We start from the raw sequence: 144,179 nt of genomic DNA on the forward strand, positions 1-144,179 counted from the left end.
TCACATGACACAAACCCCAATCTACTACTCGCCCGCCATCTGTCGATGTAGAAAAGAAATATCAGTGGCAAGCGACTACGCTCGCCGTAAACGTCAAAAATTTGATTCAGTTATTTTGAAATATAGAAATAGAGGAAGTTCTGTTGTGGTCTGTGTTCACAACGTGTGTTGCAAAAACGTTCAGACCAACCACAGGAAACAGAAAGCAGTCAAAATGGTGTAGACAGTGGCTGCTAAAGCGAAAGCAGTTTTCTCACGTAAATTTACTGCGAGATTTGCAGGGCGAAACTTTTCGGTAAACAGTTCGCAACGAATTTTTTTTTTTATTAGTGTTTCACTGTTTGCCGAGGCGTCAACTGCCCGCAATTTTTCAATTAGAGCATTGTATAGTGCTGTCTTTTTGTCTCGGTCACTATAGTCTTTACTTTTAATCTTCCACATACATGGGTGGTTTCTATATATTTCGATGAATTCACTAACAAACTCTCGAGAACACTGACGAGTATCAGCGATTTTAATGCTCTGTGCGCACAAATACAAACACAGACTGAGCAAACATCTGTTTCGCGCCAGATTTGCGGCGATCTTCTGTCCACACGCTCCAACTTGTCTGCGCAGATGTGGTTTGAACCCACAGATTCGAGAGGTTTCGCTCAAACCTCCAACTCCAACTTCCAGGTTTGCACACACCTCAGGTTGGTGCAAATCTTCTGTCCACACGCAACGATCTGTCTGCGCAGATGTGATGTGCGCAGACAGATCGTTGCGTGTGGACGGGCCTTAATTTCGTCAACAGCTTTCAGAACATCACTACATAAAACTTCACTGCTTTTATTATTTGTTCGATTCAGTCAATATCAGGTTCATTTACTTTTCTATATTTCTCAATTTTTTCCGTTTTTTCTTCAATCTTTGAAAACTTATTTTAACTTTCTAACAATTTTCTATTTTATATAACAGTTTAACAACTTCTGGATCATATTTTACTCTTTTAATTAAAATAAAACATCAGCAGTTATTATACTTCATGTTTGATATTCATGTTTATGTTTATGTTGTTTATATTTATGTTACAGCTATATGTAATGTTTATCATTATTTTATTTAATATTTATATTTGTGTTTAAAATTTAAGTTCATGTCTAGATTTTGTTTAAGAATTGAATAATTTATAACAATGTGTTCAATAATAATCATTTATCTTACATGTTTTCAGCATATGGTCTTAAGACATCAAAATTAAATTACATTCATAGATATATAAAAAATTAATAAGCTGTTGTATTTTACGTTTACGTTTCTCAGAACATTGACAGACACATGTATGCTTTGACCACAGACAAATTCTCTAATGTTGATTAATTTTTTAATATTTTATTTGTCCTAAATAATCAACTCCTTCTGTAAATTCTTTTTTTGTAAAAGTTAAATGCGATCGGCATGGTTAATTAATAGGTTTTTGATAACTTTTTGAAATCAAGGTTTATTAATGACCATTTAATTAAGGTAAAAATAATTGGTTGTTCATATTGTTAGAAAACTTTTAATCTTATATCAATATTTTCTGTCACTCGCTTATCTAGTTGTGTCTCTAGTAAAAAGAATCCTAAATGACTCTATCCAGCATTTATTATACTTTTCTTTAAAATCAGTAATGTTTCAATGTCTGCAAAAAACTTATGCTAAATATGATTTAAATTTATGCCATCTTGTAAAAAGATATTTAAAAATGGTTTATCTCGCACTAATTTTTAGCTTTTTTGGATATGTTTGTGTTAAATAAAATCAATCTATTCCTTCATGTCTGCATCCAGCAAAATTTTCTCTAACTACATCCTGATTTTCAAGTATGAAATCATACAAATAAAACAGCTAAATTGTCTTCATAATCATTCAATGGTATAATTTTATCATTATTTTGGATAAAAGTAGCAACCTTCTCATTAACATTTTTACATATTTTCATCAAGTCTCGATATTTTGGTTGATCTAACTCATAGAATAAATATATAAGTGATTGATTTTATGCCAGCTTAACCAACCTGGAGCTAAAATAAAATTATCAGTCATTAACGTCATTCTTCCACATCCACTTGATCATATTATTGGGTATCAAATTGAATTAGGAGATAGTTTTTGATGCTTTCTTTGAGTTCATTTCTGCAAATCTTATTTTTTGGATTCCAGTCTCTTTCCATTTAATTGGTTGTTCATACATGTAACAAATTAAAAGATTATTTCAATTAAGTGGTAATTTATCAGTTCTCAAGAAAATATTAACTGTACCTGTGAGAGATAGCTATTAACATGTAGCAGTAGTTGGTTTTTATACAATATTTTTAATTTAGAATATCAAATCAAAAAGTAATAAACTTTATTGTGCGGGAGAAACAATAGAGATTCCTGTTGGTCAATACAGTTTAACAAATTCAGAACAATTTATTTATACAAAAAACTTAACCATTAAAGAAGATAAAATATTAAGTACAGTTTGTAATTGGTAATTGACAATGATGCTAAACTGCGTATGGACATAAATGATAGTATAAAAAATGCATTAGGAATTAATAATTAAATTATTCTGCCAAATGAAAAACTTATACTGAAATTGTACCATTTGAATTAATTAAAGTCGATTTTAATTAACTGATGAGATGTTTATAAAAATGATGATTATTTGATTGAGAAACCAATACTGCTGTTTCATTTAAGCCTAATTTCGAATTTGGTAGACATACAATTTATGAACCATATTGTACTTCACTAATCCTGATTAATAATATAATTCAGGATATAGAAATTAATATTGTTGATGAAAGTAATCCTCTGATTTACTTCAATGGTGCTACTATAACAATTTTTTTGAGTGAGAAAAGTAAAACTATTCTAAATATGCCTAAAAAAATGTGTAGAAATTAACATTCATAATGGTGATGACTGATTAAAACCAAGTGATGCTCAATTGTATATGAGTTTCAAAATAGTTAGAGGTGATGAAATAGATTATCTGAAATATGATGGAAAATTAAATAAAAAATAAATTGATAATTATGTAGCAAAGCAATTCGATTTCATAATAATGAAGAAAGGAAATAAGATTTTATCTATAATCGAACAACAATTTTTTTCTTCTTCAGTTTTATTATATTGAAATTCGTCTCTTCCTGATAAAATATGTGTAGAGGGACATACACATGATAATTGTAAAATAAGGAGAAAAAAATGAAGTGCTATATCCACTAGAAATTTTGGGGAGGAGATCTCACTGTAATATTTACTTAGAGTTTGAGTGCTAATGGTACTATATTTGGATGGTCTGATTATAATGATTGTGGAGTCGAAATAAAAGATACTTTGCCAAGAGTAGATAAAATTGTAGTTGAAAATATGGAAATTCAGTGCCAATTATTACATATGAACCTCATTATGAGCTTGAACAACGAAAAATTATACCGAAAAATCCTGTGATATAGATTTTTTTGTGACTTACAGAGTACTGAAGTAGCAGCAATAAGTGGTAAGAAAAATTTTGAGATACATATCGCAATTTATTATAACTCAGTGTGAGATGACTTATTTTATATTTGCTGTGTTTCAAACTAATCGTAAAATAAAAAAATAATAAATTGAAAAATTTTATCATTATGCATTTTTTAATTTTTGTATATTTCAGATTTTTTGGTTATTGTATGAGCAACTGTTAAAAATAACATTTAAATGGAAAAGAATTTTTTAATATTCTTGGTAAATTATTTATCGGTCAATTATAATGACAATCCAATATTTTTAGTCTTAAAAACGAAAATATGACCGCTATTTTCACAAATTTCTATTAAAGTTTCATTGTAACTGTAAATTCAAATTACAATGAAATCCAGACCTTTAGCTGCTGACAGGTGTTGATAAATACCAACGGGGAGAGTTGAAAATGTGTGCCCCGACCAGGACTCAAACCATGGATCACCTTCTTACATGGCAGATGTTCTATCCATCTGAGCCACCAAGGACACATAGGATAGTGCGACTGCAGGGACTTATCTCTGGCACGCTCGCCTTGAGACCCAAATTCCCAACTTAACTGTCCACACACTACATTTGTAGTACCCCTGCCCCACGTAATGGTGGAAAATTTAGCGAACTGGCATTTGTAGCTGACTACACAACGACCATGTCAATATGGGACTAAACAATTAGCACACTGCAGCAAAAACGTACTAAGTCCTATCTCACCATTTTTAGTGTGTGAAGTCAAGAGGTGTCTCAGACTACATTATTACAGTATACTCGTATGTATTTTATGCAAGCTTATCATGAGTACCACAACACAGTGTTCAGAAATGTTCAAATGTGTGTGAAATCTTATGGGACTTAACTGCTAAGGTCATCAGTCCCTAAGCTTACACACTACTTAAACTAAATTATCCTAAGGACAAACACACAAACACATGCCCCGAGGGAGGACTCGAACCTCCACCGGGACCAGCCACACAGTCCATGACTGCAGCGCCTTAGACCGATTGGCTAACCCTGCGCGGATCAGCATAGTGTGATTACAATAAATACTGGTAGGTATTTGTGTCAGGCAGACAGTTTGTGACAATGGGAAACTGTCTTGATACATAACCATGTTTGACTTCCCATTCCTCACGTTTTCCCTCTGTTACAATAAAATCATCACGTTTAAAGTGCTGGACTTCAAGATTTACATCGAATCCTCCTTCTGTGTTTATCACTTGTTGTTTTTGTATCGTTAGAGCATTAAGAGCTCTGACAATATCCTGTCTATGACACTGTCGTCTATTTCATACATTGCATTATCATCTTAAGACGTGCAGAATAACAAAACTGCTGTAACACACTCCTTGTTTACTGATGACTGATTTTATCAAAGGATTTATTTAAATAAGTTTTCAGCAAACTTAATGGTTATGGCTGAGATTGCCAGAAGGAGAAGTCTGCAGATGGGATATCACCTAAGTATTTCTTTGTTTAAAACTATTTTTGTTCTCTTGTAATGTGGAAAATGCTTCACTTATCATTTAGTAGGTGTCCATAATCCTTACATATGATGATGTACTCTAATAGTTGCCACTCTGCTGGGTGATATTTAATGAACATATGATTGAGGTAAGTATCGTGATAATTGTATACCACATCTATTAATTCTAACTGCTAAGAATCTCAGACTAATGAGAAATTGCCATAACATGATATATTCTTACCTAACACACCGCAAAAATTTTGCTTGAAGTTCTGAATCATTTCCTAAAACGTGTTAAGGAAGAGATAAATAATTATTATTTAGATCGATCATGAGGGGTAATCATAGGTATTATTACGTCAGCATATTGACGTTAGTGAAAATGGTTGAACTGTAACACCTATCCACATATGCTGCTATCTACTGTGACTTCAGAGCAGTAATCTAGCAGCAACTAGCACAGGCACACACATCAAAACCATCACAATCCAATCAAACATGTAATGCGATTTTTTTCACCAGTAGTGTCAATATGTATTCTCATTTTAGGAGTCATAACCTGAAGCAAAGTCATGATCATGTGACCAGCTTATTATTATAAAATATACACTGTTGTTTCAGGGTGTACTTAAACTTATCCTTCTTGAACTTTGTCCTCACTATGGATACGATGAGAATCTCAAAATCCTTCACATCCCTTCTTGAGAATATATACACGTTTGTTTAGCAAGTGGTTATTTCAAAATTTCATGTCATTACTATCACCATTACTTCATCTGAGGAGAAAGAGAAATTTTTTTTTGTTTTGTTAACAAACTTAGTACACATCCATTCGTGCATTCAAATATATAAACTGCTAAATATTTTCATTTCTCTGTATTACCATTGTTACAGCATTTTCGCAATTCTTGTTTTATTTAGCAAAAGCAATGCAACATAGGCCTAGCATTACTGAAGAAACTGCTCTCACAAAACATTATTGGACAGAACATACTAACTTTTTTCCTTCTCTCTATGATGATAGTGATAGTTTCTAATTTTCCCATGGCGACAGTAACTTTGTAACAAACAAAAAATTATTCCACCCTCTCCATTTACAGGTTGGTTGTGTTTTCAGCAGACAGCCCAATAGTGTTAGAGCAACTTTCTCCTACTGGGAGGAAGTATTAAAACAAAAAATTCATTAATGCTACAAAGATATAAAATTTTGTCATGTAGCATCATTTTCATTATTTTTAATGTTAGGGGCCCATTTTCTAAGAAAAACTTCTAGAGCCCTAGAGTGTTTCTTCAAAATACTTTCGCGTCAATCTGTACTAGTGTAAGTAGGCTGTTTAGGTTTTTATGTTGGTAACGTCACGTAGCGCTCTGTATGAAAATCACTGACTGTGTTGTGTGCAGTCTGTGGCTGGTTGGCATTGTTGTAATATTCGCTATTGTAGTGTTGGGCAGTTGGATGTGAACAGCACATGGCATTGCGCAGTTGGAGGTGACCCACCTGCAGTCGTGGATGTGGAGAGAGAGACGGCAGAATTTTGAGAGCGGACGATCTGGACGTGTGTCCATCAGAAAGAGTAAATTTGTAATATTGGATATCATGAACTGATATATATATGATGACTTTTGAGCATTATTAAGGTTAATACAGTGTTTAATCTCTATCAAAATTTGTCATTTGCTAACTGTGTCTATCAGCAGTTTGTGCCTTCAGTAGTTAGAATCTTTTATTTAGCTAGCACTAGTGGCGCTCGCTGTATTGCAGTAGTTCGAGTAATGAAGATTTTTGTGGGGTAAGTGATTCATGAAAGGTATAGGTAATTGTTAGTCAAGGATTGTAAGGATTGTTGAAAGTCAGATTGCGTTGCACTAAAAATATTGTGTGTCAGTTTAGTGTTGATCAGAATAAGTAAAGAGATACATGTCTGAGTACGTTCAGTTCTGCTCAGCTGTTTGAAAATCAAATAACATAAGAGGTTTATCAGCAAAGTAATTCATTAATTTTTCTAAGCGGATGTTTCACTAGTTATGATACATTTCCCGTTGGAAAATGAAGCCAAAGTTGGTGAAATATTAGTTTAATATACAGTGCATAGAATAATATGCATTTCAAGTCATATATTTACAAGATTTCAACGTTTCTGGGAATAATCTTGAATACTTAATTTTTGCATCTGCTTTTTTGTCGAACAAGTGGAGTAGGTCTCCAATAATTAAGTAATTTTTCCTTCTTGAGGCATGCCTGGTATTCACATACAGCGATATCAAGATAATTTTTGCGTTACACTAATAGTTGTGGCCAAGATAGATACGAAGTTCACGCCTACCACAGTAGTACAAGTTTATATGCTGAGTAGTTCCACAGATGACAGATTAATGAAATGTATGATGAGATAAAAGAAATTATTCAGATAGTGAAGGGAAACGAATTCAATAGTAGGAAAAGGAAGAGAAGGAAACGTAGTAGTTGAATATGGAATGGGGGCAAAGAATGAAAGAGAAAGCTGCCTGGTCCAATTTTGCACAGAGCATAATTTAATCATAGCTAACAACTGGTTCAAGAAACATGAAAGAAGGTTGTATACATGGAAGAAGCCTGGAGATACTGGAAGGTATATAATGGTAAGACAGAGATTTAGGAACCAGGTTTTATATTGTTAGACATTTCCAGGGGCAGATGTGGACTCTGGCCACAAGCTATTGGTTATGAGCTGTAGATTAAAACTGAAGAAACTGCAAAAAGGTGTGAATTTAAAGAGATGGGACCTGGATAAACTGTCTAAACCTGAGGTTGTAGAGAGTCTGAGGGAGAGCATTATGGAACGATTGACAAGAATGGGGGAAAGAAATACAGTAGAAGAAGAATGGGTAGCTTTGAAAGATGAAATAGTGAAGGCAGCAGAGGATCAAGTAAGTAAAAAGACAAGGGCTAGTAAAAATCCTTGGGTAACAGAAGAGATATTGAATTTCATTGATGAAAGGAGAAAATACAAAAATACAGTAAATGAAGCAGGCAAATAGGAATACAAACGTCTCAAAAATGAGATTGAGTGGAAATGCAAAATTGCTAAGCAGGGATGGCTAGAGGACAAATGTAAGGATGTAGAGGCACATATGACTTGGGGTAAGATAAATACTGCCTACAGGAAAATTAAAGAGACCTTTGGAGAAAAGAGAACCACTTGCATGAATATCAAGAGCTCAGATGGAAACCCAGTTCTAAGCAAAGAAGGGAAAGCATAAAGGTGGAAGGAGTATATAGACATTCTATACAAGGGCGATGTTCTTGAGGACAATATTATGGAAATGGAAGAGGGTGTAGATGAAGATGAAATGGGAAATATGATACTGTGTGAAGAGTTTGACAGAGCACTGAAAGACCGAAGTCAAAACAAGGCTCCGGGAGTAGACAACATTCCATTAGTACTACTGACAGCCTTGGGAGAGGCAGGCTTGACAAAACTCTATCATCTGACGAGCAGGATGTATGATACAGGCGAAATACCCACAGACTTCAAGAAGAATGTAATAATTCCAATCCCAAAGAAAGCAGGTGTTAACAAATATGAAAATTACCGAACTATCAGTTTAATAAGCCACGGCTGCAAAATATTAACACGAATTCTTTACAGGTGAATGGAAAAACTGGTAGAAGCCAACCTCGAGGAAGATCAGTTTGGATTCTGTAGAAATTTTGGGACACGTGAGGCAATACTGACCCTACGACTTATCTTAGAAAATGGATTAAGGAAAGGCAAACCTACATATCCAGCATGTATAGACTCAGAGAAAGCTTTTGACAATGTTGACTGGAAAACACTTTTTCGAATTCTGAAGGTGGCAGGGGTAAAATACAGGGGGCGAAATGCTATTCACAATTTGTCCAGAAACCAGATGGCAGTTATAAGAGTCAAGGGGGTGAAATGGAAGCAGTGGTTGGGAAGGGAGTGAGACAAGGTTGTAGCCTATCCCTGATGTTATTCAATATGTATATTGAGCAAGCAGTAAAGGAAACAACAGAAAAATTGGGAGTAGGAATTAAAATCCATGGAGAAGAAATAAAAACTTTGAGGTTCGCCGATAACATTGTAATACTGTCAGAGACTGCAAAGGACCAGCCAGCCGAGGTGGCCGAGCGGTTCTAGGCGCTACAGTCTGGAACCGCGTGACTACTACGATCGCAGTTTCGACTCCTGCCTCGGGCATGGATGTGTGTGACGTCCTTAGGTTACGTAATGAATAGTTTCCTGAAAGGAGGATATAAGATGAACATCAACAAAAGCAAAATGAGGATAATGGATGTAGTCGAATTAAATCGGGTGATGCTGCGGGAATTAGATTAGGAAATGAGATGCTTAAAGTAGTAAATGAGTTTTTTTTATTTAGGGAGCAAAATAATTCACGATGGTCGAAGTAGAGAGAATATAAAATGTAGACTGGCAATAGCAAGGAGAGCGTTCCTGAAGAAGAGAAATTTGTTAACGTCGAGTATAGATTTAAATTTCAGGAAGTCGTTTCTGAAAGTATTTGTATAGAGTGCAGCCATGTATGGAAGTGAAATGTGGACGATAAATATTTTAGACAGGAAGAGAATAGAAGTTTTCGAAATGTGGTGCTGTAGAAGAATGCTGAAGATTAGATGGGTAGATCACATAACTAATGAGGAGGTATTGAATAGGATTGGGGAGAAGAGGAGTTTGTGGCACAGGTTGACTAGAATAAGGGATCGGTTGGTAGGACATATTCTGAGGCATCAAGGGGTTACCAATTGAGTATTAGAGGGCAGCGTGGAGGGTACAAATCGTAGAGGGAGACCACGAGATGAATACACTACACAGATTCAGAAGGATGTAGGTTGCAGTAGGTAGTGGGAGATGCAGAAGCTTGCACAGGATAGAGTAGAATGGAGAGCGGCACCAAACCAGTTTCTGGACTGAAGACCACAACAACAACAACAACTAATAATTAAATAATGTAGCCCACACATTGGAATTTAACTTCAATCTGTTTATTTCTACAAGAGAAACACAAATTTCTCACCACAAAATCTCATCCATAGCTGACCCAAGACTGAGCAAAGTTCGACATAGTCTAATTCGAGATTAAAAGGCATCATGGTTACAGTCACTGCTGTTTATATAACAACACCACAATTACAAGAGCTTTCCATGTATTGCTTAAGTTGAACATAATAAAACTAACATTTGAAATCTATACGCTTTCATGAAACTGATTACAGAATTTGGTTTGGTAAATAGTAGCAACAAGGTTGATATGATTAGTGTGATGAAATAAATCAGTTTTTACATCAAAGTTTCATAAAATACTCGCTCTTGACAATAGAATGACTGCATCCATTAATTACTTTGTAATTACACAATGACTTTTGATACAAACATGATTTCAAAGTCTTTACAGTGAGTTCTACCATTATTAGTTCTGCTGTTTTTACAAATAATATTCACAGTGTCTGTTTCCATTTGATGTAACATCTTCTGAGTTTGCAGTACAATTCTTTCATAACTCAATTGGATTTATGTATTATGCATGTAATTTTGTGATAAGTTGATTAGATTTCATAGAAATAGTAAGAGTAAGACAATACAGCTGAAAGTTATGCATGCATGTGACATTGTGTAAAGATCATATAATATTATTATAATGCCCAAAGTAAATATTATGGTTCTATTTGTTTTACACTATTCCATTCTAATACATTACATACTTCATTCATACTGTGATGCTGCTCAATTAATTTCACGCACTTTAGTTCTGAACGACATTGTCATATAAACAGTAAAACATATACATGACAAAATATGTTTACAACTTGTTCTCTTATGCTCATCACACGAGATACAAATTGTAACTGTTACGAACTATTTGAAAATCTACTGTACTGTCTTAGAGCTTATAATATATATGTACAGTACCAATATGTTTACAGTATTCACATTTCAAACATTTTTCAGAGGCTGTTAAATACATGACCTCCTACAGCATATTGCATTAAAATATTTGGAAGTAGCTGTTATGAATCTTGCCCGCTGCCTATGTGGCAACAACTCACATTTGTGGAAATGACGGTACAAATACATGTATAGCCATGGAGATGTAGGTCTTCTGTGATTTCCCTAAATTTCTCTAGACAAATCAAGAATCTTCATTCACCATAAATCATTTCACAATGATATGGGTTTCATCAATTTGATACAAGATAAAGTATATACAATGCACAGTAGCACAATGTGTAACATTAAATATTAGTTCTACGAAGTGTATGTGGTACATAATAATACAATTAAAAGTAACAGTTTTAAAAAGTTAATATAATCATCTGGTAAATCAAAGTATTCTTTAATATTATAAAAAGGATGATCTGTTAACCAGTTGTACCACTTATGTTTAAAACGAATTATATCCACGGCCCGGGCAAAGACTGGTAACTCATTGACAACAAGTTCTGTCATATATACATATATATATATATATATATATATATATATATATATATATATATATATATATATATATATAATTCGTTTTAAACATAAGTGGTACAACTGATTAACAGATCACCCTTTTTATAATATTAAAGAATACTTTGATTTACCAGATGATTATATTAACTTTTTAAAACTGTTACTTTTAATATACACTCCTGGAAATGGAAAAAAGAACACATTGACACCGGTGTGTCAGACCCACCATACTTGCTCCGGACACTGCAAGAGGGCTGTACAAGCAATGATCACACGCACGGCACAGCGGACACACCAGGAACCGCGGTGTTGGCCGTCGAATGGCGCTAGCTGCGCAGCATTTGTGCACCGCCGCCGTCAGTGTCAGCCAGTTTGCCGTGGCATACGGAGCTCCATCGCAGTCTTTAACACTGGTAGCATGCCGCGACAGCGTGGACGTGAACCGTATGTGCAGTTGACGGACTTTGAGCGAGGGCGTATAGTGGGCATGCGGGAGGCCGGGTGGACGTACCGCCGAATTGCTCAACACGTGGGGCGTGAGGTCTCCACAGTACATCGATGTTGTCGCCAGTGGTCGGCGGAAGGTGCACGTGCCCGTCGACCTGGGACCGGACCGCAGCGACGCACGGATGCACGCCAAGACCGTAGGATCCTACGCAGTGCCGTAGGGGACCGCACCGCCACTTCCCAGCAAATTAGGGACACTGTTGCTCCTGGGGTATCGGCGAGGACCATTCGCAACCGTCTCCATGAAGCTGGGCTACAGTCCCGCACACAGTTAGGCCGTCTTCCGCTCACCCCCCAACATCATGCAGCCCGCCTCCAGTGGTGTCGCGACAGGCGTGAATGGAGGGACGAATGGAGACGTGTCGTCTTCAGCGATGAGAGTCGCTTCTGCCTTGGTGCCAATGATGGTCATATGCGTGTTTGGCGCCGTGCAGGTGAGCGCCACAATCAGGACTGCATACGACCGAGGCACACAGGGCCAACACCCGGCATCATGGTGTGGGGAGCGATCTCCTACACTGGCCGTACACCACTGGTGATCGTCGAGGGGACACTGAATAGTGCACAGTACATCCAAACCGTCATCGAACCCATCGTTCTACCATTCCTAGACCGGCAAGGGAACTTGCTGTTCCAACAGGACAATGCACGTCCGCATGTATCCCGTGCCACCCAACGTGCTCTAGAAGGTGTAAGTCAACTACCCTGGCCAGAAAGATCACCGGATCTGTCCCCCATTGAGTATGTTTGGGACTGGATGAAGCGTCGTCTCACGCGGTCTGCACGTCCAGCACGAACGCTGGTCCAACTGAGGCGCCAGGTGGAAATGGCATGGCAAGCCGTTCCACAGGACTACATCCAGCATCTCTACGATCGTCTCCATGGGAGAATAGCAGCCTGCATTGCTGCGAAAGGTGGATATACACTGTACTAGTGCCGAAATTGTGCATGCTCTGTTGCCTGTGTCTATGTGCCTGTGGTTCTGTCAGTGTGATCATGTGATGTATCTGACCCGAGGAATGTGTCAATAAAGTTTCCCCTTCCTGGAACAATGAGTTCACGGTGTTCTTATTTCAATTTCCAGGAGTATATATATATATATATATATATATATATATATATATATATATATATATATATATATATTGTTTGTGTCTATCGACGTGCCAGCGCTTTCGTTTGGTAAGTCACATCATCATATATATATATATATATATATATATATATATATATATATATATATATATATATATATACTCCTGGAAATGGAAAAAAGAACACATTGACACCGGTGTGTCAGACCCACCATACTTGCTCCGGACACTGCGAGAGAGCTGCACAAGCAATGATCACACGCACGGCACAGCGGACACACCAGGACCCGCGGTGTTGGCCGTCGAATGGCGCTAGCTGCGCAACATTTGTGGACCGCCGCCGTCAGTGTCAGCCAGTTTGCCGTGGCATACGGAGCTCCATCGCAGTCTTTAACACTGGTAGCATGCCGCGACAGCGTGGACGTGAACCGTATGTGCAGTTGACGGACTTTGAGCGAGGGCGTTTAGTGGGCATGCGGGAGGCCGGGTGGACGTACCGCCGAATTGCTCAACACGTGGGGCGTGAGGTCTCCACAGTACATCGATGTTGTCGCCAGTGGTCGGCGGAAGGTGCACGTGCCCGTCGACCTGGGACCGGACCGCAGCGACGCACGGATGCACGCCAAGACCGTAGGATCCTACGCAGTGCCGTAGGGGACCGCACCGCCACTTCCCAGCAAATTAGGGACACTGTTGCTCCTGGGGTATCGGCGAGGACCATTCGCAACCGTCTCCATGAAGCTGGGCTACGGTCCCGCACACCGTTAGGCCGTCTTCCGCTCACGCCCCAACATCGTGCAGCCCGCCTCCAGTGGTGTCGCGACAGGCGTGAATGGAGGGACGAATGGAGACGTGTCGTCTTCAGCGATGAGAGTCGCATCTGCCTTGGTGCCAGTGATGGTCGTATGCGTGTTTGGCGCCGTGCAGGTGAGCGCCACAATCAGGACTGCATACGACCGAGGCACACAGGGCCAACACCCGGCATCATGGTGTGGGGAGCGATTTCCTACACTGGCCGTACACCACTGGTGATCGTCGAGGGGACACTGAATAGTGCACGGTACATCCAAACCGTCATCGAACCCATCGTTCTACCATTCCTAGACCGGCAAGGGAACTTGCTGTTCCAACAGGACAATGCACGTCCGCATGTATCCCGTGCCACCCAACGTGCTCTAGAAGGTGTAAGTCAACTACCCTGGCCAGCAAGATCTCCGGATCTGTCCCCCATTGAGCATGTTTGGGACTGGATGAAGCGTCGTCTCACGCAGTCTGCACGTCCAGCACGAACGCTGGTCCAACTGAGGCGCCAGGTGGAAATGGCATGGCAAGCCGTTCCACAGGACTACATCCAGCATCTCTACGATCGTCTCCATGGGAGAATAGCAGCCTGCATTGCTGCGAAAGGTGGATATACACTGTACTAGTGCCGACATTGTGCATGCTCTGTTGCCTGTGTCTATGTGCCTGTGGTTCTGTCAGTGTGATCATGTGATGTATCTGACCCCAGGAATGTGTCAATAAAGTTTCCCCTTCCTGGGACAATGAATTCACGGTGTTCTTATTTCAATTTCCAGGAGTGTATATATATATATAAACAAAGATGATGTGACTTACCAAACGAAAGCGCTGGCAGGTCGATAGACACACAAACATACACACAAAATTCAAGCTTTCGCAACAAACTGTTGCCTCATCAGGAAAGAGGAAAGGAGAGGGAAAGACGAAAGGATGTGGGTTTTAAGGGGGAGGGTAAGGAGTCATTCCAATCCCGGGAGCGGAAAGACTTACCTTATGGGGAAAAAAGGACGGGTATACACTCGCACACACACACATATCCATCCACACATATACAGACAGAAGCAGACATATTTAAAGACAAAGAGATGAGTTTTGTCTTATACCAACAGAAATGGTGGAACTATGCTCAGTAGTACAACATAATGGGCATGGAAGTGCTAAATTAAGCCAAGAGATAAATATCTGAAGCAAGCACTTCAAACCCCATCCAAAAGCTTCTACACATGATGGCACAATTCAAAGTTATGCATATAACAGCTATTGTTCCTCCTGTATCGAAGTGAGAAAAAAGAAAAAGGGAAATTAATATGCATAGTTGTTTATTGAAAATACTGGCAACTTTCATTTTTTTCTACATACGCTTCAATATAAGTATTAATAACCAGCACATGATAAAAATTCAATCTGTATATGTGCCAGAATAGCAACAGTTGTAGAAGAATTGAAGTACAAATAAAGGTCAAGAATTTACAGATTTTGTCTCTTAGGTTACCTGTTGCTATCTGCATAATTAATAATTCAATGATGCAAATACAACAAGCTAGCTGGTGAGTAATACCTCAGAATTGTGAACGAAAATGTTTTGATCCATGATCTTGATGTTTTCAGGGAAAGCAGCACACTCTGAAAATACAACATAATGTAAAATAACTTTTTCGCAAACAAATAACCATCTCAAAATCACTGCTGCAGTATATAGAACGATAATAATCGTCACAGCCATAGCATCATATGTCACACAGGTTTTTATATGGCATATCAGTTTACTTTGAAATGCATCATAACTTTATTATTTCACACACTGTAATCTACACTACACAAGATTTATGTTCTATGTGTGTAATACCACCACTGTGCATCTTCTGTTGCCTTTGCTAGCCACAACTGAACCCTGATCTACAGGCAAACGTGTTGGAATTGAAAATCTGGTATTCTTTTTCCTTCTTTTATTCTGAACTTTTGAAACTCATCTCTCTTATTGGCCTAACAGCATATATCTGATTCTTTAGTTAGATGTGTTACATTATTTATTTCTGTTAATGAACACAGCACTTTAAACCTTGGTAAAATGTTTCTTGTTAATATTTCCGTTAGATGTAACAATATTAGCTCATTTTCCACAAAGTTCTTCCAGCCCGTAATAATGTCCACTACTATCAGTGCCCTCAACAGCATAATTCCGGCATTTCAAATTCTTCTCACTCGAGTTAACAATTGACATTTTCACAGACAACCAAGAAATCAGCTGGATATCCTAATTTTCGCTCATAAACATTCTCCGCAAGTTAAATTTGCATTGCCAATGTATCTGAGTGGGAACGCTTTTGCAGAAATAACTAATATGGGACTAGAATGTCGTCATAGAAGAGCACATGTATAATTCGTCATCCCCATCGCCCACCGCACCGAGTGTCAACTTTGTTTGCGCATATTATGTTATACCATTGTGAGCCTATTCCTCGAATAGCTTTCCCTGGCTTTATACCATGAGAGTACAACTGGTCCTTAAGACTACCTGTGATTTTTAAAGTTTTTTAATGTATAAGATATTTCTAATGCTCTGCTGTTACTCATGAAGTTGTGTCCCAACTGTGCTATTTTTTTTAAAGTTAAATGATAGTTCGTTTACTGTAGTTTTGATTCTAGGCATTCGATCTTAGTATCCACCTCATCAATTACTGCAGAGTTTCTGTGACTTCCTAGTGACTCAAATACAGGCTGACAATTGTTGAACTAGATGAAAAAAAAAAACTAAATTAGTTGCAAACTACAGTGTGCAACACTTTATTCAACATGTAAACATCACTACAGATTTAAGTTGTGACATGTTCGATATGCCTGCCATAATTGGCATTGATGTAGCGCAGATGAATAGCAAAATTTTGCATGACCTGCTGAAGTACCGGAATATCGATGACCTCCTGAACAGCTGTTCTTAGCTTGGCAATGGTTTTGGGATTAATGTTGTACATCTTGTCTTTAATATAGCTCCACAAAAACAAGTTGCATGTGTTCAGATCCGGAGAATATGGCGGCCAATTGAGGCCCATTCCAGTGGCCTCTGGGTACCCCAGATCCAGAATGCAGTCCCTAAAGTGCTCCTCCAGGACATCAAACACACTCCTGCTTCGATGGGGTCGAGCTCCGTATTGCATGAACCACATCTCATCGAAATCAGGGTCACTTTGGTTTAATGGGGATGAAATCACCTTCCAAAAATTTCAGATACTGCTCAGTAGCCACTGTGCTATCAAGGAATATTGCACTGATTATTCTGTGACTGGACATTGCACACCACACAGTTACCCGTTGAGAGTGAAGACACTACTCGATCACGAAATGTGGACTCTCTCAGGCTCCCAAATGCACCAATTTTGCTTATTGATGAACCCATCCAAATAAAAGTGGGCTTTGTCGCTAGACCAAACCATATTACGCATACTAATTCCCATTACGCCCCACGGCTAAACGTGAAGTTTGAACGTCCTAACGCAAACTGTTCAGAAGTTATGACTATTTTATTTTATCAATAATTGTCACCCTGTCAGTCACTGACCGTGTGTGCTGTCATTTGTTTATAGTCTAGATAAAAATAAAATACAACACCTCTGGTAAGTTAACTTGATATGGATCCCATACGCAAACTGCAGTTCCCCAACATACCACCAGTGTATCAAATCTCCTACTTGGTTCATGTGCTATGGACTCTATGTAATCATTCCAATTCATACCTTAACACATTGTTAATACAAGATATTTGTATGGAATGACTGATTATACTTGTGAGTCATTAATATTGAAAGAATGGTGTATTACATTTCAATATTTTGGATTTACAGATAGTTCTTGATTTATTGTCTTGTCTATATCCACCTAAATACTGCTATAATTTTTTGTCAGATAACACTTCCTGCTAAATAACTGTATCATCTCTGGAATGTTTCAGATTGTGACTAATACACTATCAGAAAAAAAATTAGTACAGCTGGAAAGATGACATCGATTTTGATGCTATGATAGAATATGCCACCTGGGGGAATGTAGATGTACTGATAATGGTTTCAACGTCGTCTGCCAATAGACAATATAGTAGAATAGCTACCAGAGCACTGTCTATTCTATAATTTAACAGGGAATGCTCACAGCCAGAAGGCTAAGCGTGGTGCAAACGTGTGAAGCAAGCAGGCAACAATGGCACAGAGGCACTTTTGCTACCTACAGCCAACTGAGCTAGTTTGAAAGGGGTCAAACTCTAGCCTCCCAAGAGGTGGGATTCTCTCTTCAGGGAACGTTGGACGTGCTGCGTCAGTTGTGAAATAATGCTGGTATCAGTGGTCACATGAACTTTCTAACACTCACAGACAAGGTTCTAGATGTCCGCGCAGTACAGACGCCCGCCAGGGTCGTTGTATTGTAAGGGCAGCAGTGACAGATCGTACAGCTACCACAGCACAGATAAGAGGTTATGTAAGTTGTACAAGAAGGGGGGGGAGAAAGAAAAGGAAAGTAAAGTGATTATTGATATCAGTTGCAACAGGATGTTGTGCAGCATCGGCAGTGATGAGTGAAAATGTGAGCAGTACCAGGATTGGAACCCGGGACCTCCTGCTTACTAGGCAGTTGCAGTAACCATTCCGCCACCTGGACACAGTTTTTATCATAACTGTGCGGACTATTTTGGCACGTCCAAAAGAACAGACGCCATGCATTCATATAGTTGCCTCTCTTCGAAGGACTATGCATCCACCATGTTCAGTACAGATGCACAATTATGTCTGACCTCTTGCAGGAGTTTCTAAGTGGTATGCATGGACAGGTGGATAGGTGGTGCTATGTGGGAATGTGGGTTGGCCAAGAAGTGTGCCAAGATAGTCTGCGCAGTTGCAATAAACAATGGTGTGGGTGGTGCAGTGGTTATTGCATACTGCAAATGCCCAGCAAGCAGGAGGTCTCAGGTACAAATCCCTGTCTGGCATACATTTTCAGTCATCGTCACTGATGCCGCACGAAGCTCTAATGCAGCTGATATCAATAATTCCCTCCCTTTCTTTTCCTTTCTCCCCCCACCTCCCTCTATTCACATAATATGTTTCACAGCAGCAGATTCCAAGTGATGTCTGTTCTTTCAGACATGTCCAAAATAACAGATACCATGTATGCATATAACAGATAAGAGGGCTTGCAACCCCAGACACAGCATGAACTGTTGCAAAAACGGTTATTTGCAGTGGGACTATGGGCATGCACATCTCTAGCCCATCTCCCACTCACAACACAGCATCAACATGCATGGCTCAACTGATGCTATCAGAGGATCACTTGGAAGATGGAATGGTGCACCAAGTCTTCAGAAATGAAAGCAAATTCTGCCTGCATGAATGTGATAGTCGTTTTGCACATACAGCATAGACCAGGTGAGTGCTGTCTCATAGAGTGCATTCATCCAAGACATAGTGGCCCAACCACAGGCCTTATGGTCTGGGGTGTGATAAGCTACAACTCTTGTTCACCTTTGGTCTTTCTGGAGGGGACACTAACAAGTGCTCTGTACATGCAGAATTTTATGAGACCCATTCTTTTACCACTTTTGCAACAGGAAGATGATGTGTTGTTCCAACAGGATAATGCTTGCCCATACACTGCCTGAGAAACTCAATGTGATGTGCAAAACATGGAGAAACTTCCCTAGCCAACACAATCTTTGGACTTGTCTCCAAGTGATCAGTGTGGAATACAATGACACAAAAGGTGGCTCATCAACTACTTACAGGACTACATGAACTGGTCGAGCAAGCATGGCATAATGTATCCAAGGACAGTATTCACCATCTGCACGATCGACTGGATGCCTGAGTCAGTGGCTGCATTGCCGTCCGTGGAGGCTACACCCTGTACTAACATTGGTGTTTCAGCATGGATCAATACCTGGTACCTCAGAACCACTTGTTCTACCTGATCTGTAAATGCAGTGGTTCAAATGGCTCTGAGCACTAGGCGACTTAACTTCTGAGGTCATCAGTCACCTAGAACTTAGAACTAATTAAACCTAACTAACCTAAGGACATCACACACATCCATGCCCGAGGCAGGATTCGAACCTGCGACCGTAGCAGTCATGCGGTTCCAGACTGAAGTCCCTAGAACCACAGGGCCACATCAGCCAGCTGTAAATGCAATCATTTCCTATACTCATATGCACTGATGCAACTCTAAAAGAGTGTACTAATTTCTTTCCAGTAGTGTAGTGTCGTGTTAATTACGAATTCATAACATGCACTCTGGATGCCTGTATTAGGCAGCTATGAGTGAATAATAGTCACCCGTCACATTAATGTGTGGCAGCTGTGAAGTTACTTCAGTAGCTATTAATTGCTCTCTTTTGCAGTCATGTGCTTGTCCTACTCGCCAAGAAGTTCAAAAGTGGTTCAAATGGCTCTGAGCACTATGCGACTTAACTTCTAAGGTCATCAGTCCCCTAGAACTTAGAACTACTTAAACCTAACTAACCTAAGGACATCACATACATCCATGCCCGAGGCAGGATTCGAACCTGCGACCGTAGCGGTCGGGCGGTTCCAGACTAGCGCCTAGAACCGCTCGGCCACCAAGGCCGGCTTGCCAAGAAGTCCTCAATTCAGTTGCAAATAGACCTACAGCCTAATGAATATGAGAATGACCTGTTAAATATACTACACTCCTGGAAATTGAAATAAGAACACCGGGAATTCATTGTACCAGGAAGGGGAAACTTTATTGACACATTCCTGGGGTCAGATACATCACATGATCACACTGACAGAACCACAGGCACATAGACACAGGCAACAGAGCATGCACAATGTCGGCACTAGTACAGTGTATATCCACCTTTCGCAGCAATGCAGGCTGCTATTCTCCCATGAAGACGATCGTAGAGATGCTGGATGTAGTCCTGTGGAACGGCTTGCCATGCCATTTCCACCTGGCGCCTCAGTTGGACCAGCGTTCGTGCTGGACGTGCAGACCGCGTGAGACGACGCTTCATCCAGTCCCAAACATGCTCAATGGGGGACAGATCCGGAGATCTTGCTGGCCAGGGTAGTTGACTTACACGTTCTAGAGCACGTTGGGTGGCACGGGATACATGCGGACGTGCATTGTCCTGTTGGAACAGCAAGTTCCCTTGCCGGTCTAGGAATGGTAGAACGATGGGTTCGATGACGGTTTGGATGTACCGTGCACTATTCAGTGACCCCTCGACGATCACCAGTGGTGTACGGCCAGTGTAGGAGCTCGCTCCCCACACCATGATGCCAGGTGTTGGCCCTGTGTGCCTCGGTCGTATGCAGTCCTGATTGTGGCGCTCACCTGCAGGGCGCCAAACACACATGCTACCATCATTGGCACCAAGGCAGAAGCGACTCTCATCGCTGAAGACGACACGTCTCCATTCGTCCCTCCATTCACGCCTGTCGCGACACCACTGGAGGCGGGCTGCACGATGTTGGGGCGTGAGCGGAAGACGGCCTAACGGTGTGCGGGACCGTAGCCCAGCTTCATGGAGACGGTTGCGAATGGTCCTCGCCGATACCCCAGGAGCAACAGTGTCCCTAATTTGCTGGGAAGTGGCGGTGCGGTCCCCTACGACACTGCGTAGGATCCTACGGTCTTGGCGTGCATCCGTGCGTCGCTGCGGTCCGGTCCCAGGTCGACGGGCACGTGCACCTTCCGCCGACCACTGGCGACAACATCGATGTACTGTGGAGACCTCACGCCCCACGTGTTGAGCAATTCGGCGGAACGTCCACCCGGCCTCCCGCAGGCCCACTATACGCCCTCGCTCAAAGTCCGTCAACTGCACATACGGTTCACGTCCACGCTGTCGCGGCATGCTACCAGTGTTAAAGACTGCGATGGAGCTCCGTATGCCACGGCAAACTGGCTGACACTGACGGCGGCGGTGCACAAATGCTGCGCAGCTAGCGCCATTCGACGGCCAACACCGCGGTTCCTGGTGTGTCCGCTGTGCCGTGCGTGTGATCATTGCTTGTACAGCCCTCTCGCAGTGTCCGGAGCAAGTATGGTGGGTCTGACACACCGGTGTCAATGTGTTCTTTTTTCCATTTCCAGGAGTGTAATACAAAGCATTAGTCTGAAGGTTCTGCCATTTCATCAATATGAGTGATAGTGAATGTATATTTTCAAGTGATATGCACTGACGAGTCAAAACATTATGATCAGCTGCTTAAAAGCATGTTGGTCCAGCCCTTTTGAGGCAATGCAGCAGTGATTCCTCATAGCATGAATTCAACAAGTTCTTGGTAGGTTTCTAGAGGTACATAGTACCAAATGTCTATGCACAGGTCGCTTAATTTCTGTAAATTAAGAGTTGGTGTTTTGTGGGTGCGGAGCTTCTGCCTGATAGCATCCCACTGAAATGTCCCTATAGAATTGTTTCATGATATATTTGACCAATGTTATTGTAGTAGCCACCAGAAAGATCGCGGGAGGCGCACATTGGCACGGCGCGTCACGGGCGGTAGTTGCCGCAAGTAGAGTCCCGTCCACCAGAGGGCACGCGAGAATTCAGACGCGACCTCTGCCGGCGTAACAACAAGATCAACAACAACAACTCCAGCAGCACGGGCCGTGCCCGCTCAGTTAACATCGGGCATGCCCAGGACACAGTCCCGGTCTACGCTAAGTGAAGTGCGACGTAAACGTGAACAGTATTACTACACAATTGGCGACGAGTAGGGTCGTTCTTTCGCGTGTTGCGTCGTTGTTCCGGTTTCGCAGTTTCTCCACGGCATGGAGGATTTGGTGCGAGTTTTGGTTGCGCAGCAGACGGAACTCATGGCCACCATGAAACAAGTGCTTCCGGCGTTGCTCTCCACGCCGTCTGCTCCGGCGCAGTTCCCTCCTCCCTTTCCCCCGTATGACGGGACGGCGGAGGATTGGGACGCATATGAACATCGCCTTCGGCAGCATTTCCAGGCGTTTCATGTCGCCGATGCGGAGGTATGTCGTGCTCTCTTCTTGTCTTGGATATCTCCCTCGCTGTATCAAGTTTTGCGGCAGCTAGCGCCGTTGCAGGAACCCTCGTCCTTGACTTTTGACGCATTGTGTTCGTTGCTGTCTTCATATTATCGCCGCCGCACGCATGTTGTGGCGGCTAGGGTCGAGTTCTATCAATGCAAGAAACAGCCCCATCAGTCTTACCGGGCGTGGGCCGCAACCCTGCACGGTCTTAGTCGCAAGTGTCATTTTGTCACGGAGCAGTCGCGAGAGTCGTATGCCCACGTTATGGTACGCGACGCCATTGTTCGTTCGGCCCCTGATAGGGAGGTCCGGCAACGGGCCCTGCAGTTAGAAGACCCTTCCCTCGAGGAAGTACTGTCCATCGCTCAATCGTACGAAGTCTCGCACGCGGCAGGTCAACAGCTGGAAGCGTGGTGCGACGTCGCGGAGGTTCAGGGTGGCGCGGCCGCGTCCACTGTGTCCAGGGTGGACGACGTGCGAGCGGTACAATCCGGCCGTTACGGCCGCTCCCGCACGGCGCGTAAACAGAATTCCGGCCGCCGGCCCCTGTTGCCGTCCTGTGCGTCGTGCTATATACATCACGATCGGTCAGAGTGCCCCCAGCGTTGGGCCGTTTGTCGCAAATGTACTAAAAAAGGTCACATTGCTAAAGTTTGCCGCTCAGCCTCCAAAGCATCGAAGGCAGCAAGTACAGCGGACATGGACGTTGACATTCAGGAAGTTTCATCGGGCCAGGCTCCCGACGCATCGGCCCACAAACTCTTTATCGAGGTGTCGGTTCGGTCGCGCCGGTTACAACTGCAAGTAGATACGGGCGCGGCAGTTTCGTTGTTGAATGCCCAAACGTATTCGGACCTTGGATCGCCACAGTTGGCGCCAGTTTACCGGCGTCTACGCGGTTATGGTAAACAGTTCATTCCCCTACTGGGTCAATTCACTACCGACGTGACTTACAAGTCGGTCACTCGGCCTATTACTTTTATTGTTGTCAGTGATGCGAGCTCCGCTAACCTTTTTGGCCTGGATGCATTTCAGGCTTTCGGTTTTTCTATTGCTGACTCCATACAGTTGGTCTCCGCAGATGTTCCCTATCACTCATTGGAATCTTTGATCTCAGACTTTCCAGATATTTTTGAGGAGGGCCTGGGGCGTGTTTCCGATTTTGAAGCTCACTTAACATTGAAGGCGTCGGCTCGCCCGCGTTTTCTACGCGCGAGACAGATCCCCTTGGCTCTCCGCCCTCAGGTGAAGGAAGAGCTAGACCGGCTGACAGCCCTAGGGGTCGTTCTTCCCGTTTCTTCCAGTGAGTGGGCTTCGCCCCTCGTTATTGTCAAGAAGCCCTCGGGAAACTTACGTCTTTGTGGCGATTTCAAGGCCACCCTTAATTCCCAATTGGTGGTGGACACCTATCCTTTGCCTCGTGCTGATGAATTGTTCTCCGCCGTGGCGGGAGGCCAATATTTTTCGAAAATCGATCTGTCGGAGGCTTATCATCAGATACCACTTGATGAGGACTCCAAACGGCTGGCGGTCGTCAACACCCCGTTTGGCCTTTACCAATACCAGCGGTTGGCTTTTGGAATATCCAGTGCCCCGGCGATATTCCAGCGTTATCTTGAGCATGTCACGTCGACAATCCCTCATTGTATTAATTACCTGGATGACATAATTGTCACAGGCCGCAGCACGAAGGAACACTTGCACAACCTTCGCACCCTCTTTCTCAAATTCAGGTCTGTGGGCTTGCGTTGCAACCTGCATAAATCAACCTTCTTCCAACCGTCCATTGAGTATGTGGGCTACACCATATCTCGGCATGGCATCCAGCCACTAGGAAGTTTGGTCCAAGGTATCGTCAACCTTCCTCGGCCCACTTCGCTGAAAGAGTTACAAGCTTTTTTAGGCAAGATAGCCTATTACCACCGGTTAATTCCCAGGGCTTCCACTATAGCCCACCCCCTGTACTGCCTTCTGCACAAGGGTGTTCCTTTTGATTGGTCGCCTGCATGCGAGCGAGCATTCACCGCGTTGAAGGGCCTCCTCACTTCAGCCCCTTGTTTGGCTACTTTTGATCCCCGTAAGCAGTTGGTCCTGGCTACAGATGCTTCGCAGTATGGGGTGGGGGCGGTCCTGGCCCATCGCAACGCAGACGGTTCCGAGCAACCACTGGCGTTTGCGTCTAAAACGCTTAGTCCCGCGCAGGCCCATTACTCCCAGGTGGAAAAAGAGGCTTTGGCCATTGTCTACGCTGTTACCAAATTTCACCCTTTCTTGTACGGCACGAAGTTTCAGTTAATCACTGACCATAAGCCGTTAATATCGTTATTTGGCCCCGCCTCTCAGATTCCGGATAGGGCGGCCCACAGACTACAGCGCTGGGCCTTGTTCCTCTCTAAGTACCATTATGACATTCATTTTCACCCTACAGGACAGCATGCCAACGCCGACGCTCTTTCCCGTCTTCCGGTGGGCCCGGATCCTACGTTCGATCGAGAAGAGATTATGTGTTTTCATTTGGATGTGGCATCCCGCCAAGCAGTTGATGGCTTTCCGATCACTAGTTCTAGAGTCGCCAGAGAAACGGCGGCTGACCCAGTTCTCCGGCAAGTCGTTCGCCTCATTCAGCAGGGGTGGTCCTCCCGCCCTCCGGGCCGGGCCTCGGACCCTCTTCGTAATTATTTTCTTCTCGGTCTTGGAAGGAGTTCTCCTTCTGGCTACCGATGATACAGCTCCTCGAGTGGTTGTTCCTGCAGGTTTACGAAGGGAGGTCCTCACGTTATTACATGCGGGACACTGGGGTGTTTCTCGTACTAAAACCTTGGCTCGCAGACATGTGTACTGGCCCGGTATTGACAGAGAAATTGAGCACTTGGTGGCCGCCTGTTCCCAGTGTGCGAGCCAACAAGCATCTCCCAGGGCAGCGTTCTCTTCATGGCCGCTGGCAACCCAAGCATGGGAACGTGTTCACATCGATTTTGCGGGCCCGTTTCTCAATGGCTTTTGGCTCATTGTCATTGATGCTTATTCCCGATTCCCATATGTGGTTCGCTGCTCCTCAACCACTTCAGAAGTTGCAATCCAGGCACTAGCAAAACTCTTTTCTGTAGAAGGTCTGCCAATCACCCTGGTCTCAGACAATGGACAGCAGTTTATTTCGCAGACCTTCCAGGATTTTTGTAGGCGCTTCGGTATTCGGCACGTTTGCTCTCCCCTCTTCCATCCACAATCGAATGGGGAAGCCGAGCGCATGGTGCGCACATTTAAGACGCAGATAAAAAAGTATGTGCACGAATTTCCTGCAGAGGAAGCCTTGACGTTTTTCTTGACGGCATACCGGACCACACCAATGGGCGACCGCAGCCCCGCAGAGCTCCTCCATGGGCGTCAACCTCGGACTCTGCTGCACCTCCTCCGGCCTAGGCCTCGCCAGTCTTCACGACACAGAGTACCTGGCTTTCCACTGGGTATGTCCGTCTGGGCCCGTGGGTTTGGTCGCAATCCACGTTGGATACCGGCGGTGGTCCTGCGCCGAAATGGCCGCCGGCTCTATACCTTGCAGGCGGGGGATCGGGTGGTACGTCGTCACCAAAATCAGCTACGTCCACGTTCGGGCGCCCACCCTCCCACCTCTCGGACACCGGGTTCCCCATTGCCGGCACCTGTATTGGTTTCGCAGGGGACGTTACCTCCTCTCCCCGCTGTGACTCTGCCGCACTGCGATGGTTCTCAGCTTTGGCAGCCTCCAGTAGCTCCAGCACCGGCATCGCCATCATTAGAGATGCCCCAGCGAGAGCCGGCCCCCCTAGCAGGCTTGGTTTCTCAGGGGGCTAGTTCACCTGTGGTCGTCCCTTCCCCTTCGTCCCCGCCACTGGGTCTTGCCCCTCCTGAGGTGGAACAGGATCCGGAGTTCAACAGCTTGTCACCCGTTCAGTCCCGAGCTCCGGTTGTGGGACGACGGGGGCCTCTTCGTGTGGGTCACTTCCAGCCGTATTCGAAGGTTCCAGCTCGAGGGTTGGCAGATCCCCTCGACTCCGGCCATCCAATGGATGTGGAAGTCATCGCTCCTGCCCGACGCTCCACCTTCCGACGCAGTGGATCACAGCGGCTTCACCCCCCGAAGGAGGAGGAGTGTAGTAGCCACCAGAAAGATCGCGGGAGGCGCACATTGGCACGGCGCGTCACGGGCGGTAGTTGCCGCAAGTAGAGTCCCGTCCACCAGAGGGCACGCGAGAATTCAGACGCGACCTCTGCCGGCGTAACAACAAGATCAACAACAACAACTCCAGCAGCACGGGCCGTGCCCGCTCAGTTAACATCGGGCATGCCCAGGACACAGTCCCGGTCTACGCTAAGTGAAGTGCGACGTAAACGTGAACAGTGTTACTACACAATTGGCGACGAGTAGGGTCGTTCTTTCGCGTGTTGCGTCGTTGTTCCGGTTTCGCAGTTTCTCCACGGCATGGAGGATTTGGTGCGAGTTTTGGTTGCGCAGCAGACGGAACTCATGGCCACCATGAAACAAGTGCTTCCGGCGTTGCTCTCCACGCCGTCTGCTCCGGCGCAGTTCCCTCCTCCCTTTCCCCCGTATGACGGGACGGCGGAGGATTGGGACGCATATGAACATCGCCTTCGGCAGCATTTCCAGGCGTTTCATGTCGCCGATGCGGAGGTATGTCGTGCTCTCTTCTTGTCTTGGATATCTCCCTCGCTGTATCAAGTTTTGCGGCAGCTAGCGCCGTTGCAGGAACCCTCGTCCTTGACTTTTGACGCATTGTGTTCGTTGCTGTCTTCATATTATCGCCGCCGCACGCATGTTGTGGCGGCTAGGGTCGAGTTCTATCAATGCAAGAAACAGCCCCATCAGTCTTACCGGGCGTGGGCCGCAACCCTGCACGGTCTTAGTCGCAAGTGTCATTTTGTCACGGAGCAGTCGCGAGAGTCGTATGCCCACGTTATGGTACGCGACGCCATTGTTCGTTCGGCCCCTGATAGGGAGGTCCGGCAACGGGCCCTGCAGTTAGAAGACCCTTCCCTCGAGGAAGTACTGTCCATCGCTCAATCGTACTAGGTCTCGCACGCGGCAGGTCAACAGCTGGAAGCGTGGTGCGACGTCGCGGAGGTTCAGGGTGGCGCGGCCGCGTCCACTGTGTCCGGGGTGGACGACGTGCGAGCGGTACAATCCGGCCGTTACGGCCGCTCCCGCACGGCGCGTAAACAGAATTCCGGCCGCCGGCCCCTGTTGCCGTCCTGTGCGTCGTGCTATATACATCACGATCGGTCAGAGTGCCCCCAGCGTTGGGCCGTTTGTCGCAAATGCACTAAAAAAGGTCACATTGCTAAAGTTTGCCGCTCAGCCTCCAAAGCATCGAAGGCAGCAAGTACAGCGGACATGGACGTTGACATTCAGGAAGTTTCATCGGGCCAGGCTCCCGACGCATCGGCCCACAAACTCTTTATCGAGGTGTCGGTTCGGTCGCGCCGGTTACAACTGCAAGTAGATACGGGCGCGGCAGTTTCGTTGTTGAATGCCCAAACGTATTCGGACCTTGGATCGCCACAGTTGGCGCCAGTTTACCGGCGTCTACGCGGTTATGGTAAACAGTTCATTCCCCTACTGGGTCAATTCACTACCGACGTGACTTACAAGTCGGTCACTCGGCCTATTACTTTTATTGTTGTCAGTGATGCGAGCTCCGCTAACCTTTTTGGCCTGGATGCATTTCAGGCTTTCGGTTTTTCTATTGCTGACTCCATACAGTTGGTCTCCGCAGATGTTCCCTATCACTCATTGGAATCTTTGATCTCAGACTTTCCAGATATTTTTGAGGAGGGCCTGGGGCGTGTTTCCGATTTTGAAGCTCACTTAACATTGAAGGCGTCGGCTCGCCCGCGTTTTCTACGCGCGAGACAGATCCCCTTGGCTCTCCGCCCTCAGGTGAAGGAAGAGCTAGACCGGCTGACAGCCCTAGGGGTCGTTCTTCCCGTTTCTTCCAGTGAGTGGGCTTCGCCCCTCGTTATTGTCAAGAAGCCCTCGGGAAACTTACGTCTTTGTGGCGATTTCAAGGCCACCCTTAATTCCCAATTGGTGGTGGACACCTATCCTTTGCCTCGTGCTGATGAATTGTTCTCCGCCGTGGCGGGAGGCCAATATTTTTCGAAAATCGATCTGTCGGAGGCTTATCATCAGATACCACTTGATGAGGACTCCAAACGGCTGGCGGTCGTCAACACCCCGTTTGGCCTTTACCAATACCAGCGGTTGGCTTTTGGAATATCCAGTGCCCCGGCGATATTCCAGCGTTATCTTGAGCATGTCACGTCGACAATCCCTCATTGTATTAATTACCTGGATGACATAATTGTCACAGGCCGCAGCACGAAGGAACACTTGCACAACCTTCGCACCCTCTTTCTCAAATTCAGGTCTGTGGGCTTGCGTTGCAACCTGCATAAATCAACCTTCTTCCAACCGTCCATTGAGTATGTGGGCTACACCATATCTCGGCATGGCATCCAGCCACTAGGAAGTTTGGTCCAAGGTATCGTCAACCTTCCTCGGCCCACTTCGCTGAAAGAGTTACAAGCTTTTTTAGGCAAGATAGCCTATTACCACCGGTTAATTCCCAGGGCTTCCACTATAGCCCACCCCCTGTACTGCCTTCTGCACAAGGGTGTTCCTTTTGATTGGTCGCCTGCATGCGAGCGAGCATTCACCGCGTTGAAGGGCCTCCTCACTTCAGCCCCTTGTTTGGCTACTTTTGATCCCCGTAAGCAGTTGGTCCTGGCTACAGATGCTTCGCAGTATGGGGTGGGGGCGGTCCTGGCCCATCGCAACGCAGACGGTTCCGAGCAACCACTGGCGTTTGCGTCTAAAACGCTTAGTCCCGCGCAGGCCCATTACTCCCAGGTGGAAAAAGAGGCTTTGGCCATTGTCTACGCTGTTACCAAATTTCACCCTTTCTTGTATGGCACGAAGTTTCAGTTAATCACTGACCATAAGCCGTTAATATCGTTATTTGGCCCCGCCTCTCAGATTCCGGATAGGGCGGCCCACAGACTACAGCGCTGGGCCTTGTTCCTCTCTAAGTACCATTATGACATTCATTTTCACCCTACAGGACAGCATGCCAACGCCGACGCTCTTTCCCGTCTTCCGGTGGGCCCGGATCCTACGTTCGATCGAGAAGAGATTATGTGTTTTCATTTGGATGTGGCATCCCGCCAAGCAGTTGATGGCTTTCCGATCACTAGTTCTAGAGTCGCCAGAGAAACGGCGGCTGACCCAGTTCTCCGGCAAGTCGTTCGCCTCATTCAGCAGGGGTGGTCCTCCCGCCCTCCGGGCCGGGCCTCGGACCCTCTTCGTAATTATTTTCTTCTCGGTCTTGGAAGGAGTTCTCCTTCTGGCTACCGATGATACAGCTCCTCGAGTGGTTGTTCCTGCAGGTTTACGAAGGGAGGTCCTCACGTTATTACATGCGGGGCACTGGGGTGTTTCTCGTACTAAAACCTTGGCTCGCAGACATGTGTACTGGCCCGGTATTGACAGAGAAATTGAGCACTTGGTGGCCGCCTGTTCCCAGTGTGCGAGCCAACAAGCATCTCCCAGGGCAGCGTTCTCTTCATGGCCGCCGGCAACCCAAGCATGGGAACGTGTTCACATCGATTTTGCGGGCCCGTTTCTCAATGGCTTTTGGCTCATTGTCATTGATGCTTATTCCCGATTCCCATATGTGGTTCGCTGCTCCTCAACCACTTCAGAAGTTGCAATCCAGGCACTAGCAAAAATCTTTTCTGTGGAAGGTCTGCCAATCACCCTGGTCTCAGACAATGGACCGCAGTTTATTTCGCAGACCTTCCAGGATTTTTGTAGGCGCTTCGGTATTCGGCACGTTTGCTCTCCCCCCTTCCATCCACAATCGAATGGGGAAGCCGAGCGCATGGTGCGCACATTTAAGACGCAGATAAAAAAGTATGTGCACGAATTTCCTGCAGAGGAAGCCTTGACGTTTTTCTTGACGGCATACCGGACCACACCAATGGGCGACCGCAGCCCCGCAGAGCTCCTCCATGGGCGTCAACCTCGGACTCTGCTGCACCTCCTCCGGCCTAGGCCTCGCCAGTCTTCACGACACAGAGTACCTGGCTTTCCACTGGGTATGTCCGTCTGGGCCCGTGGGTTTGGTCGCAATCCACGTTGGATACCGGCGGTGGTCCTGCGCCGAAATGGCCGCCGGCTCTATACCTTGCAGGCGGGGGATCGGGTGGTACGTCGTCACCAAAATCAGCTACGTCCACGTTCGGGCGCCCACCCTCCCACCTCTCGGACACCGGGTTCCCCATTGCCAGCACCTGTATTGGTTTCGCAGGGGACGTTACCTCCTCTCCCCGCTGTGACTCTGCCGCACTGCGATGGTTCTCAGCCTTGGCAGCCTCCAGTAGCTCCAGCACCGGCATCGCCATCATTAGAGATGCCCCAGCGAGAGCCGGCCCCCCTAGCAGGCTCGGTTTCTCAGGGGGCTAGTTCACCTGTGGTCGTCCCTTCCCCTTCGTCCCCGCCACTGGGTCTTGCCCCTCCTGAGGTGGAACAGGATCCGGAGTTCAACAGCTTGTCACCCGTTCTGTCCCGAGCTCCGGTTGTGGGACGACGGGGGCCTCTTCGTGTGGGTCACTTCCAGCCGTATTCGAAGGTTCCAGCTCGAGGGTTGGCAGATCCCCTCGACTCCGGCCATCCAATGGATGTGGAAGTCATCGCTCCTGCCCGACGCTCCACCTTCCGACGCAGTGGATCACAGCGGCTTCACCCCCCGAAGGAGGAGGAGTGTAGTAGCCACCAGAAAGATCGCGGGAGGCGCACATTGGCACGGCGCGTCACGGGCGGTAGTTGCCGCAAGTAGAGTCCCGTCCACCAGAGGGCACGCGAGAATTCAGACGCGACCTCTGCCGGCGTAACAACAAGATCAACAACAAAAACTCCAGCAGCACGGGCCGTGCCCGCTCAGTTAACATCGGGCATGCCCAGGACACAGTCCCGGTCTACGCTAAGTGAAGTGCGACGTAAACGTGAACAGTGTTACTACAGTTATCTTGTTCCAATCTCATTTTCTGCGCTGTTTGTTTGTGGCATACGTAAATCAGTTACTTGTCCTGTGTAATCCACATCCATATTTACATAATGGCATTCTATATTATCATGTTTCCTCCTTCCCTTTTTATGTGAAAGAATGAGACTGTATATGTGTCTTTTCAGGTTTACAACACGTAGCAGACTAGCTGCTTTCTATCTGCTGGGGTACAATGTAACCAACTTAGTGTTCTTTTACATGGACAAAGAGATCTATCCCCAAGGTGTGTGTCTTGTCGGTTTATTATTTTGGGGCTGGAAGTGCACCCTCTGGTTTTTTTTCCGTTTTAACTGGATGGTTCTCTGCATGCTACCACTCTTGAGGCACTCTGCTGCTGGCTATTTGTGAGTTTGGTTTGTACTTCTTAAGCATAGTCTTGCTCCTGTAAAATTGTTGTGAATGTGTAAGCTAGCTTCATTAGCTTTTGGGAATGTCCAGAGTTTTGATTTATTCAGTATTGTGGGTTTGCTGTGTTCCATTGGAACATTGTGATGTGGAATGTTCTCCACCGCATAATGATTAGGCCACGTCAGAATGATCTTCAACTTGCATGAATGTGAGAATAAATGTGTCTTCATGTGCATGTTTTTCTTTCTGTTCAAATTTGTGGGTCTTTTCTTGCCTCAGCCGACCACTTTGTGAGTGGGACAGTAATGTCAATGATGAGTTAATTGCGTCAAATGTGGAATTCTAAAATCGTGAGTATACTGCTGATGTGCAGATACAGGCATTGTCTGCTAACATTGGAAGTTAACCTATTTTTGATGATCTCACTCCTGTTATTAGGTTAGAACATGGGTTCATAGCATTTGTGTTTTGCATGTTGATATTCTGATATCTATGAGTTTATTTATCAATTGTTGTTTTTCATTTGTAGTTCGCTGTTGGTATTTGATTTTACATATTATCATTTTGTTATTTGGAGATAGTGAATGGAGCTGTGGACGCTAGAAAACAGAGTGCCAAGTGGAGAAATTGGAACATTTCTGACATATTCGTGTGTTTGAGTTCAATAGTGGGGTGACAGCAGCAGAGGCAGCCAGAGACACGTGCACCATGCATGGCGATAATGCCATTGGACAGAGCACCGCAAAAAAATGGTTTTCTCATTTTAAGGAGGATTGTTTTGACATTAGTGACTCTCACATTCAGGAAGACCTTTGAGATTTGAAGATCATTTACACGCACGTTCCACGTCTGTGTACTCGAGAACTGACAAACGTGTTGAACTGTGATCATGCGACCACCGTGTGACATTTATGTGCAGTGGGGAAGGTTCAAAAGTCGAGTGTTTTGGTACTGCATGCTACATCTACATCAATATTCCACAAATCACACTTAAGTGCCTGGCAGAGGGTTCATCGAGCCACATTCGCAATAATTCTCTGTTATTCCAATCTTGAGCAGTGCACGGAAAGAAAGGACGCCTATATCTTTCAGTGCGAGCTCTGATTTCCCTTATTTGATTGTGATGATCGTTTCTCCCTGTGTAGGTCGGCGTCAACAAAATATTTTCTCATTACGAAAAGAAAGATGGTGATTGAAATTTAGTGAGAAGATTCCGCCAAAATGAAAAACACCTTTGTTTTATTTATGTCCACCCCAGATCCTGTATCATGTCAGTGACTCTCTCTCCTCCATTTCTTGGTAATACAAAATGTGCTGCTCTTCTTTGAACTTTCTCGATGCACTCCGTTAATCCTATCTTGTAAGGATCCCAGACCATGCAGCAATACTCCAAAAGAGGACGGACAAGTGTTCTGTTCTTTGGTTTGCCTTCCCCACAACATTTTGTGTGTATTCTTTCCAATTTATGTTCGTAATTGTAATTGCTAGGTATTTAGTTGAACTTATAGCCTTTAGATTTGTTTGATTTATTGAGTAGCCGAAGTTTAATGTATTCCTTTTAGCACTCATGTGGATGACCTCACACTTTTCATTATTTATTGTCAACTGCCAATTTTCGCACCATACAGATATCTTTTCTAAATTGTTTTGTAATTTGTTTCGATCTTCTGATGACTTAACTAGATGATATACGACGGCATAATGTGCAAAACATCCCAAGGCAGCTGCTCAGATTGCCTCCTACATCATTTATATAGATAAGGAACAGTAGAGGGCCTATAACACTATCTTGGGGAATGCCAGAAATTACTTCTGTTTTACTCGATGACTCTCCATCAATTACTACAAACTGTGACCTCTCTGACAGGAAATCACGAATCCAGTCTAAGCCAAAATCACAAAAATCAGTGGATGGCTATATGTGCATCTCTGCTTCCTCGCCATCAATTGGCTTGTGAACAACACTGACTGTTCCTACCCTGCTTGCTCGCCATCATTGGCTTGTGAACAACACCGACTGTTCCTACCCTGTATCATTATTGGTGATGAGAAATGGTGTCTTGATGCTAACACAGAGAGAGAGAGAGAGAGAGAGAGAGAGGAGAAAAGAAAGAAAGAAAGAAAGAAAGAAAAGAAAAGAAGCAGCAGCTTCCTGTACAAAGATCTGCGCACATCCACAATAGAAGATGTTATGCAATGCTTGAATAGTGACTGAGATGTCTTGCAGAGGCAACCCAAGAACAATGACCAGGAAGACTGCGAGAAGTGCTGCTACTTCAAGATAATGCCTGTTTTTATGCTGATGGATTGACAAAAAACATTGTAAAGTCATTAAACACTCACCTTATTCACCTGTTCTTGTGCCCTCAGATTTTCATCTTTTCCTTTCTCTGTCGAACAACCTTCAAGGAACTTCCTTTTCAGATGAAAATGTGCTCCGAACATGGCTCAGCAAGTTCACCGCCTCAAAACCATATGATTTCTACAGTCGGGGAACTGGAAACCTACCCAAGCATTGGCAGACTTGTAAATCGTGAAGGAGAATATATTATTGATGGCTAAAATCTCTGTTATGTTTATCTGTTGTGTTTATAAAACTTAGGGAAAAACCCTACGGACTTATGTACCAACCCAATATAATAACAGATTTTGTGCTTTTGTCTTCCAAATCTTTATTTTGTTGTTTGCATTGTTCTTGTGACAAATTACATAGGCTGCACAAGAGTGTGGCAGTTTTCATGCTAGTGTTCTCCCACAGCAGAGACCAAAATCTCAAAGCAAAAAAGTATTTACATTTTACAATACGTGGACAAAGAATAAAAGCCTACATTATGCATAAATTAGAGCACAAATAGATAAACGTCTGTTAATGAAAACTGTTTCAACAGTGAAAGATTCACCTCTATTTAACGAGAAAAATAATTTTCGATATTATTAGGCACTTGGAAAGAAAACTGGTTTGACATGTTTGCAAAAATGTATTTTATCAGACAGATATATGTTGAGATTCTGAAATGTTTTGGTTACACATTACGTATTCTTTTAAATCTCAGAAGTGTGGAGAATTTACCACATGACCTTCTCCAAAACATCCACTATGAATTTTGTATTGGCCATCAATAAATATTACCATCATTGCTTGTTCTTACAGTCTGTTGCTATTTTCGATCTCATTTTCTCAAAAAGGATGGTCCTCATACACTCGCCTCCACCGTTCATGTGCCAAACTGCACAGCAAACTACGCTCACACCACACACTAATTTGGCGCTAACTTGTAACCAAATACAGGGTGATTCAAAAAGAATACCACAACTTTAAAAATGTGTATTTAATGAAAGAAACATAATATAACCTTCTGTTATACATCATTACAAAGAGTATTTAAAAAGGTTTTTTTTTCACTCAAAAACAAGTTCAGAGATGTTCAATATGGCCCCCTCCAGACACTCGAGCAATATCAACCCGATACTCCAACTCGTTCCACACTCTCTGTAGCATATCAGGCGTAACAGTTTGGATAGCTGCTGTTATTTCTCGTTTCAAATCATCAATGGTGGCTGGGAGAGGTGGCCGAAACACCATATCCTTAACATACCCCCATAAGAAAAAATCGCAGGGGGTAAGATCAGGGCTTCTTGGAGGCCAGTGATGAAGTGCTCTGTCACGGGCTGCCTGGCGGCCGATCCATCGCCTCGGGTAGTTGACGTTCAGGTAGTTACGGACAGATAAGTACCAATGTGGTGGCGCTCCATCCTGCTGAAATATGAATTGTTGTGCTTCTTGTTCGAGCTAAGGGAACAGCTAACAAATGCTTGCTGGATGCGTGCTACATTTTCATCACTCGTTCTCGGCCGTCCAGAACTTTTCCCTTTGCACAAACACCCATCCTCTGTAAACTGTTTATACCAATGTTTAATACACCACCTATCAGGAGGTTTAACACCATACTTCGTTCAAAATGCACGCTGAACAACTGTCGTCGATTCACTTCTGCCGTACTCAATAACACAAAAAGCTTTCTGTTGAGCGGTCGCCATCTTAGCATCAACTGACGCTGACGCCTAGTCAACAGCGCCTCAAGCGAACAAATGTACAACTAAATGAAACTTTATAGCTCCCTTAATTCGCCGACAGATAGTGCTTAGCTCTGCCTTTTGTCGTTGCAGAGTTTTAAATTCTTAAAGTTGTGGTATTCTTTTTGAATCACCCTGTAGATTAGTCGTGGCAGGTGAAGCTCAGTCAGACATAAAACAGCTGGAGTGCTGCAGTAGACTTAACTGCCACGAATACTCGACTGAGATAAGAAAGTCGCTCATGTAAAAGGAACTTTACAGAGTCGGCAAGCCTCCGACAACCACGTTCTGCGATGAAGCGGTGATATCCAACAGATGGGTATTTATCCCAATCGATTGTTGGATCATTAAAGTATCCACCAATTATGAAAGTATGATTAGGGAACATACATACTAATGAACTACAGTTTTCACTAAAGTTTTTGGTTAGATCTCTGTGTGAGTCTGATGGTCGATGGAAAGATCCAATGACAAGTTTATGCCCACCATTGAACACCATGCCCAATCTTCCATCAACTTCAATTTCTATCTCAGTGTACTTGAATTTTTTGGCTACTGCGACAAACACACATCACAGTTTCCCATTAGTTTATCCTTTCGGTATAGACTTAAGGTCTACACCAAAAATTCCACTGCTATGAACATCAAGTTTTAGTCAGCTTGCTGTACCTATTGTTATATGAATTCCACTGGTTTTTAGGACTGTGACAAACTCTGGGATTTTGTTGTAAGTGCTTGGGCAGATGAATGGAGAATTTTGATCATCTCATCTGCGGAGGCAATTTTTTTAGTTCGAAATTAATTTTCTGAATGTGAATTCCTTGACATCAGCTGTATTAGGTATAGCTCTACTACGCAATAAAGCACATGAAGATTTGTGCCGGCAGGGGACAAGAGCCTGGATCTCCCACTTACTGTGAGTCGTCACCTTAATCACTTCGAGAATCTGTGCACACTCCCTAGACCAAACCAAACCCCCATATGGCACACTGTAGACAGAATTATATCATAGTCCACTGATACATCACCTAATGGTCGCAACATTACTTGGGTACCCACAACAGGTAGAACGAGACAATGAGGAACTGAGACAAAATCTGTTGTGCCTATCTAGGCTTGTGATACCTACGTGCATGTCTGAAAGAACAGAAACTGTTGATGACTCACATAATTCGAAATTAATTCACTGAGGGCAGTTGCCCATAGTAAGAATTCATTAGTTTACGAATATGAAAGAGGACATGTAACTGCAGGGCCAAGAATTTAATGACCTAAAATACCTTGAAAAGGTATCAATAACATGACAAAAAAGTGATATAAAATTTATGTAAAGTGGGATATAAAATAACTAGAGTGGTACAAAAACTTTACAGGAGGATGGAATTGAAATCACAAAAAGAATTATTAATTTAAAAACACCATATTTTGTTTAAGAAATTTCATTCTTTGAAGATGTACAAAAATTGTTGCATAACCATCATAGAGCTACTGAAATGTAAGACAGTCCACATGTAGGCATTCTCAAAAGTGAGTGAACATCTGCTGTCAGATAACATGTGCTTGTAGTTAGAAAGTCTTTCAACATTTGCTGAAACAACTGGAGCGGACAATTTGATATTTTCCATTAGTTTCAAAAAACAGCCTAAAAAATTGACACACTAATATCAATATTTCAGAAATGAACATTATGTCCAGTACAATATCAATGTTTTGTTTCAGTACCCACACGTGATACAGTAATTAGTAATGCAGTAATTAGTAATGCAACAATGACAGCAAATGAACCATCAACTTACACTGGTGTGCAAAACTTAAGGACAAAAGTAACTTTTGCATGATATGTCACTGCCAACTGACAGAGCTTGATCAACAAGGGGCCATACATGGAAAGAATGCTACAGTATAGTACAGAAGGTAACTGAAAGATATATGCAGCGAGATGAACAGAAATGACACCTTTATTCAAAGACAATAATTACACTGATGTCACCACGATTTATAATGGTCCCCTATACACAAATGCCACGACATGGTACTTAATTTGGCGTGTGATCACCACAGATGGCAATGCATGCTCTATAACATTTTCCCCCTCTGGCCACATAGTTGGTAAGGAGTGCTTGTGATACAGTATTCCACTCCCACGCCAGTGTAGTTGACAACTTGTGGATGGTTGCTGGTACATGAGGATATGTTTCAGTACATCTACCCAACACATCCCACATGTACCGATGGGATTTATGTTGGGGGAACAGGCAGACCTGTCCAGTTCCCCAATATCCTCTCATTCTAAGAGCTCCTCCACCTGTTCGCATGAAATCAGGGCTGAATGCATGCCTGAAAAGATTCACATGGGAAAGGAGTAAAGTGTAGCAATAATGTTGACTAGTGTGTGTACCGTATTCAAAGATTTGGAGGCAAGTACCCTCATACAACATTATGACTTCCCACATCATAACACCTGGACCACTAAAGCAATCACATTTGACAATGTTCCTGTGTACATTAGGTGTTCCACCTCTTGGCACATAATGCTTCCAGGGACCCTGTCGAACATAATCATTTTAGTTGTCCAGATGCTACAGTGTGGGGAGTCACAATGTTTCATAGGCATATTAACGTCCAAATCTTTGAAGCCGCCACACTCACCAAACGAAGCTGTTGTTACACTCTACTGCTTCTCCATATGCATATTTTCAGGGGTGGATTCAATTCGGCCCTAATTTCATTGTTATGGATGACAATGCATGATCACATCAAACTGTTGAGGTTGAGGAGCTCTTGGAACAAGATGATATTGGGCAGCTGGACTGGTGTGCCTGTTCCCACGACTTAAATCCCATCGAGCTCATGTCGGATGCAATGGGGAGATGAATTGCTACATGTCCTCACGCACCATGCTGCGACCATCCAGCAGTTGTAAATCGCACTGGTGCAGAATGCCTTATTGCAAAAACTCCTTACCAGTCTTGTGGCCAGCATAGGAAAATGTTGCACTGGATGGACTGCTGTCTGTGGTGGTCACACATCCTATTAAGAACAGTGTCCCGCTTTCTGTACTGTTCAGGGCCCATCGTGAGTCACAGTGACTTCAGTGTAACTAATGAATCTGAATAAGAGTGTAACTTCTGTTTGCCCCATTGCATATTTCTTTCAGTTATCTTCTGTACTATTCTGTGGAACTTCTTTCTATGTATGGTGCAAGTCCATTGAGCTGTGTCAATTGTCAGTGACACATGTGCGAAAGTTACTTTTGTCCTAAGTTTTGCACACCTGTGTATTTTCAACTTACAAATATATTCTAGGGCAACATTGTTTTACGTAGAGGCATGTGTGTTGTTTGTTCTTGCCAACTCTGAATGAATTAATTATTGTATCCTAAATGGACAATAAATAAAAACATGTACAGAATGAAGAAAAAGCTTAAAAATAACATCATCCTTGAAAACTTATACGCAGTACGATACCCGTTTGATGAAAAATGTAAAATTAAATTGACTTTCCAAGAGCCAGAATATTTGGGATTTTATTACTTGTGAAAAATGCATACCACATAAAAGTAACAAATATTACATTCATATCAACAAATTTCAAACATTACTAATAAACTGTAACAAAATGAAATGAAGCTGCTGGCTGAATAAGTGATGAAACTACTATAATTGTATGCAGTCCTAATATGAAGGATATCCATGGTAAGTGTCCCGTCTCGGAAATGTTTCCTTCCTAGGGAATGGAAGTTCACACATAACTAGGTTCACACATTTTCAAAAACCTGAAATGGCTATTGCCAGTTGGTATTTATTTCAATACTGCATGGCTGGTATGATGTTAGTTATCAAGGCACTGATCTAATTAGTGACTAAGTTTTAGAGATAATGATAGCTTGGATGTGATCGGGTGAAATGATAATGACCTGGAAATAAGTTTTCTCAGTCACTTAGCAGCCAAAAGGGTCACCTGTGTTTCAAGGCTTCATTTCTGTCATACATCTCGAAGTTCAGAATGCTACACTTTCAAGTTGTACCACAAGAAAGATGAGATTTGGTTTACAGCCTCTTGTATCCCTGGAGAAAAGGTGGGACACCCACTTTCTGGTTCAGTTCGGCAATCCTTATGATGTACAGGGCATGTAGCACTCACCGCAAGACTATGTTCTGTAGCACTTGCAACTTCAGTGTTTTGTCTGAAGCAGCAAAGTCACACTTCAGGCAGGCGAACTCCAAAATGGAGGGATATCACTTGAAACAATCATTCATACACAATAGTAAAACACTAGTATTAGGTGCGTTCAATGAAGCTTTCATTGCAATGAAAGTAAATTTGAGCAACTTTACAGTGTTAAATGTAATGTCCTGTTTTTTCCCCAAACTTATAATTTAAATCCAATTTCTTAACTGCTTGAGCAGTCAAAGATGCTTTTATGTGCTCAAACAATTTTTAATGGCCAAGAAAAAAATTATTGAGTGAGTAGGGCTTATGTGAGACCCACAGAAAATGGCTCTGAGCACTATGGGACTTAACATCTATGGTCATCAGTCCCCTAGAACTTAGAACTACTTAAACCTAACTAACCTAAGGACATAACACAACACCCAGCCATCACGAGGCCCACAGAAAATAATGTAAAACCTGGCAATATTGACTAGTTTACGTCATCGGATTCACATTTAGTAAATTAATTTCAAATTATTTTGTACAAGTGTGGATTGCAAAAAGTTTCTGTTCTTTCAGGAATGCATACAAGCATTTTCTTTGATCTTTGCACAAATATTTTGGGGTCTCCTATTACTATCACTATCTGGACTGGGTGGAGAATCACCTAAGCTAAAAAGCTCTCAGCACAGCCTCAGCCACCATACAACACTACACTACACTACTGTACTTGGTATCAGAACTAAAACTTGTTTTTCTCATTTTATCTTGATTGTTAGCCTCTGCCGTGCCGATGCTTGACTTTGGATTCACAGGGGTTGCTGTCATACGATCCAAGGTGTAGAGATTGGGAGATGACAACCAAGAATTCATAGATCAGTGTTCCAACTTGGTGTGTCCCATTGTCATAATGTGTGGCTACTTTTAGTCCATATTTCATGCAGGTAGGCTTGCAATTTGTAAGCTGCTATTCTGTTTGTCAGCAAGTTCAGCTTGTGCCACAGCTCCTCATTCCTTATCAGGACCATTGCTAGTTGTTTTGCTACCTTAGGTGAGAACTGAAAAATGACACCTCCTCTTCTTACTACCATCGGTCTCCCCAGTATCCCCTCCTCCACTACCACAACATACAACAGCACAATAATGCAAATCTCCTATTACGCTTCAAATCATTAAACTAAAGTGACTAGACATCCTCATTTTGTGTGGAGAAAGTCCTCAATTTTGCCCTCAATTCCTTTAAAACTGATTGAGGACAACAATTTTTTGTACTAAATTTTTCCTTAATTTTTGAAATTTCCCAAAATAACTGAAATAGGAATAATATGCTGAACGTTTTAAACTAGAACTCAACTGAATATACTAGTGCAACCAAATTAGGCATCAATTACTTATTTAACTGCAAGAAAACGGACTAATAAAGGTGTGGAACTATTTTATGGTGCGAATGAGTTTTTACTTGGATTTAGAAATTATGCTATACTGATGGAAGACATACCGAAACATCAAACTAGGTCACCTGGATGATCCTGGTGTTATTTCTTTTCTGTTTTAATTGAAATATTTTCATAACGAGAAATAAATCTAATCTTTTTCAGCATCCACTTTCATCAAAGTAAGTAAAGACTTAATAAGTAACTGTTCCATATGCTTCTTCAAACAATTCAGTGTTTTAATTTTTTTCTCATTTTCATTTTTTCTCCTCATTTCCTCAATTTTTTCACTGTTAGATTTGAAATTAATTTTTTCTGTCCTTTGCTGCCCCTAAAATTTTACCACTCTAGACAGCCACCTAGTCTTGGCTAATGGTAGAAATGGCAGTGTTCATTATTATGCTGTAGACTGCTGTATTAACAGTTTCCTGGTTACATTATATCCATTGGCACACTCCACTCCCACACTGTGTGTTCTTCAGTGCCGATTGCTCCACATTCTCAGATGTCTGTGTTGCATTGGTGTACTTTTAGTGAATAGTTGTGATATGGACCACACTCCAATAGGTAGCATAGCATTCCCGTGTGTGGTGAGAAGTAAGTCATTTTTTATCTTTCTTTTATGTTATGAAGAAACTGGTAGGTCCTCCTCCATGTTTCTGCCTGTCCCACATTTCATCCAATTCTCTGATGATTGCCTCTATTTTCTCCTTTGATGTGCCTCTTGTGCTCAGTAACTTCTCCACCTTATCTGTTCATCATTTTTGAGCCAATACTGTGCTCCTCTCTCTCTTACAGTTAGGTCCATTGGTTGTAACTCTACGAGCATGCTCCTCTTGCCATCTGTCACAAGAGTATACCCCTCTGTGCTAGCTGAAGAGCCGGTGCTGTCTTAACCTTTCTGCTTCTATGATCCCATAAATATCACCCCATAGCCAAATATAGTGATTAGGATTGCTTTGTAGTATGTTGTTATTGCACTTAGAGACAGCTAAAAACTTCTTTGGCCAATTGATCCTATTTTGTTAAGGATTTTAATGTCTCTCTGGCAAATGGTTCCCGGATATGCATAAAGGTTTCTGTTTTTGTTGACCTCTAAACTGAGGTATCCATACACTGCTTTTTTTCTTTGTGACATTTCTCACTTTTAGTAATGTTCCTTTTAGTAATGTATAAAATGTTTTGTGTGTTGCTATCATTAATTTATTTTCAACCCACAAACCGCTTAGTGTTTTAAGAACTTGCCTTATGCATTCTTCTAATTTTGTCCTTGTGTTGTCAGTACTACATTGCTCTGTAAAACTTAAAGATGAGATAGATAAAGTAGCATAATATATTAACAACTCAGTGCAAATGAATGAACATGCAGGAATATGTTGCCAGAGGTCTCCTAGTCGTGCACAGAAAGCTGGACATCATATGGCATGAGGTCAGCGTAACTATACTGCTAAATAGGGCTGGCGCTGCAACATGGGGCAGTTGAATAAACAGGAAAAGACAGCATGTGTCAATCATCGAGCACTTAGGGTGCACTGTCTTTGTGTTCCTCATTACAACATGGCCCAAAAACTACACTTGGATTACTTTGCAGGGGAAGAATTGTTGGGAAACTGGAAGAAAGATGAGGTATGACAGGTGTAGCCCAGGACTTTGGTACTGCTCACACCATTGTTGTAGGTTCATGGGGAGCATTCCAAACCACACACATTGCTGCCCAGAGAAGAGGTGGTTGACCACAGTCAATTACAACAGAAGACGACCGCTACATTGTGCCACTCACAAGGCGGACCCACATCATACAGTGGCTGTAACTGCAAACACATTTAAAAGGATTGCAAGACACAATATCATGCTCCACAGTGGCATGGCCACTGCATGGGGTGGTCTTTCTGCCCAATGACCAGTGTGTTGTGCTCTGTTTACAGTTGCACATCAATGGCACTGTTTGTGATGGTACCATGAGCATAGAAACTGGATGAACAAGAAGTGGGGTCACGTGCTCTTCTCTAGTGAGAGCAGATACAGTCCAGGTAGTGATTCTTTACATACCCTTATATGGTATGAGGGGGGAACACACACAGCATCTAGGAACACTGTCAAACTTCATCATTTTGGTGGTCCAGGTGTTACAGTGTGAGGAGTCATAACTTTGCATGGGCGTACTGAGCAGGGGTGCATTTAGACCCGATTTCATTTTTATGGATGACAATGCACAGTGCAATGCAGTGCTAAAGTGCAACAAATAATTATATCAAAATAAAAAGGTACAAAATCACATTAAAGGAACAAAAATACTTTTTAATTTAGACTAAAAAAGAGATTGATCACAGCTAATACTATTGAGTATGTCCATAATTACAGGACCAAAAAACTCCTGCAGCAATATCACAATACTTTTTAACAATCTTATGCAACAGTATACTGACACAGAGTCAACTTTTGTAGTGTATTTGTTCATCGAAAAAGTGTGCCCGAGAATCCAGCGACCGGAAACTTATTCAGATGATCTTGTAGCACGGCAGGAAACATACACAGGAACTTAAACCGCTGACCCATGTTGTCTTCATCAACCATCATTTGATAAGCTGCCAGAATAATTTTTCTTTTTTCAGAATCACTCTGTGACAACAGCACCTAGTAGAAAAAAATATTGTGATCAATTTTCCTTGTGGAAAGTAGACAGCAAAAGCTAATTTTAAAAAAGATGTATAAAATCTGGTTACCTTTAGTCTCAAATCAATTCCCATGTTCTTTAAGAAGAACGACTGCGTCACTGGGCCAAACGTGATTAATTTTGTTTTAGCACGTTTTTTCAAATATTCGAAATCCACGTCTGCTGTAAGGTCTGCTAAACCAGGCTCAATCAAAGGGTGATGGATCTTTTGATTTTTAAAAGCCTATGTAAAATGCAAATGTATTACATTGGATATCATACAAAATTAATGAAAATATTATGAAAAGGAAAGTTGCTACTCACCATATAGCGGAGATGCTGAGTCGCATACATGCATAACAAAAAGACATTCCATCCTGGATTTTCCATTGTTTAATATTAATGAAAAATAATTTTTTATCAAAATTGTGCTTTGAAAAGAAATTGTTGGAATACCATTTACAATTAAAATAAAAAAGAGGAGGGATAACTGCAAGCAATTAAGCGCAGTTAGAAAATTAAATCTACTATTTATATATGAACTGATGAAAAAGAGCATACACACAAACAACCAAAACCAGAGGATGTGAGGTTGGGCACACAACCACATAAACATCAAAAGATCGATTTCAAGCATTGAAAATCAAATGCTTTATCACCAAAAATATTCAGGTGACAAAGAAAGGTGTAGAGACATTAAACAGATAAAAGAGTAAAGTGATTCAAAACCCTGCAGCATGGAAATAGGAAATCTGCAACATGGAAATAGGAAATCAAGCGAGGGAGAATTGTGATCAATAAATTGGAGTTGCATTCAGGAGAACCAGTGTTCACACCATCCTCTGGGTATTTAGATCCAGGTTTCCCACAGTTTCCTTAAGTGATTAAAGTTAAGTGGTGGAGGGTTCCTTTGACAAGTACATAGCTGAAACATAGTTCTCACATCTGAATGAGCACAACTGAGGATGTGGTAAGCTACAGTGGCTCAAATAACCTGTTTATATGGTAGATTGTCATGGTAATTATAAGAAGCCTCCTGTCAGGGACAGATAGTGCAGTCACTAAGATAGTCTACATGTGATTGTAGGGTGTGAAAAAAGGTCACTGAAGTTGAACACAAAATATGGGATAACTATAAATACAAGTATATAAGTATGAGTAGCCTCCAGCACATAGATATCATCACTAATAAAAGTAAAATGAGATCTGGAAGACAGCCATGTAACTCAATAAGTACTTCTGCTGTTGCATAAGCACAGTAGTTCACTGTAAGGCTAATATGGTTTGTGAATTCATTTAAATAGGCAAAGATAATACAGTACTGAGACAAATAAATACATAAATAAATAAATCCATGAGCAGGCCATGAAAATGTTAGTATATGAGTGCTGTTCAGTGTGAAATAGCCACTACTACATTGTTTTATAATGTGTGTTCAATTAAACATTGAGATGACAGAAACAGTGTAAACTTTCTAACTATTTAGGTTTTCTCTGGTTTTCCTTCAGTAAAGTCACATCTGGCCCTCTGTCCAACACTCATAAAAACGTACTTATGTGGTGGTGTGCCAAAAAATAATGCCTACAAATTTTTTACGCGAAAATTCTTAAAGCATTTTAAACAAAACAAACATTATTAACATTCTACATCTTTATTCTTTATGTCTACATAGTTATTTCTCAACATAATTACCCTGCCAACGAACAAATTTCCCCAGCAAGAGACCAATTTATTGATACCGTCTCTGTAGTGTTTGACTTTGTTGATGGAGGTACAACCTCACCTCTGCTTGCACTGCTTCATCACTATCAAAGTGAAGCCCTCAAATGTGTTTTCTTAAGTTTTGGAAGCAAATGAAAATTGGACGTGGTCTCTGGGATTGTATGGAGGGTGAAAGATGACAGTGAAGCCAAATTGTTGGATTGTTGCAGTGCTCATGGGCGATCTGGCATATGATGGTTCTATTTCCGCCAGAATCAGTAGGATCCTCCATGAACACAATATCAGGAATGTTTTCTGTCCACCCAGCAAGATCTGGGGACCGGTGGGGAGTGTTAAAGATGACCTGGGTTTAAAGAAACCAGAAATTTATAACATACCTTGTCAATGTGGCATGTCCTACATTGGCCAGACAATAAGAGCAGCGGATATCAGGTGCAAAGAACATGAGAGGCACACCCGATTATGTCAGGTGACAAAGTCAGCCATTGCTGAACTCTGTCTGGAAATAGATCATTTTGGGACAGTGTTATAAGGGAATTGATTGCAATAAAAGTGACTGACAATCTCATGAACCACAACATTGGGTACCAGCTAAGCAGAGCCTGGGGTTCTGCTCTGGAACTGTTAAAGGAGCAACAGGGACAGCTGCAGCATTCCACGAACAAAGAACGTAAGGTGTGTATATGAAAAACAAGCACCAGAAAAAGCACCAGGCACAGTGGACCAAAGATGGAATGTCCAGGAGCAGGTCCGACGGGTGCGGACCGCTGAGGGAACATCCAGAACCACAGTGGACCAAAAATGGAAAAGCAACACACCAGCAGATCGCAGTGGGTGGGAGCAGACTGCAGGGGGAATGCCTGGTACCTCAGACAGACTTTCAAATGCACCAGACCAAAGATGGAACACCCAGGAGCTGGTCTGTTGGGTGCAGACCACAGAGGGAACACTCGGAACTGCACCGGATGGAAAACAGAACAGCAACATTCCAGAAGATTGCAGCAAGCTGGCACAGACCACAGAGGGAACACCTGCAACCGTCAGTGGAAGGGGAAAGCCACAGACATAAATACTGGACCAGGTCCACTCGAGGAACAATCTCAGGTCACACCTGATGCAGGTTATGAGCTATGTTACTGAAATATCATGCAAGTATGGCACTGATATCTGGAAGAACACCCAACAACCCAAGATGTCATTAGATTTCTGGGAAAGCCTGAAGAACTACATTATTTGTCACTGTTGAACAGCCCAGTCGCAAATATAATTTAAGAGGTATAATTCTCCCGAAGGCCGCCTACATAGCTGGGTGGTCAGTGCAGCTGACTGCCATGTGGGAGTTCCATGTCTGATTCCCGGTACTGCCAGAAATTTTTCCTTTGTGGGAGGACTGGTACAGGGTGCACTCAGCCTCGTGAGGCCAACTGAGAAGCTTCTTGACCAATCAGTAGTGATTCCAAGGTCAAGAAACCCAAGAACAACCAGGAGAGTGGTTTGCTGATTACATGCCCCTCCATACCACATCCAATGACACTATTAGCAGATGACGATACAGCAGTCGGTCGGGCCTCATTGGCCCATCTAGGACCAGAATGCAGAACTTTACCTTACTATATCTTTAAATTCTCCCAAGCCAATGAAGAAGAATAGGGCACATACATATCAAAATTTGCTAAACAAGTTAACAGGACAGAAACTGACAAATTACCTGTTTGTAAAAATCTGAAGGAAGAGCAACGAACACTAATGTCAAAAATTCATACTCAATGCAGAACAAATCTTATTTTCTGTAAATAAATGAAGGAAAATGGGTCTACCTTTCATGCCCTACTGAATGTGATACACCTTTCCACTCACAAAAGTCAAAACTCAAATTTGGACCTATCCTTGAACATTATATGCAGGCAAGCATTTAATTCTAACAACAGATGCTTCCACAACATGGTACAGGAGCAGTCTTGCCAAATAAAAGGCTAGTGAATCACAATAACCCACTACATTTCATCCAAAACTTTGAGTCATGTCTAAATTAATTCTTTTCAAACTGAGAAAGAAGCACTGGTCTAGCCAATATTGCAACTGGGTCACAAATATGATTCCCAGAAAGTCATTTGCTTCCAAATGGACACAGACAAATAATGTGCATTGGACACAGACAAATAATGTGTAATATGTGAGTTTCCTGTACAGCCAAGCACAGCAAGTGCCCACACTGCAGAGAGTAGTAAAGCTCATTCACAAAGGATGGTATCATCCATCTGGCAACAGACTATAATAAGCTCTCCTGGGAAGAGTACTCCACCTTTACCATTGAGGTTATAGGGGAATAACAATCATGATGTGACCCTCATGTGCTGAAAGAGAGTGTGCAGTATGTTGTTATCAGTTATGGAAATGAAACCTGGGCTCACAGTCAAAAAGCTTCTCTCCCTAGTTAACACTCCAAGAGTCCTACAACTAAATACACAGGAATTATGCCAGCCCATGTTGCTAGTTATGAACAACATGACAAACTTCCAACATATAATACATATTATGATATTTCACACCACAGTGGCCATTGTACAGAGAAAATCTTCACAATAGGATAGGTCTAACATACCCTAAAATCAGATGAGGCTACATTTCATGATGAAATACTTTGAAGTTTTCTATCACTGAAATGGGATTGAATGCACAATAACTCACATGTCTACCCACACTCTAAATGCAAACCACAATGGACAGTAACATGGAACTGAATGCCTGACAACTCACTTGTCTACCCACACTTGAAATGAAAAGCACAAAGGACAGTAAGGACATTTATGCAGCAAATGATAAAACGCATGAGCAAGTCATATATTAAGGCAGCATTAACTCTTTTCTTGAGTTCATACAAATTGACTTTGATAAGCAACAACATAGCACATGTGTCAACAATGGATGCTACTCAGCCCTTTGATACAGTTGATAGTTGAGAAGCAATACTTGTGCTTCCACCCATATCACAGTAAGAACAGCATCTGCCATAGAAATAAGCTGCATACTAAGAGACAATAATCTGTCTCCATCGGTACTACTATCTCGTCAAGGTCATCCACCTCAAGTAATGCCACACCTTGCCAGTCCAGCAACATCTATGTTCACTGGAACCGATGGACGTGAAGCCTCTTTCAGAGCCAGCTAAGGTAAAACCTACATCACTATCCTTACTACAGCTATAAGCTGACATCACTCCAACCTTTAGAGGCCTTAACCATGTTAGTTGACAACACATACCCAGTAGGTTTTGAGCTACTCACAGCAATACCACCAATTATTCTGCCACTTCTGTAATACTGTGAGCACGAACCTGAACAGTCCATCTCTACAAGTGAATTACACGGGGGAGGTATCTGGTATCTTCATCAGAAGACACTATAGATTCAGGGAGCTCACAAGAGGAAGATGTTGTAGACGGCTCACAAGCAATATTCCCGAAGCAGGTGCTATAATTTTTTTTTTTACAAGAAAATTTTACAAAGCTAATGAGATGCTGCTGCTATAAACAATCTCTCTTTACCTGAATCAGGTTGAGGTACACATAGGTAACAACATGAGGGATAACAGCATTCGTCTTATACTTGGAATGACCTTCATGGAGCAGAAAAATTAAATTTACTATGTCAAGCTTGGAATGGGTGAGAAAATTGATTACATCCTCTTCACAGAAGCCATCAAGGCATTTACACTATGTAAGTTAAAGAAACCACAGGAAACCTAAATCTGTACAGCCAAACAGGAAACTGAGTTACCACCTTCCCAAAAGCAAGTCTGGTGTCTTACAACCAAACCACTTGCTTGATACAAAACTTTCCATGCAATTGAAAAAATTGCAATTCATTTCAGTTTTGAGAAGAGTCACCAAACAGATGTACAAAACTGTAAGACTATATACTTGACATTAATCTGCTGTCCAACTGAGGAACATGATCTATTCAAAAAATGGTTCAAATGGCTCTGAGCACTATGAAACTTAACATTGGAGGTCATCAGTCCCTTAGAACTTAGAACTACCTAAACCTAACTAACCTAAGGACATCACACACATCCATGCCAGAGAAGGGATTTGAACCTGCAACCACAGCGGTCGCGCGGTTCCAGACTGAAGCGCCTAGAACTGCTCGGCCACACTGGCCGGCGACCATGATCTATGATTGTGTTTCTGGAAACCAAAAATCTCCGGAGGAATCAATACAGATTCCAGAAACAATGATTTTGCAATACCTGATTCACTCGTTTAATCCATGAGACCCAGGTTGATGCCACATTCCTTGCCTTCCAGAAGGCATTTAATGCAGTTCCAAATAGTTGCAAAATATTGTGTATCAGACTCAAGGAGGACACAACAAATACCGCATGAGGAGGCCACTAAACAGGCACAACCAGTCAACCAGTGCCTCTCGGTTGTGAGCACCAGCTTCCAGATGGTGCTCAAAAATCTGGATCACTTTCTGCTGATATTTTTCCACAGCAACAAGCAATATCAAAGGTTATGAGGCCTACATTACATAGAAGCTGAATGCAGTGCCAAAATTTTGCAAAGCATGCAACATTCCTGTTGTACTTAAAAATAAAGTAGAGCAGGAGCTTGACCTTCTCGAACCGAATGAGGTTACAGAAGTCATAACCAGCAGCCAATGGGTAATACCAGTCATAGCTGTACAGAAACCGAGCAGCTCACTATGCATCTGAAGAGATTTCAAAGCAACGGTCAATGTTCAGTCTATTTCTGACTCATATCCTATTCCCAAGCTGGTAGAATTGATGTCAAAATTAGCTGGTGGTGTGTACTTCGCCAAGCTGCATCTTACAGAACTGTATTTGCAAATCCCTTTGGACATGGACACCCACGGTTTTTGGTGATAAATATTACAATTGGTCTCTACTGCTACAAATGGTTACCCTTTGGAATAGTAGGTGCACCAAGTTTGTTTCAGCAATATTTAGAACAATTAATCTGGAAAGTTCCTTGACAATTTAAGTGAGCCAGGCACAACTTCATAGGAACTCTTACAGAATTTGCAATCTGTTTATCTGTTTCCAAAATCATACAATTGGTAAATTTGGAATACAACAAAGGCAAGTGGATCTTCTTTCAACATGAAGTGCAATACTTAGGACACATACTGTCTGCACACATTATCAAGCCAATGCTGCCCCATTCTGAGGCTATTAAAAATCTGCCAACCCCCATGGATGTCAAGCAATTATGTTCAGTATTTGGACAAATAAAAATTATTACTTTCGAAGTTTCTCCCTTGTGCAGCTTCCACCAGTGAACCACTGTTCAAGTTGTTACATAAAGGCCCCAAGTGGACATGGAACAGTCTATGTCAATGTGCATTTCACAGATTAAAACAGTATTTGCTTCATGCCAAATATCTTCTGACATCTGATCCAGTCAAAGTTCTCACAATTGCTGCAGATGTTTCAAATTATGGCACAGGTGTCATTCTGTTGCATCAGTATTGTGATTTTGAAAGACCAGTAGCTTTCACTTCAAAAGAGTCTAACAGTGCCACAAAGAAATCACAGTCAAATCAAGAAAGAGGCAGTCAAGAAATATCATGATTAAATTTATGAATGTAAATTTGTCCTCCTCACAGACTATATACCTTTAGGGCTATATTTGGACCAAACAATACAGTTTCTACATGGACAGCTCAACATTTGCAGTGCTGGGAACTATTTTTGTTGAATTACAACAACGAAATTCTATTCACAGTTTGACTCACCAGCTGTTGTTTGTTTTTCAGTAGATATCAGTAATCAAGAAACTGTGGAAAATCTCCCAGTAAACACCAATTTAACCGGCAAACTTGTGTCTAAAGATTTTCTTTTGTCTGAGATTAAACATTATATTCAAATGGAATGGCCTAATGATAAGAAGTTACTTAATCAACCAGAGAGTAAATCTTACTAGAATATGCGGCATACACATACAATCATACAATGTATGAAGGTGTCATTGTGGTGTATTCTGAATCAGGCAAGACACGAGTGGTTATCCTTGTGGTGCTTAAATCAATGCCATTTGGGCACAGTTCATAGCAAATGCATTGCCAGAGTGCATTGCTACTGAAAAAATGTTGACAAAGACATCGAAATGATGCTGGCTAAATGCCATTTATGTCTGCCTCAACAATATTTTCCATGGCCACAGGCAGCAGAACTCTGGTAATGTCTGCAGACTAATTCTGCAGTATTCTTTTTAGGAAGCAATTGGCCTATCCTCATCAATGCTTTCTCCAACTTTCCACTTATGATACACTTGTCGTTGACACCTTCAACAAAGACTATTTCAGTCTTCTCAAAGGTCTTCTCTATTGAAGGTTTGCCACAATCTATTGTCACTGACAGTGGCACACAGTTCTGTCCCCAGGAGTTTAAAATATTTTGTGAAACCAATAGCATTTGACACTTCAGAACTGCACAGTTTCGTCCTGAGGTCAATGGACTTGCTGAAAGATTCATAAAACTTTCAAGTCACAAATGACAAAGTTCAACAGTGCAATAAAGACAATGCTTTATTGATCTTCCTCTCTTAGTACACAGCCACTCAACACAATGCACAATCTTCAGCTGAGAAACTCCATGGAAGACCATACTGAACACTGATGTCGATTTTTAAGTCATTCGTGCATACACAAGCCAAGCTTCAACAACAGCTGATTTTTTTTAATGATCCGGTACTCATTTTAATGTACAAGTAAGGAAAAAGGACCTGGCTACCAGGCATAGTCATAGAGCCGCTCATCAATGTCATGTTTCAAATTACCAGATGTAGAAGTACAAAATTGGAATTTGGTTGCAATAGTTACACATCTGTTGTTTGAAACTGATAAACAATATTTTATTCAAAATAATCTCCATTGCCATTTATACATTTCTCCCACCTCTCCTGCAGGCTATGAATGCCACGCTAAAAAGCAGTTCTTCTTTTGAAGCAAACCAGTCAGCAAGACATTTTCGTACATTTTCATATGAATTGAAGCGTTGTTCAGCGAGAGCATGTCCCAGTGATGCAAACAGATGATAATTGCACAGAGCCAAATCTGGAGAATAAGCCACATGCCCTAGTGTTTCCCAACTGAATGCCTCAATCATTTCCCTGACCCATTTGCTGTGTATGATGGGTCATTATCATGGAGCAGTATGACTGTGTGTTACCTTTTTCCATATTCCGGTCTTTTTCATGTAATGTTCAATTTAAATCGATCATTTGCTGTTGGTAGCGATCAGTGTTAATGGTTTCACCCGGTGTTAGCACTTCATAATAGATGACATCCTTCTAATCCCACCAAACACAGAGCATTGTCTTTTTTCCAAAGTGATTTGGTCTTGCAGTGGATATCGATGGTTTGCCTGGATTCACCCATAATTTACAATGCTTAGGATTCTCAAAATATATCCATTTTTCATCACCTGCCACTATTTGATGGAGAAATAAGTTTCTTTTGTATCTGGCAAGCAGTATTTCACAAGCGGTCTTTCGATTTCCTTGCTGTCTTTCATTCAGTTCATGCGAAAGCACATTTCCCATAGCTTTCAACTGAAGATAAAAGGTTTTCTCTGTCACATTCAATTGTTCGACGAGCTCCTGTTGAGTTTGAGTGTCAGCTTCATCCAGGAGGGCCTGCAATTCGTTGTCTTTGAACTTTTTTGGTGGTTTCCTGCACTCGTCATTTCTCACGTCAAAATCCCACTTTTGAATTTTTCGAACCACTCCGAACACTGTGTTTTCCCAAGGGCATGTCCGCTGAAAGCTCTGACAAGCATGCAATTCTGCAGCAGTTTTCTTCAAATGATAACAGAAAACCAATGCTGTATGCAAATTGTAGTTGGTATGCACAAAACTCAACATGTTTACGGGCTTGAAACAGATACCAATGTATGGAACTTGAGTTACTGTGTGTTGACATTCGTCGTCAGCTGTTACAGAAAACAGATGGCACTGCAGACTTGGTCTCATGGGCCCTACAGTGATGGCTAGCACCACCTATAGGGAAAATCCTGTTCCAAACTTCTACAGCTGGTAAATGTTCAAACACAGTTGCAACCATAAAAATCAAATCAGGCCACACTCCACTCACATGCATGTAGAACTCATAGGCTATTTTCTTTTACACAGTCAGAAGACCTGTACACAGCCAGCCATCTGAGGAACCTGACGATGAAGCTGGCAGCTGCCTCCTCCCCCCCCCCCCTCCCCACCGCAAGCAGTGTGGCCCAGCTGCACCTAGCCAGTGATGAACCAACAGAAGTGAATGTCGCACCTCACATCTCAGACCAGGCTGATGTCAAAATGCTCTGCTCCCTCACTGTTGTTTTGAGCAGCTTTCTCATGGTGGTGCACATGAATGCCGGGGGCAGCAAAATATGTGCACCCACCAAATATGCACACCGGCAAGCAAGAAAGCAGGGTGATAATGAAGTCTGATTCACTGCCCGGTCCAAGAGAGAGGGATGTAGTACACCAGGCTCAAGAGGTACACAACAAATACCATGAGAGACCACCACCACACGGGCACAACCATTTGCCATGTACCTCTTAGTTCCGTGCAGCGGCCTCCAGACGGCACTCATGAATCCTGACTACTTTTTGCTTCCGTGCCACATCCATCGTGCATCATACTCATCCATTGATAATGTTGCTGACCACTGAAGAGACTGCTGTCAATCGGAGACTACTTTGATTCCATCTACTACTGGCGGAGATGGAAATCCTTCCTCTGACAGGCAGAAAAGATGACACACTGCTGAAGTACAGTTCCTGGAATTATGCTACAGGTGACATTTCCACAAGTTCCATTCTGAAGATTACATTCCAACTTAGCAGTCACTGTTTACTGAGCAGCAGACATAGTCTAATACATATGTCTGAATAATTACTTTCAGTCATTATGACACTATCACAGACTGCCAAGAGACAGCAAGGTTATTTAGATTTCAATGTGGGTATAGGACGTCCAGTGCCATGCATCACACTGTTACCAAAGTTAAGTACTACACTGTATCATAATTGTTAATAAATGTTGTTGTTATTTCTTATTGTGTTGCCATATCCCTATTCTAATGCTGCACTGTCAATCAGTGTATAATTTGATAGTACTAGCGTGCAGCCTGTCACCCATTTTAATGAACTATAGCAGTAAACAAGTTTTCTTGTACACTGGATGTTTGTCCTGAATTAATAGTAACATTGAGTAACAACATCCCAACACATAATGAACATGCTGTGAACATAGCCAGCGGTACACAGCAATACTACAAGGGGATGCCACCATGCACACGACATGTCAGAGGCCCCTAAGTTCTGACCAACTGCCTTCAGGTGGTACTCACATTACAGAACTACATTTTGCTTCCACCACGAGCCCATCAACACATCATATCCATCCACTGACAGTGTCGTCAGCTGCCACAGAGAGTGCTGGAAATCAGAACTACTTTGCTTCCACAAAGTGGGGTGCTGATGGACATTCTTCTGTCAAGTGGGACATAACAAAATGCACTGCTGATATTCGTTCAGTTCTGTCAGATCCAGCAGTTCCACCAGGTTATGCAATTATGGCAGTTCCAGTTCGTTACTGACGATATGTGCAGTTTGCCTAGTCAGTGCATGCTCATAGTCTGGACCATTCACAGCTTCCAAGTCTCAAGCTCAGTTACAAACAGTTATCGTGACTTTCTTATAAACTGCCAGTGACAGCAAAGCCAACAGAACACTTTCAATAGTCAGTTCTTATCAATTGTGTTAGGTATAGTACATCAAAAGCCATGCTTTGGGCTACCACAAAAGTTAAGTTGGGTTGGGTTGTTTTGGGGAAGGAGACCAGACAGCGAGGCCATCGGTCTCATCGGATTAGGGAAGGACGGGGAAGGAAGTCGGCCGTGCCCTTTGAAAGGAACCATCCCGGCATTTGCCTGGAGTGATTTAGGGAAATCACGGAAAACCTAAATCAGGATGGCCGGACGCAGGATTGAACCGTCGTCCTCCCGAATGCGAGTCCAAAAAGTTAAGTACTACCAATGTATGTAAATGATATTTATTGCTCTACACTGTGTTACCATATTTATTTTATAGAGCTGCCCTGTGACTATATATATACACCTAATGTTTCTTTGCCTTGGATGATTTATAGACAATAATTGCACTGTCACCATGATTTATGATGGTTCCCTGGACATGACGAATGGTGAGACATGGTACTTAATAGATTGTGAGATCGCCAAGGATAGCTTTACAAAATGCTCTCACTTTGGCCACATGGTTGTAAGGAGTTCTTGTGGTAGGGGTGTTCCATTCCTTCAACAGCATAACTGACAACTGGTGCATGGTCATTGGTATGTGTGGATGTGCTGCAGGAAGTCTCCCCAATACATCCCACACGTGCTCAATGAGATTTAAAGCAAGGGAATGGGAAGGCCAGTCTATTTGCTGAATATCCTCTAGTTCCAAGAGGTCCTCTGCCTGCTCAGTTTGATACAGTGGTGCATTGTTGTTCAGAAAAATGAAATCAGGGCCAAATGCACCCCTGAAGAGGTGCACATGGGGAAGGGGTACAGTGTCACAATAAAGCTGATCAGGAGTGTTTTGTGTTCAAAGATCTGGAGGTCAGTATGCCCACGTAACATTATGCCTCCCCACTCCACAACACCTGAACCGCCAAAACGATCAACATCTACATCTACACCTACATGGACACTCTACAAATCACATTTAAGGTCCTGGCATTGAACCACTTTCACAATTCTCTTATTATTCCAATCTCATACAGTGTGCGGAAAGAATGAAAAACCTATATCTTTCCGTACAAGCTCTGATTTCCCTTATTTTATTACGGTGATCATTTCTCCTATGTATTTTCGCATTTGGAAGAGAAAGCTCGACAATGTTCCTAGGTGCATTCTGTGTTTCCACCTCTCGCCATATGAGCATACATAATGCACCCAGGAACATTGTTAAACATGACTGTTTTGGAGGTTCAGGCATTATGGCGGGGGAGGCATAATGTTTAAGGGGTGTATTGACCTCCAATACTTTGGTCAGGATATACTATCTGGTCAACATTATTGTGACACTGTACTCCTTCCTCATATGTATCTTTTCCGAGGTGCATTCCACCTTGAATTCATGTTTATGGATGACAATGCACAATGCATCAAACTGCGCAGGTGGAGCAGCTCTTGGAGTAACAGGATGTTTGGTGAATGGAGTGGCCTGCCCATTCCACCAACTTAAATCCCATAGAACATGTGTGAGATGCATTGGGGAGACATACTGCAGAAGATCCATAAACACCAATTACCATCCACCAGTTGTCAACCATGCTGTTGGAGCAATAGAATGCTCTATACCGCAGGAGCTCCTTACCAACCTTGTGGCCAGCATAGGAGCACATTGCAAAGCATGCATTGCCACCTGTGGTGATCACACAACCTATTCAGAACCATTCCCCGCAATTTGCGATGTCCATAAATTATAATAGCTTCCGTGTAATTGTTGTCTTTAAATAAAAGTGTCATTTCTGTTCACCTCACTGTGCATTTCTTTCAGTTGCCTTCTGTATTACACAGCTGTGAATTCTTTCTATGTATGGTCCAGGTTTCACTGAGCTATTTTACCCGGCAATGACACATAATGTGAAATTTACTTTCATCCTTAAGTTTTCCACACCTGTGTATGTAAATGATCTGGTGGAAAAGGCTGGAAACTCCATTAGGCTGTTCACAAATGATGCTGTTTTATAAAGGGAAGTTGCAACACTACAAAACTGTAGCACAATGCAGGAAGGCCTGCGAAGAGTAACACTTGGTACAAGGATGGCAGTGGATCCTCCACATAACCCAGTGAGATTCATAGAAAGAATCCTCAGGAAGTGAGATCCACTGAAGAAAGAGGTAGATTACAAAGACTCTCATCTGACCAATATGATAGTGTTACACTAAAGCCTGGGACCCTTACCACATGGAATCAATAGAGGAAACAGACATTCCAAAGAAGAACACCGTTTTTCTTCACAGGTTAGTTTGGTGAGCACAAGAGTGTCATGGTGATGCTCATCTGACTCTGGTCCCAACTGCAGCAAGAGAGGCATTATGCATAATGGTGTGGCTTACTGCTACAATTTTGAGAGTGCATGTTCCTAGAACAGTCAACTAACATATTGATTCCTCTCACACATCTTGTAACAAATACTCTGAACATGAAATGAGACAGATTCCATCTCATATGGATGCTTATCAACAGGCGTTCTTTATTTCCACCATTCACAACTGTAACACGAAAGAGAATAACAGTTGTATACAAAATATCCCCTGATAAACAACATAAGAGACTTGTAAAGAATATATGTAGGAGTAATAGTATCTGACATTCATTTTTCTGTCTTGGTTCACTCTTGATGTACTTATACAATATGAACATGGGATGAGTACAGATTTGATATGAATATATGCATGAGTGATGCAATTAAATGATTAAATCTACTTAAGCAGTCTTGCATATTTTAAATATGAATATTATTGTGTTATCTCACCATCATCATCATGTAACATATCTCTCATTATTTCCAGTAAGTTTTCCATCTTGGCATCATTTTCATAGTATCAGAAATGATTTGCCCAACATCATGTACATGTTGTACAGCAAATGATAAAAAGGAATGAATAAGGATACAATACACTCATGTGTGGCCCTTTATGCTAGAAAGATTATATATTTATGAGGGAGATTACCCTTAAAGTGTCAGTCTTTTCGCTGTTGTGCCCATAATCACCAATCAAAGCAAAGCCACCCTCCTCTTCCAAAAGTGATGCAATATGATCCACTATAACACCGGCAGCTGGACACACTTCTAAATGATCCCTTTTCTCTTCAGGCTAGAAAATCATACATAATACTTGTGTTAATATAAAAATTGTTGTAGTTAAGTTGAACAAATAAAGATAAGACTTTAAGGAAAATCCAAAGTAAGCTAATGAAAAGTGAATCAGAGAATTTAATAACAGGACAGCAAATTTTTCTGTTGTGGAGTTCCATTTTTATACATAGAAAAAAGAAGATATGAATGGGGAGGCAGAAAATTAAGCACATACAAAAATAATCATGTAAGATCACTTTAACAAGATTCTAACATATCCATGAATTTAAATTATAGCTCTAAAGATGTAATGTGCAATTTCAAAAGAACCCTAGTCATTTCCACTGGTCCCTCAAAACTATAACACTACAGCTAGTTATACAGATGACTGGCTTGTTGATTTCGAGCTTTGTCACAATATGCCAATGAATCCCCGCACATTTAATAAGCTAGAGGACTAACTATTTACTGCTACAATTTGGTTCTTTACACTGAGGTTGTGATGAACCAATATCTCATCCACTGATTTGAGCTCCGTTTTATCTACAGATAAATTACTTGAAACTGGAGATCAATATTTTTAATACCATCTTGTTGTTTTTTCTCCCCTGTAATGTGCTGCTGGATTACTTCTGACAGTTATTTTAGCATTTACTTGTTTGATTCATAAAAATGTCATTATCTGTGTAGGTTTCCCATTTGTGCTAGACATTTGGTGCAACAAGCAATCAGTGTGTTGCCCACGAAAGACAAGTTTCCAAATTCGAGACCCACTATGGCAAAAAGCTTTAATCTGTCAGGAAGTTCCTACTTATTACTTTTCATAAAAATTACGAAATGACAATAATGGCAAAACAAGAGAAATTCAAGCTGGAATAGCTTACAGCAGGGGTGGCACACGATTGTGCAACACAATGAACACACTATTATGTAGATGGTCACAATTGAGAGATCACACACTCTAATAATGTAATGTTCATTATACTTGAACATTGAGAAAGTAACTTTTATCTCCCATCCTGCTAAGAAAAGATATGAAACCTACATGGATAATTCACTGACTAATATTAACAACGTAATTCACAATCTCTTTGCTGTTTATATTTTTCTGTGCAGTGAGTCATCTTTCCCATTTTATTTTCTTGCCCTTGCCAACTTTCCATAAATCTGGTGTACTTACCCAGTTTACTGACTATACATAGTTTTTCATCTACATTTGTATAATTTTCTCCCTGCCTTTTTCCCATTCTCTTATTAGTGACCTGAGTCAATAATTTCATTAGAAGTTTTTAGACAATGTTATCCTGTGTTGGGTCTTCTTCTTAAGATATTTGGCTCTTTAACTTTTCTCTTTCTTCTTGTAGGAAACTACTGCATATAACACTATTGAAAACACTTGCGAAAATTTTATTTGTTGCCTGTAATCTATGTCTACTTCAGTTTTTAAAGTTTACTGGTTTCATACTGCTTACATCTTCTTTATTTTTACATAGGATTAAGCTAAAGTACTAACACACCTGTACAAAAAGTTTTGAGGCTGGTGTAGGTGAACGGGAAATTACATATCTGAATCTGTTGCCATCAGAATACACGTCTATGTCAATAAGTACCTCTCTCCATCCATGTTTAGTTCTCTGTAACATACAAATAAGTAATAAAGTTAACTCATGTAAACTGTCATGCCTCTCGATTAATTTAAATCACCTGGAAAATATTATTACATGGCAAATCCCTCCAAAACAAGATAACCATCAAAAAAGTTACATGTTTGTTTCTCACGTATCTAAGTATAAAAACATTATAGTTTTCTTTCACTGAGGGATTTTTATGCACAGATATTCACCTTCATTGTATTCTTTTACACACAATGATTTATACTTAACTATGCCTCCCCTTTCTCCCTGCCCCCCCCCCCTTCTCTCTCTCTCTCTCTCTCTCTCTCTCTCTCTCTCTCTCACACACACACACACACACACACAGAGTGTGTGTGTGTGTGTGTGTGTGTGTGTGTGTGTGTGTGTGTGTGTGTGTGTGTGTGTGTGCCAACTAATGGCAAAATAGTGTTACCTTTGGTTTTGAACTGTTGAACTGTGATAAATTGTTGACAACAAAGTGCATAATGGAGTAAATATGCTTTTAGCCTGCTGTCAGTGTGCACAACTGCTAAATAGTTGTCTGTAAGAGCATTTGTGTGGGTGTAAGTAGTGACCAGTGAAGCAATATGAATAAATTATGTACCAGCTTTTTTTTAAGATTTGGTTTAGCTTGTTTATAAATATGTACCCAGGGTGAACAGTAATAAAACCGACAAACCGCAAGGATTGATTCCTGACTGGAAGTGGAAGGAAAAAAGTCCTACGAAAATGTGTCCAGAAATGCATCATTGCCACGGTAGGTGGCACACTGACAAATGAAAGTTCCTCTGACCACATGCCATGTGTTCCTTGCATGTTGCAGGTTGTGCGATTGATGCAGTGTATTGTAATGGCTTAGTATTCATGTCAAGAACAAGCTGAGATGGTGACTGTGTATGGTTAAGCAGATGGAAATGGTCGAGAGGCAGCATGACTGTACCAAAACACATACTCTCACAGACACCCACCACGAAACACAACATTTCAAGCCCTTTTTGGGCATTTGTGTGATCACGGATCCTTTCAGGCGGATGAATGTGCAGGGAGGCAGCAGACTGTGATTACACCAGCTTTGGAGGACTGGGTTGTACACAATACTGAGACAACCCCTATTATAAGCATGTGACCCAGCAACATGGTGTAAGTATGATTATGTGTATCCTGTATGACAACTGCTACTATCACTATCACCTGCAATAGGTGCAAGGATTATCAGCAGCATATTTCCCTCTATGGGAAGGATTTTGTCAATGGTTTTTGCAACAGACCATCACAACTGTGAGATTTCTGTCATCAGTCCTCTTTACTGACATGTGAACGCAAGCATTGCATCACATGAAAGCCACTTTCAACATCTGTTGTGATGACACCATGAAATCTAACATTGCTGCATTGCTTTACCAATTATAGTTCTTACCTGAGTTACTTTTAGTTTTATGGAGTGCAAGTACACACCAACCTCATTGGTGTTCAAAATTAAAGCAATAAACAGAAATTTTGCAAGGTTGCATTTATTTTGCCACAAAATAGTATAAACAGCTGACAGTAAAGTAGAAACAATGTAAAGAATACAGAACATGAACTGCTGCAACATGCATAGTGGTAGACAAAAATGTTCTTCACTTTTTCCAACTTAATGGATTTGCACACACATTCCGCCAACTGGTTAATGTGCTCAGTACGGGGTGTGACCACCTCTGGCAGTAATACAGGCCTGACAATGATGAGCATGTTCTAAATGATGTCATCAGTCTCATTTAGAGACAATAACGTCCGTGCTTCCTGCAGAGCTGCTCGCAAGTCTTGGAGGTTGGTGGATGCTGATGTAATGCAACCCGTATCCCTATTTCATCCCAGACATGCTCTATGGGATTTAAATTGGGAGACTGAGCAGGCAACGCCATGTGTGTAATATCTATGAGGTCGAGCATTATCGTCCATCAGTATGAAGTCTGGGCCCAAAGCACCTCACATTAGGCCCCAAGATCTCATCATGATACCTGACAGCATTTAAACCTTACCAGTTCACCCATACAATTTCCTGAAAAGGTGTTCGAGTGGCCAACACAATCCCTGCCCACACCATTAGGGATCCACCTCTATATTGGTCTCTTTCCACAATTTCAATTAAAATTACACTTAAAACATAACATGTCATCAACATTTTCAAATGAATGAAATAAGTAGGCATAATTAAAAACAAACAAAAATTACAAGTCATCTTGGCCAGAAACTGACAGTTAACAAAAATATCAAATACCAATTAACTAACATCTCTTTTAATTACTATTCCTTTGGCTAATGTCTTTCATTTCGATGTCCAGTACATCATCTACTCCACACAGCCTTGCCTTGCGCTTTGCACTACTCGTAACACTGGGCAGCAACCATTTTGCATTTGGTATGCGTCATATCAATTTAAAGGTAATTTTTTGCTGTAGAATCAAAATTTGGCCTGTGAAGTGTGGTATCACATATGATTTTCAAGGTCAGTTTTGTAATTTTGTTTCTTTACACATTCAAAATATAAAAATGGGTCACTATGATGTTACTTTCTAATTTTGTGTTATATAGTGTCAATTTAAATACAATTGCTGCATGACAGGTGAGTATACTATCATTTACCAGATTCTTTACCATTATTTATTGAACATTGCTGCATGTTTTTGCTGTGGCAGTTAAAGTCAGTTATGCTGTGGCATTCAGTAATTATCTACTGTGTTTACTTTATTGTGAATTACATGCTTGGATATATTTCAAAGGCATTGTTCGTTGCTCTTTGGCCAATACAAGAGAAGAGAATTACACTTCTATAGCGAATGAACTGTTATAGATGACTACAAAAACTGGAGTATGTGGTGTCACTAAACATACACTTTTTCCCATTTGCACACAATTTTTTTCCTATAAACCTGGGTGCTGTTAGCAATGTGTTGTGACTTGGCAAGACAGCCAAGCCACTGTGAAGTAGCCGAAAGGCACACGTTTAAGCTCACGCAGGTTGGCGTGAGGTCTGGAACAGTTAAAGGAGTTGAGTCTAGCAAAAAAAGTACGTAGCTTCTGGAATACTTAACTTTGGTGAACATCGGTCTGAGGGTACATGCATCACAAGATAAATAGGCCGTAGCAAATGACGTAGCTGAAGGCTATGCTAACTATCGTCTCGGCAAATGAGAGCATAATTTGTCAGTGAACCATCGCTAGCAAAGTCGGCTGTACAACTGGGGCGAGTGCTAGGAAGCCTTTCTAGACCTGCCATGTGGCGGCGCTCGGTCTGCAATCACAGATAGTGGCGACACGCGGGTCCGGCGTATACTAGCGGACCGCGGCCGATTTAAAGGCTACCACCTAGCAAGTGTGGTGTCTGGCGGTGACACCACACAATGAACAGGGTGAATCCTTCTACCAAGGTATTCTTGCAACAGAAGATCACTATCACTAGCAAGAATGTTAGAACCCTTCAATGATGACTGATTACTTATAGTTTTCGTTTACAGCAATTGATGAGAGATTTTACAAAATAAAAGCATTCTTGTCCCATTTCTCTAAATAAATTGGCATTAAACTTTGTATTGTAATATACTAACATTTCTAATTATGATTACTGTTTTGATGACGTGTGATTTTTTGTGAAATATAATGTCTATTTTGAGGTTCATGTAAAAGTTTGAGTACATGTCTCATACTTAGATTTTATTAATATTCACCACATATTGAAATAAAATTGATAGTTTTTATTATTATTTTGTGTCTCCAGAACTGTGACATTAAACAGAAAATCTGGTTGCACCTCTGAATTCAGAATCCCAAAATTAGATTAATCCCTAACTAGAAACTAGGCGCAGAAAACAGTTCTCAGCCACATGGGGTCAAATTTTCTGGAAAAATTCCAGTCATGTGGAAGATCTCATATAATGCTGACCATATGAAATCATATGGCAAAGTACACCTGTCCTGATGGGCTACAGCCCTATGAACACCAATGGGATTCCTAACAGGTTTTATTATGACAATTTTAAACACAAAAAATGAACAAGTATCCAGCTACAACACATCCATTTTGGACACAGCAATGCCTTATGATCACTGAGCCAATGATAATTTATGAGGCAGGAAGTTACTTTTCACATCAGGGACATAAAATAATGGTTTAAAACTTTTTAAAGCATGGGCATAGATACAAACTCACCAAAGAGGATAACACTACAAGGGAAACTGTCGAGGAAAGACAGGAAGTGGGTAAGTGATAGCAAACATTAACAACAGTCATCCAGCGCAGTGTTGCTAAAAGCCATTTGTGAGGGCTACATCTACATCTACATCCATATCTAAATCTACATATATACTCTGCAAGCCGCCGTACAGTGTGTGATGGAGGGTATCCTATACCACTACTAGTAATTTCCTTTACTGTTCCACTCGCAAACAGAGTGAGGGAAAAATGACTGTCTATATGCCTTTTCTTGAACCCCAGCTTCTTTTATCTTATCTTCATGGTCCTTAAGTGAAATGTACATTGGTGGCAGTAGAATTGTTCAGCAGTCAGCTTCAAATGCTGTTCTCTAAATTTTTCAATAGTGTTTCTCAAAAAGAACATCGCCTTCCCTCCGGGGATTCCCATTTGAGTTCTCGAAGCATCTTCATAATACTTCCATATAGTTCAAACCTACCGGTAACAAATCCGGCAGCCTGCCTCTGAATTGCTTGGATGTCTTCCTTTAATCTCGTCTGGTGCAGAACCCGAACAATCGAACAGTACTCAACAATAGGTCGTACACGTGTCCCATTTATGGTCTTCTCCTTTACAACAACTTTCGTAAACTTCTCCCAATAAACCAAAGTTGACTATTCACCTTCCCTTCTACAACAATTACCTCCTTGTTCCATTTCATATTACTTTTCAACGTTATATCCAGATATTTACATGATGTGACTGTGTCAAGCAGCACACTACTAATGTTGTATTTGAGTTTGTTTTTTCTACTCATCTGCTGCATTAACTTACATTTTCTACATTTAGATCTTGGATCTTCCTACAGTCACTCAACGTCGACACCTTCCCATGCACCACAGCACCATCAGCAAATAGCTGCAGATTGCTGCCCATCCAGTCTGCCAGATCATTTATGTGTATAGAAAATAACAGCAGTCCTATCTCACTTCCCTGGGGCACTCCCGATGATACCCTTGTCTCTGATGAACACTTGCCTTCGAGAACAATGTACTGGGTTCTATTACTTAAGAAGTCTTCGAGCCACTCACATATCTGGGAACCTATTCCACATGATCATACCTTCATTAACAGTTTGCAGTGGGGCACCATATCAAATGCTTTTCACAAATCTAGAAATACGGAATCTGCCTGTTGCCCTTCATCCATAGTTCATAGTATATCATGTGAGAAAAGAGCAAGCTGAGTTTCGCACGAGCATTGGTTTCTAATGCTGTGCTGACTCATGGACAGAAGCTTTCCCATCTCAAGGAAATTTATTACATTCTAACTGATCAGACGTGTATGTGTCACCATAAAGAGACATGTCAAGAGAGATGTACAAGCCCAATGTTACATTTACAGGCAGATCGAGTGTGACATCATGTAAACAACAGATATTTCTCTAATTGATTAGCTTTCAGGAGGTCAAATGTTTGACAACAACTTAAGTGTGCCGTAAGAAGCAAAAACATAAGGCTTATTCAGTAAAGTTGTCACGAACCTTGGAACATACGTATGTGTCTGTTCCTAGTGTAGTACATCCCAAAGCAGAGCTGGAAAAATGCTTATAGTAGCAGTCAATATATAGTACACTGGGTATACCAAACTGCTTCACAAAAAATGTCTCTGAAGATATGGAAGAGAGTTATTACTGAAATGTGTCTGGGATTTGTTTGTTGTTATAAACTGAAGAACATGGGAAAAACTAAAGGACAGTAGAGTGACTGCTATTTCCCAGTAGTATATCTGTTAGCACACACATTATTTATTATTTTATGTCATGTGATGTTTTATTAATTAGAGTTATTTATACATTTCCCCCCAGTATCGTGTATCCAGGCTTCCACAGTTGTTTCAAATTGCTACTCATATGTAACACGAGACTTCAAATGACCACAAGCTCTTTCAGTGTCGAACTATTTATTATCTTACTGCCTAATTATGGGGAAGTTCATTTTACAGTGACTTTTTATTTTGTTAAAATCTACTTTTGCTGTAAGCTAATAACAATAATCATAAAATTCATTTGAATTTTAAGCTAAATTTTAATAATTACAACAAATTATCTACTTCAATGTTGAGCTCACTGCAGTCTTCATGAAAAATTATCAAATTGTTAAGTTTGTCCTCCAAGAGTTGAAAATTGCTCACACAGGTGTCAGTGGTTATCAACTGTTTGCACACTTGCACATTAAGTACTTTCCAAATGATTTGGTACAGGATATAATCTTGTATAAGAATATACCATCACTGGCTCAAAATAATGAAGTGGTGAACACATCATGACAAAATCTGTTTTTAAATGCAGTGCAGCTGATACACATTATGGGAATGTCCATTAATTACATGAGCTCAAAATTGGGGGCATGGTCTGGTAAAATCCCAGCAAATCTCATTTAAAGGGGGAGCATTTCAAGTGAACTTTTTAATTCAGGAATATACATTATTATGATGGATAACACTTTGTTTTATAAAATTAACATGAGTATATGGCCTCTCTTAACAGAATGAATGCTTTACATGTGTGCATGCTCCAGATTTCCCAATTTGAGACAGGTACCACAAAAGTGTGAGACTTCATATGGGGAGTTTCCCACTGCATCAGTTGAAATCACTGCGTTTCAGCCAGTGAGTTGTGATATTCTGCAATGCACACAGTGCCGATGTTATTGTGATCATCATGAATTTGCATGCCAACTTTTATTAAAGTGTTTTAATCAATGTTTGAAAAAGATTAAAAACTTTCATTTTTATGTACTTTTATCTGGCTAGAGGGAAAACCTTACATGATGGGGTGTTGGGGGTACGAGGGGGGTGGGGGTTGACCATATCTCACCACGGGAGGAAGAGGGAGGGAGAGGAAAAATTAAAATAAACACCACATGTAATTAGACGATCTCCCCTATTGCATTTCCTAGGTTGGTGGATGCAGTTTGGTGCCATCTTCAGAAGACCTACAAAGCAAGTGCACAGCTTGCAGAGAGAGGCTACACCCTGGGCATCAACTCTACCTGCTAGCATCTGCTAGGGACAAAGACAAACGTGGCTAGTGAAATCTTATATTTCCTGACAAAGTAGTATTTTCCACAGAAAACGATGAACCGTTAAAAATAGACAGGCCACAAGGTATCTGGTTTCATCCGAGATATGTTCATTTTGCTGTGGTAGTTTGCTGTGACAATTTGGGGGTGTATGTCATTCCATGAACTCAAAATGCTTCAGAGTATAGGCAGTCAACCAAGTGCTGCTCCGAATACTCAAATTATGAGTAAAGGCATGACCTCATCAGTGCAACAGCTACTCTTGAAGGAGCAGGCCCAGTCTTCAATATTTTCATCAGCAATAGTGAAGGCACAGTTTTGCACATTAGAGCAAATTGCTCTTCTAGACTGGCCAACTCCTTTGTCTGCACTCGATACAACTGAAAACATATGCACAGAGTTGATGTGTGAAAATTGGCTTGATACTATGCCAGAAGGCTGTGATGTTCTTCGGAACATAATTCGAGCAGGTGGCAAAAAAGGCAAAGATTTATTGTCTACTTATAAAATTCCTTCTTTGCACAACACAGTCACTAAATTGAAGGCCTTTGGACAGGATATTAAGTGGTGCATAAACCACATGCTGTGCCATTTTAAGATCTCAAGCCATCTTAAATAAAAACTAGGATTTTTTTGTTACATTAATTTTGTCTTCTATACACGTGAAACAATTAAAATCACAAAAAAATCTCTTGTCTTAGAGTTCAAAGCAAACAAACTGAGATGTGACCGCTGTTAGTTTGTTGACTTCATCATTGGGTTGCTCCAATATTCCACTATTTCCCAGCACCACTGCTGCATATTTGACCTCTCTTCCTCACATTAAGTACTTTTCCCAGGTTTGTAATCTTAGGAAGCCTACAATGAACGTTTTCATTTTTTTAAAGAGAGTGTCCTCATGATTTGTGTCAAGCAGGTTAACAGCTTCAGTCACACTGATAATTACTTTTGCAAACAGTGCTCCACACCCTGTAATGTGATTGACTTTCGCATAATACACTGGGTAGCTCAAGTTTCAGCACTGCCCTTTCTCTGTACTGTCAAGCATACATTACTTCTCCTTCTTCCTTGTATGTGGTTCAGCTGATATCATAACTGAAAAGGGGACTCTGCTACATCTAGATATAGTTTCATTCTTCCAATATTTGCACTATTTAACACTCATTTTACAATGAAGCAGACTGTAATGATTAATGTAATACTTACTTGCAATTTGTGAACAGGCAAGGCATCAAAAAACTCGTGAGCAATTATACATGAAAACCCACGTGGTACATCTTGTATCTGTCTGTACCACTTCACACTTATTCCATCAGTAGTAACTGCAGATTGGTACTCCATGTTCTCATTCGGTAATCCACTTTCATTTGTTTGCATACATTTGAGGGCCTGGGCCTGCAGTTTACTCATGTGCTGACTTATCTCCACCAAATGAAGGCTAACACCATCTGTAGAATTAAACTTTCTCAGCACCTGGGCACACAAAATATACAGCACTTACTTTCATGTTGTGGTTCTGTACTGTCTAATAGGAAACAATTCTGGATGTACTGCACTAACACAATCATTTAATTTCAGCAATGTAACAAAAAAGGATCCATCTACATGTAATCCATTAAAAGAACTGTCATACTGCAAACTGACAGCACCTATTACGAAAATCTTTCACAAAGTGTTGCATCAATGTTCTGAGATTAGTTACAGAATTTTATTGGAGTTCAGGATGGTGAACGACTCTGAAGATAAAATGTGGCTTTACAATCTCAGGGGTGGGTCACCCACAGCTGTACATAACACCTATGACAGCACCACCTGCCTAACATAGACTTTACCAGGCAAACACTGATGATATGTTTGAAATTTGGCATATATTGCAAAATTAAATGATTAAACAAATAAATAAATAAGTTAAGGAAAATAAATGGTAACTCACTGGAAAGAAATAAAAATGTAGTCAACCCAGTAGTGAAGTTAAGTTTGAATATTATATATTGTTCACTCAAAACATATCAAGTAATTAATTTGTATGGGTTTCCAACTGCCCAGATGGCCATGTGTGTTACATTGCTGCTTCTGGAATGGGGAGACACATCAGCCCCGGATCGAATCCACCCAGCAGATTAACAATGAGGGTCGGTGTGTCAGCCATCCTGGATGATGTTTCCCACATCCTACTAGGTGAATACCATACTGGTATCCAAATCCCACCTCAGTTACACAATTCACAAATATTTAGAAAACTTTTGCTCATCTCCACATGAATAACACTAGGCGCAGACAGCTGAGGTACAGATATTATGTCCCCATAGGGTTACCAGGAGACGACAGGAAGGGCATCTGATCACAACCTTTAAATTAAGCATGCCAAATCAGTTAATAACCACACCAATCCTGCTGCAGTGTGGGGACAAAGGCACAAGGAAAAAAATGAAGAGCTAAATGTCTTGGAATTCCACATTAAAGTTAAATAATTAAGATCATAGTTAAGTGCAATTAAAACTGCACAAATAGCAAACAAGCTTTGGCAGAGTTTCCTATTAAATAAGCTGTGAAAGCAGAACCAAAATCCAAGTCCCACTTATTGCTTAACATTAAATTTTGCTTGGTGATGCTGCTTCACTGTATGCAAAATATTCACTGTGATCACTGTCACTCACACAAAGTTAAAGTTATTGAGTCACACAAACAAAGACTTGAAATCAGCATGACAAAATCTAAGCATTCACTATCTACTTAAATTCTATAACCTATAAAATTTTAAAGTGTTGATATGGTGCAACTGGCTTGCTGCCCAGCAACTAAGTTCAACACCTGGTGAAAGCCAAACTGACTCACCACCAACTTCTCTGACCAACGCATGAGATAGATCCACGTGAAAAGACCGTGAGGTGTAGTAGTGCCACCTATTTAAAACCTTAGGAAATCATAGCGCTCTATTCACATTCACAACTTCTTACAATTTTACTTTAAAACGATGATCATGAAATTACATTGTTTTACTTAACACTAAACACATTGAAATGAGCGCTTCCCAAAGATGGTCACTTTCTGACCTTCCAAAACATTCTACATACATATTAATCTAAAAATTAACAAAAACATGATCTAGATATGGATAAGATTACAGTGCTCTCACCATGATGTCATTGCTACGAGAACGTCATCTACATACAGCTTGCACATTAGATTCGCCCTAGCACATGACTCAATGACCAAACAAATTTTGGGACCGATACTGATAGCGCAAAGGGTGCCATTTGGAATTACTAAATATGTCTCTCAAACAATAACGCAGTATATCGCTGGCTTTCCGCCACTAATGGCACTTGCCGAAACCCACATGTTATGTCCATGGTGGACATTAATGTTAGTTCCTTGAAGTTGTGTACTATCTCCTCTATATTTCCTGGCTGGTTACAATCTTTTATTATTATCTTGTTTAACTTCTGGGCATCTAAAGTGATCCTAACCAAGTTATCTTTTTTCTTCAGTTTCATCTTTATCGCTTTGTGTGGCACGACTAAAAACCAATTACTCAACTTGGTCTGTCCAAAAATATCTCCGCATAACACAGAAAATTACTTATTTTGTCGTGCTGTGATTCAAAGATATTTTTTTATTGATTCACTATTTTCACATATCTCATCTTGCATGTGCACTCATGCACCCCCCCCCCCCCACACACACACACACACACATTCCTCGTGTGGTGTAATTAAGTGGGCCACTCATGTCTCATCCCTAAAAAAAGTATTTGATTTGTATTTGTTTGCGATTTCTGCAACTATCACATTCCAAACATTGTCTCTATAACTTATATTGTTCTGAGACTGTATCAAGAACAGGTACCTAAAATTACATCCTTTACCAGGCCCACAACCATTAAACAACTTATTTTAAAATCACAAATACTACTTTTAAACGAATAACACTTCATGGTTCACATACTTGCTCATTCCTCCTGTTGCTTGTCTTTATTTTCGCCCCATCAGAAAAAAAATTACAAGTTTTTGATGCTTTATTCTTTGCATAATGAATTCAACCACAGCTGACACACAACTGCCAGAATCCAGAGGCATGCCTGTTTGTATACCATTTATATTAATTTAGATGACTGACTATGTTTTCTACAACATCCCTCTTTAAATGTCTTTCCTCCAATGAATCATTTTCAATACCACAGATTCTAACCTCCACACCCACATTGAATATCTATTCCCATGACAATTTATCACTTGTGTCTAGCATCTGGCATGCAACTACAGCTCCACGGAGTCAAACTCTCACACAAAGAGCCCAAGCCCCATGAGGAAAATACACGCTGTTCGGAAGGTAGCAGCCAGATGCCTAATAGTGCACATGATCTATTGTATATCTATCAAGTATGCAGTCTTTGCTGACATGGTATGAAATTTTTAAGATTTTCTCCTTCTTGAAGTAGAACTGCACTATCAGAAATATAAGGAATGAAGAAGAAAAAGCACATTTTCGGAGTGTGGAAGAAGCTATGATTACAACAAGAATCTGAGGAAACACGTATCACAGGCACATCCAGGATTTTCTCCTTCTTGAACTAGTATTTCCAAGCCCAGTTCATGTCTTAGCCAAGTGATAGAGGATTTACAATAATTGTGCAAGGATTTAACAAAGCGGGATCATGCTGGGGTAATGGGTGGAGCAGGAAACACTATTCATAGGGATCAGGGCTACAATATTGAGTGTGACCTGGTAAAAGAAGCATCTGCAACGAACCATACAAATATTGGCTTGGTTCCTGCTTTCCTGCAGTATGATTGGCCCAGCTGAACAGCCCTGTCAGGAGGGTCAATATGGAGTCAGATCAGCTGCTTCGTGCGGATATTTTGTCAGGCATAGGTTTGGTTCTTGTTGATAGTATTGGTAGGTGGGACTTAAGAGGATATGACCTGCATCTCATTAGGAAAGGGAAGGGTAAACTTGCTGGAATGATAGCAAAATTTTTAAGTGGAGGCACTGAAACTCATGGGAGTACTTCTTTTTTAGGCTAAGATCAGTGTCCAATGATCCACGGATTGACATTAAGCTTAATGAGAAGCTCAGACAGGCAGGTACTACAGATGTTAAAATATTGCAAGATTCTCATAATTGTACAGTGAAAAATAATGTCAGTGTGTCACAAGATTCTCATAAAAGCACAGTGAAAAATAATGTTACGAGGGCAGTTCAATAAGTAATGCAACACATTTTTTTTCTGAAACAGGGGTTGTTTTATTCAGCATTGAAATACACCAGGTTATTCCCCAATCTTTTAGCTACACAACACTATTTTTCAACGTAATCTCCATTCAATGCTACGGCCTTACGCCACCTTGAAATGAGGGCCTGTATGCCTGCATGGTACCATTCCACTGGTCGATGTCGGAGTCAACGTCGTACTGCATCAATAACTTCTTCATCATCCGCGTAGTGCCTCCCACGGATTGCGTCCTTCATTGGGCCAAACGTATGGAAATCCGACGGTGCGAGAACGGGGCTGTAGGGTGCATGAGGAAGAACAGTCCACTGAAGTTTTGTGAGCTCCTCTCGGGTGCGAAGACTTGTGTGAGGTCTTGCGTTGTCATGAAGAAGGAGAAGTTCGTTCAGATTTTTGTGCCTACGAACACGCTGAAGTCGTTTCTTCAATTTCTGAAGAGTAGCACAATACACTTCAGAGTTGATCATTTGACCATGGGGAAGGACATCGAACAGAAAAACCCCTTCAGCGTCCCAGAAGACTGTAACCATGAATTTACCGGCTGAGGGTATGGCTTTAAACTTTTTCTTGGTAGGGGAGTGGGTGTGGCGCCACTCCATTGATTGCCATTTTGTTTCAGGTTCGAAGTGATGAACCCATGTTTCATCGCCTGTAACAATCTTTGACAAGAAATTGTCACCCTCAGCCACATGACGAGCAAGCAATTCCGCACAGATGGTTCTCCTTTGCTCTTTATGGTGTTCGGTTAGACAACGAGGGACCCAGCGGGAACAAACCTTTGAAAATCCCAACTGGTGAACAATTGTGACAGCACTACCAACAGAGATGTCAAGTTGAGCACTGAGTTGTTTGATGGTGATCCGTCGATCATCTCGAACGAGTGTGTTCGCACGCTCCGCCATTGCACGGCCGGCCCGCACGCGGGAGATCAGACAGTCTTGCTTGACCTTGCGGCGATGATGACACACGCTTTGCCCAACGACTCACCGTGCTTTTGTCCACTGCCAGATCACCGTAGACATTCTGCAAGCGCCTCTGAATATCTGAGATGCCCTGGTTTTCCGCCAAAAGAAACTCGATCACTGCCCGTTGTTTGCAATGCACATCCGTTACAGACGCCATTTTAACAGCTCCGTACAGCGCTGCCACCTGTCGGAAGTCAATGAAACTATACGAGACGAAGTGGGAATGTTTGAAAATATTCCACAAGAAATTTCCGGTTTTTTCAACCAAAATTGGCCGAGAAAAAAAATGTGTTGCATTACTTATTGAACTGCCCTCGTAGTATATCGCATCAGAATACCAGGGAATTAAAAAACAAAGTAGATGAGCTTCTTGTTGGTTAGAAGATTTAGAAACTAAGGATGGAATAGATGTACTATGCCTGTCTCAACATCATGTAATCATAGGTATGGAAATGGTAAATGTAGGTGGATATAAGCTTTCAGCACATGTAAGAGACACTATGGAGAGAGGAGGAGTTGCCATATACACACATCAAAAAAAGTTTTGCATTACCCTGGTTCCCAGAACTCCTGAAGATAGACATTGACTGTGGATATTGTAGCACAGACACAGTCCCTTTGACTGTTCAGAGATGTCACTAAACCAGCCTAACAATGTAAACAACCATGCATGAACAGCGCCTGTTAGACGGAGGGGGTCCAACAGCCAATCAGTTCCAGTCATTCCACCGGGAAGGAGGTAGATGGCTCGTGTTGTCTTTAGGTCAACCATGCCTAGACAGTCAATACTGCAGTCTCACAGTGTCTGCATTGTTACTTTATGCCAGGAAGGGCTCTCAACAAGGGAAGTGTCCAGGCGCCTCAGAGAGAAAAAAAGCAATATTGTTCGGACATGGAGGAGATACAGAGAGACAGGAACTGTCGATGACATGCCTCACTCAGGTCCCCCATGGGCAGTGGATGACCACTCCTTACGGATTATGGCTCACAGGAACCCTGACAGCAACACCACCATGTTGAATAATGCTTTTCGTGCAGCCACAGGATGTTGTGTCACGATTCAAACTGTGTGCAGTAGGCTGCATGATGCGCAACTTCACTCCCGACATTCATGGCGAGGTACATCTTTGCAACCACGACACCATTCAGGGTGGTACAGATGGGCCCAACAATGTGCCAAAAGGACTGCTCAGGATTGGCATCATGTTCTCTTCACCAATGAGTGTCACTTATGCCTTGAACCAGACAATTGTCAGAGATGTGTTTGGAGGCAACCTGCCCGCATCTCGTGGTCGTGCGGTAGCGTTCTCGCTTCCCACGCCCGGGTTCCCGGGTTCGATTCCCGGCGGGGTCAGGGATTTTCTCTGCCTCGTGATGGCTGGGTGTTGTGTGATGTCCTTAGGTTAGTTAGGTTTAAGTAGTTCTAGGTTCTAGGGGACTGATGACCATAGCTGTTAAGCCCCATAGTGCTCAGAGCCATTTGAACCATTTTTTTGGAGGCAACCCAGTCAGGCTGAACACCTTGGACACACTGTCCAGCTAGTGCAGCAATGTAGAGGTGATGATGTTTGGTTTGTAGGGTGCTCAACTGCATGGTCATCAGCACCCGAAGGTGGAGGTTCCCTGCTGTTTTGGGGTGGCATTACGTGGGGCTGACGTGCACCGCTGGGGGTTGTGGAAGGTGCCGTAATGGCTGTACGATATGTGAATGCCATCCTCTGAACGATACTGCAAAAATATCAGCAGCATATTGGTGAGGCATTCATCTTCATGGACAACAATTCACACCCCCATCGTGCACATCTTATGAATGACTTCCTTCAGGATAACAGCATCGTTTGACTAGAGTGGCCAGCATGTTCTCCAGACATGAACCCTATCAAACATGCCTGGGATAGATTGAAAGGGGTTGTTTATGGACAACATGACCCAGCAACATGACTGAGTATGCCACGGCGAATACAAGCATGCCTCAATGCAAGAGGACGTGCTATGGGTATTAGAGGTACTGGTGTGTACACCAATCTGGACTACCTCCTCAGAAGGTCTCGCAGTATGGTGGTACAACATGCAATGTGTGGGTTTCATGAGCAATAAAAAGGGCGGAAATGATGTTATAGTGGTCTCTATTCCAATTTTATGTACAGGTACCAGAACTCTTGGAACCGAGGTGATGCAAAACTTTTTTTTGATTAGAGTATGTTAAAATCTGTCATAGTGTGAAAAATTTGGAAACTAAAAAATTTTGTGTAGAGCAACATGCAGAAGCATGTGCATGTGAGCTTAAACTAAATAATGGTACTTTTATAATTGTAGCCATCTATAGGTCCCCATTGGGAAATTTTCAACAATTTTTGAAAAACTTAGATTCTTTGTTATGCTATCTGTCAGACAGGGGGAAGCAAATTATTGTTTGTGGGGACTTCAATGTAGATTTTCTGAAAGAGTCCGATAGAAAGATTGACCTTGAAGTATTACTTGGTTCTTTCGATTAGAAGTCAGTTATTGATTTTCCTACATGTGTGATATAGCACACAGATTAGATAATGTTTTTATAGACAAAGACAAATTTAATCAAACAAAACCTTTTCCTGTTAACAATGGTCTGTCTGATAACAATGCACAGTTAGTTACAGTATATGACGTACCTCCATACAATAATGCTAAACAGTTCTCCAAAATAGTGCATCCAATTAATGATTTAACAATTGAAAATTTTAGGGAAAGGTTGCAGCAGTTAAGACTGGGATGAGGTGTACAAGGAACCTGATGCTAATTTAAAATTTAACCTATATCATGATACTTTTGTAAGTAGGGTAGAGTGGGGCACTCTGAACCATGGGGCACAATGAATCAGGTAGCATAATTTCATTATAAGGTGGTAAATTATTTTTTCCTCTGTGCATATGTTGTCAGTACTGCTCTACCAACTGCCACTTGTTTTCTGCAGGATCTAGTTCCCGCCATTAGTGTTGTACTGGTGATATGTTAGTTTCGCGACAGTGAAGTAATTTTTGGGGACATAGATAAATCGAATTTTGTTCAATCCTTTGTCACCAAATTTTAGAGAAAGTAAGTCATTGTAACAATATCAATACTGTATTTTAATGATATAGATTTTCAAATATTAACAATGTTCATACATAACCTCACATGAGCTTTGTTTGAAATATGTACTGTTGGGGCACATTGAACCAAGCTCTCCCGGGGCACAATGAGCCATGGTTCATTGTGCCCCAGGAATCTTTTAAGTGTTCAATACAAGCACTCTGTACTTTGTTTCCTTAGCATGGGTAAAACATATGTGTAGGAATTTAAGGCTTTTAAACCACAGAGGTTCAGCAGTCCTGTTTTATATTATCAGGTCTGAAGATGGTTCTTTCATATCGCAGGAAGACGGACAGAGGTAAAACTGACCATTACGTTATGCAAGAAGCTGTACAGGATGTTCTTAATAAGGGCATGGCAATTCACCAAGTGGCTAAATCTCATTTAATACCTTACCCAACTCTTCACTGATATGTTCAAGGCATTAAATGTGGTTACAGAGAAAGATTGACACCAAACTATGACAATTGTAAGGTATTTTCTGTGGAGCAGGAGAAAGAATTAGGTAAAGGATTAAGCTTTTGTTCCAGATAGCAACATACTTTATGTGCTCCCACGACCTGCTACTGATGGTGTGACAAAGAGACAAAAATCATATTTCAAATTTGGAATCAGCTTCGAGTCCATTGATGTTCGGTAATTTCAAAATAAGTAACATGATTGTGTGCCTACAGATTTAATTATATGATTCACACATGGAATATATGTACACATTATGTTTAAAGTATATTTACACTTAGTTTGTATGCTAAATAGGTTCTTTCAATGAACCTGTTTAAAGTTTACCAAATTTTCTTCAAAGGCCTGCAGCTAAAAAAAAATTAATGACAATGCAATCATATAAGGCCATTTGATACTTGAATGATTAAACTGTAACATCTGTAAATCACAACGCTGTAATAAAATTATTGGATGAGTAACACGGAGAAATATTTTTTATGGTTCAATGTGCCCCACTCTCCCCTATATCTGAAATAAGTATCCCTAAGAAAACAATGAAATGTAACTGTAAGAAACCATGTAAAAAGCCATGGCTTACTACAGGTATAAAAATATCTCGTAAACACAAAAGGAAAATGTGTGTCATATCTAGAAGGAGTAATGACCCAGAAACACTCAAACATTATAAAAAGTACTGCACTATATTAACAAGTAGTCAGAAGTAGAAAACATTTTTATAATCATTTTTAAGTGTTGTAGAAAAAATAGGATCCAGCTATTCATTAGAAAATGCAAGGCAGTATATGGAAGAGACAATACCTAAGCAATTTGAAAAAATTGAAATTCAACCCACCTCTCCTACAGAAATTAGGAAAATAATAAATTCACTCAAAAGTAAAAGTTCACATGAAATTGATGGCATTTCCAACAGAGTATTAAAAACTTGTTCCCGACAAATAAGTAGGATTCTCAGCCACATATGTAACAGCTCGCTGAAACGGCATTTTTCCAGATACACTGAAATACGCTATTGTTAAACCATTGCATAAAAAAGGTGATAGGTCTGATGCTAATAACTACTGCCCAATCTCACTTCTGACAGCTTTATCCGAAATTCTTTACAAAGTAATGTACTCAAGAGTAGCATCACATATTTGTAAAAATGAAATACTAATAAAATGTCAATTTGGTTTTCAGAAAGGCTTTTTAACAGGGAATGTTATATAAGTTTTCACTGATCAAATATTAAATGCAATGAATAACCTAACATCACCCATTGGAATATTTTGTGGTCTCTTTAAAGACTTTTGACTGTGTAAATCATGAAATTCTTCTAGATAAGCTGAAGTAGTGTGGTATGAGTGGGACTGTGCACAAATGGTATAATTCATATTTAACTGAAAGACTGCAGAAGGTTGAAATTAACAGTACTGATAGTCTGCAAAAATCAGCAGAGTCTTCCAACTGGGGAGATATCAAGAATGGTGTCCCACAGGGTTCATTCTTGGGTCCCTTATTGTTCTTAATATATATTAATGACTTGCCACTCCATATCCATGAAGATATAAAGCTAGTTCTTTTTGCTGATGATACAAGTATAATAATCACACCCAAAATACAAGAATCAGCTGAGGAAATTGTAAATAGTGTTTTTCAGAAAATTCTATGGTTCTCTGCAAATAGACTCTCACTAAATTTTGAGAAAACACAGTTTATACACTTCTGTACAGTAAATGGCACAACACCCTTGATAAATATGGACTATGAACAGAAGTCTGTTGCTAAGGTAGAATATTCAAAATTTCTGGGTGTGTGCATTGATGAGAAATTGAACTGGAGGAAACACATTGATGCTCTGCTGAAACGGTTAGGTTCAGCTTCTTATGCTATTAGGGTTATTGCAAATTTTGGTGATAAATATATCAGTAAATTAGCCTACTATGCCTAATTTCATTCACTTCTTTTATATGGCATCATATTTTCGGGCAATTCATCCTTAAGACAGAAAGTATTTATTGCACAAAAGCATGTAATCAGAGTAATATCTGAAGCCCACCCAAGATCACCTTGCAGACATTTATTTAAGGAACTCATGAAATTCACAGTACCTTTGCAATAAATATATTTATTTATGAAATTTGTTATTAATAACCTATCCTAATTCAAAAATAACAGTGAACTGCATAGCTACAACATTAGAAGAAAGGATGACCTTCACTATTCTGGATTACACCTCACTTTGGCACAGAACGGGGTGAATTATGCAGCCACAAAAATCTTTGGTCATCTGCCAAATAGCATTAAAAGTCTGACAGATAGCCAACCAACGTTTAAAAGCAAATTAAAAGAATTTCTGAATGACAACTTCTTTTACTCAATAGATGAATTTTGAGATATGAAGTAGTAACTGTAAAAAAAAAAATATATATATATTATTTTTTGTGTAAAGAAAACTTATGTGAAAGTGACACACTCCACATCATTACAAAATGTCATACTCATGATCTATGGAACAAGTATTAATGTATGTATGTATGAACAACACCATCAGAAATATAAGGAATGAAGAAAAAAAAGCACATATTCAGAGTGTGTGGAAGAAGCTATGATTACAATAACAATCTGAGGAATCACGTATCACAGGCACATCCAGGAAAGTTAAATGATATTGATCCACAGTTAAAGGAACAAAAGTTTTATAAATATTTGTGTACTTTATACAGCAAACAGTTCAACATGGAGTACAATTTAATATTCCATGAAAGAAATGCACACGCATTGGAGAATAGTTCTATGAAAAATGTCTGTTGTGTGACAGAATACAATAGAATAGAATCTTTAGTGTCAAATGAGATGCTATATAAAATCATTTAATTGAAACATTGGTGACTCCTCAATGAATAATTTAATACTTAAATAGCTATACATGAAAAGAAAGTATATGTATACATCCAGAAGCACATTGCAACATAAGGAGATAAATACATGTTACATTTATTCCTGTTTCTTAAAATTATCCACAATGGTTTAAATTTTTTTTCTTTTTAAATTTTTCATCTTTCTTTCTCTTGTTTATAAATATGGGCATACATAACCAGAACACATACCTCCACAAAAAGGGAATATGTGTATACAACTAGATACTTAATAATCATGGTTTACATACACACATATAAAAAGAACATACACCTTCATTAAATGGGAACATATGCTAGCCATAGGTCATAATGTAAAAAAAAAAAAACAGAAAAACAAACCAAATTTACTATTTCCTGCCTGCCTTCCTTGTTTATTAAAATCATCCACACTGTAGTAACATCTTCTTTTTAATATTTTTCAGTGTTTGCTCCTGTGTGTTCAAGCTAGCAGTCCTTGAACTTTAACCATATTTTATTGCTAAGCTTCAAGATTTTCAAATAATGTTAGTCTGTGGCAAGGAGAGGAATGGGAGGGGATCACTGCTGCCGCACTGGGACATTATGTGGAACAAGCGGCGATGAGTGAAAATGTGTACCGGCCTGGTGTTTGAACCTGGGATCTCCTTCTTACTAATCAAGTATGTCAACCACTGCACCATCTGGGACACAGCTTTATCGCTTCTACGTGTACTGTCTTGGCAAACCCCATGGCCAATCCACACTCCCATCGAGCGCCACCTTTCAGCAGTCCCTGCCAATTTCCTCCATGTTCACTCTCTGAGATTCCCACAGGAGGTTGGATGTATTTGTGCATCTTCACTGAAGATGGTGGACCCATTGACCAGCTAGGTCTATCGAATTATATGAATGTGTGGTGTCTGTTCTTTCAGACATGTCCGAAAGAACAGACACCACGCAGAATCTGCAGCTGTTATACATTATATGTACATTGAAGGTGGAGAGGGGAAGAAAGGAAAGGGAGGTCATCACTGCTGTCAGCTGCACTGGGACATTACATGGATTCCTTTCCTTTCTTGGCCTCTCCACCTTCAATTTACATATCCAAAAGAACAGACACCTCACATTCATTGTTGTTGTTGTTGTTGTTGTTGTTGTTGTGGTCTTTAGTCCAGAGACTGGTTTGATACAGCTCTTCATGCTACTCTATCCTGTGCAAGCTTCTTCATCTCCCAGTACCTACTGCAACCTACATCCTTCTGAATCTGTTTAGTGTATTCATCTCTTGGTCTCCCTCTATGATTTTTACCCTCCACGCTGACCTCCAAAACTAAATTGGTGATCCCTTGATACCTCAGAATATGTCCTACCAACCGATCCCTTCTTCTAGTCAAGTTGTGCCACAAATTTCTCTTCTCCCCAATTCTGTTCAATACCTCCTCATTAGTTATGTGATCTACCCATCGAATCTTCAGCATTCTTCTGTAGCATCACATTTCAAAAGCTTCTATTCTCTTCTTGTCTAAACTATTAATGGTCCACATTTCACTTCCATATATGGCTACACTCCATACAAATACTTTCAGAAAAGACTTCCTGACACTTAAATCTATACTCGATGTTAACAAATTTCTCTTCTTCAGAAACGCCTTCCTTGCCATTGCCAGTCTACATTTTATATCCTCTCTACTTCGACCATGATGAGTTATTTTGCTCCCCAAACAGCAAAACTCATTTACTACTTTAAGCGTCTCATTTTCTAATCTAATTCCCGCAGCATCACCCGATTTAATTCGACTACATTCCATTATCCTCAATTTGCTTTTGTTGATGTTCATCTTATATCCTCCTTTCAAGACACTATCCATTCCGTTCAACTGCTCTTCCAGGTCCTTTGCTGTCTCTGACAGCATTACAATGTCATTGGCGAACCTCAATGGATTTTAATTCCTACTCCGAATTTTTCTTTTGTTTCCTTTACTGCTTGATCAATATACAGATTGAATAACATTCGGGATGGCTACAACTCTGTCTAACTCCCTTCCCGACTACTGCTTCCCTTTCATGCCCCTTGACTCTTATAACTGCCATCTGCTTTCTGTACAAATTGTAAATGGCCTTTCGCTTCCTGTATTTTACCCCTGCCACCTTCAGAATATGAAAGAGAGTATTCCAGTCAACATTGTCAAAAGCTTTCTCTAAGTCTACAAATTCTAGAAACGTAGGCTTGCCTTTCCTTAATCCATTCTCTAAGATAAGTCGTAGGGTCAGTATTGCGTCACGTGTTCCAATATTTCTACGGAATCCAAACTGATCTTCCCCGAGGTCGGCTTCTACCAGTTTTTCCATTCGTCTGTAAAGAATTCGTGATAGTATTTTGCAGCCGTGGCTTATTAAACTGATAGTTCAGTAATTTTCACATCTGTCAGCACCTGCTTTCTATGGGATTGGAATTATTATATTCTTCTTGGAGTCTTAGGGTATTTCGCCTGTCTCATACATCTTGCTCACCAGATGGTAGAGTCTTGTCAGGACAGTCTCTCTCAAGGCTATCAGTAGTTCAAATGAAATGTTTTCTACTCCCCGGGCCTTGTTTCGACTTAGGTCTTACAGTGCTCTGTCAAACTCTTTACGCAGTATCATATCTCCCATTTCATCTTCTTCTACCTCCTCTTCCATTTCCATAATATTGTCCTCAAGAACATCGCCCTTGTATAGAACCTCTATATATTCCTTCTACCTTTCTGCTTTCCCTTCTTTGCTTAGAACTGGGTTTCCATCTGAGCTCTTGATATTCATGCAAGTGGTTCTTTTTTCTCCAAACGTCTCTAATTTTCCTGTAGGCAGTATCTATCTTACCCCTAGTGATACATGCTTCTACATCCTTACATTTGTCCTCTAGCCAACCCTGCTTAGCCATTTTGCACTTCCTGTCGATCTCATTTTTGAGACGTTTGTATTCCTTTTTGCCTGCTTCATTTACTGCATTTTTGTATTTTCTCCTTTCATCAATTAAATTCAATATATCTTCTGTTACCCAATGATTTCTATTAGCCTTCGTCTTTTTACCTACTTGCTCTTCTGCTGCTTTCACTATTTCATCTCTCAAAGCTACCCATTCTTCTTCTACTGAATCTCTTTCCCCATTCTTGTCAATTGTTCCCTAATGCTCTCCCTCAAACTCTCTACAACCTCTGGTTCTTTCAATTTATCCAGATCCCATCTCCTTAAATTCCCACCTTTTTGCATTTTCTTCAGTTTCAATCTACAGTTCATAACCAATAGATTGTGGTCAGAGTCCACATTTGCCCCTGGAAATGTCTTACAATTTAAAACCTGGTTCCTAAATCTCTGTCTTACTATTATATAAACTATCTGACACCTTCCAGTATCTCCAGGCTTCTTCCATGTATACAGCCTTCTTTTATGGTTCTTGAACCAAGTGTTAGCTATGATTAAGTTGTGCTCTGTGGAAAATTCTACCAGGTGGCTTCCTCTTTCATTCCTTAACCCCATTCCATATTCACCTACTACGTTTCCTTCTCTTCCTTTTCCTACTATCGAATTCCAGTCACCCACGACTATTAAATTTTTGTCTCCCTTCACTATCTGAATAATTTCTTTTATCTCATCATTCATTTCATCAATCTCTTCGTCATCTGCGGAGCTAGTTGGCATGTAAACTTGTACTACTGTGATAGGCATGGGCTTCGTATCTATCTTGGCCACAATAATGCATTCACTATGCTGTTTGTAGTAGCTTACCTGCATTCCTACTTTTTTATTCATTATTAAACCTACTCCTGCATTACCCCTATTTGATTTTGTATTTATAACCCTGTAGTCACCTGACCAGAAAACTTGTTCATCCTGCCACCGAACTTCACTAATTCCCACTATATCTAACTTTAACCTATCCATTTCCCTTTTTAAATTTTCTAACCTACCTGCCTGATTAAGGGATCTGACATTCCACGCTCCGACCCGTAGAACGCCAGTTTTCTTTCTCCTGATAACAATTCATATAATAAGGTAATATGTAATCTTGTTTATTCCTTGTTTCATACGCATGTGAAAGCAAATTTCCTTCAAAAAGGTGTGGGTTTTTAGCTCAAAGAGAAGTGTTTCATATATAAACATAGAAGGAATTCTCAAAAGTCAAGGCTTGCAAATAAAGGTTTGTATGACTGTTTACTGTTTGTAGCTCTGATAAATTTTTTTCTGTAGCTTCACCACTCTGAGCAGGTTTCCTTTTTCAACACCCCAAAAATTATGCCATATCTTACAACTGATATAAAATATGCATGGTACACAATTTTCTTAGCAGCTAAGTCAGTTACTTTATTTAGAACCCCCATACGTCAACAAAACTATTTAACCAATTCAGTAAGCAATCCACTTGATCAATAAATGACAAACTTTTGTTTATAGTCACTCCAAGACATTGGAAAGATTCTGCAGTGATCAGTGCTATGCCTTCGTAACTTAACTGTGTTATATATTCAACAGATTGTTTGATCCTCAAGTGTACAATTTGTGTTTTTGTTGTTTTAGCTCCATAGCATTATTATTTATGCAATATTCTAGTTCTTGAAGAGTTTGTTTCATTTTAAGTGTTAACCCTTCAGTGTTTTTACAGCAGACTACTGCTTCTGAGCCGTCTGCATACAAAAATTGAATCTGAATTTACTTTATCCGAAATGTAATTTATATAACACAGAAACAGGGGTAGTATGGTCCCCTAGGGTATGCCTGCTTGTATTTCCTTGCCACCAGAGCATGCTTTCTTACCCTTACATTGTATAACTACCCTCTGTTTTCCATTTTTGAGATAGGATGAGAACTAACTTAAAGGCTTTTCATGGAAGCTATAAGAAGGTAATTTGAGGAGCAGCTGCTAATGGTTTACCACGTCAAATGCTTTAGTGAGGTCACAGAAAATACCGCCTATGCACTCCTTGTTATCGAGGCATTTACTTTTTTTAATGATTAGTTCATTAATAGCATGGATAGAACTTTGCCCCTTTCTAAATCCATATTGATTAATAAGAATAATGTTATGTTTCTGTTATAGTTTTCTAATTGGTTATACAGTATTTGCTCAAATATTTTAGAAAAAATTGGTAAGTATTGATTCTGTGTGAAAATTTCGTATCTCCTCTTGTCTGTCCTTTTTGTGGATAGACTGAACTTCCACATATTTCAGCCAGTCAGGAAAGCAACCCCCATCAAGCGACTGATTTATTATGTGACAAATTTGGGGTGCAATATTATCACATCTTGCCTTTATTACTTTTGTTGGAATTTCACCCCAGCCCACATATTTAAGATTTTTTAGGGATTTTATAATGTTAGCCACTTCATAGCTGGATACATGAGTAGATCTGAATTCTGATGATCTGTGTTGCATTATATTGGGATTTATGTGTGGAGGAGGAAGAACATTAATTTTGTTTGAAGTTATAAGACATCTGTTGAATACTTCACATATATGTCTGTAGTTTGAAATCATTTCCCAATCTATTTTTAATTTAGGACTAAAACTTTTTGTTTCAGCTTTGACAATCTGCTGTACAGCTTTTGATTTATTTATGGCATTTGATATGTATTTACCGTTTGCCATATGTTTTTCCTATTTATCTACTCTGCTAAATATTTTTTGTATTTGTTTACATACCTGACAAACTCTGCATCATAGTTTGGTGAGTCCTCTACTAGAATGCAGAATGCTCCAAAACTGTTTTTTCTACAAAAACTCACTGCTAAATTGTAATCTGAAAGTGAATTTATCAAGTTTATATTTTGATTTTAAGGCCAGTGTTCATTTAAGCATATAACTTTTACAGAATTTGTGTTCTCCACAAATACTTCTAGTTCATAAAACTTGTTCACCATTCCAACTGATAGAATGACTATATTAAGGTGCATTATGAAATTATTACAATCTAAATCAAACAGAGAATCATTTAATGTGTCACCAAATGCAGCACCTGCATGGGTCTTTAATTCTAAATTGCATCCCCACTATTATTTTGTTTCTTATGGACCAAATTCAGGCCTTTCGAAGAAATGCTATTATGATCACTTGTCAATGAAACATGCTGTGTCTATTGCATCAGAAGTGACTGAATTTGCATCTACCCAGGATTTCAGTGACTGGCAGTGGGAAACTGAGAGAAACGCATTTTCACTTTACGACAGAAAGCATGGGTCTTATTGTACTTTGGAGAATGTCACATGGAATTTCTTTGCATATCGTCATTCAGGAAAATATGTACCTAAATGTAAAGGCATACAACACATGAAAACCCAAGGTACTAACAACATATGAGGTATCTGTCCTTTCAGGAATAAAATAACCTAAGCAGATAGAAACAAATAGTGCTGATATCACAAATAAGATTCCATTCCATGTGATATTCAACATAACAAGAGTCACTTTATGTGTGTGAGTCCAGGCTACAGCAATCTGGTACCAACATTGAGCAGCATAATAAATTATGTTCCAGTGTCGTGAGACATTAAGATGACAGCACCAGTGTTGAAACATGGATGATCAAAATCAATGTTAGTGATAACATTTGTGTGTCATTTTACAAGCAGCCAACATCACCTGCTCCTGAGAAGAGAAGACTTCGTCCTCATAATATAAATAGTGCTCAAAGTGAAATTCTGAAGTAGTACAGCATCGATGGAACTCATTAAATGAAAAGTTATGGTTATGGTTTTGAGTTAATTACACTTATTGTACTGTACAACATGACACAAGGTTTTGCTTGTGCCTCCCTTATTTCAAACAGGTCTTGGTCTTACTAAGAGGTGCTACCATTACTTTTTAATGAAATAAAGACTGTAGTAGGAATAATAAGTCCTCAGGTGTTTTCTGTCAGATTTAGCTGAAACATTTAATAATGCTTGGCTTTCACAAATGGAAGAACCAGTGAGAAGACTATTGTTCATGGCAAACTGACAGAGTATGGAGAAAAAAATACAGTACTAAAATCAAATCAAAGGAAAGACAGTCTGAACCTTAGGATCTAGCGAGGAGTTTGATGCTAAAAGAAGAAGTTATAACTTTTGAGCATGTATTTTATTTACCATTGGAGCAACTGATTTAAAATCCTGTTACAACTAACTCTGAGTTGTACCTCAGAAAAAGGTAAGCTCCAGGACATTTGCAAAAAGCACAACTTACATGCAAAGGTGGTTTGTAAATACCTAGTTGGAATAGAAAATGGCAGGCTTGCACTATCAACTTTTGAGGTAAATGTCACTTATTTTGATCAAAAAAATTTGCAAGACTGCCGCTGCAAACTGATTTGTATTTTACGTCAAGCTTGCACCCATAATACACATGCTCATGCATAGATTCCAGTATCACATGGAACATGTATAAGCAAACTAAGCCAGCCACCCAGTTCAATGAACACCAATAACTTTTGTGCTGTTAATGATGACATCAAGAAAGATATGTTACATGTTGACAGAGAAGGGGAATCAGTATGTGAGAAAGAAAGCATATTGGCTGAACTCAGCCAAGAAAACATTAAGCATTTAGATTTAAATCAACAGAAGGAGAAAATTAAGCAAAATTTTACTGATCTGATTGACAAAATATCTTCTCCAAGACAACTGATAGTTTTAAAATGCCAAATATCTAGCATTAAAACTAGACTAGCAGCTGTTAAGTCCAACACAGATCATCAATGCATTGTTCTCTGCAATGCTACATCAAGAAGGTAACAAAGTATAAAAGAGATGGGTGTTTTCTGCAAAGAACAGGAGAAAAATAGCACACATCAGCACTTTGAGAAACCATGTACAACTGAGAACTGAGGCACCAGGCATTACTGTTTGTCTGTTACAAGACAGGCAACAGGCATTGACTTTTACACAAAGCAAAGCAGCAGAGAATAAGTATGTAATACAGTAAGTAAAATATCTCCCTTTTACAGCTGAATTTAATTTCATTGTGGTTATATATACTTCTAACGATGTTACAGTGTAGTGGTAGGTTGTAAAGACTAAGCTGCATTTCTGTTGCATGCTATGTAAATATCACTGCAATTCCATCAAAGCTCAGTTCGCTTCATAAAAGCTCCCATTATTTTGTAAAAGCTCACCTCAGTTTGTAAAAACTCATCTCACTTCATCAGCATGGAGCTGTAGTTGTGTGTCAGGCACTAGATGAGCCAATTTATCTACTGCTTTGTCATCATGGAACAATGTATAGAATACATCTTTGGCCCCAGCTTCACACTTACATAGCCCCAACTCCCTCCCTACTCAAAACTTGTCTTCCTCCCACCGACCACTAAACTACACATGATCTTCAACCAGCCACACTGAATTTAGGTCCTTCCTTAAATAATGATCTAGAATCTACTTTACCATCAAAGGAGGTGAATGCTTCCACTCTGACAGAGAGGCATCAAAGGGAGTAGCTACAAAATCTCCATTTACATTATATATACTATTTGTGAGATCTGACCCCTTGCAGCAACCCATCACTAACCGACCCATCTCCATTTCCATTAACTGTTCAACTCGAAGGTCACTGACCAACTTTCCTGCTGACACGCCACCTCCTTCAAGCACCTATTTAATTTGGCCTCCAGCACATGCACCCTCAGCTGAATCACCTTCCACAGCAGAATCAAATTTACTACCTACATTGAAATTACTTTCATTATTGCATCTCACCTCTTTCAATTTCTCCACACGCCAGATTTTTGTATTGGTTAGTTTTACCCCCTTCTACAACATAGGAACAGAAAATTCTGAAACTGAAACTTCCTGGCAGAATAAAACTGTGTGCCGGACCGAGACTCAAACTCGGGACCTTTGCCTTTCGCGGGCAAGTGCTCTACCAACTGAGCTACCCAAGCACGACTCACGCCCCGTCCTCACAGCTTTAATTCCACCAGTACCTCGTCTCCTACCTTCAAAACTTCACAGAAGCTCTCCTGCGAACCTTGCAGAACTAGCACCCCTGGAAGAAAGGATATTGCGGAGACATGGCTTAGCCACAGCCTGGGGGATGTTTCTAGAATGAAATTTTCACTCTACAGTGGAGTGTGCGCTGATATGAAACTTCCTGGCAAATTAAAACTGTGTGCCAGACCGAGACTCGAACTCGGGACCTTTGCCTTTCGTGCGCAAGTGCTCTACCAACTGAGCTACCCAAGCACGACTCACGCCCCATTCTCACAGATTTAATTCCGCCAGTACCTCGTCTCCTACCTTCCAAACTTCACAGAAGCTCTCCTGCGAACCTTGCAGAACTAGCACCCCTGGAAGAAAGGATATTGCAGAGACATGGTTTAGCCACAGCCTGGGGGATGTTTCTAGAATGGAATGCTGACACAAGAAACTGCCTTGGACATCTCGAAGTTTGTATAATGGCCAGATAGCTTTTACTTGTGCTAATGCACTATTTCGTAAGTATTTACATTTTGGTTCGATCATGTACTGTATCCTATGTCACACGTTATGACACATTTAACAATTGTTGTTTGTTGCAGAAGGGCTTCACACTGGTCTACATGCCAAAATTGCAATTGTGTATTGAAAAATAAAACATTACAGCCAACAACAGAAAGATAATGTCCATCAAAAAATTCATTTTGGCTGTGGTCCTAAAGCACCACTAGTTATTAAAGAGTCAATACTCTTCTCTTGTGCATCAAATTTTTAACTTTGTAAGACTGGGGAAACAGGGCTCATAAGATTAAAACAATACCCAGTATCAAACAAGGAATGGCAACAGTTGGAGGACAATCTTTTGCACTATCAAAGACTCAAATACCTTACCACAAAAACATTAAAAACAGCATAACTCATTGTGGGCTACCATCACCTGAATAACAGTGCAGATGTCTTTCTTCGGCTACTATGGGTACCTTTCATTATGTTCTCTTTGGAGACATCAGGCTCATCTGGAGATAGGGGGAGTACAGGAGAAAGAAAGTGGCAGAACAGGAAAAGGGTGCAGGGCGAGGGGGGGGGGGGGGCAAGGTGGGTTTATTGTCTTGCTCTGTTGCACAACCGTGAAGATAAATAAGCCGCATGCTGACAATTTGTAATTTGTTTTCCATCATATCTGGTGGTGATACTAAACAGTTACTTCACAAAATACTGGGCAGTTATTCTGAAAATATCTGATTTTCAATCTGGGGATAATTCAAATCATTACTGAGTCAATAAAGCCTGAAGCATCACAAACATTAAACAATTTTCAAATATTAATAGCCTTCACAGAACCCCATGTTAGCTGAAAAACTTAAATATTTAAAAATTTGTTACACAGTACAGACCACAAAATGGACAAACATGAGAAAAAGGTCAAAATACATACCTTCATAATATCAGCAATTAACGTCCCTCTTCCAGGACCTAATTCAGTTATCTGAAGAGGTTTTGGTGCACCCAATTTGGTCCACTCATTTAGAATCCAAACTCCAATAAGCTGTAAGGAAACATTAACTTGTGAGATAGAGGTGTAAGGAGATTTAATGACCTGTTACAATAGTCAGTAATACAATCTTTAATAGAACTGGCATTAATTTCCATTCTTGAGGCGTTAGTTTCATAATCCTTATTTCTTTTTCTTGTATTAGCTCAACAGTACTGCATAATTGCAAATATGCATTAACAAGACCCATTTTCCCCCCAATGATCTAAACACGCGCGCGCGCGCACACACACACACACACACACACACACACACACACACACACACACACACACACACAATGTAAATAAACCAAATTCCCAACTTATTAGTAAGGGATGAATAAATTACTGATGACTGACAAATACAGGAATTTTTTATTCAATCACAGCACCAGTTGCATAGCAAGCCATAAAAAATGTGTACTATGCCCAAGCAGAATCACTACTAAGATATGGTTTAATTTGCTGGGGAAATTCACCACCCAGCAAAAGCTGTTTTATTGCACAAAAAAGAATTATAAGAGCCATGGAAGGCTTAGCACCTCGGCCTTCATGCAAACCCTCATTTAAAAAGCTTCATATTCTTCCATTACCATGCCTATATATCCTAGAAACAATAATGTTTATAAGGAGAATCGTAGATGAAAATAGCAAGATTGCTCCAAAAAACCAAAATATCCATTCATACAACACAAGGAATAATCAAGATTTACATATGCAGTTTTCACATACAACACTAAAACAAAAAGGACCCTTGCAAGCAGGAAAAAAAAACTGTATAACAAACTACCTAAAGAAATTAAGGCAATAACTGGCATGCATAAATTCAAAACTGCAGTGAGTGACTACTTGCTACAGAATTGCTACTATAGTGTTGATGAATTTTTAACTACAATGTAAATATGTGAAAAATTTAAATAGTTTATACAATTAAGGCCAAAATAAGAAATGTGTACATGTAGATTTATCTGTGTATTATATGTGGTCTATTACATATATGTGTGTGTCTGTATAACCAAGCCCAAAAGTATGAAATGTGTGCGTGTAAAATTTATTTGTGAAATGTTACTCCCATATGTTAGAGTTATATTGCTATATACTGAAAACCATACAACAGTTTTTTTCTGTTAAACTTTATTGAAAATTATTTGACTTGTCCTATATCATTATGTACCCCTGTACAGTGTATGATTCACAGGACCAATAAATATACAATACAATTCAATAAAAATATAACTAAGAGTTGCAGATTAACTAACAGATAAGGGAAGAATGACCCACTCATTTGAAAACTTAATATATTCTTCTTGTCAATTCTGATATGATATCATACAACATACAAAACTTTCAAATCCATTCCACACTAATATCTCCACTGCCTAAAAAACAATACACAAATTTTCAACTGTACTAAGGATTGTCCCCAAGTCACAATACAAACCATAGGTGTTTAAATTAGTACACTACGGAAATCTCTAGAGGGAGTGCTAATGTGGCAAAATTCTAAATCTTGTTAATGTCACTTCTTTCTATGTGAGTGACTGAAACTGAAGGGATGTCTAACATGGGTTGACTTCTGGTTTAACCTGCTGTAGTTTCTTATTTTGCCTTCATTCAACCACTGATAAATAAGCAGTAGCTGGAGGAGGTCATTTCACCCCACGAGTCAATTATTAAGATGAGTGGTTTAAATCAAGTGGTAATATCCATTTGCCTGTACAAAGGTTAAAATGTGAACTGCTTTTGTTCCATTGTCAGCTATGAGCTGTGGCAATGATTCATCAACATGTTATCTACGCTGTAGGTCAAATGAGTCTGAACATGCTTCTAGGATGCTGTGGTTGTACGTGTGTTAGAGCTCTGTATATTGCTATTAATTCCACCATGTAGATGCTGCACACAGAGCAAAGGTGGTGTTATTCATTAACATATTTATTGATAAATATGTAGCTGACTTTCTCATCATCAGCATCTAATAACTAAGGCTTGTGTAGGTGCAGAAGACTGAATAGAACTTACTGCAATGAATATTACAATCCGTGTGATATTTGATGCCACACCAGAGATCAATTTGTGCTACTGGTTGTGAAATAGGCCAGGGGAGGGGAAGGGGGGGGGGGGCAAAGTTCAGTTTGTGGAGTAGGTGAGCAAGATATCACGGGGGGGGGGGGGGAGGGGGGGGGGTTGGAAGCTCCTGAAGTATATCTTGTAGTCTAACTGCTGCTGTTCTCCCCATTTTCGAATGATTCATGAGAAGCCATATATTGGGGTTTTCGAAAAGTGTCCTGTAAAAAGGATATTCTGGCCAGAGTAAATGTGAACTGTGCAATTAATTGAGATATGTTGCCAGTGTATCTTTAGAGCTGGATTACCTGCTTCAGCTAAGAGACTACAGTCAGGGCTTAAGCAGGGAGTTCGAGTCATCAGGCAGACTCCTCTTGGATGTACAGGGCCTAGTGGTCTAAAACAGAAGAGCCTGTTGATCTGTAAGAGATACATCCATTGTCAGTTCTGCAAAATTCTACTACAACCTGTCAATCTGTTCCACAAAAAACAACAGTACATTTGGTCTCGTAATGGCAGCAATTTTGTTTGTGGCAACTGTGAAGAGCATCGTGCTCAAGACTGAACGCTATGGAACCCAGTTCTCACGTATATGTCAATTATTAAAGGACATACCAACTCAACTTGAAAAGGCTGATGAAACGGAACATTTTTAATAAAATTTGGCATGATGCCTCAGAAGATAAGCCTGTAACAGGACTGGCATAGGAAGTGCTAGGTGGGTGAATTGGGCAGATCTTGCACCTTGGTCTTGCCCAGGAATATGATCCCTGTGGAAAGGGGTCGGGAATGGGAGTAGCATAGTTATGGAGTAGGATGTTGTGTAGGTTGGGTGGGTGCTGGAATACCATGTTAGGAGGGGTGGAAAGGATCTTGGGTAGAATGTCCCTTATTTCAGGGCACGATGAGGGGTAATCAAATCCCTGATAAAGTATGTGGTTCAATTGTTCCAGTCCAGGGTGATACTGGGTGACAAGGGATGAAAAGTAATCAAATCCCTGATAAAGGATGAGATTCAATTGTTCCAGTCCATGGTGATACTGGATGACAAGGGAGGTGCTCTCTGTAGCTGATTCTTCGAGGTGGTGTAAGTATTAGGGGTGTGTAAGGACTAGGTTTGGAGGGTAGTGCCTGTCTGTAAAGGCCGTTGTGAGACCTTCAGCATACTGGGCAAGAGAGTTCTTGTCACTACAGATACATTATTCATGGGTGGCTAAGGTGTATGGAAGGGACTTTTTGGTGTGGAAGGGATGGCAGCACACACAAATAAATCCGTCCCATACAGCCTAGCCACCCATGGACAACATACCTGCTGTGACAAGAACTCCTACTGTCCAGTATACTGAAGGTCTCACAAAGGCCTTCACAGACTGTGGCGGCCACTGACACTTCCTTGTGTTACTTCACACACCAGGCACCAATCAAAAGCATGTTGTACTTCCAATTGGCGGGTCGTTCTGCATCACTTGCACATGCGACTACTTCCAATGCCCGTCACCAACCAACTACTGCTCACATCACTCATGGATTTTATCACCACAGCCCATTTCCTAGTCCATGCAGGCAAATCGCTCATCAATACTAGGGCCACACCAACAGATCTGTATCAGGCAGGATTGGAACAGTCGAACCATATGCTTTGTCATGCCCTGAAATGAGGGGCCTCCTACCAAAGATCCTTCCCAATCCTCCTAAAGTTGTGTTCCAATGTTCACCCAACCTACAAACTATCCTAGTCCATTCCTACGCTACTCCCAGCCCCTTGCCACAGGGATCATATTCTTGTGAAAGACCAAAGTGCAAGATCTGCCCAATCCACCCACCTAGCACTCCCTACACCTGTCCTGTTATAGTCCTACCCCATCAGAGGCAGGGGTAGTACCCATGGTGTATACCAACTCTGCTGTAAACACAGCACAGCTTTTTATGTCATTGTGACTACCAAACAGCTGTCTGCCAGGATGAATGGCCACTGCCAAACTGTTGTCAAGAACAAAGTTGACCATCTGGCAGTACAGCATGCACCTGGGGACAAAATGCTCAGTTTCAATGACCTCACAGCCTGTGCCATGTGGATCCTTCCCTCCATCACCAGCTTCTCTGAACCACACAGATGGGAGTTACCTGTGCAACACATCCTTCTCTCCCATAATTGTTCTGGCCTCAATCTCCAGTAACCCACAGTCTCCACACCCTCTACCCAACAGTTTCCCATTCCACTGCCAGTCACTCCATCCCAATTCACATCCACATGTCACCTTCAGCATGTACTGCTCCCCTCCGGCCCTAACCACTGTGCATCACATGCCTAGCCCATGCACCTGCCACCCCTCCATCCCACATTCCTAACCAGCAAACCGGATGATCCCTACATGACACTAGTCATCCACTCTGAACCCCTCACCTGGCCTCCCACCTCCCTCTCCCTGTAGCCACCCCACCCAACACAGTCCACACCACATCTTAGTACAATTGCTGAAAGGCATGCAGCACCACGAAGGGGCATAAATGCGCCTGTGCATGCACTTTGTGTGTGTGTGTGTGTGTGTGTGTGTGTGTGTGTACTCTAGCTTGAAAAGCAAAGGCTGTCAAGCCCCCCCCTCCCCCCCCCCCCCCCCCCCCCGCGTGCCTATCAACAACTCAACACTCCTGCTTTTCTGTGTGTTGTCTCGTTTAAGGGGATAGTCCTCTTTGAATTTTTTTTTTCTTGAAATATTAACTGAGATGTCTACTTCATTGTAGTGTTCATCCTAGCTTAACCAGAAACTCCGTTACAAAGTGATATATCAGAAAGTCTCTCCAAAAACCATTTACAGCAGGGAAAAAATAGCTGACATGTAATTTCAGTGCAGGCATTATTTAAATTACAAACTTGCTCAAACTTGAGATCAGACCACCCTGTTACAACTTTTGCACAAAAGCGTACGAAAAGTGTATCAAGTGAACAGAGCAACAGATGACAGAAGTGGCCAAAGAGGCCTGCTAGGACCACTGTGGCCAGGAAGAAGATGGAGGAGGACCTCCTTTTGGACCTGGACAGATTACTGTATGGTCCAAGGATTGCTGACTAGAGGTATGTTTAACTTAACTACAAAAAAGTACACCAAAACTTTAAACACATTTTTTCTCAAAACCGAATATTTCCATTTGGTGGGAAACGTAACTTGAAAACATTGCATATGATTTTGATTGGAATTTGATGTCAGTATTCTAATTTGAATTTTCTATCAACGTATGTGGCTGTTTTTCAACATCTCCATAAGTCTATTTTCAGTGCACACTTTTGGCTTTTTTTGTGGGCAAAGAAAATGATACTTGTTTCAACATGTTGCCATTTTGTTAGAACTTAATATTTTTCAATTATCCTATGTATGCTGATAGAAAATTTTTGAAAATGATTTGCACAAACTTATTTTGTTACAGGTCCTATACGATAGTTTCAGGAATTCCTGCCAGTGACCAATGTTCCAGCTGCAACAGTTACAGGGAGCGTCCAATGTGGACACAAAAATTATTTTTTAAAGACAAAAGTTTAAGGAATAAAACTATATCATCACATTTAACTTTACTTTTTATTTTACTTGAAAAAAAAATCATGACAATCACCTATTTTTCATGCGCTCCAGTATTACACACTACCTGAACTTTTCAACAACATTCATACTGGTAGGAAGTATATGTTGTACATTGTTACCAAGGTAGATGATTGAATCCTAACAGCTACAACATTGAGTGTGGTGTCCACTAACACCTGTTTGCTAAAAAAGGGTGACTGTACCAAACACCTCTAGAAACTCTCAGCAAATTAGTTTGGTTGTTACGAAAGTACGTAGGTGATCTTCCAATAACCATGATTCAGTGCAACACACCATGCAAGCACTTCAACGTCAGGGGGCTATATTCAAAAGAGTACATAATGACCCCACCATGTCAGGGTTGACTTCTTCGCAGAAGTAGTTGTCCCCAGTACAGTTCCACTGCATTATTGTTAAAAGAGGGGGTGATTGAGCAGCAAAGCTGAAAGGCAGCTTGTTTAAGTCACTGTTCCTTCCACAGGGTTCCTGTACATCAGGTGTAATATCCATATTTACAGGCAGTCCTGCTGTAGGCGAAGATTCAAGATCATGTGGTACCATCCCAGATTTTTTGTTTAAATTTCTTCATTATCTTCCCTTTGCCTTTATAAGTTTTTAATTTCTGGGGGGGATTTGTTGAGTCAGACATGTGGGAAAGAGGATGAGCTGACCACTCTATGACCCAATGCTCTTATGGCTTTCTTCCATTGATAGTTATTTGTGTATAGGTCAGTTAAAATACTGGAGGAAGGCCTTCTGCTGTGTCAACAGGGGGAGTTTCTACTGATGCAGTATGAGTGGTGTTCGAAGGAGGTGATAACTTCCCCCTCAAATGATTTACTGTTTCAGGAAGGAGCAAGTTTTGTAAGCTTTAAAATGATGGGTGATCAAATGTCTAATATTTCTGTATTTTGTTTTTAAAATTACAGTAAACTTGCAAGTGAGGAGGGTGATAGTCTGGGCAATTTGTGCCCAATGGAGGGCGCTCAAAAGGTTGATCATCATAAGGAGTTCTGTCAGAATTACCTAACGAAACCATCAGAAGCATCTCATGGGTGGTGGGAAGTACAACTTAATGTCTTGGTACAAACTTGAAGTACTTGAGATTGTGTTTTAGTGACTCTTCAATTAATAAGGATCAATTTGGCTTTTTTCTACCCGGGTGGCTACTTCACCAAACTTATCTTCGACATTCTCTATTTAAAAAGAGGAAGAAGAAGAAGAAGAAGAAGAAGAATAGGTTTCATTGTTGATTCTGATCACCACTTCTTTTAGTACAAATTAAATATTAGATAAATTGTTTCATTCCTTGTTTCTTAGTGTGCCCCCCATCCCATCATAGAAGGGAAGGCAGAGGAGTTATGAGTTTTCACATCAAATTTTCTTCTTCCAATCACTGAGACAGCTGGTTTTACATGGCCATTGTTTGATGCAAGTTTAATTTGTGAGGTGACTGCCATGATGACACCTACTCTGGTAGAGGGCTCTCACCTCAGGTGCCACCCAGCCACAGCAATGTTCACCTGATTCGAAGGTTACTGTTCAGAGTCCCTGTGCCCCTAAAATATAGGCATTGATTCTTTGGCTTAAATGGGGAGGTAACAGCTCAAGCATCAATCATGCACGCACTTGATTGTCAGGGGGCTACAATCAGCAGGTTACATGATGACTTCCATCACATAAGATTGGCTACTGTGTCGACTTCTTAGCAGGAGAGGTTGTTCCCATACTGAGAAAGCATAGGTGATCGTCATGCACCATGAACAGGGTGCCATCTAAGGTCACCTTCCCTACTGCAGCACTGTCAGAATTTTGAAATTGAAAAAAAAGTGAGTCAAATCTGAAAATGGGGACCAAACTAATTTGCAGAAAGGGTGGTAGAAGAAAACAAAGAGCAATCCTATTCACTACCTAAGAATCAGTCAGCTCAGTGTGAAGACTTAACACTGGAGTCAGTAAAATCTGAGAAGAGAAATTCAAAGAATGAAGAGATAGGGGATAGGGGTCGAGAAACGAAATGACAGGACATAAAATTAAGAGAAAAATGGTGCAACAGCTCACAGTCCCAAGCTCATAACACATCTACCCACAAAAAAGTTGTGGGTACCCTGGAGAGGTCATGACAGAAATTTGCAGACATGCACAGTGCAGCACAATTTGGTGCCTGGAAAGCTGAAGAAATGTACAGAGAAAAGTTTTGAAACAAATTTCATCCTAGCTGGAAGAAATTTATTGCTGTGAATATTAACTTGTGGGAAACTGGTCCATTAAAACCACAGACATCTGGCTGGCATCCTCAGGAAAGAACTGTTTCCATATTAGAATTTAAGGAGATGGTGATGTACCATTTGGGACCAGATTAAATGATAAACACTTGTAACTTGCCTGTGAAATGTATCCTTTCATTAATACAAGGAGGAAAGTACAGATGGAGCAGGTATTACACCTCTGCCATAATCAATGTGTGCATGAAATGCAACCACATGATTGTACAGAGTTCATTTCTGACATCGGATTAAGTTGTAAGGCATGAAATGAGACTGGCCATCACTTTCAACAATTACTATGACCTTAAAGTTATTTTTATACGGTGCAAGCTGTTTATGTCAATAAAATACTAAATATTCATTTCAGCTGCTAGTAACTTATCTCAAATGCTCAGTTCAGGATTCTCTGTCATCCATATAACTTTGACCTTAAAGGTTTGGGATATCCTGTATGTTTGCTGCACAATCTGTAATAGCTGGTGCACAGTAGGCACAAGTTAAAAGTTCACATTATATTGCAGAACACTTTTAAAACAATGGTGAGATGTGGCAGAGTGTTTAATTAAGTAGGTGCATTGCACGTGCAAATGCAAGATATGGATATATTGATACGCATAATATTCCCCAACCTGTTTCGAGCATATCCAAAATGGTGACCAAAACATCAATCATAACATCTGCAAAAACACAAGAACTATGCGAACCAATACACTGACTAAACCCAATTAAATTAGCGGGACAACTGTGGGAGAAATGGGTTTTTGGATGGGGACAAACTAAAAATTCCATAATAAAAAAAAACAACAACACTGTTGAAGATGTAACTTCCTGCAAAAAACAAAACACCTGAAACTGTCAAAAAATTTTTAAAAAATCACCATAAGATCACAGTATCTCCAGATAACCTAAATAGCTAAACCCTATTGCAAAAGTGCACTTATGATATTGGCAGCTTTTCTGTTGCATGGTGCAACTGGTAAAGGTATGTGCAGTGAATGATGAGTTGGATAGGACAAGATGATGGAACCCATGAGAAAATCGTTTTTTATATATGTCGTAGTTGGATAGGTGGCTCTATGTTTATAAATAATAGAGTCGCATGTTCAGTATATTAATAAACACTGATCCACCTAACTTCTTTCATGATTTAATTAGAAACAATGATCCACTCAGTAGTTCAGCAAGCACCTAAGAGTACAGTTTAAATTTTACGACATATTCTGTTTTATATGACAATATTCTGCACAATATATTTCATTATGCCACCACTCCACATCATGACGACTGTAGCACATTAAAACAAGCACATTGCCACCACATAATTAAACTATTAGGGGACAGCACCTCTTTATGCACCACCCCCTATACAACAACATTTCATTTCCACTCCAAAACAAAAACACTACGGTCAGTGATATCACACAACACATCACAGTGCAGCAGAACTACGTCACTGGTCGAAGCAGATAGGTGGTATCCTACAACCAAGTATACCCAATACGTTTTATGGTCTACACATAATTCCAGGGTGCTCAAGATATTTATGTGAATTAATGATAGGAGGAGGATTGAGGTTTAATGTTATTTGAGATGGGTCTTGAGCCTTTTACCTAGGTTTATGTGAGAAACTCTGGATTCATCTTCAAATCATTCCTTTGTCTAATTTCTTACTTTTATATTTATCCATTGCAACAGCCTTGGAAATGTTTTTATCTTTGTAAGACAAAAGATTAGGAGTAAAAGTACCGTCATTAATGAGTTCATTAACAATGCAGCACGAGATCAGACTGAGGAAGGAAATTGGCCATGCCCTTTCAAAGAAATCATCCCGAAATTCACTTAAAGTGAATTTGTGAAATCATGGAAACCTATTGTTCAGTGTCCACACTGGAATTTGAACCACCATCCTCCCAAATGTGACTGGTGTCTTACCACCACACCATCTCACTCAGTATCTTTGTGCCATAAAGAAAACTATTACTCCTGTTGGAAGATGGTTGGTACAGCCCATGAGACAGGTCAACACTAGCCCTACACAGCTGACAGTGAATGGTCAGAGTGAACTGTACGCTCACAGTGTATAAGTAGAAAGTACATCATTATTGCCAAAAGCAAGGGTAAATGAAATGACATCATGAATGTAGGAAGTCACTTTTCCTTCTCCCACTGAATGAACACTTGAAACTGTTTGGACATTCACCAACTTCCTTATACAATAAAACATGGTGTAAGGATGGAATGGTAAGCTTCTACATCTGCAAATATAGGTATGGGTGCAGCCCACATCACTAAATGATACCAATCAGTTCTCCATTGTACTGATTCTCAAGACTAACAGAAACATGTGCTGATGTATTGCTTTTGTGTTCCACTTTCTTCTCATTAGAGGCACGTAAAATTGATAAAATTGATTACAAAATGTATGCCACAATCTAAAGATGAGCTTAGTCCTAAAGCAGGTTACAGATACACAAGATGAACATTTGGTGAAATTTTGATAGGTTGTATTCTGTTTTCTTGTTGTTATACATCTATACAATCAAGAGTTCTCAAGCCATAACAGATAAAATAATCAGCAGATATATTATTGTTAGCAATCATGTGTTGAGATATGTCGACTGGAGGGAGGTGGAACCAAACTTCTATGTTCAATCAGGTAGTCCAAAATCTGTGCATAAAGTCTTAAATTAACAGGTCCAATTATCAAATCAAAACCATCTGTAATGCAGTGAAGAGAGGAACACATGCTCTTCCCTTGACTAGTGTCAAAATCATTGTTCTGAACCCTTAAACAAACCCTTTCTAACTGTTGCTTATCAAATAGATTGCAGTGGTTTCTTATGTGAAGCCACAAGTGTATTTAAACATAAATTCTCCACGTACTTAAATAAGATAGGTGTTATCCCCATCACCATTAAAGAAATCAGAAAATTTGTGGGTACTTTGCAGAGCAAAAATGCTGCAAGTATAGCTACTGAAAGCCTATTGTAATGAGATAAGCAGGGTGTTGGCTCACACATGCAACACATCCCTACACGACGGAGTGTACCCACAGGTGTTGGTTCACATATGCAACACACGCCTATACCAAGGAGTGTATCCACAGAGAATGAAATATGATGTAGTCAGATCAGAGAGATGAAATGAGCATCACTAACTATTGTCCTATCTCTCTCTTGAGAGCATTTTTTAACATTCTGGAAAAACTATCATACAAAAGGATTTTGTTGTATCATGTGAAACTACACATTGAAAGCAGAATGCAAATTTGGTTTTCCAAATGGAGTCTCTACACAAGAAGTCATTTACTCATTCACAAATTATGTCTTAGAGAAACTAGACTGTAAAAATCGGCTAACTGGCATCTTCTGTGATGTGTCCAAGGCAGTCCACAGCATATGTATCAAGATATACTCACAGAGAAGAACCACCATTATGGAATCTAGTGATCAGTACATAACTTGCTAAAATTATACCTCACAGACAGAAAGCAAAAGACAGTTCTAGATGTCTCAGAGAGTACTCCTAAAGATTTAGTGGACTCTGGATGGGACATAATATGTCACAGAGACATTATAGAAGATATTCAATGGCCTTTGCTGTTTCTTACACATATCAATGACTTACCTTCAACAATAAGCAAAAAATAGAACAGTGCAGTATTTGCTGATGATACAAGCAGTGTGGTAGATAGTGTGTCTACTAGTGACATAGTATCTTACATCACCGACATGCTGAAAGAAATTATGTTGTGATACATTGTTAACTCTTTCTTGATAAACTTAAATAAACCTAGTTTCACTCAGTTTCACACAAACTGTAAGAATCCAGAGAAAATCTGTATAATGCATAACAAACAACTATAAAGCAAGTGTACTCCTCTGAATTTTTCGGTGTTCACATACACAGCAAGTTGAATCAGGATCAAATTCTCCAGAAACTGGAGATTAGGTTATCATCAGCAACATTTGCCTAGTGAATTATATTCTGTCTTAGTTGCATCACTGTCTCAATATCAGCACACTCCAGTTATTTCCATGCTTTAATGGTATAATCTTCAGGGCCAATATGTCAATTTGAAAGCAAATTTTCATAGCACAAAAATGAGCTGAGAGACTCGTGTCATGTACATCCAAGCACATATTGCCGCAGCCTTTTCAAAAAGCTTGACATTATGACTACAACAACTCAGTATGTACATTCATTAATGAGTTTTGTGGTGGACAACACTGTTCACTGTTAAAGAAACAGTTTATACCATGGTCATAACACTAGACAAAAGGGGTTATCTCCACTATGACCTAAATCATCTGTCACTGCCACATTCATTGGCTCTGCCAACCCATAACCAAATTATCACCTACCAAACTAACCTACACCTCAAGTTATACAGCAGGTCAGTCTGTCACCACAAAAGTATCTGTCAAAGTGTCTTATGGAAAAAGTATCTGAACCTAAATGTTTCAACATGTCTACTACGGGGTTTTTCCTCTTCAGTTTTCCATCAAGAAGCACACACATGGACCTAGACCCTCCACCCGGTTTATTACTTTTTGAAGACACACTACATTAATAAAGGGTCGATCAATTTTGACAGTATGCAACTAAATGACGTGGATTTTTTTTTTTTTTTTCAAATTAAAAGCCAGTACGTTTGTGCAAAATCTATCAACAACTTTAACAATAACACCGTTTACTATTTTCCCCGTTGGCGCATCTTTGTTTTGCTAGGCAATAATTATTGTATCATACGAAAAAAGACTAATTTGTCCACTTGATATAAATAAAATTCTACACCATGAAAAGCGAATTAAGAAGCAATAGTTGGTATCAAATGTTATTTTAATACAGCTGGTAACTTTTTAAAGTATAAAACACACTTTAGGTCCGTTTAGTTGTGTGAAAATTGACATGTAATCTTTTACCACTACAATAAACCAACGGTATGGGACTGGGTGCGCAGGACTAAGAGAATATTCAAATTTATGCATACCTCACCAAACATTTGACTAAGTTCAGGAGAGGTAATGAAGTCGCCCTTTTCCGTAATTGGATCACGATGCATATAATACCCATACTTTGGGTTCGTCAAGCACTCTCTCATGTACTCTGCAACGGTCAAAGGTCCACCCGCTTTAATTCTGTCCTTCAAATAGAGAAACATTCCATTCTTCTCATGTTGTCCATTATTTTGGCAGAACCTCTGTAATTAATGTGCATTAATAAATTTTCTATCAAGATTGAACATTATTAAAGCCCAATATATATATTTTACCTTCTGAGTAACAGTTATAAGACGTGACAGCGTGTTCGTAAGTTTGGTAAACATTTCTTCATTGAAGCTGGAAAGAGACAAATCTATGTCACTTTGTTTAAAAGCAAAAAGAGTATATCGTCTCCGAGTCGTATAATTTCAAATTAAACGCCCACGTTACTGTTTACAAACAATCAGTAAATAAACTGTACATCTTTGACATTCAAAGTTAATTGAAACAGAAATCAGTTGATATCGATATACTGAAATTAAAGCGAAAGCTGTCAAAAATTAATATCGGTATTCTATGGACACTTGGAGCCCATTTCCAAACGAATGGTCTTCCTTCTGTAGCCCTAATACCGGGCATGCACTTCGGGTAGGAAACTGCCCTAATTAACAAAGGATTAGAAACATGCCGAATGCAAGCAACACTGCACCACAAAAAGTGTATCCTCACTACATGTTGTCTTTAACTCTTATTGAAAATCAACACCAGAAGAAAGACCAGGCTAGTGGAAGATCTATTATGGCTCTCGAGAATAACGAAATTGGCGGTCGAATGATAAGTAGATGAGAAAAATTGTAGGAGCAGTGTAGACGTTGCATTAGCAGTTAAGTTTGTTAGCCAATCATTTGAATGTCCCATAGACATCATCGTAAATATCTTGTTATAATGACTAATGTATTTCCTGTTTGAGCAAAAATAATATTTTTTTCTACATTCCTAAACATGGCTGCAACTTCAGCAGCTATGTGACAGTAAATTTGAAGAGGTTGAAACATTCAGCCAACATGGTGCAAATAAAGGTTTATTTGAACACTTGACCTATGTTTCGACAATTTTAAAATTGTCTTCTTCAGAAAGTATAATGGACTTCTTTACATCAGATGCTGATTAAGTACATTTAATAAAGCCAAATATATCTTGTCATATTCGGCGTCCATCTAAAGAATACAAATAATCACAAGCCATGACTTACTCTTACTACGCTTGGTATTTGATCTGCGCACCTATTATATTATAGTGCTGTAATTGTAAGTAATGGCTTGTGATTACTTCTGTTCTTAAGATGAATGATGATACGACAAGAGCAGTCTGGCTTTATTCAATGTACTTTATCAGAAGCTGATGTAACAAGATGCGTTATATCATCTGAAGAAGACAATTTTAAAATTGTCGAATCCTAGGTCAAGGCTTCCAATAAAACTTTGTTCAAACTGGTTGGCTGATCTCTTCAACCTCTCTAGTTTTCTTTAGTTAGAGTATGGCTAGAGATGATGATCTTTACAAGTGCGAACTACTTTTAAATTTACATGAACCGTAAACTAGGCCTCAGTCCAGTCTCTAGAGATACATTCTGAGATAAATGCCACTGGATTTATGGCATTACTATCGATAAGACAGCGGGATAGATGTACTATGTAATGATTTTCATGTACAATATTACACTCCTGGAAATGGAAAAAAGAACACATTGACACCGGTGTGTCAGACCCACCATACTTGCTCCGGACACTGCGAGAGGGCTGTACAAGCAATGATCACACGCACGGCACAGTGGACACACCAGGAACTGCGGTGTTGGCCGTCGAATGGCGCTAGCTGCGCAGCATTTGTGCACCGCCGCCGTCAGTGTCAGCCAGTTTGCCGTGGCATACGGAGCTCCATCGCAGTCTTTAACACTGGTAGCATGCCGCGACAGCGTGGACGTGAACCGTATGTGCAGTTGACGGACTTTGAGCGAGGGCGTATAGTGGGCATGCGGGAGGCCGGGTGGACGTACCGCCGAATTGCTCAACACGTGGGGCGTGAGGTCTCCACAGTACATCGATGTTGTCGCCAGTGGTCGGCGGAAGGTGCACGTGCCCGTCGACCTGGGACCGGACCGCAGCGACGCACGGATGCACGCCAAGACCGTAGGATCCTACGCAGTGCCGTAGGGGACCGCACCGCCACTTCCCAGCAAATTAGGGACACTGTTGCTCCTGGGGTATCGGCGAGGACCATTCGCAACCGTCTCCATGAAGCTGGGCTACGGTCCCGCACACCGTTAGGCCGTCTTCCGCTCACGCCCCAACATCGTGCAGCCCGCCTCCAGTGGTGTCGCGACAGGCGTGAATGGAGGGACGAATGGAGACGTGTCGTCTTCAGCGATGAGAGTCGCTTCTGCCTTGGTGCCAATGATGGTCGTATGCGTGTTTGGCGCCGTGCAGGTGAGCGCCACAATCAGGACTGCATACGACCGAGGCACACAGGGCCAACACCCGGCATCATGGTGTGGGGAGCGATCTCCTACACTGGCCGTACACCACTGGTGATCGTCGAGGGGACACTGAATAGTGCACGGTACATCCAAACCGTCATCGAACCCATCGTTCTACCATTCCTAGACCGGCAAGGGAACTTGCTGTTCCAACAGGACAATGCACGTCCGCATGTATCCCGTGCCACCCAACGTGCTCTAGAAGGTGTAAGTCAACTACCCTGGCCAGCATTGAGCATGTTTGGGACTGGATGAAGCGTCGTCTCACGCGGTCTGCACGTCCAGCACGAACGCTGGTCCAACTGAGGCGCCAGGTGGAAATGGCATGGCAAGCCGTTCCACAGGACTACATCCAGCATCTCTACGATCGTCTCCATGGGAGAATAGCAGCCTGCATTGCTGCGAAAGGTGGATATACACTGTACTAGTGCCGATATTGTGCATGCTCTGTTGCCTGTGTCTATGTGCCTGTGGTTCTGTCAGTGTGATCATGTGATGTATCTGACCCCAGGAATGTGTCAATAAAGTTTCCCCTTCCTGGGACAATGAATTCACGGTGTTCTTATTTCAATTTCCAGGAGTGTAGTTCAGCGTTTTGGCTGTTACTGGTGTATCGAAATATAGCAACTACATCTTTTATAACGTTCACAATAATACATCCATATTTAATTGTATCTTTATGAGAGCTATATAAACCAGAACTTACAGCAAATGCAAGTAATTACTTCTCAGAATGTAAGACAACTTGCCAAGCAGTTTCACAACGTTCGATATTGGTCCGTATCTACTTCAGCTGCATATAAACGACCTGCCGTTAAATACTGACGTTTATTCAGTATTATTTGCAGATTCCTCATCAGTGCTGCTTCACACTGATAGTGTATACAAAAATCCCAGATAGTGTACAAAATATTCAAGAAAACCTGTAATTCTGGTTTCACCAAAATGGACTGAAACTGAATGTGGCTAAGGCTCGGATGATTCAGATTTGAGCAAAATCACCTGAAACGGTTCGAACAAAAACGGATCGCAATGATTGCGAAATGAAATGAAGTTTTTTTGCCCAAATTCAAGACAAAAACTTAAAATGGAAAACCCATGGAGATTTCGTCACAAATAAATTGAATAACCTAGCTTTTGTAATGTGTTTTATCTGGTACTATTCATGTGTAAGCAAAAGAAAAGTAGTACATCAAAGATATTTTGAATCAGTTGTTAGATATAGCATAATCTTCTGGGGAAATTCAAACAGAAACATTAGACTTTTAATTCGTCAAAATAAAAAATCATCACAAGTATGTGTATGGCTCATGTGACTTAACTGGTAATGAATGTTTCCTTAGATTACCAAGGCTGCTGGAACAGTGTGTTGCATTAAATTGTTTGGCTTTTGGTTGTCTACAGAAGCGACCACCCACCATCATCATCATCACATACTATTGAACACTGTTCCACTCAAGTTCAAAGAATCTGCTTCTAACAACTGTGAATATTAAGATAATGGAAGTGAGTAACCAATAACACCAGGCAGCACGCAAGAATTTTTTTATGATATTCTATTTAATTAACAAAATATGGCAATAAATATCAGTACTCTATTGCACAGAGTGAGCACATGAGTATCTAGTCCAGCATAAAACAGCATGAGAGTGAAGTTGTCTTACATACGTAAATCCCGCTCAGGTAGCCTGTGGTTCGTACATTGTCCCTTACCCTGTATGACCAATCACTATATACCCACACACTCACTCTGGCTACAGACCCCATACTTTTTCTGCCCAGAACGTAAAAATGAAGATAAAAACTACATTATACAGTCTACAGCAAAAATATTGACACCCCACTGTGCAGCATCAATTGACAAAGTGGTACTTGAATTTATTGTTTGGCATCATTAAATTTCTCTTGTCGTAAGTAACGATACATACAAGGAGACCATAAGGCAATAGGATTTTTGTAATTTTTTATATTTGTGGTACGTGAAGTTCAGATATCAGTCTCCTGAAGCAGTTAAATTCAACTCTCAAAAATTGTCAAGAAAATGGATTTTGAATTTTCCAAGTACCTAAAATTCACTGAAGCTAGAACGCATTTTCCACAGGCTACATGCTTCTGTGATACATTCGCTGTGCAGTGGCCAATGCGAATTTAGCGGCACTGTACATACCAGAGAGTATATTGTTGTTTCTGTCAAGCTCAGTCCTTAGCAGCAGGTAGAAGTGACAGGAGCACAGTGACTGAAGACATCAGTTTGTAAATAATGTGCCTCAGCTCATCATTAAATCTACATCCGGAAGAATATACTGAAGTTCAGTCTACTTTGGTAGTACTAAACCGAGAACAAGTGAGGTAGATGACTGGCTGGTGATGTCTATTGGTCTTATGTCTGAAGATGTAACAGGATTACAATCTGATATCTTGCAAAATGCGATACACTGAGGTGACAAAAGTCATGGGATAGCGATATGCACATACGTAGATGGTGGTAGTATCTCATACACAAGGTGTAAAAGGGCAGTGCGTTGGTAGAGCTGCTATTTCTACTCAGGTGATTCAGGTGACTAGGTGTCCAATGTAAACAGTTTGGTTGGACCAGAGGACCCAGTCCATTCCACGTAAGCACAGCCCATATCACTATGCAGCCACCACCAACTTGCACAGTGCCTTCCTGACAGCTTGGATCCATGCCTTTGTGGTATCTCCGCCACACGATGGGAATTGACAGACTTTGAATGGCAATGGTAGTTACAGCTAGAAGCGTGGGACATTCCAGTTTGGAAATCGTTAGGGAGTTCAGTAGTCTGAGATCCACAGTGTCAAGAGTGTGCTAAAAATGTCAAATTCCAGGCGTTACCTCTCAGCATGGAGAAAGCAGTGGCTGACTTCCCTCACTCAGCGACTGAGAGCAACGGATTTTGTATATAGTTCTCAGTGCTAACAGACGAGAAACATTGCATGAAATAAGTGTAGAAATCAATGTAAGATGTACGACAAACATATCTGTTAGGAGAGTGTGGTGAAATTTGGCGTTAATAGGCTATGGCAACAGACGTGCAACACAAGTGCCTTTGCTGGTGGTAAGAGCTGATGGTAGGGATCGAGTGTGGCGGAGACACCACGAAGGCATGGATCCAAGCTGTGAGCAAGGCACTGTGCAAGTTGGTGGTGGCTCCATAGTGATATGGACTGTGTTTACGTGGAATGGACTGGGTCCTCTGGTCCAACCAAACTGTTCATTGACCGGAAATGGTTTTGTTTGGCTACTTGGAGACAATTTGTGACCATTCATGGGCTACATGTTCCCAAACAATGGATGACAATGCGCCATGTCATTGGGCCACAGCTGTTCGTGATTCGGTGGACGAACATTCTGGACAATTCGGGCGAATGATTTGGTTGCCCAGATCGCCTGACATGAATCCTATTATACATTTATATGACATAATCGAGGGGTTAGTTCAAGCACAAAATCCTGCACCGGCAACACTTTCGCAATTATGGTTGGCTATAGAGGCAGCATGGCTCAATATTTCCTGCAGGGGACTTCCAACGAGTTGTTGATTCCATGCCACATCGAGCTGCTGCACAACGCCGGGAAGTCCGACATGATATTAGGAGGTAGCTCGTGACTTCTGTCACCTCAGTGTATCTTTTAAGCTGAGTTCGGAAATGGCATGACAAGTACCATGGATGATACAAAAGGGGAGGAAGAACTTAAGAATTTGTTAGGAGAGGTGATTAAAGTGACTTTGCCAATTGCAGGATTGGGTGTATACATTACTTGTGTTTAAAACTTAGCTTTTGAAATTCTGGATGAGCAGAAATAATTGACATTCACAGATGATGGTAAAGTGTTTCATGTTTGACAAGAGCAGTGGACAAAAACTCTCATTTTAACATGCCTGACGGTTTAGAACTGTATGAGTTGATCTTACGAAACATGTCCCACCATATACGAGTTGTTCGCAAAATGAATGTAAAAAATGAGAGGGCAGCAACCCACAACCGCATCCCCTAGCATTTGGCAATCTGCAGCATTTAACAATGCCACGAGTCACCAGGAAATGTTGCATACAATACACCATCTGAGTCAAAATAATAGAAGATGTTCTGGGCGAGGCAACACCACAGAGTCTTTTCCATCATTTTCTGGGACGCAAACGTATTATGTTTGGCAGTGGAAATGCCTGTTGGATACAGTGTCGCACAGAGGGTGGCACTTGTGCACGCTCCAGAGTCTGGTTCACCTTACGTCATTGTGTCACCAAACAAGGACACTCTTGTGTTTGGTACTAGGTGGAGCAGACGGGACATGGAGTTCTTTTCTTGGGGGGAAAGGACGATGCGGCGGGACGGGGTCGGTCGTCTGCGTTTTTGTTAACGCTTTCGTTCAGTCCACCTATCTCGATAGGATTCTTGCCGATGTCCCTTCACTCTGTAGTAGCAGATACGTGCTAGGCAGCGTAAAGCAGCGTCGATGAAACCTACCAAACAGAGGTCGCGTAATTCTAAAGTCAGTTCCTGAAAGTTCATAATTAAAAATTTGGGCGTTCGGGGTCTTCAGTCTACTTGCAGAAAATCGTTTAAAATTAGATTAACTCTGCTTTTTATTCATATTGAAACACATGAAATGGCTGCTATCAAGTCCGTATTTAATATGGTAAGACGTTATCATTCAAAGTTCACTGTCTGTATAACAAATATTCACTCGAAAATCAGCCAGAATTTTAGTACGTCCGACCTGACTAATTTTCACGTTCTACTAGTCACAGACCCACAACTATTCGCGAGTTAAACATTCGGTCGTTTCAGTGATCTTCTTCGTAAGAGGTGCTCGCCAAAATATTATGTACAGAGCACGAAACACGCCACGCGGAGTTGTCACTACGACCAGAAAGTTCGCACGCTCATATCTCTCAAACTGTTTAACTTAGAAACACCAAACTTTCATTAAAATGTTCGTAACTCCAGTCGCTTCAGTCACGATATGTTCGAATCGAAATTAGCTCACTATTTCCTCAACTTACACAGTATTTTTAAGGAGCGATCTGACATCGTGTTATCCATAGACTGGCTAGCAAGCGACTCCTCTCGAGGTACTCTCCTATATGCCCATTCTCTTTTCGCGCGGGAACAGCTTAATTCTGATCGGCTGTTGATCTAAACGACCAATCAGAACGTTCCTTCCAGATCATTCTCGCGGCAAAGCTTCCTTTATCCAGTCACTAATTTCATAGTAATTAATGTCAGAAAAACTTCAAATTCTTGTATTTTGTTTAATCAAAGTAAACGAAGTGCGAAATATTCTTGCAATTGATAAATAAACTTATTCCGCCTCTAACTTCCATTCTGGCTACTTTTATACAAAAGCAAGCACACACTGACATACATCACCTGAATCATAGTTGCAACATAATTTTCCCACGGTTCGTTTGGTCAAGATTTTACTTAAAATTAAATATTAAATTTTAACGTATGTCCCACATACACTCTCTCAATCATTCTCACGCACTCACATGGCAAAATATAATCAAATAATAATTGTGACCGATTTTTGTGTTATGTAGTGCACAGTGAATAAAGTTTTAGAAAGAAAATTCGAATTAATTGATTTCTATGCACCGATAACTTTGGAATGTCCGCCCCAGGTAGCTCAGTGGTCAGTACGACAGACTGTCAAACCTCAGGACCTGCCTTCGATTCCCGGTTGGGTCTGACATTTTCTACGCTCAGGGACTGGGTGTTGTGTTGTCCTAATCATCATCATTTCATCCCCATAGACGTGCAAGTCGCCGAAGTGGCGTCAACTCGAAAGACTTGCACCCAGCAAACGGTCAGTCGTGTGAAGTTAGCACCCCTTTTTCGAGAAATAAACATTTTTTTCACAGTTCTTGTTAGATGTGCCATAGTTCTAGAGTTCTTTGCACAAAATTTCAATAGTTCTGCAAAATGTAACGAAGAAAACAACAATACTCGAAAAAATTTTCGTATCGAAAACATTCTCTGACAATTTCCGCAAATTGTAAATAAGTACAACAGTTCTGAGCACAGTTCTGAACAGAACTCCAAGAGTTCTGTCGAAAATCCAAGTAACATTTTTTTGTGCAGCTAATAGTTCACGAGATAATTGCAATTTAAGGAGAAAATCTTTTCACTTACTGTGAAGTTGGCACCCTTTTTTTCAGAAATGTATACTTTTTTCAGATTTCTTGGTAGATATGCCATAGTTCTAGAGTTCTTTGTACAAAATTTCAATAGTTCTGCAGAATTTAGCGACGAAAACAATATTCGAAAAAATTTTCGTATCGAAAATATTCTTCGTCAATTTTCGCAAATTGTAAATAAGTACAACAGTTCTGAGCACAGTTCTGAACAGAACTCCAAGAGTTCTATCGAAAACCCAAGTAACATTTTTTTGTGCAGCTAATAGTTTACGAGATAATTGCAATTTAAGGAGAAAATCTTTTCACTTACTGTGAAGTTGGCACCCTTTTTTTCAGAAATGTATACTTTTTTCAGATTTCTTGATAGATATGCCATAGTTCTAGAGTTCTTTGTACAAAATTTCAATAGTTCTGCAGAATTTGGGGAGGAAAACAATATTCGAAAAAATTTTCGTATCAAAAACATTCTCTGACAATTTCCGCAAAATGTAAATAAGTACAACAGTTCTGAGCACAGTTCTGAACAGAGCTCCAAGAGTTCTTTCGAAAATCCAAGTAACATTTTTTTGTGCAGCTAATAGTTTACGAGATAATTGCAATTTAAGGAGAAAATCTTTTCACTTACTGTGAAGTGGGCACCCTTTTTTTCAGAAATGTATTTTTCTTTCACATTTCTTGACAGGTATGCCATAGTTCTAGAGTTCTTTGTAAAAAATTTCAATAGTTCTGCAGAATTTAGCGAAGAAAACAACAATACTCGAAAAAATTTTTCTATCGAAAACATTTTTTGTCAATTTTCGCAAAAATTAAACTTGTACAACAGTTCTGAGGACAGTTCTGAACAGAACCCCAAGAGCTCTATCGAAAATCCTAATAACATTTTTCTATGGCGATAATGGTTTGAGATAAATTGATTTAATATGGGACACACTTTCTCTACAGAAAATATAAATATATTCGTACAACAGTTCTGATGACAGTTCTGGACACCACGTGAAGAGTTCTATCGAAATTCCTAGTGGAATTTTTTAGTGCAGGTAATAGTTTAAGAGGTAATTGCAACTTAATTAAGAACCCCACAAGAGCTCCTACTGTGAAGCTGGCACCCTTTTTTTTCAGAAATATATATTTTTTTCAGAGTTCTTGATAGATAAGTCATAGTTATATAGTTCTCTGTACAAAATTTCAATAGTTCTGCAGAATTTAGCGAAGAAAACAACATTGTATAACATAGCTGATTCAGGAACCCTTTCCTTCTGATACAATTCTTACTGTTGCCACAATAAATCACTTGTGCATAGATTCCAACTGTACTGATCATTACAAAAATACAACCATTGACCAGCGGCGCACATTTCTTGCAGCGTTGTACAAAGCATTCGGCTTATCCGCTGTGAAAATACCACACTTAACGCTATTGTAAAATTTACGGTGGATGGCTTCCGTTTATCTACAATGTCAGCATCTATCGAATTATCTTCATGCAAACGTGATGCCTGGATCACTCACTTCCCCTTTTTAGGTACGGAGGAAACTAGAGTTCAGTCTTGTGGAAGCCAAAAAAGGAAATGTGGGCAGCCCTTCTTTTACTGATAGCAAACTCTAGAGAAATCTCCACACTTGTTTTTCTTCATCATGCCAACAAAAGAAAAATTCTCCCTTCATAGCTCTATTATCATTCCAGTACTAGTAAACCAGTTGTCCGCTTTCACATTTCGACCTGACTGATATATAGGTTTACACAGTCACAGAACAACATCAAAATCTTTATTGCTCAGTTGGTAAATCCTTCTGGTTGCAACACAGCGTATATTTCCAAATTGTACAGGTAAAATACTTAAGAATCCGCACTTAAGAATCCATACTCGTTTGTTTTGATTGATACATATTGGCGAAAACTGTACCTTCCACAGAATCCTTCCAGCTTCTTGTCTACTGTAACATTTTCTCCAAGGGTGTAAGATTTGTGGTAGTTGCGTACAAACACAGTTAATATTTCCCGAATAGCTGTTAGCTCGTCTAATTGTCTCCTTTCACCACGAATAGCGCGACTGTAAAATCTAAGGCTCTCCAGAGTAATTTTGAAACGTTTTATGTTCATTTGCGAGGTGAAATTTTTCAATGCCATCACCATCAGTTCCACACAGACCTTCCAGGTTTTCTGTTACTTTTGTTAACAACAATTAAAAACAAGAGACTGATGAAGGCTTTCAATTCAATATCATCTATTGATTTTACCCCTCTCTCACGCTGAAATGAGGCCTTGATGATCTCAAAATTCTGATTGGAATACAAAACTACAATAGACAAATATCGTTATCTATGAGGTAATTACAGCATCACAAATGCTGCTTTGGCTGCACCTATTGGTACAGGTAAATTTCGAATAATATTATGCTCTTCGAACAATATGCTTTGGATTTCTTCAACATTATCTAGTACTTCCCACTTACAATAATAAAATTCCTATAAAATAACGCAACCAGGCGCAGTGTATTAATCTGAAATTTGACGTTCAGACAGCGGACACTGACGACTAAACAGTTCAAACAGAATTTCAGTGCAGTTTACATTCTGGATTAGCTTCGTACTACTTACTACGTTGATAAAAAAATAAATTAATCGCTGAAATGAAATACGAAAGGGCACAGTGGATAAAAACAAGCAATCGGCTCATATCTCATCAAGAGAGCATTAGCGTCGATACTGAATCATACAACACTGAAAGGCACACATGAAGTGTATATTTTTAGAATCAGGAAGAACCAGATGAATTTTATTACGTAAAACAGTAATTGTTTTGAGCTCTCATGACATCCAGGACCCACTAACAGCTAAAAATATGCCCAGGACCCTCATGGATGAAAGTTATGTGGCAACATCACCAGCCGCTAGGATACATGAAAACATGTGCTGTGTGTAACGAATAAATTTGAAATTGCTGTCGTTAATATTGTTGCAAACATTTGTTCTAGTGAGAAAGGAAGTGTGGAAGTTTGATGAGTTACACTACAGCGAGAGTTAAAAGTCTTTACAATGTATAGAAATGTAAGTGTATTTACTGAATATATCGTACAAACGAACTAAGTAGTATGTTTAAATCCTAATTCAATACATGACTGATAGAGGTGTTATAATGTTGAGGGGATACAGTATTAAAGTTAATAAGAAGTTCGAAATTTGTAAATAAGTACCTCGTTTATTTGGTCCTCAGTAATCCGGATTTCCGGTTTATCCGGATTCATATTTTGTGTCCCTTGGTATTTTTCTCTTTTTTTCTTATAACACGAAGATGTGTAGTCGGTGAGGTACATTGGCTGCTTATCACTAGGCCGGTAATTTAGTCTAGTACTGAGTGATAAGGAACTCGGAGTGTGTGAATGACATTGTTTCTCAAGTATTGTACATTAATATAACGGTGTATTGATGCCCATCAAGTAAGCTGCATAGTAACCACGCCAACAGCACTCCACCACAGCTCGTTGTACCTCTGGTGCGATTCTCGACAGGTGTGACACCATCTGGTTAGTGGCGCGTGTGAATGTATCTGCTCTCTCAGCCATCTGTTTGTTTTGCTCTGACGAGCCTTCTCTCCTTGAATCATCTAAGCGTGCACATCCCACGCTTCCACCTACAATTACTACAGTCAGTCTTAAGAAGGTGTACTGGCATACGTATAGTGCTGAACATTTAGACTTTTTGTATTTAGTAGAATATACATCCGGGTTTTCGATTTTCGGTTTTCTAAAATAAAAGTGAGAATTTACGATCGTACTCATAGCTGTACTTCCAGCAGTACTTCATCTCCTGCGTTCCCAATTTCGTAGAAGTTGTCCTACGAAAATTGCAGAAGAAGCACTCCTGGACGAAAGGATATTGTGACGATATTCTTTCGTCACAGCCTGGGGTTAGAGACCCGGTCCGGCACACAGTTTTTATCTGCCAGTAAGTTTCATATCGGCGCATACCCACTGCAGAGTGAAGACAAAATCTATTTCATAATCTACTGGCACCATAAAAATGTTATGAGGGTTTTTAAAAGAACTCTTTCGGTGCTATCCAGAACTGTCAGCAAAAGGGTTGTGCCAATTTAGTATAATGTAGACCAAGTGGGTCTCTCGAAAATGCTATTATCTCATTAACTGTTATCCCCACAAAAAATGTTATTACAGTTGTCGGTAGAACTCGTAGGGTCGTATTAAAAAATGCCATCAGATCTTTCGTACGAATTTATTACTTTTACAGACAAAAGTGAGTCCCACATTAATTATCTCATATAATGTCATCGTCACAAATAATGTTATTATAGTTTTTGGTAGAACTCTGTGGGTGATATTCAGAACTGTCATCAGAACTATTCTACGAATTTTGCTATATTAGATAAAGTGAGTATCAGATTAAAACAATTGTTGTATAAACTATTATCGCCACAAAAATGTTCTTATCATTTTCAATGCAACTCTTCCGGTGCTATCCAGAACTGCCAACAGAACTGTTATACAAATTTATTTTTTCCAAACTGACAAATAATTTTTTACCATACCAAAATTTTGCCGAGTTATAATTTTCTTCCCGAAATTCTGTAGAACTATTCGTGTTTTGAGCAGGGAAATCTAGAACTATTGCATATATATCAAGAACTGTGAAAAAAATTTATATTTATCGTAAAAGGGGTTCAAACTTCACGGCAAATGCTCATAAGCATTCCTTAATAAAGGCAGTTACTACGTAAACAATTACCTGCACAGAATATGTTACTAGTATTTTCGATAGAACTCTTACAATGCTATCCAGAGCTGGCATCAGAGCATACGAACAGACATAATTTTTTTTTGAGTAAGTGTGCCCCACAATCAATCAATTACCATACAAACTATTATAACCACAAAAAATGTTATTATGATTATCGATAGAAGTCTTGAGGTGTTAACCAGAACTGTTCATCAAAACTGTTGAACGAATTTACTTTTTCTGTGGAGAAAGTGGGTCTAACATCAAAGCAGTTACCGTATAAACTATCATCGCCACAAAAAGATATTATTAGGATTTTCGATAGAGCTCTTGGTGTTCTGTTCAGAACTGTTGTACGTATTTACTTTTTGCGAAAATTGACAAAGAATGTATTCGATACAAAAAATTTTTCGAGTATTGTTGTTTTTTCGCTAAATTCTGCAGAACTATTCAAATTTTGTACAAATAACTCTAGAACTATGACATTTCTATCGAGAACTCTGAAAAATATATATTTTTGAAGAAAAGGATTCCAACTTCAGAGTAAGTGAAGAGGTTCCCTCCTTAAATTGCAATTATCTCGTAACGTGTTAGCTGCACAAAAAATTGTAATTAGGATATTCGATAGAACTATTGGGGTTCTGTTCAGAACTGCCCTCAGAACTGTTTTCCGAAAATTAATAACGAATGTTTGCTATACGAAATTTTTTTCGAGTATTGTTGTTTTCTTCGTTAAATTCTGCAGAAGTACTCAAATTTTGTACAAAGAACTCTAGAACTATGCCATATCTATCAAGAACTCTGAAAAATATATATATTTATGAAAAACATGGTGCCAACTTCACAGTAAGTGAAAAGATTTTCTCATTAAAATGCAATTATCTCGTAAAATATTAGCTGCACAAAAAAATGTTACTTGGATTTTCGACAGAACTCTTGGAGCTCTGTTCAGAACTGTGGTCAGAACTCTTGTACTTGTTTACATTTTGCGGAAATTGCCAAAGAACGTTTTCGATACGAAAATTTTTTCGATTATTGGTGTTTTCGTCGCTAAATTCTGCAGAACTATTGAAATTTTGTACAAACAACTCTAGAACTATGCTACATCTATCAAGAACTGTGAAAAAAATGTATATTTCTTGAAAAAGGGGTGCTAACTTCACACGACTAGAACGGTCTACCGTACGGGAGGCCCTAGTCATACGACATTTACATTTTACTTTTGAATGGCTTCAAATGGTAATGAAAGTCAGTCTGTTGTTGTTCCTAACTCGGTTATAACAAACAAGCGTAGGTTTTAGGAGTTTCAGGTAATTCTCTTTATCTCCAAAACTATAATAAATAAAAATCTGAAATTTTGACAGCAGCATTCCATTAATAGCAAAAGGCTGTGTACCAAATTTGGACAAAATCGGATAATAACTAATATGGTTTATTTAGATTCGTAGACTGAATGTTACGCTATGCAGTTCTCACGACAGGCAGCGTCCGTCAGCTGTGCTGTGAGCAAAGCGAAAAAAAAAAAAAAACATAGCCATCCTGCAGCCACCATACAAGACAGCTGCGTGCCTTACTGCAATGAATGTCATCTCATAATAACTTGCTGTGTTACAACAACATGCAATGTGCTTGTGGGGTGGCAGTTGGAAATGCAGTCACTGCTCCATCTTTGTATGTTCATCAGTCTCTGAGTCACCGAGTACCAGATCCATGCATGTTTACCATCATCCACAGGTACCTAAGAGAGACAGGCATATTTGAGGTGAGTTTTCCACTGACAGGGGAACCTCCCATCGCACCCCCGTCAGATTTAGTTATAGGTTGGCACAGTGGATAGGCCTTGAAAAACTGAACACAGATCAATCGAGAAAACAGGAAGAAGTTGTGTGGAACTATGAAAAAAATAAGCAAAATATACAAACTGAGTAGTCCATGTGCAAGGTAAGTAACTGTAAGGACAGCGTAGTCTTACGAGCGCTGTGGTACTGCGGTTAGCGTGAGCAGCTGCGGAACGAGAGGTCCTTGGTTCAAGTCTTCCCTCGAGTGAAAAGTTTACTTCTATTTTTTCGCAAAGTTATGATCTGTCCGTTCGTTCATTGACGTCTCTGTTCACTGTAATAAGTTTAGTGTTTGTGTTTTGCGACCGCACCGCAAAACCGTGCGATTAGTGGACGAAAGGACGTGCCTCTCCAATGGGAACCGATAACATTTGATAGCAAGGTCATAGGTCAACCGATTCCTCCACAGAAAAACACGTCTGATATATTCTATACGACACGTGCGTCACATAATTGTCTGAAAATAAAAAATTAAAATTTTCACTCGAGGGATTCACAGTAAGTGAAAAGATTTTCTCATTAAAATGCAATTATCTCGTAAAATATTAGCTGCACAAAAAAATATTACTTGGATTTTCGACAGAACTCTTGGAGCTCTGTTCAGAACTGTGGTCAGAACTCTTGTACTTGTTTACATTTTGCGGAAATTGCCAAAGAACGTTTTCGATACGAAAATTTTTTCGATTATTGGTGTTTTCGTCGCTAAATTCTGCAGAACTATTGAAATTTTGTACAAACAACTCTAGAACTATGCTACATCTATCAAGAACTGTGAAAAAAATGTATATTTCTTGAAAAAGGGGTGCTAACTTCACACGACTAGAACGGTCTACCGTACGGGAGGCCCTAGTCATACGACATTTACATTTTACTTTTGAATGGCTTCAAATGGTAATGAAAGTCAGTCTGTTGTTGTTCCTAACTCGGTTATAACAAACAAGCGTAGGTTTTAGGAGTTTCAGGTAATTCTCTTTATCTCCAAAACTATAATAAATAAAAATCTGAAATTTTGACAGCAGCATTCCATTAATAGCAAAAGGCTGTGTACCAAATTTGGACAAAATCGGATAATAACTAATATGGTTTATTTAGATTCGTAGACTGAATGTTACGCTATGCAGTTCTCACGACAGGCAGCGTCCGTCAGCTGTGCTGTGAGCAAAGCGAAAAAAAAAAAAAACATAGCCATCCTGCAGCCACCATACAAGACAGCTGCGTGCCTTACTGCAATGAATGTCATCTCATAATAACTTGCTGTGTTACAACAACATGCAATGTGCTTGTGGGGTGGCAGTTGGAAATGCAGTCACTGCTCCATCTTTGTATGTTCATCAGTCTCTGAGTCACCGAGTACCAGATCCATGCATGTTTACCATCATCCACAGGTACCTAAGAGAGACAGGCATATTTGAGGTGAGTTTTCCACTGACAGGGGAACCTCCCATCGCACCCCCGTCAGATTTAGTTATAGGTTGGCACAGTGGATAGGCCTTGAAAAACTGAACACAGATCAATCGAGAAAACAGGAAGAAGTTGTGTGGAACTATGAAAAAAATAAGCAAAATATACAAACTGAGTAGTCCATGTGCAAGGTAAGTAACTGTAAGGACAGCGTAGTCTTACGAGCGCTGTGGTACTGCGGTTAGCGTGAGCAGCTGCGGAACGAGAGGTCCTTGGTTCAAGTCTTCCCTCGAGTGAAAAGTTTACTTCTATTTTTTCGCAAAGTTATGATCTGTCCGTTCGTTCATTGACGTCTCTGTTCACTGTAATAAGTTTAGTGTTTGTGTTTTGCGACCGCACCGCAAAACCGTGCGATTAGTGGACGAAAGGACGTGCCTCTCCAATGGGAACCGATAACATTTGATAGCAAGGTCATAGGTCAACCGATTCCTCCACAGAAAAACACGTCTGATATATTCTATACGACACGTGCGTCACATAATTGTCTGAAAATAAAAAATTAAAATTTTCACTCGAGGGATGATTTGAACCCAGGACCTTGCTCTCCGCAGCTGCTCACCCTAACCACGAGACCACGGCGCTCCAGAACTTCCGTTGTCCTTGATGTTGCTTATCTACCCAGTTTGTATATTTTGCTTATTTTTTTCATAGTTCCACACAACTTTTCCCTGTTTTCTCGATTGATCTGTGTTCAGTTTTTCAAGGCCTATCCACTGTGCCAACTTATAACTAAATCTGAGGGGGGTGCGATGGGGAGGTTCCCTTGTGAGAAGGCATCATAAGGGGGCATGTGCATTTAAGGGTCATGTGGAAACTTGATGCATTCATTTTGTGATACAGGTGTGAAGGCCATATGGGTGCAGTTTTCAACACACAGCGTGTACACCAGAGTTTGAAGAGGAGGTGTTAACAAAGCTGCAAAACACACCCTCAACAAGCGTGCAGAGTTTTGCTCGAGAAAAGAGTGTAAGCCATTTCAAGGTGTGGTCCATGTGGGATGAAGATGATTTGAACCCTCACCACCTACTAAAAGTATAAGGCCCAGAAAATATTCTATGTTGCACTTATTTCTGTCAGTTGTTTTTGTGAAGTGTAGCATTCAACCTGAATTTCCACTCTTTGTACTTTTTACATATGATGCATCTGTTGTAAGGGAAGGTGTGTTCCACAGCTACACTCAACATGTACGGGCATTGGAAAATCTGCATGCCACCTTTTTTGGTGTCTCTAAGAGTGCTTCAAGGACAACGTTTGGGCTGATAATCTGATTGGTCCATACATGCTCCCCCAACACTGAACCCAAACAGGTATTGCAACATCTCCATCATGATGGTCCATCTGCACACTTTGCTCGAACGCTGTAAAATTATTTGGATAAGACCTTTGGTGAGAAACCTATAGAGTACAGTGGGCCAGTGTCATGATTTGCACATTCCCCCAATTTCACACCTTCTGATTTCTTTCGTCTGGGTCACCTGAACTCTGTTGTATACGAAACACATGTCGAGATGAAGAGCTGACAGCGCGAATTATCACAGCCGATGATGCAATCCCCCCTTTGCCAGGGGTGTTTGAAAGTGTGTGGCAATCACTCAGGAGTAGTTGCATGGCGTGCATTCAAGCAAGAGGGTGTAATTTCGAGCAGCTTTTGTAACTGTTTGCAAATAAAGGTCATAAATGATCCGCCACACCTCTCTTTTACCTTGATGTCACAAATAAATTGAAAATATTGTCCTGCAGCCCTATTATCGTGTCGACTCGGATTGTATGCCTTCCTTGCCAGTGGTGCATGATGCTGTTGAATGACACATAGTGCTGAATGCTAAGGGTTGCCGAACGCATAGGTTTCTATGTGAAAGTTGCTTGTTATGACCCACTCTGACAGCCCTCTCAGTTTTTACATACATTTTAGAAGCGTCTTGTATAAATGTTATTGGATACTGTGTTCTCATCTATTATGGTGGACAGCCACAAACTTGTGCATTATGCACTCGGACGGGTCACCTGCTGGCACAATGTGATCAGCTATGTGCAGCTAATTGATTACAACAAATGCATGTAGGAGGTTCTCAGCGAGACATTGCAGAGAGATAGACGTCGCTGTCTTGTAAGAAATGGCTTTGTGGTGACAATAGATATGCAGTCGACCATCAAAACCAACGTTATTGCATAAAGTGTATTACCTTTTCTGTTTTGTATTCTTTGAATATTGTAATATGGACGCTCTGTTACATGGATGTCTCTTGTGTGGTGTTTTCTATATCAGTGATTTAGTGAATAATAAAAGCGTTTCAGTCTTTATATTGTTGTGCATGTACTTCATATGAATAGTTTACCTGACGAACCGACAAGTGGTGACCCCGAGCTTAACAGTTTGCTTTCTGAGTGCATGCTGATAAATACTGCACACGGCTATGGAGTCCAGTGTCTCTGTCAACGTTAGATCATCAGACCTCACAACAGAGATCAACTCCGGCACCAGCAACAACAGTATTCATATAGGAATCGGAAATATAAAAATTCCACCTTTGTGGCTGAGCAACACACAATTGTGATTAATGCAAGTCGCCGCCGTTTTCGATTCCACAGTGTCGATTCTGACCTAGAGAAATTTACTACTGTGATGTCGCAACTGGAGCTTACAATTAGTGAATATCTGGCGGATGTGTTTGACAAACAGTATTTTGCTGTTCTTCAGGATGTTGTCTTTAAACGTTTTGTGCCACCCTAGGAATCGCGCTTACAAAAAATCATGGAGAGTGAGGCAGTAACTGGTATTCCCCTTCCCAGGTGCTCCACTCCCTGCACATGTTGGCGGGTCAAGGCCTACTATCTAAACAGTCACTGAAGCTTTTTTCGTTCTGACATTTTCCTCCACACGTTTGGCCGTACTGTAAGCTTTTACTGACCTTCCAACTGGTGAACTAGCACGAAAAGTAGACTCTGTGGCGATTGCTTATGCAGATCCTAGTTTTTGTGATCTGAAATCTGAGGTTATGGCGGATGGTTCCAAACCATACATTGCAGGCTCAGTTGTTTCAAGTGGCACTGTTTCTCCGCTGGCACCCAGTCTGACGCTGGAGCCATCTATGAGCTATCTCATCACTGAACTTGGCTACCTTAACGTCAGGTTGCAGTAACATGAAGATGTAACTCTCCCACTTTCTAATGACAGCCGAGTGTGCAGATTATGCTTGTTTCATAAGTGTTTCAGCAAAGCAGCTCGACTTTGTACCAAGCCATGTTACTACCCAAACTTCCTGAACGAGTGCCAGTAGGCATGTATACTCGTCAAGGTCATTTAAAGTGCCTGCATGCCATACACAATGGAACTGTATCCATGGTGACAGGATCAAACAGACTTTTTGTAAAGGACAAGTGCACTATAGACACTTTCTTAGTGGATTCAGGGTCTGAAATTAGTGTTAACACCAAGTCACATACGAGCAGTGTTCTAGTGAACAAGTGCCTATCCTCACAGTAGCTAATGGCTCCCACATTGCTGCATTTTGAACAGAGCAGTTGACTTTGGATTTCTGTGGTGAGCTGCAATCCACCTAGACCTTTGTGGTTGCTGATGTCAAAATCCACGCTCTCCCTCATACTTCTGCCGTAACAGATCACGTTATGAGTTATGCTGCCGGGCTCCATCACTCAAAGATGTCCAAAATATTTACACCAACCGTTGCCATCATCAGGATTCGTTAATGTATCCATATCTGTGAGGACCGCACACATCTGTGGCACAGAAGGAGATATTGACTCGTTCTTCTGCTGAGATAATAAAGCCACAGGAGAGTTGTCACACATTTGAGGCACAAGTATCTGAAATATAAGCTCGCAGCAATGCTGTATGGAGTACCAGTGCTAGCTTATGCGAAAGCTATGGAGCATTAAGACCAGTTCACACTGACCGTCACATCACATCACGTGACATTACATCCCGTCACAACATTCTGCAATGCATTTCAAATGGTGGCATCCACATCAGCTGTCCCATCCCATCACATCACAGCACTGTCAAGGTTCCTTGGGAAGAAAATTTTGACAGCTCGCATCATCCTGCCGTTGTTCGTCACGTGACCCTCAAAATTTATTTCCTCCTGATACACGGCCATGTGCAGATCTCCATATTTTGTTTCATCGTGGTTTTCATTGCTGATATCAGTAGTATGTTGTTTGTTATTTGATATAAATAGTTTTTTTAATTATAATTGATAATAAATGACAAAAGATTAATTGAAGCAGTGAGATAACAGTCTGCATTGTATGGCACAAACGTACTATATTACTTGTCCTCTATTGTATTTAGAAAGTGGATTTTTATACATACCAGTATTGTATTTTATATTTTACAATGAAGTGGACTGCAGTACGGCTGCAACTTCTGAAGTGAAAAAAGTACTGTGGGTAGAATCAGATTGGTTAATAGACAGAATTTATTTTAATGTTATCAGGCGTTTGTAGTATTTCATATAGAAATGGACTGGAGCCTTCAGGCTCTTCAAGTTGTGTGGTTAAACATGTGTTTGTGGCGGACTTATTTATTCTTAAGCAGCGTTCTGAATTGTGTGTAAAAAGCATCAGTGATCAATATTTAAGTGATTTCACTAGCTAACCCCTGTACAAATAAGGCATTTTAACAATGAAAACCCAAATACAAGATGTAAAGAAAACTTATAAATCTTGAAGGAAAAGGTACCGGTATATGACTATTGCACAAAAATTTTCACTGTAATAGCAACAAAACTTAACCTTAAAACAATTTTTCATGGGATGTGATGGCAGCTCATAAACTTTGTAGCTTTTAGTAATTCTGGGTGCAATTTGATATAATAAATGAAAAAACTGATGCATCGACTTCCTAAAATATAAAATGTGGATTCATTTCCCTCGAGCTCCTTGTATAGTGTGTGAAATTCCCCTTCTGTAGCACGTAATGACATTTTTCGAGTGCACACTCTTTTTTGTGTTATTTTGCATCTCTGTCTTTCCACTCTATTATACAAGCTAACCCTACAAGCTGCAAACCATTTGAGTCCAATACATGTCATTTTCGTAAAACTGTGAACTCATAACACCCATGTTATAAGCTCTTGCATTGTGCATATGCACTTCGCGGATAAAAACAGTTGAAAATCATCTTGCAAAGATCGCAGTCTTCGCGAGAAGAACAGCTGAGGATAGCAATGCGAGTTGAGATCACGTGACTTGAACTGACTTGACATGCCATGATGCAACAGACACTGTGAATACACCTTGACATGACGGTACCATGACGTGATGATGCCATGACGGACAGTGTGAACTGCTGTAGTTGAAAACTTACTGACCACATGCACCACAATTCATGACCTTCAAGCTCTCGCCTGCTGGTGCACTGGAAGCTGACGACTTTGCATAAAGCTGCTACCTGAATATCCTGCACTTACAGAACCAGTGCTGTCCTGTAAAAACTGCTGCCACTCTACACGACATTTCAGTCTCATGACTCCCGGAAATCCAGTGACCACAAAATCACGATGCCTACCTCCTGATAAATTGCTGACAGCCTAGTGTGAGTTCAGTGAAATAGTATCAGATGATTCCATATATATATCTCACAGTTCATGGGCTGCTCCATCACACATTGTCAAGAAGAAAATGGAAAATGGTGCTTGTGCGGTGACTATTGGGGTGTTAGTTCTCGTACAATTCGAGATAGGTACCCAGTTCTGAATGTAAGAACTTTAACTCGAATGTGGAGGGGAGGGCTCATGTATCTCCTGTGTTATTGACTGTGCAAAAGCCTTCTCACAGATACCAGAGGCAAAGAGGGATTAGCATAAAAATGCCATAACTATGCCATTTCGGCTCTTCAAACACAATACGATGACTTTTGCCCTCTGCAACACAGCACAAACATGGCAGCGTTATATGCATGAAGTATTGCAAGACTTGCATTTAAATTTTGTTACGTGGATGATAATTTCATTTTTCCCAAAACCTGAAACACCATCGTCATCATATAAGACATGTTTTCGACAGGTTTCAAAGTTTTGGAATCATGATAAATCTGAATAAATGCTTTTCTGCTAAGCAAGAGGTTCAGTTCCTGGGATATGAGGTCTCAAAAGCTGTAATCACACCTCTGCCAAAAAAAGTGCATGGCAGCCAGCAACTTCCTCTACCACAAACGTTTAAAGGACTGTGTAGTTTCTTAGGAATGCTCACTTATTACAGACGTCACATTCCGCATTTAGCAGCACTTCAGAAACCACTCAATATTTTGCTTATTGGCAAACACATCTCCTGAAAGCGATGTGTTCTGTGGTAGCTTTAATGGCTGATGCTTGCCAGTCTGCCATGGGAGCTGTCTTACAACAACATGTTTCGTTCTGATTGCAACCTCTAGCATTTTTTTCAAAATATTTGTCACAGCAACAACAGCACTGAAGTATCTTTACTAGGGAACTGCTTGCAATTTTTCTGGTCATCAAGAATTTCAGACCATAGCTTGAAGGGCACGTTTTCATGGTGTTTACAGATCATAAACCACTCATTTTCCTATTTCGCCAAATTAATGAGCTTAGCTCGCCTTGTCAATGCTGCCACATGGATTTCATTGTGCAGTTCACCACCAACATCTGGAACATCGCCAGCCATGCCAACATCATGGCTGACTGCGTGTCACGGGATTGTGCATTGCTCACTGCCATCCACTGGTTCAACATGGCCACCGATCAAGAATCCGCCCTTTCCGTCCTGCAGTGTCTTCACGATCCATCATCCACTGGACTGCATCTGGAGCTTCTCCCTCTGCAAGATTTTAAACGAAAAGTTTGGTGTGATAGATATCATAACAAGGTACGTCCCCTCATCCCTATTCAATGGTGTCACCAAAGTTTCAACATTTACAATCACCAAGCACACCCAGGAATCAAAATAACAGCAAAATTGCTTGCTGATAAAGTAGTCTGGCCCAGTTTGCAGCACGATGGGCGAGATGTTGTCCAAGCTGTCAAGCCACAAAAATATCTGTCCACATATCTCTTCCCATCTCCTCTTTCCCTGCCCTTTCAGGGCATTTTGCCCATATGTTCTTGGATATTGTAGGCCCGCTTCCCACTCTTCAGGGTTTCCATTACATTGCAACAATTATCAACAGGTTTACATGTTGGCCTGAAACTATCCTGGTCATGGATATTTCTGCTTCCTCAATTGCTCATGCTTTGATCATTCCATGGTTTTCACCGTTTGTTATCACTCACAGTATTCCTACAGACAGGGCAAACAATTTGAAAGCCACGTTTTTGCTGAAGTATTGCGTTTGTGTGGGTGTGGCCAAGTCCACACTACAAGCTACCATCCCACAAGTAACGGGATGGTAGAGTGCCTTCACCACACCTTAAAGGCGGCCCTTGCTTGTCACTCTGATTTGTGGTCTGACGCCCCCCCCCCCCCCTCCCCAATGGTTTTCCTTAGCCTGTGTACAGCCTTAAAGGAAGATATTGATTATTCCCCCTCCCAGCTTGTTTGTGGCGAAACTCTAAAAGTTCTGAGTGATTTCTTCTCTCCTTCTCCCTTGCCATACATGTTACTTTGAATTTTTCCTACACAAACTGCAATCGTATATGAATGCTTCCTGTCGTTGTGGTTCAAAACCTGCCTTTTGTTACAAAGATTTACGTTCGTGCTGTTTTGTCTGGGTCTACGAAGGGGCAGTTAAGCCACCACTCTCCCCTGCATACAAGGAAGGAAGGGCCCATCCATTTAAAGTATGGAGTCGCTCAGACATAACCATTGTCCTTGATATTAATGGATGCAAGGACACAGTCTCCACTGACCGCTTAAAGCCAGCATAAGCGGAGGATTACTCAATTAACAATGCGAGACCTAAATAGTCACAGGTGCTGCAGCTTGATACAGTACCTTCTCCAGCATCTATCTCCCTCCCGTTTTTCACGTTTTCACGAACTGGAAAGCAGATTAAGTACCACTCTCTTCATATCAAGGGAGCTCCAAGTGTTAGTGACGTACAGTGACTCGATTTGTTTGATTATTGTGGTGCTACACACTTCAGTCCTAGAACAGGGTGGGCGGGGGAAGGGGGAGGGGGTGAGGATGGCTGATGTGGTGACAACAGCTATGCAATCGACAACCGAAAGCAAGTATTAACTTTCAGTTTTTTTTTTTTTTTTTTTTTTTTTTTAAATACTGGAGTATGGACGCTCTGTTATGCGGAGGTCTCCCATGTGGTGTTTTCTGTATCGGTGTGTTTAATGAGTTATAAATGTATATCATTTCTGTATTGTTGTGTGTTTACTTTGTGTGAATAGGATACCTCAAGTACCAACAACTTCTCCCGTGGTTGCAGACATTGGTTACAAACAAATTATAAACATAGGCGACACTATGGCACTGTCATTTTGTAAAAACAAGGTTTACCATCTACTCCTGCCTCTCTGCGTGCATCAGGCAGAGGTATATCATGCCAGTTAATACGACACACAGTTAATCGACATCTATGCTTCATCGAGCACTGGCGCGAAATTAGAACGACGCGATTTTTTTCCTTTTTTTACGCAACTGGCACAATTCTTTGCAAGCACGCGAACAGCCACAGTTCTTGCCAGAGATTTCAGTTGTGTTATAGGCAAGAAAGATCAAGAAACTAGGCTTGAAATATAGTATTGCACAACATGGTCAAAGACGTGAAACTCACTGAATGCGATGCAAAGACCACCCCATGCAAACGGCGTTCGCCTACATTGCAGATAACACGCAAGCAAACTCGATCGTTTATACATCAGACTAAATAAACTATTACCTGACATATCGAGTAGTGAAATTTTTCCGGCCACTACAGCTGCCATATTATATGAAAGCAAACGAAAGAAAAAGTATTTCTTCCAGATCTAGTCTTGAAAGTTTTGCAGGAGAGCTGTTGAAGTTTGGAAAGTTGGAGATGAGGAGGTACTGCCGGACGTAAAGTTGTGAGTAGAGGTCCGGAGTCGTGCTTGGGTAGCTCAATCGATAGAACACTTGCCCACGAAAGACAAAGGTCCCAAGTTTGAGTCTCGGCCCGGCACACAGCTTTTATCTGCCAGGAAGTTTCAAAAAGTACTTAGAGCAAGCGGCCTTTGGAACTTGAATGCTAGCCATTTAAAGCGTAACTTACTACAGATCGAAATCGAAAAATGTTGGGTATTTTGTAATGTTTGTTCCTCCAAGATTGTGAAAGGCATTGATAAGTGGTTATTCCATACGAAGTACAAAATTATATGACTAGTAAAATAATTTTCGAGAGAAACTGCCTGCTGGAGACGCAACGCCCAGAATTATTATTACTTAGTGCTGAAACAGCTTTCTGAGGATACTGAAAATATTCTCTTAAGATAAAAACTACGCACCACAGAGTTTTGCAAATTGGTCACAAATTGATATTCATACAGGTGTCGACATGAAATGCAAAATTGTAAACTTTGGTGGCTGATTGATGAACGTTTGACAGTGAAGCACAGTTTAACTGCAGAGATGGCAAGGATAGTAAACAGGGGAGATTTCGATACCAGGGCATAAATTACTTTCGAATTTAATTCTATGCATCCAGTTGGACAGTCACAATGCCTCGCAGACAGTTGTGTGAACAATATACGCAGATGTCAGTATTTGAGAGATGATGTGTTGTTGGGCTCAAAGAAGCCAGTTGGAGTAATCAGTGAAAGTGGGCAGAGCTCATGGCACCCCTTGCGCCGACTACCATTGACCTCCGTACACCGATAAGCCCGTTTACAGTGGTGTGCGGCACATTCAGCCAGGAACCTCACTGACTGGAGTAGAACTGTCTTCAGTGATGAGCCACTTCGAACAGAGCCCTCATGACCAGCAAAAAGAGTGTTTGGAAATGCCCCAGACAGCGATGGGATACTAACCTGACTGTCGTCCATCATACGGTCCGACAACCACAAGTGATGGACTGGGTTGCCATTTTATTTCATAGCAGGACACCTTTGGTTATCATCCACGGCACCCTTATAGCACAATGGTACAGCAACGATATTCTACGCCCGTTTTGTTGCCTTTCATGGGAAGCCATCCTGGGATTACATTTCAGCATTACACTGCCCACCTGCACATGGCTACTTTCAACTGCTTGTGTTTGTGGTTGATAGACCGTAACTGGGCCAACACAGTCGCCAAGTCTCTCCCCAGTTGAGGACATTTGGAGCTTATGAGCAGGGCCCTGCAATCAGTTTGGAATTTTGGTGATCTAACGCGCCAATAGAACAGAATTTGGCATGATATCCCTCAGGGGGGAGTCCAACAACCCTATCAATCACTGTGAAGCCAAACAGCTGCTTGCATAAGTGTCAGAGTTGGAGCAGTGGTAGACCAACTTGTTATTGACTTGCTCAGTTTGTTAAGCTCTTTCTCTTGGATAAATAACCCATTTTTTCTGCAATAACTAGGATTGTTTGAAAAGTTCTTGGAACGGAATATAAATAAAGTACTTACATCAATGAAACTTTTTTATTTTCAATGTAGTCTCCTTTTAGATTAATACACTTGGTCCAACGATGTTCAGTGCCTTGATCCCATTTCGAAAATGAGTTTCCTCCAGACCTGCAAAATAGTTTCCGACTCCGGTTGTCAATTCTTCGTTTGAAGTGAATCTTCGTCGACCAAGAAAAATTTTCAGTTTTGGGAAGCGTTGGAAGTCTGACAGAGCCAAATCAGGTAAATAAGATGGGTGTGGCAACAATTCATACCTTAGTTCGTGTAATTTTGCCATGGGGATGGCACATGTGTGCGGGCGCACATTGTCTTGATGGAAGATGTCTTTCTTCCTTGATATACCTCGCCTTTTTTCGGGTATCTTTCGTTGCGATGCGTCCAGGAGGTTAGCGTAGTATCCTCTTGTAATTGTTTGCCCAGTGGGGAGCTAATCTACTAACAGAATCCTCTTCGCATCCCAGAACACTGATGCCATGACCTTATCCACCGAAGGAGAACCAGCATGTTTCCACTGCTTTGACTGTTGTTTGGTGTCTGAGGTATAGTGGTGCACCCAGGTTTCGTCTGTGGTCACAAACTGGCGCAAAAATAATGTTCGTATCTCCTAAAATGGGCCAAACATTGTTCTGATATGTCCATTCTCATGCGTTTTTGATCCAGCACCAAGAGTCACGGCACCCATCTTGCAGATATTTTTTTTCATTTTCAATTAAAATGTGATATACGCTTTCAGATGACATCTGGCAAGTGTGAGCAGTTCACGCACTTTCAGTCAGCAATCCTCCAGGACCATTTTGTGCACTTTTGCAATGATTTCTGGAGTAGTGACACATCTTGGCCGACCACTGCTCAAATCATCATCTAAGCTCTCCCGACCAAATTTAAATTTATTTGTCCACTTGGCAACAGCTGAATATGAAGGAGCAGGGTCGCTCAGTGTATTCTGGAAATCAACATGAATGTCCTTTGCTTTCATACCTTTCTTTACGAAGTACTTAATCACTGTTCGAATCTCGATTTTTTCCATCTTCACAAATCACTACGCGAGAACAACAATAGAACCACATCGCCACCACAGCTCTTTTCTAGAGCACTGATGTGGCACATGTTTACAGGCAACAGTTCAATGAATATTACGTGAACAATTCGTTGCTCTAGCGCTGACCTCTTGTGGTGATTCCGACAAATTTTCAAACCAACCTCATATAAAAATTTGTTTAGACAATCAATGTAATGTACATCACATCTACCTATTTCTGTCCTATTGGGACAATTCCTTCTTGATGAGTCGGTTTTTGTGTTAGAGTTTATACAACAAAACATAGTTGAAATTAAATGGAACAAAGCTAAAATTGTGCAAGTGACGTGTTGCTACACCGGAATATGTTATAGATCTAAGAACTGCGCAAGAGACTTTCAGCAAGAATCTGCAATATATCATATTATGCAAGAGCGACACAGCCCACTACATCTTATCATCAGTTCGCTAATCAAGTCCCAGGATCGTATATAGTACACAAAACAAGAGATAAAAAAACATACCTTTTATGACATTTTCAAGCTCTGTATTCTCATATCCCGACTTGGGTGTCCCAGCCTTCATACCAACATGTGACTACGAACTTTGACGATCAGTCAATAGTACAACCCATTAATCAAGATGAAATAGCTGTCATTACGAAACAAATTTCTTCTAATATACCCCCAGGAATTAATAGAATCACCGTAAATGCTATTGGTATTTAACAGTACCGAAATTGATACACATTTATTATGATCTTCTATGAGGATACGCGTTGCCACCTAATTGCACAGAAGGCATCACCACACTAACTGAAAATTATCTTTAAAAAAACGATTCGGCACTTTTGCCCAATAATGTATCTTAATATTGGATTTTAGCTCTACACCCGTGTACTCAGTTCATGACCAAAACAAATTATACACCATGTCATGAGTGATTATCAACATAGCGTAATTCCCAGACAAAGTATGACCAATATAATGGCAATATATCGGGACGTGACAGCGATGACCTGACAGGCTGACATTTTGAATTCTAGGATTTTAAAAATGCATAAGATTGAGTGAGTCATTCCTGCATACAAGAATATATGTGTCAAAGAGGTATCACCGGCCTATTTGTTGAGACTGTTTTGCAGTGCATCGCTAATACTACCACCAAAAATAAAATCAATCAATCTCCCACTGTATCAATATTATTATGATGAGGACGCCATCAAGGGTGCCCGCCACAGGCCACTCTGCTTTTGCAGTAGAGCCTTTGCTGCAACAGAACTCTCACAGGCACAGCAGGGACAGGCCTTTATATCCTGAGCATAAAATCCTTGCCCACCAACGAAATATGCTGTGCAACTAACCAATAAGCGGCACCTCAGCCAAAGAGATTCTCTGTAGCAAGAGCTTCTGTAGCAGCCGTTTATACACGCTAGATCAGCAATGGCAACGGTTGACAGGGCACAAAGCCAGCTGTGGCACAGCAGTGGATGTGTCTTGGTGTGATTGTCATGTGGGCTGGGGCCTGTGTTCAGCACACACAGGCACATTTTTTGATTGACAAATGTCTGCTGGCTGTCCAGCCATCTATCAGTGGAGGAATGTGTCTGATGGGACATGCAGTGTGTGGCCCAAGCCCCAAAACCCACACATTACCAGCCATGTGTAGGCCTACTGCATCCTCGACTAACGACGACACGCACACAGTGCCATCCAGCACTGAAAATATGATCCTTTATCGATTCTAAGGTGTGGAACCTCATTGGATTGATGCCAAATTTATACAGGTGTTGGGAATGATAAAGGACTGGACATCCTGTAGTAGCTTCAAATGATAACAGGAGAATTAAATAGGTAATAAGTGTGATATATTTCAGTATACAAGTACAAGGGCTGTGCCTGGGGAAGGCAAACATGCCACCAGCTGCTCAGCTATAGGCGACACATGTAAAGAGTTCCTTGCCAGCAGTCTCTGACCAATACAAACTACTCTTGGCCTGAAACATAGTATCATTCCAGTGTTTAAGTCACAGGAATGGTCATGTGAACAGACAATAATTTTGAGCATGAAAGAAATAAAATTTAATATCTCAAAATCACGAATAAAACACTCCCAAATCCATCCAAACAGGTGTCAGCGTGTACACAGCTGTATGTCGTTGTTGTAGTTATTGTTGTATTATTCAGTCTGAAGACTGGTGTGATGTGGCTCTCTCTGCTTGTCTATTCTGTCCAAGCGTCTTCATCGTGGCATAATTACAGCAACCTTGCTCCTTTTTAAGCTTCTTAATGTATTCAAGCCTTGGTCTCCATCTGCAGCTCCTATTCCCTCAAGCTTCCTTGCATTATAAAACTGATAATTCCTTTATGTCTCAGGATGTGTCCTATCAGCCAAAACCTTCTTTTTATCAAGTTTGGCTATAAATTACTTTTTTCCTATTTCAAATTCGTACCTCCTCAGCGTTATGCTCTAGTAAAACATTTCAGAAGCTTCTGCCTTTTCTTGGCTCAATTGTACACACACGAAAAAAAGTTTTACATCATCCCAGTTCCCAGAACTCCTGATGATAGACGTTGACTGTGGATATTGTATCACAGACACAGTCCCTTTGACTGTTCAGAGATATCACTAAACCCAACCAAAGATATAAACAACCATACATGAACAGCGCCTATAAGACGGAGGGGTTCAAACAGCTGACCAGTTTCAGTCATACCAGCAGGAAGGAGGTACACGTCTCTTGTTGTCTGTAGTTGAGCCATGACTAGATGGCCAATACTGTGGTTCGATCGTGTCCGCATTGTTACTTTGTGCCAGGAAGGGCTCTCAACAAGGGAAGTGTCCAGGCATCTCGGAGTGACCCCAAGTGATGTTGTTCGGACATGGGGGAGATACAGAGCGACAGGAACTGTCAATGACATACCTCCCTCAGTCCGCCCAAGGGTTACTACTGCAGTGGAAGACTGCTACCTACAGATTATGGCTCGGAGGAACCGTGACAGCAACACCACCATGTTTAACGCTTTTCGTGCAGCCACAGGACGTTGTGTTACAACTCAAACTGTGCGCAATAGGCTGCATGGTGCACAACTACACTCCTGACGTCCATGGAGAGGTCCATCTTTGCAACCGCGACACCATGCAGCGCGCTACAGATGGGCCCACCAACATGCCGAATGGAACGCTCAGGACTGGCATCACGTTCTCTTCACCAATGAGTGTTGCATATGCCTTCAACCAGACAATCGTTGGAGACGTGTTTGGAGGCGACCAGGTTGGGCTGAACCCTTAGATACACCGTCCAGTGAGTGCAGCAAGGTGAAGGTTCCCTGCTGTTTTGGGATGGCATTATGTGGGGCCGATGTACATCGCTGGTGGTCTCGGAAGGCACTGTAACGACTGTACAATATGTGAATGCCATCCTCCGACCAATAGTGCAACCATATCGGCAGCATATTGGCGAGGCATTCGTCTTCATAGACGACAATTCGTGCCGCCATCGTGCACATCTTGTGAATGACTTCCTTCAGGATAATGGCATCACTCGACTAGACTGGCCAGCATGTTCTCCATACATGAACCCTATCGGACATACGTGGGATAGATTTAAAAGGGCTGTTTATGGATGACGTGACCCACCAACCACTCTGAGGGATCTATGCTGAATTGCCATTGAGGAGTGGGACAATCTGGACCAAATGTGCCTTGATGAACTTGTGGATAGTATGCCATGACGAATACAGGTACGCATCAATGCAAGAGGATGTGCTACTGGGTATTAGAGGTACCGGTGTGTACAGCAATCTGGACCACCACCTCTGGAGGTCTTTCATGAGTAGTTGGTTGTGTTGGGGAAGGAGACCAGACAGCGAGGTCATCGGTCGCATCGAATTAGGGAAGGACAGGGAAGGAAGTCGGCCGTGCCCTTTGAAAGGAACCATCCCGGCATTTGCCTGGAGCGATTTAGGGAAATCACGGAAAACCTAAATCAGGATGGCCGGACGCGGGATTGAACCGTCGTCCTCCCGAATGCGAGTCCAGTGTCTAACCACTGCGCCACCTGGCTCGGTCATGAGTAGTAAAAAGGGCGGTAATGAAGTTTACGTTGATCTCTATTCCAATTTCCTGTACAGGTTCTGGAACTCTCGGAACCGAAGTGATGCAAAACTTTTCTTGATGTGTGTATATTGACCATGTTTCACTGCCATACAAGGCCACACTTCAGATAAATACCTCCGGAAGACACTAACTCTTAAATTAACCCACGACTACTTCACCTTTTAAGGAAAGGCATATAAACAAATTCGTGTCACAGCCATGGGCACCCACGTGGCACCCTCATATGCCAACCACTTCATGGGCCACCTAGAGGAAACATTCATAGCTTCCAAAAACCCCAAACCCCTGGTCTGTTTCAGGTCTACTGGTGACATCTTTTTAATCTGGACTCAAGGCCAGGACACCTTATCCTCATTCCTCCACAATCTCAACACCTTTTCTCCCATCTACTTCACCTGGTCCTCCTCCACCCACTGTGTCACTTTTCTAGATGTCAATCTCCTCCTCGCAGATATCTCCATCCACACCTCAGTCCACATCAAACCCACCAATCACTGACAATACCTGCACTTTGACAGCTGCCATCCCTTCCACATCAAAAAATCTCTCCCGTACAGTCTGGCCACCCATCGCAGATGTATCTGCAGTGATGAGAACTCCCTCACCCAAAATGCCGAAGGCCTCACAAAGGCCTTCGCAGACAGACAATACTTCCCAGACCTAATACACAAACAGATCTCCCATACCATATCCCCCCACTCACCTAATCCTCACATCCATCCAAACAACCAACCACAAAGATGCACCCCTCTTGTCACCCAATACTACCCAGGACTGGAACAACTGAACCATGTGCTGTGTCAGGGCTTTGATTACCTCTCATCATGCCCTGAAATGAGGAACATCCTATCCAAGATACTTCCATCCCCTCCCAAAGTGTTGTTCTGCCCCCCACTCAATCTCCACAACATCCTAGTCCATCCCTATGCTACTCCGACCCTCAATCCCCTGTCACAGGGATCATACTCTTGTGGAAGACGCAGATGGAAGACCTTTTCAATCCACCCAGTACCTCCTACTCCAGTCCTGTCACAGGCTTATCATACCCCATCAGAGGCTGGGCCACCTGCGAAAGCATCCATGTTATATACCAGCTCTGCTGCAACCATTGCACAGCGTTTTACAGTGGTATGACAACCAACCAGCTGTCAGCCAGAATAAATGGCCACCACCAAACTGTTGCCAGAACCAAGGTAACAACATAGTGGTACAACAAGCAGCAAAGCACAACATGTGAGATTTCAATATATGCTTCATAACCCGTGCCATTTGGATCCTCCCCGCCACGACCATCTTTCCTGAGATGTACAGATGGGAGCTATCCTTACAGCATATCCTGCACCTCCACAACCTTCATGGTGTAATTGTGTGTGTGTGTGTGTGTGTGTGTGTGTGTGTGTGTGTGTGTGTGTGTGTGTGTGTGTGTGTGTCTGTATGCGCGAGAGCACGCACATGTTTCTCTTACAAGCTTGAGACAGGAATTTCCTTCTGAAAGCTAGCAAAACAAAACTCTGTATCTTTTGCTTGTGTACTTATTGATGACATGGCACTTCTGCCTTTTGGTGAGTTGTCTCCTTTATCCCTAAGTACTTCATAACACTTAAATTTATATTAGATGATAACAATTCCTCTCTTTCAGGAATGCTCTTTACCTGCTACTGCCAGTCTGAATTTTATATCTTTCCTACTTTGGCCATCATCAGTTATTTCTGTGTCTAAATAACATGTAGCATCTTTAGCATCTCAAGTCCTAATGTAATTCCCCCAGTATCATCTGATTGGCTTTGACTAAACTCCATTACCCTTGTCTTATTTCTATTGGTGTCTCACTTACAATCTATTTTCAAGACACTAACCATTGCATCCAGCTGATCTTCCAAGTCCTTAGCTGTCTCTGATTGAATTACAATATCATCAGCAAATTTTAATTTTTCTCCCTGAACTTTCATACTGTATCCAAATATCAGTTTGGTTTCCTTCACAACTTGCTCAATGTATTGACTGAATTAACACTGGGGATAGGCTACAACCCTGTCTGACTTCCTTTTCAACTATAGCTTTTCATCTGTGTGCTATGACTATCTAACTGCAGTCTTGTTTATGTATACATTGTAAATAACCTTTCAGTTCCTATATTTTATATTCTACATTCAGAATCCCAAAGAAAGTGTTCCAGTCCACATTGTCAAAAGCTTAGTCTAAATCTACAAATAATGTAAACGTAGATTTGCTTTTCTCCACCACATCTTGTAAAATAAATCATAGGGTCTGTATTGCCTCAAGTATTCCTACAGGGTTAATTTGAACATGATACAAGTGCTCAAAAAGAAGATTATACCCAAATGGGTATCAAAATATAGGAAAATGAACCTCCAGAAAGCCATTAATTAAGTCAAGGCATGTAAAGACTCTCTCTGGAATGCATCTAAAATATCTAATACCCGCTAGTACACTAACGCCTTTGAAAATAGGTGGACAGAGTGCCTTTATGGTAGAAGAGGAGAAGACTTTGAACAGTGGTTTATTTAAATGGCAGAATGGAGACTGTGAGAGGTGTCCCACCCAGTCATATAGTCAACTATAATGAGAACAACTTCTCTGATGATCCTGTTGGTGTCAGCATGTTGGTCAAGAGGGGTGTGATGTTTGTCTGCTTTATTTCTTTGTTGATTGTCCTCGGTGTTGACATAATGCATTGCTACATTGGCTGAAAAATTAGGGGGTGGAAGTTCAACACTGATTACTTTAAATGATGTAGTTGTCAGGTGCACATTTTCGTTTCTCAGTTCTTTACTTTTACTGCTCACAACCCCCCCAATACCACACAGTTATATGGTGAGTGCACTATTGTTTAACTTTTCATAAGTCTCATTAATTGGTTGCAAGCAAACATCGGCATACTGCTACAATAGTTTACTGTTAAACATCTATGAGCAGTAAAGACCTAACCATACAGTTATTGCTGCATAATACAGTACGTATTGAACAGGCACTGTCATTGTTTTAGCATATGGCCTATTACACTTATTTCACAGTTAAGTGGATGCATTGTTGTTGATCTAACCAATACGGGCTCCTTGGCTGAAAATCGGCCGTGGACTGACTGTCTCGTGAGCAAAAACCGGGCCTTTATATATCATCACAATAATAGGCACTGAAAGTACACATTGTTTGATGTTTAATTTACAGAAATCACAATTAAAACTTAACTCATTAAATTAACTGACTACATTGAAAAATTCCGTCTTTTTAACAGTTTCTTCTACTGCAAGAGTTAGTCCGAATTATTTGTTTAAATGATGAAATTAACATATATAGTTACACAAACAATACTTTTGACAAACCTGTTAATTAATTTGGAATTAATTAAGGGCTGGCTTTGCTAATATATTTTCGAATATATCCAAATAAATACTTAAAGAATGCTATTAGTTGTTCCTCCAAATGTTTATAATTAGTACAGAATTTATATTTGTTTATATTTCAAGAACAGAATTTAAGTTATGAAACAATTACTGAGTTCACCCTATAACAAAATATATTAACTAGGAATAGTCAAAATAAATTAGAAAATAAATTACATACATAAAACCAAGCACAAAATCAGATTTGGTGCTATACTCTTTAAAACTGGAGGTCAATCTTTCTCTTTTATGAAAATGCAGATTATACTCATGTGTGTCAATGGTAATTAGTCAGACATGAAAAAGGAATTTTAAGGAGGTAGATGGCAAAACAAGAGGGGAAGTAAAAATATCCCAGCTCGCTTCATCACAGTGGAAGTAAACATCCACACATAATCAGAGACTCATCCAGAACAAGTACATCTATGATGATAGCTGCTGCAGAAGATGTACATATTCTTCCTCCTTGTGCAGTTTACAAGGTCATTCATCTCTATCCAACTCTGACTAGTGCTGGCAATAATCAAATGAAAACAACTGATTCAGTCAGTTGTTGGAAAACAGTTGACTCATTCAGTTGTAGCTTTACGTATTGGTTAAATTATTTATTCATTCTTTTCAGTAAAACTAGTGTATGGTAGCAACCAAATGGAAACAAGCAAATCAGCCAGTTGTAGCTTTATGTATCAGTTTCATTCCTTTTGAGTGAAACCAGTCCGTTGGAGAAACCAAATGAAAACAGTCGACACAATGCTGTGGCTTTTGCATACTGATTGAGTTAGTCGTTCTTTATTCTCAAGTGAAACCAACCAGTCTTTTTAGTTGTAACTGAGTGTCCCACACGGTCCATGTGTGCGTCCTGTAACTGCCAGGGCCAGGATAGCAGCCAGGGCAAGGAGGTGGCCAGTCACCACTAGTGCAGGTCCTAGTAGTGCTGTGCTCGTGCCAGCCAAGTGCTACCTTTTTGAGCCAACTGCACCCCTGACCCTGGCAGCAGCAGGAGGAGGCTGCAGTGGTGGCACCACGTGCCTGCCCCCAACGACCCTCACACCCCACGGAAAATAGGGAAAAATCATGGGAATGAAATCACTCAAACCCACAGACTGATTGAAAACATTCATATAACTGTTGTTATACTTGTCTCAGTCAGTTGTCTTGCATTAAATGAAACCACTCAAACCAGGTGTGTGAGTGATGGCTGCAGTTGACAGAGACTTGGGTCAGTTGGTTGTCTTACATTGAATGAAACCAGTTGAATCTGGTGAGTGAGAGGAAACATTCATATAACAGCTGGAGCTGATGGAGATTTGTTTCAGTTGGTTGTCTTGCATTAAGTGAAACCACTTAAACTTGATGAGTGAGTGAAAACATTCATATAGCTGACATGGCCACAGAGACTAGTTTCTTTCACTTGTTTCCTCTGGCTGGAGGAGAAAACAATCAACTGACCAATTGGTTGTTGAAAACAGTCAGTTGTCGGTTGTCCCATTAGTAACTTTGACTGAAGGTGGAGTTAATAGTGGAGCCTGCAATACAAACCAAAGTGCATGGTGTGACCTCAGTGTATCTGAAGACTAGTTTCAGACAGTAGCTTTGCCATATTTCAGACAGCTTGACAGGGTCAAAGTTCTGAAAGGTTACAATTTCTCAAGTCCCATTTCCACGTCTATAGTCTCCCAGTGTGAGGAAAACAATATTAAATTTATCTTTCTCCCCCCAAATTCACACTTCTGCTAGCCTCTATACATGGCTTTCTTTGCCCAGTGAGGATAGCTTGGTGGAAAGCATTGACTGATTTGAAGAAAGGCAATAGAGGTGTTCTTTCAAAATGTGACTTTCCCAGGATGTTGACAGTGACATTTGAAAACATGGGTGAAAAAAGTTCAGATAATATTCTTGAAGGATTTAGTGCATCTGGCACCTTACCTAAGCATAGAATTTTGCAAAATGATACAGATGGCTCAAATGAGATAGGTCTGGCGTCTTTGTGAAACACACAAAGGAAGTTCTTTATGGCTCTCTAATTTCTGAAGCCAACAAAGGTCACAGTAGAAAACTGGATGTTCCACCTGGTAAAAGTCTCACATCACAGACATAAATTCCAGAAAATAATTAGAGGACAGTGAGGAAGTGCAAGATGATGATTCTCAAGTTTTGGACCAAGAAACTGCAATATCTGAAACTACCAGTATTGTAGAGGAATATGGAGTCAAAACTTCTGAGACTAGTATAATGATAGTGGTCAAAAATGATTTTGCTTAGTTCAGTTGCCTGTTACAGGTATAAACCATTCAAAATGATATGCTGGAAGAATTGAGGCTCTGGCACAGCATGGCAAAATTTAAATTAACTTCATGAGGAAGAAAATCAGTGAGAAACAAGAATATTTGTTTTTCTTCATGATGTAGATATCTGTGTGGTGTCAAAGGCACAAACAGTGATGAAGGTAAAATGATCTGATTTCTGATGATGAAGAATGGTATTTAAAACCCATGAAGGCATCAACATCATGTAAAATAATGTCTGGTCGTAATGAGTGAATGTCATGGTTTGTTATTTGCATCTGAAGAATCCACTGTAGGTGACACAAACAATGTCCAAGATTCTTCAAAAAGCTTATTAACAAAACCAAGAAATACTGCTTGTCTTCTCTGATCAATAATAATACAAGATTGACAAGCTGAAAGTCAGTGGTTGAAGGCCATAGTTTAGAAACAAACAAGTTGGTCACACAAAATGAAAATGCTAGGTCTTGTTGAGACTCTCTTGAAGCAAAGTTCAACTAAACGTTCAGTTCTTGCAAGAACACACGCAGTTAAAGTTGCACAAAAGGTTTAAGTTTTTCCTCCTAGGCATGGAATTAAAGTTCTCTTGGAACAGTCTACAGTCAATGTACGACAAGAATTATTTAAGCAAAATTTTATGATATCCACAACCATGACAACCGGTCTTTCAGCTACATCGTGGCATTGTCCATAGTGGCAGCAGCTGGTTGGCAGAGGAAATAGTGATGTTGGCATGGACTGGATGTCCAACCTGGAGTCCTGGCTTGGAGTCAGCCGATGGGTGGCCTTGTGCCAGCCTAAGTACTGTCTGGTGGCAGGATATCTCAGAATCTATTTTCAGTCATGTGAATTGTGGAAGCAAGTAGGTTCCCACAACCTGCAACCTCTGGCAGCATTGCTAGGGCCGCCTTGTGGAAAACCAGGTAATCTACTTTTTGGCAAAAAATGGTTGCCCAGCAATTGGGCATCCCCCATACTGGGAAATATGATGTGTTGTCAACCTTTCAAGTGTAACACCATGACATATCATCCCCCCCCCCCCCCCCCTCCTTGGAAGAGCTCATCTCCCCGCTACTTCGGGTTCTTGATGGTGGGCAGGGAAGGGTCTGTAATGACAACCACTTCCATCGCCATTGGTTTTTGCAGGGCTGGCCCACAGAACTGGTTGATGGCTGCAGTTGATATGACCTTGTGTTAACTTATTGTGGCATCTCTTGGGTCTCCATCACTGGAAAAAGAACAGAAGGTAATCCTTCCATGTTTGGGATTTTGCCTTTGTGGGGCTGTATTTGGTTTATATGTTTTTGGCAGACCATGACATTTGTCAGGGTAACTCTGGTCATGGCCCTGCTGAATAATTTTGTTATTGTTGCAGGGAGCCATTGTCCATCCTCGACAAAAAACAAGGCCCCAGACAAGATATTTAAGGATATAATGGTGGTGATAGTTTTTTCATGATGGTTGCTGATTGATTTATGGATGGGTGATTGAAAATTGTGACCTATGAAGTTGACCATGTAATTTTCCTGCTGGTGAGGCTTCATCTTGTGGAGTGGTGTGATGTGAAGCTAGGAACAAGGTCAAGGATTCATCCAGAGATTGATAGCAGTATAATGTCGTTATTTGATTCTTGAATGTGTGGAGATATCTTTCTGTAAGGCTGTTGGAGGCCAGATGGAAATGTGCCATATGTATTAATTGTATGCCATTCTTTTTTGCAAAAGGAAGTAAATTCAGCTGAACTGAATTGTGGGCCATTAGCAGTTAGCAAGGTCTCTGGGAGGTCTTTTATTGAAAAAAAAAAAAAATTGACAACGTCTGTATGGTCTGACTAGATGAGGTGCTCTACAGACAGGAGACATAAGGAAAACATGTACCTGTATCAATGGCTATGAGCCAGGTATGACCCATAAATGGTCCAGCAAAATCCAGGTGTAGTCTCAAACATTGCATGGAAGTATTTGAACATGGGAGGAATCAGCGAAGTGA

At 40.9% G+C, this 144,179-nt stretch overlaps 1 protein-coding gene across 1 annotated transcript; it reads right to left on the reverse strand.

Annotated features, from left to right (window-relative positions):
• Positions 1 to 44,325: 44,325 nt before the first annotated feature.
• LOC126249678 (protein arginine methyltransferase NDUFAF7, mitochondrial) lies at positions 44,326 to 104,847 on the reverse strand. The gene is made up of 8 exons (XM_049951357.1): positions 104,428 to 104,847; positions 104,146 to 104,355; positions 91,149 to 91,259; positions 69,375 to 69,641; positions 60,798 to 60,914; positions 59,156 to 59,299; positions 44,739 to 44,912; positions 44,326 to 44,649 (listed from the first exon to the last, which is right to left on the reverse strand). Exons 1-8 carry the CDS (start codon positions 104,479 to 104,481, stop codon positions 44,470 to 44,472), a joined length of 1,257 nt encoding a protein of 418 aa, XP_049807314.1. The 5' UTR covers positions 104,482 to 104,847; the 3' UTR covers positions 44,326 to 44,469.
• Positions 104,848 to 144,179: the final 39,332 nt, after the last annotated feature.

The sequence above is a fragment of the Schistocerca nitens genome, chromosome 3 (assembly GCF_023898315.1).
Source record: "Schistocerca nitens isolate TAMUIC-IGC-003100 chromosome 3, iqSchNite1.1, whole genome shotgun sequence".
Lineage (NCBI taxonomy): Eukaryota > Metazoa > Arthropoda > Insecta > Orthoptera > Acrididae > Schistocerca > Schistocerca nitens.

What these genes read in the sequence shown, in the direction of transcription:
- LOC126249678 (XM_049951357.1), bottom strand. Translation starts at nt 104,481, where the DNA reads ATGTTTACCAAACTTACGAACACGCTGTCACGTCTTATAACTGTTACT. An exon ending in TTATAACTGTTACTCAGAAG is followed by an intron (nt 104,356 to 104,427) that starts GTAAAATATATA and finishes CATTAATTACAG; the next exon opens with AGGTTCTGCCAAAATAATGG. An exon ending in AAAAGACTGACACTTTAAGG is followed by an intron (nt 44,913 to 59,155) that starts GTAATCTCCCTC and finishes CATTTTACATAG; the next exon opens with GCTTTTAAAAATCAAAAGAT.